This window comes from Rhinoderma darwinii, chromosome 3, assembly GCF_050947455.1.
Source record: "Rhinoderma darwinii isolate aRhiDar2 chromosome 3, aRhiDar2.hap1, whole genome shotgun sequence".
NCBI lineage: Eukaryota > Metazoa > Chordata > Amphibia > Anura > Rhinodermatidae > Rhinoderma > Rhinoderma darwinii.
Window position 1 is genome coordinate 86,198,816 of NC_134689.1, and position 144,179 is coordinate 86,342,994.

General features: G+C 43.0%; 1 protein-coding gene across 3 annotated transcripts; it reads right to left on the reverse strand.

Moving 5' to 3' along the window:
* Positions 1–19,518: 19,518 nt before the first annotated feature.
* MAT2B (methionine adenosyltransferase 2 non-catalytic beta subunit) lies at positions 19,519–86,205 on the reverse strand. Of its 3 annotated transcripts, none has more exons than XM_075856436.1 (7): positions 86,103–86,205; positions 53,040–53,234; positions 48,248–48,362; positions 41,511–41,663; positions 41,228–41,421; positions 39,778–39,891; positions 19,519–21,336 (listed from the first exon to the last, which is right to left on the reverse strand). In XM_075856436.1, the coding sequence occupies exons 1-7, from the start codon at positions 86,130–86,132 to the stop codon at positions 21,166–21,168; spliced, it is 972 nt and encodes a 323-aa protein (XP_075712551.1). In that variant the 5' UTR covers positions 86,133–86,205; the 3' UTR covers positions 19,519–21,165. The 3 variants fall into 3 exon arrangements, with proteins under 3 accessions (XP_075712551.1, XP_075712549.1, XP_075712550.1); XM_075856434.1 differs by lacking the exon at positions 86,103–86,205 and adding an exon at positions 57,610–57,779; XM_075856435.1 differs by lacking the exon at positions 86,103–86,205 and adding an exon at positions 53,410–53,695.
* Positions 86,206–144,179: the final 57,974 nt, after the last annotated feature.

Below are 144,179 nucleotides of genomic sequence, written 5' to 3' on the forward strand. Positions count from 1 at the left end.
AAAACTCTGCTTCTGACACTATTAAATAAATTGCATCTATTTACAGTTAGTCCATTGATATCTATAACCCAGGTCCCTTTTCTCGTTTTTGCAATCAGATACTAACAGCTTACGCTTTCGCTCTCTAATTATTATGCGGTGTTTCCCAGTTTCAGAAACACCCTACATGTAGCCCTAGTCTTTTGCCTGGACATTCGACAGGGCTCAGGAGTGAAAGCGTACCATGCGAAATTGAGGCCTAATTTGGCCACTTACAAAAAGTATTGGTTCATCATTGCAGGCTCTGATGTGAAATAATAAAAAAAACCTCTAGGAAGTGACCCCATTTTGGAAACTACACCTTTCAAGGCATTTATTAAGGGGTGTAGGGAGCATTTTCACCCCACAGGTCTTTTCCATAAATGAATGCGCTGCAGATGGCGCAAAGTTAAAATTTCAATTTAGATATGCCAGTTCTGTGGCAAATATGTTGTGCCCAGCTTGTGCCACTGGAGACACACACCCCAACAATTGTTAAAAGGGTTCTACCGGGTAGGACTATGCCATATATGTGGAAGTAACAGCTGTTTGGGCACACTGTATGACTCAGAATGGAGGGAGTGCCATTTGACTTTTGGAGTGTGGATTTTGCTTGGTAGTAGTTTTGTTTGGGGTATTACTGGTATTTTAGTTTATAATGTGGGGGCACATGAAAGCCGGGCAGAGTACATCAGAGGCATAGTCTGGTGGTATAACAATGGGGTAAAAAAACAATAAAATAATCCATAGATATGCGTTACGCTGTGAAGCAATCCTTTATGCACAGGCCGGTGTCGCACTGATAAATGGCGTCCTTTCTTATCCCCCTTTTGGTCCACACTCCGCACCTTTGCAGTTTGGGGGGAATTTTTCTGGAAAAGTGTTGTCCTGGTATAATAAGGGGCACCCTCGCTTCGAACAGATATGTTTGGGCCCTCCCCTTCCTGGTTTCCCTAATTGTGAGAACCATAACTTTAAAATATTGTTTTGTCGACGGAGCTGTATCAGGGCTTGTTTTTTGCGATACGAGCTATAGTTTTTATTGGTACCATTTTTGGATGCATGCGACTTTTTGATCACTGTTTATTTTAATTTTTGTAATGCAAAGTGACCAAAAAACAGAAATTCTGGCATTGTTTTTACGCCGTTTACCGCGTGGCTGTTACGGTCGCGGCGATACCAAATATGTATAGTTTATTTTTTTCAATAATAAAGGACTTGATAAGGGAAAAAGAGCGATAGTGTTTTATTTTATTACTTGAAACTATAATTATATATTTTTTTCACACTTTATTTTTTTAGTCCCACTAGGGTACTTGAAGGTCCAACTGTCAGATGTTTTTTTTCTAATACATTGCACTACCGATGTAGTGCAATGTATTAGATCTGTCAGTCATTCAATGACAGCAAGCAGATTTCGCCTCCGGGCGGGGCCTAATCGGCTTCCGTTATGGCAGAGCAGGAGGCCATTATTAGGCCTCCTGTTGCCATAGCAGCGGTCGGCAGCCCTGCAATCGCATGGCAGGGCTGGCGATCTGCTGCCAACCACTAAGATACAGCGATCGCTTTAGATCGCTGCATCTAAGGGGTTAATGGCAGGAATCGGAGCTAGCTCCGGTTCCTGCCGTTACAGGCGGATGTCTGCTGTAACATACAGCTGAAATCCACCGCTGATGACGGCTCATCTGATCTGGCACCATCTTGCCGACGGCTACGGAAGCCTTTTAGGCCCGCCTACGGGCAGGGCATGAAAGGCTTCCATACTAGGCAGACCGGGGAGGCCACTATTAGGCCTCCGGTTGCCATTGCAGCCACTGGCACCCAGTCAATTTCGTTGCTGGGGTGCCAATGAGCTGCAAACACCTTAAATGCAGCGATCGCATTTGACCGCTGCAGTCCAGGGGTTAATGGCGCGGATCAAAGCTAACTTCCCCGCCATTACAGCAGGGTGTCAGCTGTAACATACAACTGACACCTGGGGATGATGGCACCGACTCGGCTTCTGGGCCGGTGCCATCCATTTGTCGTAAGTATACGGCAATTTGCGGTAAGAACTAGCTTTCCATGACGTATATTTACGACAAATGTTGGGAAGGGGTTAAAATAGTTGGATGATCTGAAACATTTAAATGTGACAAATTAGCACAAATAAAGGGGGTGAGGGGCAAATAGTTTTTCACCGCACTTTATATATATATATATATATATATATACACACACACACACACACACACACACACACGCAGAGTTAGGTCCACAATTATTTTAACAGTAACACAAGTTTCGGCATTTTAGCAGTTTACCAAAACATATTGAATATACAGTTATATAATCAATATGGGCTTAAAGTGCAGACTCTCAGCTGCAATTTGAAGGTATTCACATCCGAATTTAAGGGTTTAGGTATTACAGCTCTTTAATATGTAGCTGCCTCTTTTTCAAGGGGCCAAAGGTATTTGGTCAATTATCTCAAAAGCTATTTAATTGGCTGCATGGGCTGTTCCCTCGTTAATCCATCATCAGTTAAGCAGGTAAAAGGTCTGGAGTTGATTCCAGGTGTGGCATTTGCATTTGGAAGCTGTTGCTGTGAACCCACAACATGACGTCAAAGGAGCTCTCAATGCAAGTGAAACAGACCATCATTAGGCTAAAAAAAATGAAGAAATCCATCAGAGAGAGCGCACAAATATTAGGAGTGGCCAAATCAACAGTTTGGTACATTCTTGAAAAGAAAGAGCGCACTGGCGATGTCGTGAACTACAAAAGGCCTAGACCTACATGGAAGACAACAGTGGTGGATGATCGCAGAATCCTTTTCATGGTGAAGAAAAACCCCTTCACAACAACTACCCAAGTGAAGAACACTCTCCTGGAAGTAGGTGTATCAGTATCTAAGTCTACCATAAAGAGAAGACTTCATGAGAGCTGTGAGCTGGCGTCCCCCTTGGGTTGCTGTATTGGGCAGTCACGCACACGGAAACAGGGTAAAACAGACACAGCGGGTACTTTTTATTTGCACCAAAAAAACAGATCCTTTTTGTACAGAGTTTGCGTCCACTGGGTAAAGCAACCAACAAAACAATATAACTTTGTTGAAAACAATCTTTAAAGTTCTCACCCTGTAGCAGCCACCACCTGAGTGTGCAAATCCCCTTTGTTAGGTGGTGCTTCAGTCATAGCAGTCTCCCTGGAGGAATAACAACCTCCTTCCTCCTCACTCTCTCTCGCTCTTCACTCTGTCAGCTTCCCTTTTAATCAGGGCCAGCTGAGACTCAGAACCTCTAGAAATCAAAACCTGGAGTGGAGGTATGGGAATGGCCATCCCACCCAGAATCTCTACAGCCATTCCTAAATCCCAGACCCTGAAATCCAGCCTAAAAAACTCCTGCTCACCAACTAACCTTGCTGAGCAACGAACTTCCCAGAGATGTACACCACTGAGATAAGAAATCTCAGTGGCACATACCTACCCTATACCAGTCTTCCTACTGACTGTTTACAGAGCAAATACAGAGGGTTCCCCACAAGGTGCAAACCATTAATCAGCCTCAAAAGTAGAAAGGCCAGATTATACTTTGCCAAACAACAAGTAAAGAAGCTAGCCCAGTTCTGGAACAGCATTCTTTGGACAGATGAAACTAAGATCAACCTGTACTAGAATGATGGGAGGAAGAAAATATGGAGAAGGCTTGGAACGGCTCATGATCAAAAGCACACCACATCCTCTGTAAAGCATGGAGGAGGCACTGTGATGGCATGGGCATGCATAGAGGCCAATGGCACTGGGTTTCTAGTGTTTATTGATTATATGACAGAAGACCGAAGCAGCCGCTTGAATTCTGAAGTGTTCAGGGACATATTTTCTGCTCATAGTCAACCAAATAAAGCAAGGTTGATTGGACATCGCTTCACAGTCCAGATAGACAATGACCCATAACATACTGCGAAAGCAACCCAGGAGTTTAAAGGGGTTGTCCAGGGAAAAAAATAATTCTAAAAAGTATCCCCCAGCCTTGGTTTGCCTTCCCTAATACCCCCTATTAAACTTCTAACCAGTTTCTGTTTGATTTCCATCGTCACTGCTGCTCTGTTTGTTTACATCCCTTGCTGCTTGTTTACATCCCTTACTGTCGGTTTCCTGTCTTGTAACCCACCATACCCATCATCCCCTGTAATGTAGATGTTACCTGCAGTCCTATGTAACACCACAGATAACACAGTGATAACTCTCTGAGAACAGATAATGTAGTAGATGTAAGAGACAAACACATGCAGAGACACAGACAGAGACACACACACAAACACACTAACATATACACATACAAAGACAGAGACACACACTGTATACACACTACACACACAAACACACAGACACTCACCATGTCTCCTTGCTGACAGCATCACAGGTCAGGACGGGCTGTGGGCGGAGCTTCCTCTCTGCTTCTCGGCGTGTGTAACAGGAGAGCACAGAGTAGAGGCAGAGCTGGAAGGCTGCAGCACGGGAGTTGACCTGTCCCGTGACCTGAGTCATCTGACCTCATATCACTGACGTGAGGTCAGGTGACAGGTAAGGTGACCGGACTGGTCCACTCCCTGGCCTTCACAGACCCCAGTCAGAACACCGTAATTTCCTGGCTCTTCCTAAAGCTGCTATAGGTGTCCGACATACGGGGAACCTGTCAGCAGCAATCAGAGCTCTTCGGCGCCCCCCCCCTTCCCTACCCCCTAGTTGCGCCCCTGGCCTCAAGGGCTGCATGCGGCCCGTTTTGAATAATCCCTTATGAAAGCCTACTATGTGTGGGCTTTGGCAGCGTATGATCTAAAAGTGCCAATGCTGCCACTGTACCTCGTAGGCATAGGCACGCTCACAGTGAAAAGATACACAGGCTGGGCGGGCAGTAATCAACCAGCACACGCCGAAACGACACGTCACCAGTGACGTCTCGTATCCCATCCGAGGTCTCTCTGGGGCGAGACCATGTGATCGGGATATGACACGACAGTGGGGGAGCCCGAAAAAGTGACGTCAGAAGTCATGTGATCCGAAGAAAGGAACAGCCAGAGCGTAGAACAGAAGCAAGATTGCACGGGTAAGTATATTATTCAACTGTAAATATGTGCAATGTGTGTTTACATTTACTGAAAAAATAAATCTCGGACAATCCCTTTAAGGAAAAGAAGTGGAATATTTTGCAATGGCCAAGTCAATCACTAGATCTCATCCTGATCGAGCATGCATTGCACTTGATTAAAGAGGCTCTGTCACCACATTATAAGTGCCCTATCTGCTACATAATGTGATTGGCGCTGTAATGTAGATAACAACCGTGTTTTTTATTTTGAAAAACGATCAATTTTGAGCAAGTTATGCACAATTTTAGATTTATTACTTTCTTAATAGACAACGGGCGTGTTTTTACTTTTTTACCAACTGGGCATTGTGGAGAGAAGTGTATGACGCTGACCAATCAGCGTCATACACTTCTCTCCATTCATTTTTAGCAGTACTCGCAACACAGCGTGATCTATACTCCCACATTACCCAAGTGTATTGAGAGTGAATAGACATTGCCTCCAGCCAGGACGCAATGTCTATTCACACTCCTGACACTTCGGTAAAATTTCTGTGAATGACAGCACAGCGTTCTCTCGTGAGATCACGCGGTGCTGTGTGAGTAAGTCCCCAAGAATCTTTACCGAAGTGTCGGGAGTGTGAATATCTAGGGAGAACAAAAAACACTGTGCAATATGGTGCAGGTCACACGGTGTATAGAGAAAGCAGAATAGGTGGTATGAACTCACCTATTACAGTTGTGCTATAGCAGGCACAACACTGGTACAGGCAATGGATATGTGATGCAGCTGCAGTTAGGTTCAAAAGCTAATCCGCTGGAAAAGGAATCACTTATAGTAACAGATAATGGAATATAAAAAATTGGAACCACAATAAAGCGCTGCTAACATCAGGATGGAGTAGTGGAGAAGTTATGTTAAAGAATCCATTTATTGATAAGAACTACGAGTTTCAACGCCGCACCAGCGTCTTCATCAGGTCAGAAACAGTGAAGAAACAGACACTGGTTTAAATAATGATTTACAGCAATGTTAGGGCATGAAAAAAAACGCCAAAATGGGGTCAGACAGCCTCCATGACAGGTCAGATATAAATTTAAAACAAAAACAAAAAAACACAGCAAATACAGTATGACATTTGGTTTTTAAGATGTATATATATATATATTATATATATATATATACACACATGCATCTATCATTAAAAATTACAACTAAAAATACCTATAAAAAAAATCCATCAGTGGGAGGAATAATCTGATTGTTAAAATTGAATGAAAAGAAATAAACTGCGGAACGATAATCCAAACAAGCAACGAAAAAACATCATGGGAATAAAGAGTACTAATTAAACACTAATATATGGCATATATATTAAACCAAAACAAAAAAAAAATACAAGTGGTTAATACTAACCGCTAGTACCAGGCAACAGTTTGCAGGCAGCTACGGAGATACACAGGCAGATGCTCAATTGAGCGCCCCTGGCGTCAGAGCAACACCAATCAGTTGGAAAACAGAGCGGCATCTTGCGACCAGTCATGATTTCAAATGGGGCGATACCTGTTTAAGATGCCTCTGTGGCTCGGATACCCATAAGCACAGCTGGGAGGGAGGTCACCCACGCGGTACCTTTTTCCAGTAGTGCTTTAGAAAGCCGTGTTTTGATGGTGCGGTTCATTCGCTCCACTATACCTGCGGACTGGGGATGGTAAGGTACATGAAATCTTTGCTTTATGTCCAATAGTCCACAAAGTGCTTTCATTGCCTTACCAGTGAAGGGAGTTCCCCGGTCTGATTCTATCACTGTGGGCACTCCCCATCGTGGTAGAACCTGCTCCCAAAGGACTCGAGCAGTAGTGACAGCTGTATAATTTGGTGTTGGGATGGCTTCCACCCATTTGGAGAAGACATCCACAACCACCAGAGCATAGCGACAATTACGGCTACCTGCCGGTACTGATCCTATGTAATCGATTTGTATTGCAGACCTTCTGTGGTCCTTCTGCTGGAGGAACCCGCTGCAATACCGGCTTTAGAGCTGGGGCTCTTGGGTTAACTTGGGCACACACCAGGCATTGTTGTGTCACTTCCTCTACTGTTTTGGACATTCCTGGCCAGTATAATTTGTCCTTTAAGAGGGACAATAGTTTATCCCGACCAGGGTGTCCTAACAGCTGATGGTTGAGCCTCGTCAGTTCTGCTTGCAGATGCTGCGGGACTACTGGTAGGGGAAGTGTGTTAGTACTCGTGCCATAGCACAGGATACCCTGTCTGATTGACCAAGGATCCTGTGGTGCAGTGATGTGTGTCATTAGAAGAGGATCTTTGGATTGTTCCTCCTCAAATGACACAGGACCATCCTTAAGGTTACTACTGCGCACTGCAATTTCATATGCGGGAACATCTTCAGTGCCTGGTTCTCGGAGGAACCTAGACACTGCAGCCAATTTGGCGGATTCATCTTTCTTGTTGTTTCCCAGGACCAAGGGATCATCCCCTTTCTGGTGTGCTGGGATTTTTAGGATAGCGGACTCTCCAGAATGTGCCATGCCCCATTCCCACAATTCAGGACAGTGACATGGGCTAGTAATTTGTTCTGGCTATCCACAAACCCTCGTCTCTTCCAGGTTTCCAGATGAAGTGTTAGGGATCGGACCACATATGAGCTATCGCTATATATGGTTCGATTCCCTGGGGGCTTAAGGAGAAGGGCTTCTCGTACAGCCTCAAATTCAGCCCGTTGCGCTGACAGGTGACCTGGCAGCCGGACAAGACTCTGGGTAACTGTGGTCTCATCCAGAACAGCAAACCCTGTCACATAAGTACCATCCAGATAAAAGCGAGAGCCATCAACAAAGATGATTCTGTCATCTGGATGTGTATTCGTCCTGAACAGTTGTGAGGCAGTGGTCAACTTGGGTTGACCAGTCATGTTCAGTTCCGGTCGTATTTAACAGCTGGGAAAGAACATACTATGCCTTGTGACTCACTGTCATATTTCGTCCACTCCGGTCCATTATCCACCTACCGAATCTCTGTTGAGACTCCAGGGAGTGTGTCCCTGTGTAGGAGGAACAATGGAGAGTGTGGAGTCTGTATAGTGAGGGGCCTGAAGCCTACAATATGCTGAGTCGTTTTGACCACATAATGTATGGCTGCCAGTTGTTTGGCACACTCATCAAAGCCTCTCTCAACAGATCAAAGAAGCCCGGAGAAGTATCCCATGGGCCTGTTCTCAGATCCTACCAGTTGTATGAAGACCGCCGAGATAGATTCTGTACCAGCATGGGCCTGAATGGCCATTTCCCCGAGTGGTGGCCAGGACTGGGGCATAAGAGAGGTCTCTCTTCAGAGTAGAAATGGCCTCCTCCTGTGTCTCAGACCATGAAGGAGCAAGTTGTCTACATATTGCAGGAGGCATCCCGGCCGTGAGAACACACTCAGTACGGCTGTCAATGCCTGGTGAAAATATATAGGGCTACTATGGAACACCTGGGGGAGTACACAAAACATGTACTGCTTGTTCCCCACCGTGAAAGCAAACTTGTAGCTACAACTCTCAGTTATCTCAATAGAGAAAAACCCATTTGCAACATCAATGGTCGAGAATATGCGACTTTTGCCACTTATCCTCGCCATTATGTCAGGATTCTGTGCAACCACGGGTGCAGACAGGGGTGTATTTATGAAGGACCCGGAGGTCTATCGTTAGCATTGGCATCCTTTTTCTTAACTGGCCATAAAGGGTTATTGCATCTTGAATTGCCATCTATGACCACTCCCCTTGTCTCCAAGTCCTGGACTGTATCCATTATTGACTGTGTGGCTTCGGGTGGAAAGCGGTATTGTCGTTGAGGTGGTGGGTCTGGCCCTTGTATGTTCACCTGAACGCCAATCAGTCTCCCACAGTCATTGTTGCCCTGAGCCCAGAGGTCTGGGTGCTCGTACACAATAGGTTCGAGGTCTGCATTGTGTGAAACCTCTGGCCATTTGTGTTCCAGGATGTCAGTTGTGTTGCCAACCATGGGCAGGGGTGGTCCCAGACAATGCTGTTGTATGACACATACCTTTGATTGTCTGGGGCCCCTCCACACAATGCAGTTTGCCAGGTCAATGATCCATCCGTTCTGTGTCATTACATCGGTTCCGATCATATTGTCGGAGCCGTGGTAATTAGGTATGTCAGGATACCAAAATTTGGACTTCGATACCGATACTTTGTTTAGTATTGCGATTTCGATACCAATTCGATACTTTGCCAACCGTAATAATAAAAAAAAAGTTGTTCCATTTTCTGATGTGAGGCGCGTGGTGTGATGATGAATTTAACCTCCATGTGCCTCACATTAATAGTAATTAACCCCATCATGTTTCTCAGTCATAATGGGTTAATATGTAAGGTACATGATGGGGTTAATTACTATTAATGTGAGGCACATGGAGGTTAAATTCATCACACCTTGTGCCCCACAATAAGTGATAGAAAGCAGTTTTTATTTTATTTTTTTAAAGCATACACATCATAAATGATGCTAAATAATTGTTGTGCAGGTTATTATGGCCACACCAATACCGAATATGTGTATATTTTATGTATTGAGACTTATTTTAATGTTTATTGTAAAAAAGGTGTATGTGTATTTTTTTTAAATTTAACATTACTTTATTTTTCTTTACATTTAAACTTTAATGTACTAGCATATATCTATATTACAGTACATTAGCCTGTGTACTGATAGTACACAGACAGTTATTAGGACATACCTTAGTATGCCCTAACAACAGGAAATATGGTAGGACAGCCCTGGGGTCCTTCAATGGACCCTGGGCTGTCTGCCCATATATGGCATGTCCCTCAATCGCGTCACAGGAATTCCCTGTGATGCGATCCAGGGGCATCCCCCTTCTCATTTTCCCCTGAATGCTGCAGTCCGCTGTGATCGCAGAAATCATGAGAAAAACGGCAGAGATGAGAGGTTTCTCTGATCTCCGCCAGCGGGGCTGCGGCTGTGTAATACAGCCAACGCCCCGCTCCTGACAGGAAGTGCGTGCGCGGTCAGCATGAGGTGATGCGGCCGGCGCTGCACTAATGAACGGTAGTTGAGGCACGGAGGACAGAACATGGGGGTGTTTTGTAGTGCGCCCGCCATGTTCTGTCTTCAGTGCCGCCGCTCATTAGTGCAGTGCCGGCCGCATCATCCCGCCCCCGCGCACTTGTTATCAGGACTCAAGAGAGTGGCAATGACTGTATCACACAGCCGCAGCCTCGCTCTCATACATTCATGTGTTACAATACTGAGCTGTAACGGTATCAAACCGAAACATTATCGAAGTTTCGATGCATCGTGCATCCCTAGTGGTAAATACTACATTGGGATTTTCAGGGTCACGTATTTGGCAATCTGAACCACAACTTCATCTATCCTGTGGGCTCTCACCCTCCATTGTTGGTGATCAAATCCGATCACAACACATTGAGGGCTGTCTGGTTGTAGATCATGCTTGACATTGGTAATTAAAATTTCCGCACCCGTGTCAAGCATGATCTTTGTGTCCTCGTTTTTTATTTTGGCTTTAATGTGGGGTCTCCCTGAAGAATCCAGTATGATATGACATACTGGAGCCAAATCTTTAGGGATCCCCAGCCTTCAGTTAATTTGCACCAGACTACCAGTGGGTACTTCTGTGGAACAAATCGCCACCTGCAATTTGTCCACTGAAGCGTTATGTGCAAAATTGGGAGATTCTGCACCTAACGTTCCGTTACCTACTTTGTCTGGAGCATTTACAAGTGCCTCGCGTTTCAGTGTCTGCGCCGGCAAATGTCCCTGGCTGCTGTCAGTATGTTCCCCGGTCTGTTTGGCATAATTAGGCTTCATCTTGAAACCATTGTTATTACCATTCTTCTCGGGGTAGGTACGATTCGTGCGTACCAGTTTAGGACAGTTCCTTTTCATGTGACCATATTGTAAACACAGGAAGCATCGTATGCTGCCTGTCTTTTCTAATGATGGAGCTGTTGGATGCAGAGATAGGTATATAATAATAATAATAATAATAATAATCTTTATTTATATAGCGCCAACATATTACGCAGCACTTTACAATTTAGAGGGGACATGAAACAAACAATATCAGACATTACATAGTGACAAAGTTCATTTACAATTCAAATCTGGGGAGTGAGGACCCTGCTCGCAAGAGCTTACAATCTATGAGGAAGTAAAGGAGACACAAAGTGTAACAGTGTTTGTTCTGTACAATGGTCCGGCCATTTTTATACACATGCGGTGGTAACATAAAGCTGCATGAGCCGGTCACCAGCTAGTATCCGTGTATGACAGACATGAAGAGAAGGAGTGTGAGGGAATCTTATTCTGATGACTAATCTAAAAGGAGGGCCATGGAAAGGAGTCAGATTAGGGAATGTTATAGGCCTGTCTAAATAGATGTGTTTTCAGGGCACGTTTAAAACTGTGGATATTGGGAATTAATCGGATTGTCTGGGGTAGCGCATTCCAGAGGACGGGTGCAGCACGAGAGAAATCCTGGAGACGGTAGTGGGAGGTTCGGATTATGGAGGATTTTAATCTAAGGTCGTTGGCAGAACGTAGAGCCCGAGTAGGGTGGTAGACAGAGATGAGGGAGGAGATGTAAGGAGGTGCAGCACTGTGGAGAGCTTTGTGGGTGAGAGTAATAAGTTTGAATTTTATTCGGAAGGGGATGGGCAACCAGTGCAGTGACTGGCACAGATTAGAGGCGTTGGTGTAGCGGTTGGTCATAAAGATGAGCCTGGCTGCTGCATTGAGGATAGATTGGAGAGGGGAGAGTTTAGTGAGGGGAAGACCGACTAGTAATGAGTTACAGTAGTCAAGACGAGAGTGAATCAGAGCAACAATGAGAGTTTTGGCAGTTTCCTCCGTAAGAAAAGAGCGGATTCTGGAGATGTTTTTGAGGTGAAAATGACAGGAGCGTGAAAGTGATTGTATGTGAGGAGTAAAGGAAAGATCTGAGTCCAAAATAACCCCGAGACAGCGGGCGTGCTGCTTAGGAGTGATGATAGTGCCACACACAGAGATGGAGACATCAGGTTTAGGGAGGTTAGTAGATGGTGGGAACACAAGGAGCTCAGTTTTAGAAAGATTCAGTTTCAGATAGAGAGAGGACATGATGTTAGAGACAGCGGACAGACAATCACTGGTGTTCTGTATTAGAGCAGGGGTGATGTCACGGGAAGAGCTATATAATTGGGTGTCATCAGCGTAGAGATGGTACTGGAAGCCAAACCTGCTGATGGTTTGTCCAATAGGAGCTGTGTAGAGAGAAAAGAGAAGCGGACCTAGGACTGATCCCTGAGGAACACCGATATCAAGGGGAAGAGGAGAAGAAGTGGAACCAGCAAATGACACACTGAACGAGCGGTCAGAGAGATAGGAGGAAAACCAAGAGAGAGCCGCGTCCTGGAGGCCAATAGAGTGGAGCATGTTAAGTAGGAGTTTGTGGTCTACAGTGTCAAAGGCTGCAGAGAGATCCAAAAGAATCAGGAGAGAGGATTTACCGTCCGATTTAGCCGCCAAGAGATCATTTGAGACTTTAGTAAGGGCAGTTTCTGTGGAGTGTAGAGTGCGGAAACCAGATTGTAAGGGGTCAAGAATGGAGTTAGCAGAGAGATAGCGGATAAGGCGAGAGTAGACCAAGCGTTCCAGGAGTTTGGAGATGAAGGGCAGATTAGAGACTGGTCGGTAGTTGGCAGCGCTGGATGGGTCAAGAGTTGGTTTTTTCAATAATGGGTTTATAATGGCATGTTTAAAAGCGGAGGGAAAGATACCAGAGGAAAGAGAGAGGTTAAATATTTTAGTCAGGTGACTAGTGACAGCTGGGTAGAGGGACTGGAGGAGGTGTGAGGGGACAGGATCACTAGGGCAGGTAGTAGGACGAGAAGAAGAGGAGCCTCGAGACTTCTTCAGTTATTGGGTCAAATGCTGCGAGTGAAGAAGAGGGAGTGCGTGAGGGAAGGGGATCGATGTTACTAGGGGACTGGGAGATAATATCATGCCGGATGTTGTCAATTTTAACTTTAAAATAATTGGCCAGGTCTTCAGCACTGAGATCTGTGATTGGCGTCTGCACTTTAGGACTAAGGAGGGAGTGAAATGTATCAAAGAGGCGTTTTGGATTGTTTGATAGTGTGGAGATGAGAGAAGTGAAGTAGACTTGTTTGGCGCGGTGAAGGGCAGAGTTGTAAGTTTTGAGCATAAATTTGTAATGGAGGAAATCTGCATCCAAATGCGATTTTCTCCACAGTCGTTCGGCACATCTCAAGCACCGCTGAAGAAAGCGGGATTGAGGCGTGTGCCAGGGTTGTCGTCGTCTTTGTCGGGTGGTATGGAGTGTAGGGGGGGCTGCTTCATCCAATGCATTTTTGAGAGTGTTATTGTAAAGTTTGGCAGCCAGATTGGGACAGGAGAGGGAAGAGATAGGGGACAATGAGGACTGTAGACTGTCTATGAGTTTCACAGTGTTAATGGCATGTAGATTTCTGTATGTAGGGTAGGGATGACCTGAGGAGGCAGAGAATATTTGATAGTAAAGGAGAGAAGATTGTGGTCAGAAATCGGGAGAGGAGAGTTAATAAAGTCAGAAACTGAGCAGAGCCGGAAGAAGACCAGGTCAAGTGAATGCCCGTCTTCATGTTTAGGAGAGTTAGTAAGTTGTGACAGACCGAGGGACGAGGTTAAAGATAGAAACTGGGAGGCAGATGAGGAGATTGGGTTATCAATGGGGATGTTGAAGTCACCCATGATGAGAGTGGGTGTTTCAGAGGATAGAAATTGTGGAAGCCAGGCAGCAAAATGATCCAGGAATTGGCGGGGTGAGCCCGGGGGGCGGTAGACAACTGCCGCTCGGAGGGAAAAGGGTGAAAGAGTCTGAGGGTGTGGACTTCAAAAGAGGGAAATGTGAGTGAGGGGACCGGGGGAATGACCTGGAAAGTGCAGTGATATCTTAGCATGATGTCCATGTTGATCTTGCGATTTAACGTTTACATCCCCACACTCCCTAATTTTAATGGTCTTCTTATTGTGCAGTATATCCTGTCTATACTGCTCAATAATCATGTCTGCATCAATGAGCGATGGCTCCCTTGCTGCACTCAGCCGTATTGCAGTGTCAAGGTATGTAAATTCTTCCACAAACATGCGGACCATGCCTTGTCGAACTCCCATACCTTGGTCTTTGGTAACCTTCCTGTAAATTGCTTCAAACCGACCACAGAGAGTCAAAGGCTCATCCTGTATGGAAGGTTTGAACTTTGTAAGGATCTCTGGAGTGACATCCAGATGACCTGTTGCCAAACTCATGAGTATTGAAAGGCGATCTTCCTCATCATGAAATTGTCCATTTTTTGGATACGTACTCCCCGTTGCTTCGTACCTCTGGTTGAGGTCGGTAGGCAACCATAATTGAAACAGTTTCATGCGATATTCCGGGGCCACCGAATATTTTCTGCAATGGCCCTCAAAAATATCACATGCCATAAATGGATCCACACTTGGATCATACTTTGGGATCTCTTTACAGATCCTCAACAAGAAGTTTATCCTTTCCATGTTGTTATGGCGGTGATAAAATTCTTGTGATTTTGGAGGACACGTTGGTGGATTGGAAGCGGTATGTACCGTATCCCATCCGCTGCCAAATCCCCAAGTGGAGTCCTCTCCATGGAGGCGACTGCTACGTCTATTCTCCAAGGGTGTTGGAGAAAAAGTCAATGTCCGCTCCACCTGTACCCTAGTATCTGAACCCGGATTATTGGATCTATGATCCTCAGAAGACAATGGCGCTGTTGCCGCTGTCTCCTCCTGTGCCGTTCCCGAAACGTAAACCTGTTTCGTGGGCAAGGGTCCCATGCCGTTAGTACTAGGCCAAGACAGCTGAGTGATGGTTTGCTGCAAACTCTCAATGGTTTGCAACTTTGCAGCTAGATCAACCCTGAGTGTCTATCAATGCATCCATGGATGCAGTTCTATGTTTGTGATGATTTATCTCAGTGTAAAATCTGAGAGGCTCTGTATCCATGTCGGAAAAATAAGTCTCTTTCTTCGAGAGCTTATCCTCCAACATGCAGATCTTCTTGCCTCTCTGGGCTGTACACTGCGCCTCTTCTTGTAGCTCAGTTTCCAGTGTGTATACTTGTTTGATGCTTTCGACACAACAATGGCAGTGGAAGCTGCCTGTGGCCAGTTCACCTGCCACTCTTGTGCCAGCTATAGTCTCAGCGTGTTCTGGCTTCCAAATGGTGTCCTCAAAAGTATACACTAACTTTGCCAACATTTGGAGTTTTTGTTAGAACCGCTCCTTTTGCTAATGCATAACTTGCCGTGTGTATAAGCCTGGCCCAATAAAGTTGACTACAGCAGTTCTACTGACTTATATGTTGTAGGTGTTACTGAATTAAATTGACTGTTTTTGGCGAGGTGTTTAAGTGTGGAGAAGTCCATACTCACTGTTCCAGAAGTCACCTCTGTCTGCGTTGTCCTCCTTGTCCCCCGCTGTTATGAAAAAGGTACTTTTCTTCCGGAACGCCTTTTCCCGATCAGCTGGACTTCACCGGAAGAACACCGACGTTGATACTTCTGCAAACTTTTTTGTATAAGTTGCTCGCTCGACGATTCGTCGCCGTAGAGCAGCAAAATAAAAGACGTTAATACCTCAGAAAATAAAACAAAAAAACAATAGGTTCGCTGATCAATTGTATCCTGTATCAAGCTTTAAATAAAATTGTGTTACTCGTCTGAACTTCAAAAAGGTCTAGGCGCACAGTATAACCCAACACTACACCGTATACGTACGTTACCTGTCCACGCCCCCCCGCAGTTCACATTTTAACACAATTTTATTGTACAAAAGACAGAAATAAATTGAAAACCGTTTGGGCTGGCTCGCCAATGATAAAGGGGGTGGGGTAATAGCGGGATTCAGTGGTTAGTGTCACCCACTATTACTACCGCCTTTATAATCAGGGTCACTAGGGTTATGCCTAGTTCCCCTACCTTTTCCTTATACTAACGTCTATCTAATTGCTTTTGCTGCTACTCATGAGAATAAGACCGTATAGTAAAGGTAATATTTGTTAACATACAGTAATCACTCATATATAAAATACAGTAACTAATCACAGTACAGTATAAACACGGTATCACAATCCTAATTATACCGCCACCCACTTACTTAAACATACATATGAATACAGTTACGTTACAATACACATAAGTTACTTGTAATTCTCACCCGCTCACTATCTCTGTCCCACTCCCTCATGATATAACTTTCCCTATACACTAAGGGTTAATACGGGATAAGGAGGAACAAGGGGAATGGGTTTCGGTGTACCTGGGGATGTGCAAGTCAAGGGTCACTGCAGGATACTTAGGGCAGCAAGGGCTCACAGGGACTGCAAGGGTTCAGCAAGGGGTTAACTCAGGGACTGCAAGGGGTAGTAAGGGTTAACTTCTGGGACAGCAGGAGGAGACAGGGAGAGAGAGGGTTAAGTGTAGCTGTTGCTACACTTGATACTTAGCGTGTCCTTGGTGGAGCAGAAGCAGGAGAGTAGCAGGAGCCGTCGATGGAGGAGAGGCAGGACAGGTGAGGTGAGCCGGTCCATGGTGGTGTGGGAAGCAGGCAGGTCCCAGCTGCTCCTCATTGGTGGAGTGGTCTTCAGCTGCTGAGCGTACCGACGCAGTGCTATTTAACCCTGCCGGTACGCTCGCAGCGGGGGACGAGTGGCGCTCGCCCCGGCTAGCATGGGTCAGCATGGTGATAATGTATCACCAGCTGACTCATGAGCGCCCGCGCGTAATCCCACGCGCGCGAGACCATCCGTGCGCGCAGGAGATTTGAAATGGAGACGGGATAAAACCATCTCCTGTCTCCATTGTTTCCAAACAAAGCAGGGCAATGCTAATTGTCCTGCTTTGTTTACTATCGTACTCATGTGTTTCTACAGCCCTGGCTCATGAGACATATATATATATATATATATATATATATACACACATATATACACATACACCGCGTTCCAAATTATGCAAATTTTATTTTTCACTGATTTTCCTAAATAGTCGATGCAAACGGCAGTCAGTATAATCTTCAAGCCATCAACCGTTGGAGTATAATGCGAATTTTATTGAACAAATCTCCTAATGATAACAGATTTTTTTTTAGAAGTAAAAAACTCAAAATGCACGGTTTCAAATTATTATGCACAACAGAGATCAAAACATTTTAAAGGTTGTAAAGAGAACTAAAATGGTAATTTGTTGAATTTGCAGCATCAGGAAGGTCATATTTATAGAAATCAAAATAAACTTAGCAGGCCAAGTTACATGTTAACATAGGACCCCTTCTTTGATATCACTTTCACAATTCTTGCATCCATTGAATTTGTGAGTATTTGGACAGTTTCTGCTTGAATATCTTTGCAGGATGTCAGAATAGCCTCCCAGAGCTTCTGTTTTGATGTGAACTGCCTCCCAACCCCATAGATATTTTGCTTGAGGATGCTCCATGAGTTTCTCTCCTTTTATGCCCATAGCAGCCAATGAGACAGAGGTATTCTTTGCAGCATGAGATGGTGCATTGTCATACATGAAGATAATTTTGCTACAGAAGGCACAGTTCTTTTTGTACCACGGAAGAAAGTGGTCAGTCAAACTCTACGTACTTTGCAGAGGTCATTTTCGCACCGTCAGGGACCCTAAAGGGTCCTACCAGCTCTCTCCCCATGATTCCAGCCCAAAACATGACTCCGCCACCTCCTTGCTGGGACATGGTGGCCATTCACCAACCATCCACTACTCCCTTCATCTGGACCATCCAGGGTTGCACGGCACTGATCAGTAAACAACACGGTTTGAAAATTAGTCTTCAAGTATTTCTGAGCCCACTGCAACCATTTCTGCTTGTGAGCATTGTTTAGGGGTGGCCGAATAATAGCTTTATGCACACTTGCAAACCTCTCGAGGATCCTACGCCTTGAGGTTCGCGGGACTCCAGAGGCACCAGCGGCTTCAAATACCTGTTTGCTGCTTTGCAATGGCATTTTAGCAGCTGCTCTCCTAATCCTATTAATTTGTCTGGCAGAAACCTTCCTCATTATGCCTTTATCTGAACGAACCCGTATGTGCTCTGAATCAGCCACAAATCTTTTCACAGTACGATGATCACGCTTAAGTTTTCTTGAAATATCCAATGTTCTCATACCTTGTCCAAGGTATTGCACTATTTCATGCTTTTCGGCAGCAGAGAGATCCTTTTTCTTTCCCATATTGCTTGAAACCTGTGGCCTGCTTAATAATGTGGAACGTCCTTCTTAAGTAGTTTTCCTATGATTGGGCACACCTGGCAAACTAATTATCACAGGTGTCTGAGATTGATTACAATGATCCAAAGAGCCCTAAGACACAATACCATCCATGAGTTTCATTGAAAAACTAATAATTAAATGTTTATGACACTTAAATCCAATGTGCATAATAATTTGGAACACGGTGTATATGGACACTTCCCTTTACAGGCCATCACATGGCTGCATGTATTTCCATGGGGCTGTCCACAGGCCGTTGTTTTAACGGACCGTGAAATAATAGGACATGTGCTATTTTTGTCTGCTTTCACGGATCCCTCAAGTCTATGAGGGATGCGTGAAAACAGGTCTCGCACGGGTTTGAATTAGACAGGAAAAATATACGTTTTTCAAGACCAATTTCGCACTCCGCCTAAGGCTGGTTTCACACTCCGCGTTTTGCTATGTTTGCTAAGTTACATTAAAGTCTATAGTAAAATATCAAAAGCACAACATACACAGCATTTTGTTTGTGGCGTTTTTGAGGCAATTTTTGTGGTCAGTGGCAATTTTTGCCAAAGCAGCACGCTCTGGGTATAGTGTTTTTTTCAAGCATATGGAAATAGGATTATGTGAATGGCAACACAGAATAACATTGGCTCTGTATTTGTGTCCTAAACGATACAGAAATCCTTATATATGCTCGTGTGGATAATGCCTAAATATGCAATGAGGAATAGCATTTAATTTTCCACTTCGATAATATTAATAATTTGTGTTATTGGAATTGATTAAGTATTCCAACAATACAAATGATTTCGATCAACTAAAATCTTTAGGGTATGTTCACAGAGTTTTTTGCAGGCTGAAAATTCTGCCTCAAAATTCCATCTGAATTTTGATCTGCCTGCACGCCGTTTGCCGCGTTTTACGTCCGCGGCCATTTTACCGCTCGCGGGGAAAAAAATGCCTCCGCCTCCCATTGAAATCAATGTTGTGTGAACAAGGCCTTAGTGTTGTTATGTTGGGTTCATTCACACTTGCAACGAAAAATACAATATAAAACATTATGCAGACACTCATTTTAGAAATATACAGAATTTTATTTTGTACTCAACCCAAAAAGTCAGAATACAAGTGCTGAATATGGTTTCAATAAATTCCAGGAGGAAGAACAATGGCCAAAACTGTGAAAGAACGATCTGAACAACCAGTGGAAGAACATGCTTTATATGAAGGCATGGGACACAATGAACGCCATTGGATATAACAGACATGAACAACGGGGCATTTCTCCATGGCGGCATCTTGTAATGTTTTGCATAATATTTCTGGAAACAATCTGAAAGTCACCGCTTTTGACTCAATAATAGAAAGAAAATGTCAATTTTGCCCCAAACAGGACAATTTGAATAACAAATGTTGCATCTAAAACGTACGAAAAAAGTGTGCCTGTGGACATAATACTTGTGATCAAGAAGTGTTCCCAATTCTAATGTATTTACTTAGAGGATTATTCAGGTTTCACCAAATAAAGGTTATTTTTTAAATAATGAAAAGTTCTGATTTCCAAAATACTTTTTGAATCAATTTCTCTCGGTTTACAAAATCTCTGCTTGCAGGGAGCTTTACTAAATCTGACCTGGTTGTGTGATGGACTCATCACATGACCGGGGAAAATTCTCATCCCATGGAATGGCACAATGGGGCAGATTTACTAATGCCGTCTTAGATTTGTCTAAATTTAGACAAGGGTGTCAGAAAATGCATCAGTGGCGCACGTTGTATGACAAATTTGGTGCATCTTGCTAGACACTTCTCCTTATACCACCTATTAGTTGCCTTAATTGTAGCCAGTTTTTTGCGCTAAAATGTTGGTGTATGGTGCAGAATTTAAGCCACTCCCCTTTTCGATAGACCACGCCCTCTGTCGAGCACGTCCAAAGGAAAGTAACTACTACAGTTAATAAATGTGGTGCACAGTATGTACACTAAAATTCTGGGTCAATTTGAATAGTGTATCTGCCCCCAAAAAAATGTTCCTACTGAATGACTGCAAGCAGAGATCTTGAAAACCATGCGGAATTGGTACAAAAATTATATTGGAAAACTGTAGACCCTATTATTATACAAATAATAAACATTTTAGACGAAACTGGATAACCTCTTTAACATACATTCTGGCATAACACGGAAAACCTTTGCATTTTCAAAAAGAATGAAAAAAAATATTCTGCCGTTTTCTTTGTAATAATTTGGGGGAAAAAGATCATGAATGAGTAGAGCGCAGGGCATGATTATATGTTCTAGAACAGTATAAGTCTATACTGTATAGGGATTTGGCATTAGCATAACATCAATTCTTAAGTAAATGAAAGTCTTACCCCAAATTACTAACAATCCACTGACTAAATGATTCCATGGCTGTACCTGCCATGTAGAGGGGTTGGGGTGTCACATACTGATCTACAGCCCACCGACAGGAGCATCTGGCTGGGGACAAGTACCATAAATCACAGAAATTATTCTACATAACTGCTGTCACAATATCCTGTAAACGTACATATGATGAAATTAGCGACTTTATGCTCGTGTGTCTATGTACCAACAACCTAGTAACTGTAACTCACCATTTCTTTCCCCAAAGTAGACATATTAACAACACTAATACAAAACTAAATTTCTGCAAGAAAAAATTAGAAATGTCAAATTCACCTACAGGGGAAAAACTAATGAAAGACTGTTTGTCGCCATTTCTTATCAACTAAAAATGGCCAGAGGGATTCCCTAATGCCGGCTCTGAAGGGGGTCCGCTGTCCAATGCCAAGTTCCTCCAGCCTGGTGCAGTCAAGCTGTGGGTTCCAAGGTCGAGGAGTTGCCCCAACAGGTTCATCTGTGATCTAAAGAAATACAATTTTCTCATTACATATATTACCTCTACTTTTATCTATCTTCAGTTACAATGCAGCATTCCTGGAACCCCCCACCAACAAAGAAGCTCAAGATATGACAGAAGATTATAGTGGAGGTATGATTTACCCATGCGGCATGCTGGACAGTACAGAGTATGGTCTATTTAAGTAACATAATTTCCATATTCTTAGGACTGTAGAATGCACTGAACTACAGTATACGTCCCATTTTACATCACCTACTGAAGCGCAGTTCAAGGGAGAGGGAAGCATTATCTAAAAAAATATTAGGGAATGTTCATGCTCGCCACTGAGCTGCCCTCCAATCCTCCTTTTGATCAAAAGAAACGTATAGGAGAAAGAATCTCCCGCAAGTGATGTAAAGGGAACTTAAGACGCACCCAAGTTTAATACAACATAAAAATTTATTAAAGGGAACCGGTCACCAGCATTTCACCTATTGAACTCTTCTCAGCCCTCGCTGGCTGCTGCTGTCAAAGTTCATTGCCGTTATATCTCCTCTCCTAAACTCCTCCGACCGTAAATAACGGTCTGCAAACAGTTTGCACCTTTTATGGTAATAATCCGACAGTCTCGTTCATTCCTCTTCTTACGCTCGCCCACCGCCCAAAACTGGCCCGCGCTGAATGACAAAATCTCGTCTGATACAGCCCGCCTGTGCCTGTCATGTATGGTCAGATACCCTTCCTTGCTTCATCTGGACCTCAAATCTAGTTACTGCGCCGCTATGGTGTCCCATTGTGCGGACCAGTACAGGACATCGATGTGCAAGCGCAGGATTTCGTGTGTGTGGGGGGGGAGGAGAGGAGCTGTCAATCAAAAGCAAGGAAGTGGGGTTAACTCGGAAAGGCTTGAGGAATGAACATATGACTCTTCAAATCAAAATATGACTCATGCTCATTAGCATAAGGCGCAGGCACACTAAAAAATGGAATACGAAAGATACAGAGCCGACTGAGAAGAGAATTCTAGGTTACATAAAAATAATTTTTCACCCATTTCCACCAGGTATTGCTGGTTCAATAGGTGAAATGAAGTGACAGGTTCCCGTTAAATATAATATTAAATATTTCAGATGAATTAAAGGGGTTCCCCATCAGGGACATTTATGACATATCCACAGGATATGTCATAAATGTCAGATAGATGCGGGTCCCACACCTATCTCTAGAACGGGGCCCCCTAAACACCGTTTATCTTTTTAGGCTGCAGCAGTGTCCCGGCCACTTCCTGACTATTTGGTCTGGAGTACGAAAAATAGCGTAGCTCGCTGAGCTACGCTGTTTCCGCAAGTCCCATAGAACTGAATGGTAGTTACGGAAACAGCGTAGCTTACATGCTAAGCTGCTTCCGTAACCGCCATTCACTACTAAGGGAGTTACTAAAACAGCGAAGCTCAGCGAGCTATGCGGTTTTAGTACTCTCAACCATATAGTCAGGAAGTGGCCGGGACACTGCTGCAGCCTAAAAAGATAAACAGTGTTTAGGGGGCCCCGTTCCAGAGATAGGTGTGGGCCCCAAACGTGGGGCCCACATCTATCTGACATTTATGACATATTCTGTAGATATAAACACACAAGAACTCGGCACTCAAGTTTGGATGAAATAATAGAAATATTTTATTTTGCAATCCACTTATAAACGTTTTCGGCCGACATAGGGCTTCATCAGATAATTCTATACAAAATAAAGCAAAAAAGGGTATAATATTACAACAACATCCATAATGTCAATGGAAAATACAAGTAGGATATATATGAGGACTATTTAGGCAAAAACGAGGATCAAGCATAAGTGGGTAAATCTCACCATGTTATGCGAACAATATACTTCTTATATAATACACAGTACTATTGTGATAACTGCCATAGCTATGACATACATCCTCACTTTATCAAGAGAAATGGCCAAAACAAATCTCAAAATTTATGGGATAAGGTTACATATACATGTGAACAATGAAATAACTAAGTCATGAAGGATGTCCCACAATGCATGTTACAAAAAGAAGAAAGACATCTTACCGGATTGCTCGTAAACAAGGTATATACGAAACCGGTATAAGACAGTGCATCGCTCTCTCACGCAACGTCCGTTGCTGTAGTAAATGGCACGAAGTCAAAATGTTTGTGGCGTGTATTTAAAGAGATTTCATATCACGTGATCACGGATGTTGCTGACACGCAACATCATAACGTGAACCCATCATGTGATCATCCAAAGCGAGGCATGGATAGATACGAAAGACATCTGTGCCTGGTAGGTCAAATGATGATACAGACTATAATGACGTAACTAACATTAACACGCTAAATGTAATAAAACAGGGTTATTTACTTTCCCGACAATGCGGTAAGATGGTGTGGGCATTCTCACGAGTTAATTGTAAGAAAATCTTTAGTTTGCCTGTTGGATATATAAAAGGCATCATGTTACAAAGTAGCAAAACTTTAAAAAAAAAGTGTTTATGATCAATCCATAGATCGGTTAATCCATCAAAATGATCGTTATAAAATCACAGACTTTGGGGGAGCTGCAGTTCACAAGACCAAGAACAAAACCATTTAAATAAAACTATGTATATCATATTCTCTGTTTAAACCTCTTGTTTCTAAAGACTGCATTGTGTGAATCCAAAAAGGCTTCTCACAACTTCAATTTCTTTCTGTGATCTCCACCTCTCCTAGCAACAGTTACTTGTTCCAATATTTGAAATTTTAATTGGAATACATTGTGATCCAATTTATGAAAATGTTGAGCCAATGGTAAATTTTTTTGCATCCGATAGTTGAATTGTGTTGCGAAACGCGGTCTCGTACATGCTGGGTGGTCTCCCCAACATATACGAGGCCACAAGGGCACTTCACAACATAAACCACATAAGAGGAATCACAAGTGAAGTAACCTTTAACCCCTTCCCTCTTTAGCCACTTTTGACCTTCCTGACCGAGCCTCATTTTTCAAATCTGACATGTGTCACTTTATGTGGTAATAACTCCGGAATGCTTTCACCTATCCAAGCGATTCTGAGATTGTTTTCTCGTGACACATTGGACTTTAACCCCTTCGCGCTCAGGTCAGTAATAGTACGTCCTGCTAAGTAGAACGTTCGCGCTCAGGTCAGTACTATTACTGACCTGAGTAAACACGGCGCCATTTAATCCCGGCGCGTGCTTGAGCTGTGATAACTGCTGTTTCTGACAGCACGCTATCACAGCTCAATACTCCGGGACCAATTGAAGTGGTCCCGCCCCGGCGATCGCTGCTATTGGTTAGTGACTACTAACCAATAGCGGCGATCGCATACATCATTTCCTGCCCCAGACTCCACATCCTGCCGCACCCGCCCTGAACTTCTCTGTTGGCGTAGGAGATTTGTTCAGAGCGGTTGTGTAGGAGAATTGTGCTAAAAAAAAAACGAAAAAAGTTTCAAAAACTTACTTTTTTGTACTTCCCACTTGCTCCATCCACTTCCCACACCTGTCCTCCTCCTCCTCCTTGTGTTCCCCTTGTCACCCCCGTTTTTTGGTCAGTGACCTATAACTGACCATTGCTTAGTCTTCAGGGCCACATTTTTTGGTCCCTGTGGATTATTTTTTTTTTTTTTCTTCTTTATAAAATACAAAAATAAAAAAAAAATATATAAAAATTTATTAAAATTTAAAAAAAAAATTTAGAAAGTTATCATCTAGCTAGTTTAGTATTAGGGTTAGTTAGTGTCAGGGAACAGTCAAAAAGCGTAGTGAGGTTTAGTGTCAGGGAATTTAGCGTCAGGAATCCGTCACCGTAGTTAGTTTTAGCGTTAGGGATCTATCACTGTAGTTAGCTTTAGTGTCAGGGAAGCTCAGAATACTCTAGTTTAGGTTTAGTGTCAGGAACCCGTCACCGTAGTTAGGCTTAGTGTCAGGGAATTTCGGAATTATCTAGTTAGCTTTAGTGTCAGGGAATCGTCGCCGTAGATAGGTTTAGCGTTAGGGAAGTTAAAAAAATCTAGTTAGCTTTAGTGTTAGGAACCCTCGCCCTAGTTAGCTTTAGTGTTAGGGAAGGCCACTTGTTCTCAAAAAAAAACAAAAAATACAAAAAAAAAAGTAGCATCTTATTGCTTTGAGTTAGGGTTTTTTTTTTTTTTTTCCTGTATACGTTATACACGTGTCTCATCACACAAATTACACGTGTCGCACAAATAATAAAAAAAGATGTCCCAAAGGTCATTTTCTGCTGAAGAGGCCTATGCATTCCTTGCCTCCGACACAGACTCGTCGGATGGTGAGACTCTTTTTTATTTGTCAACCTCCTCATCTAGTGATGAAGAGGAGGGACCACCTAGGAGACGTCCCAGGACATCCACCACACTTGAAACCCCCGAGAGAAGTGACCCCGTCGCAGTTGAAGCCCCAGAGCGAAGTGACCCCATATGGATCCCCACACCAGAAAATTATGAGCCCCAAATCCCCGAGTATACGGGCAGTCCGGGGATCAAATTTAACACGGCAGGGCTCAGTGAGATGGACTTTTTCAAGAAGTTCTTCACTGATGAATTTATAGAACTAATGGTCTCCCAGACAAATTTATATGCCCAACAATATATTAGTAAGAACCCCACATCATTTTATGCCCAATCCAACAGGTGGACCCCTGTAGATGCAGCAGAGTTGGGCAAGTTCTGGGGACTTCACCTGAACATGGGGCTTCTGAAAAAGCCGTCCATTAGGACCTACTGGAGCACGGACATCTTGTACCACACCCCGATGTACCGTATGGCCATGTCCAGGATGCGTTATGAGGCAATACTTCGCTTCTTGCATTATGCTGATAATGAGCAGTGCCCACCCCGAGATGACCCCAGTTATGACCGTTTATATAAACTGAGACCCCTATTAGACCATTTCAGTGCCCGGTTTGCCCAAGCATACACCCCCGAGAAGTGTATTTCCATTGATGAGTCCTTGGTACATTTTAAAGGGAGGCTTCAATTCCGCCAGTACCTGCCAAGTAAGAGGGCAAGGTATGGCGTGAAGATCTATAAGCTGTGCGAGAGTGCATCAGGGTATACCTACAAGTTTAGGATATATGAAGGGAAGGACAGCAGTATTCAGCCCCCAGAATGCCCCCCCTTACTGGGAATTAATGCAAAAATTGTGTGGGATTTGGTGCACCCACTGCTGGACCAGGGTTACCACCTCTACCTGGATAATTTTTATACTAGCGTCCCACTCTTCAAGTGCCTTGCTTCCAGAAGTACTGCGGCATGCGGCACTGCTAGAAGAAATATAAGAGGCCTCCCTAAGACTCTGCTTGGGCAAACACTAAGAAGGGGTGAGAGCAGGGCACATTCTAGCACCAACATATTGTGTGTCAAGTACAAGGACAAGAGAGATGTCCTTGTATTGACAACAATACATGGCCACACCAGTACCCATGTACCTGTACGAGGTACCAGTACAGAGACCCTAAAACCAGACTGCATCCTGGACTACAATAGGTACATGGGAGGGGTGGACTTGGCAGATCAAGTCCTGAAACCCTACAGCGCCATGCGGAAATCGAGGGTGTGGTATAAGAAGCTGGCCGTGCACATCATACAGATGGCATTGTACAATGCGTACGTGCTACATCGATGTGCAGGTCAGAGGGGAACTTTCCTGGAATTTCAAGAGGTGGTTATCAAAAACCTAATATTTAGGGACCAGGAAGGGGGGGCACCCAGTACTTCTGGAGGCGAGGCCACACGCATCGTACCAGGGCAACACTTTCCAGGAGAAGTTCCCCAAACTGCCAAGAAGGGAAAGAATCAAAAGAGGTGCAGAGTCTGCACTAAGAGGGGGATAAGGAAGGACACAACATACCAATGTGACACGTGTCCTGAAAAACCAGGGCTCTGTATGAAAGATTGTTTTAGAATTTATCATACATCCCTTGATTTTTAATTTACACCAGTTTTATTACCCTGATGCACTCCGCACAGCTTATCCCCCTCATCTTTCCCTTCTGAGCCCTGCCGTGTGCCCAGGCAGCTGATAACAGCCACATGTAGGGTATTGCCGTACCCAGGAGAACCCACATTACAATTTAAGGGGTGTATATCTCCGGTGGCGCATGCTGGGCACACTATATTGGACACTGAAATGGCATATATATATATAAAATTGCAAATCTCACTCTGCACCATCTGCTGCGCATTATCTTTTACACAGTACCTGTGGGGTCAAAATGCTCACTACACCTCTAGATGAATGTCTTAAGGGGTGTAGTTTTTAAAATGGGGTCACTTCTCGGGGGTTTCAACTGTACTGGTACCTCAGGGGCTTCCGCATACATGACTTAGCACCAGAAAAGCTCCAGTAGGCCAAATGGTGGTCCTTCCCTTCTAAGCCCTGCCGTGTGCCCAGGCAGCTGATAACAGCCACATGTAGGGTATTGCCGTACCCAGGAGAACCCACATTACAATTTAACGGGTGTATATCTCCGGTGGCGCATGCTGGGCACTCTATATTGGACACTGAAATGGCATATATATATATAAAATTGCAAATCTCACTCTGCACCATCTGCTGCGCATTATCTTTTACACAGTACCTGTGGGGTCAAAATGCTCACTACACCTCTAGATGAATGTCTTAAGGGGTGTAGTTTTTAAAATGGGGTCACTTCTCGGGGGTTTCAACTGTACTGGTACCTCAGGGGCTTCCGCATACATGACTTAGCACCAGAAAAGCTCCAGTAGGCCAAATGGTGGTCCTTCCCTTCTAAGCCCTGCCGTGTGCCCAGGCAGCTGATAACAGCCACATGTAGGGTATTGCCGTACCCAGGAGAACCCACATTACAATTTAAGGGGTGTATATCTCCGGTGGCGCATGCTGGGCACTCTATATTGGACACTGAAATGGCATATATATATATAAAATTGCAAATCTCACTCTGCACCATCTGCTGCGCATTATCTTTTACACAGTACCTGTGGGGTCAAAATGCTCACTACACCTCTAGATGAATGTCTTAAGGGGTGTCGTTTTTAAAATGGGGTCACTTCTCGGGGGTTTCAACTGTACTGGTACCTCAGGGGCTTCCGCATACATGACTTAGCACCAGAAAAGCTCCAGTAGGCCAAATGGTGGTCCTTCCCTTCTAAGCCCTGCCGTGTGCCCAGGCAGCTGATAACAGCCACATGTAGGGTATTGCCGTACCCAGGAGAACCCACATTACAATTTAAGGGGTGTATATCTCCGGTGGCGCATGCTGGGCACTCTATATTGGACACTGAAATGGCATATATATATATAAAATTGCAAATCTCACTCTGCACCATCTGCTGCGCATTATCTTTTACACAGTACCTGTGGGGTCAAAATGCTCACTACACCTCTAGATGAATGTCTTAAGGGGTGTAGTTTTTAAAATGGGGTCACTTCTCGGGGGTTTCAACTGTACTGGTACCTCAGGGGCTTCTGCATACATGACTTAGCACCAGAAAAGCTCCTGTAGGCCAAATGGTGGTCCTTTCCTTCTGAGCCCTCCCATGGGCCCAAACAATAGTTTATCACCACAAATGGGGTATTGCTGCACTCAGGACAAATTGGGCAACCAAATGGGGTATGTTGTTCCCTGTGAAAATAAGAAATTGTGATAAAAAATGACATCTTATTGGAAAAAATATCATTTTTTTCATTTCACAGCCCAATTCAAATAGGTGTTGTGAAAAAACTGTGCGGTCAAAATGATAACAAAAACCATAAATTAATTCCTTGAGGGGTGTAGTTTCCAAAATGGGGTCACTTATGGTGGGTTTCCATTGCTTTGATACCTCTGGGGCTCTGCAAATGCGACATGGCAACCGAAAACCAATCCAGCAAAATCTGGACTCCAACAAACACATAGCACTCCTTTCCTTCTGAGCCCTCCCATGGGCCCAAACAGCAGTTTATCACCACAAATGGGGTATTGCCGCACTCAGGACAAATTGGGCAACCAAATGGGGTATGTTGTTCCCTGTGAAAATAAGAAATTGTGATAAAAAATGACATCTTATTGGAAAAAATATCATTTTTTTCATTTCACAGCCCAATTCAAATAGGTGCTGTGAAAAAACTGTGCGGTCAAAATGATAACAAAAACCATAAATGAATTCCTTGAGGGGTGTAGTTTCCAAAATGGGGTCACTTCTGGTGGGTTTCCATTGCTTTGATACCTCTGGGGCTCTGCAAATGCGACATGGCAACCGAAAACCAATCCAGCAAAATCTGGACTCCAACAAACACATAGCACTCCTTTCCTTCTGAGCCCTCCCATGGGCCCAAACAGCAGTTTATCACCACAAATGGGGTATTGCCGCACTCAGGACAAATTGGGCAACCAAATGGGGTATGTTGTTCCCTGTGAAAATAAGAAATTGTGATAAAAAATGACATCTTATTGGAAAAAATATCATTTTTTTCATTTCACAGCCCAATTCAAAAAGGTGCTGTGAAAAAACTGTGCGGTCAAAATGATAACAAAAACCATAAATGAATTCCTTGAGGGGTGTAGTTTCCAAAATGGGGTCACTTCTGGTGGGTTTCCATTGCTTTGATACCTCTGGGGCTCTGCAAATGCGACATGGCAACCGAAAACCAATCCAGCAAAATCTGGACTCCAACAAACACATAGCACTCCTTTCCTTCTGAGCCCTCCCATGGGCCCAAACAGCAGTTTATCACCACAAATGGGGTATTGCCGCACTCAGGACAAATTGGGCAACCAAATGGGGTATGTTGTTCCCTGTGAAAATAAGAAATTGTGATCAAAAATGACATCTTATTGGAAAAAATATCATTTTTTTCATTTCACAGCCCAATTCAAAAAGGTGCTGTGAAAAAACTGTGCGGTCAAAATGATAACAAAAACCATAAATTAATTCCTTGAGGGGTGTAGTTTCCAAAATGGGGTCACTTCTGGTGGGTTTCCATTGCTTTGATACCTCTGGGGCTCTGCAAATGCGACATGGCAACCGAAAACCAATCCAGCAAAATCTGGACTCCAACAAACACATAGCACTCCTTTCCTTCTGAGCCCTCCCATGGGCCCAAACAGCAGTTTATCACCACAAATGGGGTATTGCCGCACTCAGGACAAATTGGGCAACCAAATGGGGTATGTTGTTCCCTGTGAAAATAAGAAATTGTGATCAAAAATGACATCTTATTGGAAAAAATATCATTTTTTTCATTTCACAGCCCAATTCAAATAGATGCTGTGAAAAAACTATGCGGTCAAAATGATAACAAAAACCATAAATGAATTCCTTGAGGGGTGTAGTTTCCAAAATGGGGTCACTTCTGGTGGGTTTCCATTGCTTTGATACCTCAACACCTCTTCAAACCTGGCATGCTGCCTAAAATATATTCTAACAAAAAAGAGGCCTCAAAATGCACTAGGTGCTTCTTTGCTTCTGGGGCTTGTGTTTTAGTCCACGAGCGCACTAGAGACACATGTGGGACATTTCTAAAAACTGCAGAATCTGGACAATACATATTTAGTAGTGTTTCTCTGGTAAAACCTTCTCTGTTACAGAAAAAAAATTAATAAAATTGAAATTCAGCAGAAAAAATGAAATTTGCAAATTTCACCTCCACTTGGCTTTAATTCCTGTGAAATACCTGAAGGGTTAAAAAACTTTCTATATGCTGTTTTGAATACTTTGAGGGGTCTAGTTTTTAAAATGGGGTGTTTTATGGGGGTTTCTAATACATAGGCCCCACAAATCCACTTCAGAACTGAAGAGGTACCTTAAAAAAAAGGCTTTTGAAATTTTCTTAAAAATATGAGAAATTGCTGTTTATGTTCTAAGCCTTGTAACGTCCAAGAAAAATAAAATAATGTTCAAAAAACGATGCCAATCTAAAGTAGACATATGGGAAATGTGAACTAGTAACTATTTTGGGTGATATAACCGTCTGTTTTTCAAGCAGATGCATTTAAATTCTGAAAAATGCTATTTTTTCTAAATTTTCTCTAAATTTTGCAATTTTTCACAAATAAAGACTGAATATATCGACCAAATTTTACCACGAACATGAAGCCCAATGTGTCACGAGAAAACAATCTCAGAATCGCTTGGATAGGTTTAAGCATTTCGACGTTATTACCACATAAAGTGAAATATGTCAGATTTGAAAAATGGGCTCTGAGCCTTAAGGCCCAAACTAGGCTGCGTCCTTAAGGGGTTAAGTTACTGGCAAAATTTGCTCGATATGTTCAGTATTTAATTGTGAAAAACACCAAAATTTAGCGAAAAATTGCAAAAATTAGCATTTTTCTCAATTTAAATGTATCTCCTTGTAAGACAGGCAGTTATACCACCCAAAATTGTTGCTAATTAACATCCCCCATATGTCTACTTTAGATTGGCATCGTTTTTTGAACATCCTTTTATTTTTCTATGACCTCACAAGGCTTAGAACTTTAGCAGCAATTTCTCACATTTTCAAGAAAATTTCAAAAGGCCATTTTTACAGGGGCCAGTTCAGTTGTGAAGTGGCTTTGAGGGCCTTATATATTAGAAACCCCCAAAAAGTCACCCCATTTTAAAAACTTCACCCCTCAAAGTATTCAAAACAGCATTTAGAAAATGTCTTAACCCTTTACACATGTCACAGGAATTAAAGCAATGTAGAGGTGAATTTTACAAATTTCATATTTTTTTGCAGAAATAAATTTTTAGTACAATTTTTTTTATAACACAGAAGGTTTTACTAGAGAAATGCAACTCAATATTTGTTGCCCAGTTTCTGCAGTTTTAGGAAATATCCCACATGTGGCCGTAGCGTGCTGCTGGACTGAAGCACCGGCCTCAGAAGCAAAGGAGCACCTGGTGGATTTTGGGGCCTTATTTTTGTTAGAATAAATTTTAGGCACCATGTCAGGTTTGAAGGGCTCTTGCGGTGCCATAACAGTCAAAATCCCCCAAAAGTGACCCCATCTGGGAAACTACACACCTCAAGGAAATTATCTAGGGGTACAGTGAGCATTTTGACCGCACAGCTTTTTTACAGAAATTATTAGAAGTAGGCCGTGAAAATTAAAATCAACATTTCTTCAAAGAAAATGTAGGTTTAGCGATTTTTTTTCTCATTTTCACAAGGACTAAAGGAGAAAAAGCACCATAAAATTTGTAAAGCAATTTCTCCCGAGTAAAACAATACCCCACATGTGGTAATAAACGGCTGTTTGGAGACACGGCTTGGCTTAGAAGGGAGAGAGCGCTATTTGGCTTTTGGAGATCACATTGAGCAGGAATGGTTTGCAGCGGCCATGTCACATTTGCAAAGCCCCTGAGGGGAAAAAACTATGAAAACGCCCAAAAAGTGACACCATTTAGGAAACTACACCTCTTGAGGAATTCATCTAGGGGCGTAGTGAGCATTTTGACCCCACAGATGTTCCATAGAATTTATTAGAATTGGGCAGTGAAAATAAAAACAATCCTTTTTCTTCAATATGACGTAACTTTAGCGCAAATTTTTTCATTTTCGCAACAAATAAAGGAAAAAAAGAACCCAACATTTGTAAAGCAATTTCTACCGAGTACGGCAATACCACATATGTGGTCATAAACTGCTGTTTGGGCACACGGCAGGGCTCAGAAGGGAAGGACCGCCATTTGGAGTGCAGATGTTTCTGGATTGGTTTCTGGGCGCCTGTGGGCCCAAAACAGTGGAAACCCCCCAGAAGTGACCCCATTTTGGAAACTACACCCCTCAATGCATTTACCTACGGGTGTAGTGAGCATGTTAACCCTGCAGGTGTTTTGTAGAAATTAGTGTGAACTCGATGTTGCAGAGTGAAAATGGGATTTTTTCCACAGATATGTGGACAATATGTGGTGCCCGGCTTGTGCCACCATAACAAGACAGCTCTCTAATTATTATGCTGGGTTTCCTCGTTTTAGAAACACCCTACATGTGGCCCTAATCTCTTGCCTGGACAGTCGACCAGGCTCAGGAGTGAAAGCGTACCATGTAAAATTGAGGCCTAATTTGGCGATTTACAAAGTATTGGTTCACAACTGCAGAGGCTCAGATGTGAAATAATAAAAATAAACCCCTGGGAAGTGACCCCACTATGGAAACTGCACCCCTCAAGGCATTTATTAAGGGGTGTAGTGAGCATTTTCACCCCACAGATCTTTTCCATAAATGAATGCGCTGTGGATGGTGCAAATTAAAAATTTATATTTTTCCCTAGATATGCCATTCAGTGGCAAATATGTCGTGCCCAGCTTATGCCACTGGAGACACACACCCCAAAAATTGCTAAAAGGGTTCTCCCGGGTATGACGGTGCCATATATGTGGAAGGAAACTGCTGTTTGGGCACGCTGTAGGGTTCAGATGGGAGGAAATGCCATTTGGCTTTTGGAGCGTGGATTTTGCTTGGTAGTAGTTTTATTTCCGTGTATAATGTGGGGGTACATGTAAGCCGGGCGGAGTATATAAGGGGCATAGTCAGGTGGTATAATAATGGGGTAAAAAAAAACAATAAAATAATCCATAGATGTGTGTTACGCTGTGAAGCAATCCTTTCCGCACAGGCCGGTGTCGCACTGATAAATGGTGTCATTTCTTATCCCCCTTTTGGTCCACACTCCGCACCTTTGTAGTTTGGGGAATTTTGCTGGGAAGTGTTGTCCTGGTATAATATGGGCACCGTCGCTTCCAGCAGATATGTTTGGGCCCTCCCTTTCCTGGTTCCCTAATTTTAGGTCCTTGAAAAATCGCCTCTTCAAACAGAAGAAATGTTCCCCTCGGGCACAACTGCATATTTTTTTATTTCCTGACTTATTGGAGCTATAACTAATTTTATTTTTCATAGACGTAGCGATATGAGGGCTGGTTTGTTGCGGGACGAGCTGTAGTTATTATTGGTACCATTTTGGGGTACATGCGACTTTTTGATCACCTTTTATCCTATTTTTTGGGATGCCAGGTAAACAAAAAAAACGCAATTCTGGCACAGCTTTTTTCGGTTTTTTTATACAGCGTTCACCTTGCGTTATAAATTACATGTTAACTTTATTCTGCGGGTCAGTACGATTCCGGCGATACCAAATTTATAGAACTTTTTCATGTTTTACAACTTTTTGCACAATAAAATTACTTTTGTAAAAATAATGTATTTTTTCTGTCGCCAAGTTGTGAGAACCATAACTTTTTAATTTTTTTGTCGACGGAGGTGTATGAGGGCTTGTTTTTTGCGGGACGAGCTATAGTTTTTATAGGTACCATTTTTGGATACGTGCGACTTTTTGATCACTTTTTATTCTAATATTTGTAGGGCAAAGTGACCAAAAAACAGAAACTCTGGTAACGTTTTTTACGTTTTTTTTACGCTGTTCACCGTGTGCAATAAATAATATAATATTTTGATACCTCAGGTCGTTACGGTCGCGGCGATACCAAATACATATGGTTTATTATTATTTTTCAATAATAAAGGACTTGATAAGAGTAAAAGGGGGATTGTGTTTTATTTGATACTTGAAACTTTTACTGTTTTCAAACTTTTATTTTGTGCACTTTTTTTTACACTTTTTTATACTTTTTTTACACTTTTTCTCAAGTCCCACTAGGGGACTTGAAGGTCCAACGGTCAGATTTTTTTTTTTCTAATACATTGCACTACCTATGTAGTGCAATGTATTAGATCTGTCAGTCATTCACTGACAGCAAGCCGATTAGGCTTCGCCTCCCGGCGGGGCCTAAATCGGCTTCCGTAATGGCAGAGCAGGAGACCATTGTGTCTCCTGTTGCCATAACAGCAGTCGCCAGTCCTGATTGCCTGTCAGGGCTGGCGATCTGCTAGTAACCGCTACGATGCAGCAATCGCTTTCGATTGCTGCATCGAAGGGGTTAATGGCAGGGATCGGAGCTAGCTCCGGTTCCTGCCGTTACAGGTGGATGTCAGCTGTACAGTACAGCTGACCTCCACCGCTGATGACGCCGGATCAGCTCCTGACCCGGCGCCATCTTGCCGGCAGCTACGGAAGCCGATCAGGCTCCGCCGCCGGGCGGATCTTGACCGGCTTCGGTGCTAGGCAGACCGGGAGGCCAGTATTAGGCCTCCGGTTGCCATTGCAGCCACCGGAACCCCGGCAATTTCATTACTGGGGTTCCGATGAGCTGCAAACACCTTAAGTGCAGCGATCGCGTTTGAGCGCTGCACTTGAGGGGTTAATGGCGGGGATCGAAGCTAATTTCGGTCCCCGCCGTTACAGCCGGATGTCAGCTGTAAGATACAGCTGAGATCCGGTGATGATGGCACCGGCTCAGCTTCTGAGCCGGTCCCAAACATTTGGCGTACATGTACGGCAAGATGCGGGAAGTCAGTACTTTCCATGACGTACATGTACGGCAAATGTCGGGAAGGGGTTAATGGAATATCCCCTCCCTGAAAGTGGGTGAAATACTTTATAACCCCTTAGGACATTTGTGCATTGTGCACAATGTAAAAACGGGAAAGGGCCCATTTTATATTCAACAGGCACACTTAAGATTTGCTTACAATTAACTTGTGAGGATACCCACACCATCTTACCGCATTATCGGGAAAGTAAATAACCCTGTTTTATTACATTTAGAGTGTTAATGTTAATTACGTCATTACAGTTTGCATCATCATGTGACCTACTAGGTACAGATGTCTTTCGTATCTATCCATGCCTCACTTTGGACGATCACATGATGGGTTCACGTTATGACATTGCGTGTCAGCAACATCTGTGATCACGATACGAAATCTCTTTAAATACACGCCACAAACATTTTGACTTGGCGCCATTTACCACAGCAACGGACGTTGCGTGAGAGAGCGATACACAGTCTTATACCTGTTTCGTATATACCTTGTTCCCGAGCAATCCGGTAAGATGTCTTTCTTCTTTTTGTAACATGCATTGTGGGACATCCTTCATGACTTAGTTATTTCATTGTTCACATGTATATGTAACCTTATCCCATAAAAAACTTTATAAGTGGATTGCAAAATAAAATATTTATATTATTTCATCCAAACGCGAGTGCCGAGTTCTTGTGTGTTTATTACATTAGTTACATAGTTACATAGTTAGTACGGCTGAAAAAAGACATGTCCATCAAGTTTAACCAAGGGATGGGAAAAGGGAAGGTAAAAATTTCTACACATAGGAGCTTAAATTTTTTTCTTTATAGGAAATTATCTAACCCTTTTTTAAAGCCATCTACTGTCCCTGCTGTGACCAGCTCCTGCGGTAGGCTATTCCATAGATTCACAGTTCTCACTGTAAAGAAGCCTTGTCGCCTCTGCAGGTTGAACCTTTTTTTCTCCAGACGGAGGGAGTGCCCCCTTGTTTTTTGAGGGCGTTTTACATGGAACAGGATTTCACCATATTTTTTGTATGTGCCATTAATATATTTATATAAATTAATCATGTCCCTCCTTAGTCGTCTTTTTTCAAGGCTAAATAGGTTTAATTCTTTTAATCTTTCCTCATAACTTAAATTCTCCATGCCCCTTATTAGCTTCGTTGCTTTTCTTTGTATTTTTTCTAACTCCAGGGCATCCTTTCTATGAACTGGAGCCCAGAACTGGACTGCATATTCTAGATGAGGCCTCACTAATGCTTTGTAAAGTGGTAATATTATATCCCTGTCCCGCGAGTCCATGCCTCTTTTAATACACGACAATATCTTGCTGGCTTTTGAAGCAGCTGATTGACATTGCATGCTGTTATTTCGTTTATGATTTACAAGTACACCCAGATCCTTCTCAACAAGTGACTCCCCAAGTGTAGCTCCCTCTAGGACATATGATGCATGCAGGTTGTTGGTACCCAGATGCATAACTTTACATTTATCTACATTAAACTTAATTTGCCAAGTGGACGCCCAAACACTCAGTTTGTTTAAACTGATATATTAACAGCACTGGCACCGGCTACATCAGCTGCTCCTTCTTCAGTTGTATATACAGAGCTAAAGAACCCATTTAGTAACTCTGCCTCCTCTTGATCCCCTATGACCAACTCCCCATTACCACTATCTAGGGGTCCTACATGTTCAGACCTTGGCTTTTTTGCGTTTATATACTTGAAGAATGTTTTGGGATTTGTTTTACTATCCTTGGCCACCTGCCTTTCATTTTGTATTTTTGCTAATTTTGTTACATTTTTACAGATTTTATTAAGCTCTTTATATTTTACAAAGGCTACAGCTGTACCCTCAGATTTGTATTTTTCAAATGCCCTTTTTTTGTCATGTATTGCCCTTTTTACAGAAGGTGTAAGCCATGTGGGGTTTAATTTTAGTCGTTTATACTTGTTACCTATAGGAATAAATTTTGCACTATAATTACCCAAAGTAGATTTGAAAATCTCCCATTTATCATTTGTACCATTATTTGACATTAGTTCTTCCCAGTCTATATCCTGAATTGCAGCCCTCATCCTGGGGAAATTGGCCTTCTTAAAATGAAGTGTTTTTGGCCTCCCAGCCTGTTTGTTTTTTACAGTATAGATAAAATGTAACTATATTGTGATCACTGTTACCAAGGTTTTCACGAACATTGACATTCCCAACAAGATCTGCATTATTAGAAATGACCAGATCCAACAGAGATTCACCTCTAGTCGGGTCTTCCAAAACCTGGCCCATAGAACTTTCCTGCAACAGGTTGAGGAAATGTCTCCCCTTTGCAGTTGAAGCCGAACCATGACACCAATTAATATCCCGGTAATTAACATCTCCCATTATCACTACAGTACCCGCCTGTGCAGCCCGCTCCATCTGTTTATATATTTGACCTTCCATCTCCTCAGTTATATTTGGGGTTCTATAGATTACACCAAAAGTAATTTTTGCAGTGTTTACCTCCCCTTGTAATTCCACACACAAGGTTTCAACCTCCTCACAATCTTCACCCTCTAATGTCTCATTCTCACTCGCCTTCATATCACATACAGACATACACCACCACCTTTCCTATTTGTCCTGTCTTTCCGAAAAAGTGTAAAACCCTGTAGACTTACAGCCAAGTCATGAGAAGAGTCCAGCCATGTTTCAGCAACACCAACTATATCTATATTTTCTTCCAGTATCAAGTCCTCCAACTCCCCCATTTTGCTTGCTAGACTTCTGGAATTTGTGAACATACACTTTAACTTGCCTGTCAGTTTTTCACTTTCATTACCAGAAATGTGATTTGACATTATTTGGGCATTTTTATTTTCACTGCTGTTTTGTTACAAAAGGATCTCCTTATCTTGTTGTCTAGTCCTCTCCCCACATTCTGTTTCTCCCCCCACCAATATAGTCTGACCTTTCTCTAACCTAACTATCCCTTTATTTTCTACATTGACCTCCCTCCTCAGCCCTAGTTTAAATACTCCGCCACCCCAGCTAGAATTCTCTCCCCCAGCACAGCTGACCCCCTTCCATTTAGGTGCAAATCATCTGCAGAATACAGTTTGTACCCCAATGAAAATTCAGCCCAGTGCTCTAGGAACCCAAACAACCAGTGCTCTAGGAACCCAAACCCATTACTAAGGAGTAGAATCCTACTCGAGCACCACCACATACCAGAGTGCCGTACATTTCCTAGCTATATCCTGTGGATACGTCATAAATGTCCCTGATGGGAAAACCCCTTTAAAACTTCCTTGGTTGTCTAAGACAGTGGAGAGATCATTTCACCGGCTCTAGTAGTCTATGGTGGTAAACGGGTTAATGTTTAGATCCCTGTATGCTCTGCCAAATCATCAAAGGAAAGGGTAAAGGTAGAATGACGCTACCAGCACCCCCCTAATTTGTAAAACTCTCATCTTAATATATAGTATATTGTGACAAAATAGGTTACATTTCATTATATTTCATTTACTGCTTTCCCTTTAGAACATCCCAACACCGTGTCCTGACAAGGCCAGATGCTTTTACAGGAGTTAGCAATTTTCTATCAACAGTTAACTCCCTTCTACAAGAGCAATTTATGGGACCCTGGAAGCTGCCAGGGAATCTTGGAATGAATCCATTTATTTTTAATTGTTCTCACAGTCAAATGCTACATCTACTCCCCACATGAAAACGAAGTCATGACAATTCGCTCACAAACATAGTAAAAGCTGGTCTACGCGGGCAGATACGTGCTCATAACGAGCGATGACAATTACAGGTCGATCGGCGCTCATTTAAAGGACAGTTACACGGGCCAATGTAACCTGTATGGAGATGTACGATGGTTGATAAGATTGTGCGGTCCCCCATACAGTTTACATAATGTCAGCAGCAGATCCCCTGTTTACACTGGGAAATGTGCTGTTGACCACGATGATTTTCAGGACAGCATAAGATGAAATAAGCCGATGAACGAGTGTTTTATTATTATTATTTTTTTATTAATTACTTACTGGTCTCAAGTGGCTGCAGGGAAGGTTGAAAGCATCTGCCATGGCGCAGGCAATTTCATATTTTGTCATCTGTTCATTCCCAGACCAATGGAAAATGCCCTTTAGTGAAGGATCCTGGGAGACGGATAAAAATAATGATGGGGATGGGCATTCATCAAAACAATTTACTGTGGCGCATGCTTCTTTGCCTGACGCTCCTAAACGACAGTTTGCTGGCTACTGCTGTAATATAATGTTAGAATTTCTACTCCAATGTTTCAAGGTGCACTCCCTGATCCCCCAACAATGCCTACATGTTAGACACACAAAACGATTCACAAGCAAAATGCAAGGGGAAAATCGAGCACACGAAAAGAACTATTTACTCAAGTTGTGTGATTTCTAGATGACATTTTAGAAGTGCATAGAAAAAAAAAAAAAACACCCACTATGAGTAGTAGGGCATAAAATATAAAGTCAGTATGGTAACCGGACTCATTTCCCAATTGTGCCAGGAGATCTGAATATAGTTATGGGAAGTGAAGGATGATAGGGCAGAAATCTTTAGGAATAGGACTGGTTCTTTACATCACAGTCGGCCTCTCTTTCCCTACTGAGTCCTAGAGTCCTACCCAGTGTACATCTGGAGGTGGCTGTGTAAATGTCCTCTACCGGTCTGCTCACTGGAGCTCCCATGAGACTGGATCTCTTGCCCAAAATGGACGAATCCCCAATTTCCAAAGCAAGAGTGTGCAATATGTGATTCAATTCAATGACATATTGCAGAGTCTCATTTTGTATCTCTTCTACCTACCGGCTAACATGATGCAAAGAATCTCTTTCCATTTTGACAGTCCTATCGGAGACCAGTGGTGATGATATAGTGACCGGTCATGTTGATGCTTGCATTTAAAACCAGCACAAAACTTCAACAGCAAGATGATATAATTTACAGAAATAGATTTGTGCCAAGTTTTATGTAAACCTCTCTCTTCCTAGTCATAGACATAAAATAAAAGCCTTGTAGGCCTGTGGTCCAAGTGAAGTGCTCCACGAGTTGGATTTCAATCGACATCATCAATGTCTGTATACATTTTTCCTCTCTGTATTTTCATTTTCTACCTTTTTTTTAATCTGTATGTATGTATGTATGTATGTATGTATGTAGCCTTGTTTTTGAGGGACTTATTATTTGAGTCCACTGTATTTTCTCAACACTCCTATTAGCCAAATGGCATAACATCTTGTTATGCCATTTTGGCTACTAGGGGTATGGACATGTAACTTTAATATACTGCCTCTACATAGGGCAGCATATTAAGCTGACAGATCCGTTATACAGAGTGATATAAAGATTATATTGCAGACAAGGAAGGGGTTATGTTTACAAAGCAGGATCTGTCTATGCTACAGACTATTACACTTCTGTACAACTGGAAACCTGTAGGTAGACGTTTTGCTGAACTATTACCTGAAGTTTTTTCTCTGACAACTGTAGACATACGCTGGCCACATCCTTCACATACGTGGGAAACCGCTGCTGCCAGTGGTCCATGTTGGCTGATTTATTACTGTACTGAACCATGTCAAACATAATGGTGATTGCGCTCTCCCCGATCTTCTCCACGTCTCCGTACAGCACTGGGACTCTGAGCACTGCAGCACCTTTCCATCAAAATAACAGTAGAAAACCTGTTCAAATAGCGCTTATTAAATGAATCTGAACATCCATTGACCACAAATCCCGTTCTTACCATCATTGTTCTGTAGCACTACTCGTTCTCCTTCTAGCTTGGTTTTACCATAGAGGTTCAAGGGATTTGGCAAGGAGTCTTCTCTGTAAGGAGGGTTCGATCCATCAAAAACATAATCTGAGCTAATATAGATCAGGAATGTACCGGTTGCAGCTTTGGAATAGAAGAAAACGGAGAAAATAATACACTGCAGAGTAGAAACCGGATATAACGGCAAGTTACTTCTATAGATCTCTTTATCCAAACAGTCCAAAAACTGAAGAGACATCAATTGCACAATTGTAGAAGAGCCTAGTTTGGCATTTGGCACAACACATTGTGATAGGTGTATTTTTGTGGTTGTCAAGGGAATCGTAGATATACCTACAGACTTAAATGAGCCCAGTGAGCTGTCATGGTCCTTGTTAGTCTCCACTTACAAATAATCAGATATGGCAGACGTTTTCTGCTACATAATTTGTCACAAATCAGTGCCGAGCCAACGGCAATTTGATGTGGATTTCACCCTTTGCAATGCATATAGAGATATGAAAATCTGTGGGCATTTTTTTACGCAGCGTGTGAATGGGGTTTGTGAAAATGCATGGTACTGTAATTTGTGGCAAATTTTCAGTGCAGAATTCGTACCTAGAAAGTGCAAAAAAAATTGCATCCCTTAAGAAAACAATGCTAATAATAAGAATATACCGTATTTTCCAGACTATAAGACGCACCCAGGTTTTAAACAACAGAAAATTGTTAAAAAAAAAGTAAAATATTAAATTTTTTCTTAAGAAAAAACGATTGGTTAAAAAAAAAATTTGTTCAGTTTCAACACATTCTGAGAGCCATAACGTTTATATTTATCCATCCTTTGAGCGGTGCGAGGGCTCATTTTTTGCGGGACGAGCTGTAGTTTTTATTAGCACCATTTTTTTGGTACATACGATTTTTGAAATCACTTTTTATTTCTTTCTTTTTAGCGCTATGGTGACCAAAAGACAACGATTCTGGGGTTTTAAATTTATATTTTTTTACGTCAAATAATGCTATATTGTAATAGTTTCAGATTAGTTTCAGAATAGTACTTATACCAAATTTCTTTATTTTTACATTGTGCTTGGGGAAAAAATGGGAATAGGTTTTTTTTTTGTAACTGAAAAAAAATTTACACTCCTTAAAATGTATCTAACTTTTTTTTTTTTTACACATTTTATTAGTTCCCCTAGGGGACTTGAACCAGCGATCATTAGATCGCTGGTACAATACATGGATGAGTTACGGAAACCGCATAACTCGCTGAGCTACACTGTTTCTGTAACTCCCATTAGTAGTGAATGGCAGTTACAAAAGCAGCGTAGCATGCTACGCTGTTTCCGTAACTACTATTCAGTTGTATGGGAGTTATGGAAACTACGTAGCTCAGCGAGTTACGCTGTTTGCGTAACTCGACAATGTAACCAGGAAGTGAAGTGGCCAGAAGACAGCGGAGCCGGGTAAAATAGAACAGGGTTTAGGGGGCCCCGTTCTAGAGATAGATGCGGGTCCCGCATCTATCTGACATTTATGACATATCCTGTGGATGTGTCATAAATGTCCTTCATGGGGAAAACCAGTATAAATGCCGCGGTCGCTATTGACTGCGGTATTTAACTACTTAAACTACCAGTAACTGTGCGATCACTGTTCCTGGCCGTTAGAGCAGCATGTCAGAAGCTGACACCTGCAGTGTATGGAGCGGGCTCAGTGCGTGAGCCCGCTCCAAACATCATCCCCTCCCCGCTCCATGATGTGCCGGCACATCATGGATCGGGAAGGGGTTAAGTAAGGAGCGGTCAGGGGGCCCGATGCTGCCGGGTCCCTTGACTGCAGACTATAAGACGCAGGGACTTTTTCGCAAGATTTATCCTTGCTAAAAACTGCGTCTTATAGTCCCAAAAATACAGTAATAGATACTTGCAATGTATGCAATCTCCTACACTTTAGAAAGTTTTAGCTTTTTTTGCAACGGACACGATTGCTTCTGATACCTGCTCAGACTCATTCAGATTTGAAAGTCCAAACAATTGAAAAAAGTCTCACATAAGACCCCCTCAGCCAGTGCCGAAAGGCTCACATCTATCCATTTACAAAAAGTGAGGGTAATCCATTTTCCCCCTTTTCTGGTTGGAAGACCATTCAGTATATTACAAAGTGACATATGTTCTTTGGAAAACTCTATTAGATTTTGGTAGTGACAATTGGGTTAAATTACATAATTAAAGCATACCTTCACTTATAAAGACATTATATAAAAAAAAATATTCTAGGGCAGGAGTGTGCACGATAATAGTTTTTCTAAATAACTTCTATTAGCGATTCTGCTTCTAAACACAGAAAAGGCTGTCTATAATCTGTGCTGCCGGCAGCTCATAACTCTGCATTAGGAGACAGAGCGTCCTAGAATGTAATGTGATCCTACAGTGCTGGTGGCCATTCTGAATACTTGAGTCACGGAGACGAGCATGACCCTAGAATTTCAGCTGAGCCACTCTACCCACCAGCAAATTTAGGAGAATTTTGAAGGCAGACAACCTTTTAACTTAGGGCAGTGATGGCCACAAGTAGATCACAATATTGAGCCACGAGGCTGTTCACCTGAAAAAGTGGGAAAACGTAATCCGCTTAAGTTTTGTGTTTCAGTGTGTATATCCCCACCCTTTAGTATAATGCTCACTGACAAATTCTAGAGGAACTTCTGAGTTCTGTCCTAGTGCTATTAGCTGGTGTGGGTCTCACACACTCCGTGATAAACATACCCTCTAGCCCAGGGGTCGTCTCAAACACGGGAGCCGCATGTGGTCCCTGAGGTTGTCATCTGCCGCACGTGGGGCACCGTAGCTCGCTCGGGAGAGAGCAGGCCGAAGGAGGAGTGCGCCGGCGCTCCATCATGACGTCCCAGAGCAGAGCTTATACTAGTGCTCTGCTCCGGGACTCCTTCTCTGAGGAAGCCCCTGACATCACTGTCCATATATGGACAGTGATGTCAGGAGCAGAGCTGGAGTCCCAGGCAGAGCGCTAGTAGCGATCTGGCTGGGACTCTGGCTCTGGGAATGCCCCTGACATCACTGTCCATATATGGACAGTGATATCAGGGGCTTCCCCAGAGTTCTGGAGCAGAGCCTATACTAGTGCTCTCCTCTGGGACTCTGACTCTGGGGTTGCCCCTGACATTCGGGTCCAGGAGGATCCCCTGAAGCCACTGTCTATGGACAGTGATGTCAGGGGCTCCTCCAGCAGAGGAATCCCCGGCCTAAGCTTTAGCAATGCTCTGGCTGGGGATTACACAGCTCCATTGGGGCTCCCTCTAGCAATCTACTGGGAGGTGTGTGTGTGTGTGTGTGTGTGTGTGTGTGTGTGGCATTATCTACAGAGGGCACTGTGGCATTATCCACAGAGGGCACTGTGGCATTATCTAAAAAGGGGCTGCCCAATCTTGATATTCGTGTGTCTGCCAAACACTGTCAACTGAGCAGCCAGACTGCATTTTGTGGCACTTAAACTGGATTGCTAAAATAAGCATGTAGCGTAAACTCGCAAATTTCCCTTAAGTTTAAACCTAGCGCTATTATTATAGTAATGTAGTATTATTATTATAGTAATGTAGTATTATTATTATAGTAATGTAGTATTATTATTATAGTAATGTAGTATTATTATTATAGTAATGTAGTAGGGTTATAGTAATGCAATATTGATGTAGTAACGTAGTATAGTTATAGTAACGTAGTATAGTTATAGTAACGTAGTATAGTTATAGTAACGTAGTACAGTTATAGTAACGTAGTACAGTTATAGTAACGTAGTACAGTTATAGTAACGTAGTACAGTTATAGTAACGTAGTATAGTTATAGTAACGTAGTATAGTTATAGTAATGTTGTATAGTTATAGTAATGTTGTATAGTTATAGTAATGTAGTATAGTTATAGTAATGTAGTATAGTTATAGTAATGTAGTATAGTTATAGTAATGTAGTATAGTTATAGTAATGTAGTATAGTTATAGTAACGTAGTATTGTTATAGTAACGTAGTACAGTTATAGTAACGTAGTACAGTTATAGTAACGTAGTACAGTTATAGTAACGTAGTACAGTTATAGTAACGTAGTACAGTTATAGTAACGTAGTACAGTTATAGTAACGTAGTACAGTTATAGTAACGTAGTACAGTTATAGTAACGTAGTACAGTTATAGTAACGTAGTACATTTATAGTAACGTAGTACAGTTATAGTAACGTAGTAGTTATAGTAACGTAGTAGTTATAGTAACGTAGTACAGTTATAGTAACGTAGTATTGTTATAGTAACGTAGTATAGTTATAGTAATGTAGTAAAGTTATAGTAATGTAGTATAGTTATAGTAATGTAGTATTGTTATAGTAATGTAGTATAGTTATAGTAATGTAGTATAGTTATAGTAATGTAGTATAGTTATAGTAATGTAGTATAGTTATAGTAATGTAGTATAGTTATAGTAATGTAGTATAGTTATAGTAATGTAGTATAGTTATAGTAATGTAGTAGTGTTATAGTAATGTAGTATAGTTATAGTAATGTAGTATAGTTATAGTAATGTAGTATTGTTATAGTAATGTAGTATAGTTATAGTAATGTAGTATAGTTATAGTAATGTAGTAGTATTATAGTAATGTAGTATAGTTATAGTAATGTAGTATAGTTATAGTAATGTAGTAGGGTTATAGTAATGTAGTATTATTATAGTAATGTAGTATAGTTATAGTAATGTAGTATTGTTATAGTAATGTAGTATAGTTATAGTAATGTAGTATTGTTATAGTAATGTAGTATTGTTATAGTAATGTAGTATTGTTATAGTAATGTAGTATAGTTATAGTAATGTAGTATAGTTATAGTAATGTAGTATAGTTATAGTAATGCAGTATAGTTATAGTAATGTAGTATAGTTATAGTAATGTAGTATAGTTATAGTAATGCAGTATTGTTATAGTAATGTAGTATTATAGTAATGTAGTATTGTTAGTAATGTAGTATTATAGTAATGTAGTATAGTTATAGTAATGTAGTATTGTTATAGTAATGTTGTATAGTTATAGTAATGTAGTAAAGTTATAGTAATGTAGTATAGTTATAGTAATGTAGTATTGTTATAGTAATGTAGTATAGTTATAGTAATGTAGTATAGTTATAGTAATGTAGTATAGTTATAGTAATGTAGTATAGTTATAGTAATGTAGTATAGTTATAGTAATGTAGTATAGTTATAGTAATGTAGTAGTGTTATAGTAATGTAGTATAGTTATAGTAATGTAGTATAGTTATAGTAATGTAGTATTGTTATAGTAATGTAGTATAGTTATAGTAATGTAGTATAGTTATAGTAATGTAGTAGTATTATAGTAATGTAGTATAGTTATAGTAATGTAGTATAGTTATAGTAATGTAGTATAGTTATAGTAATGTAGTATAGTTATAGTAATGTAGTATAGTTATAGTAATGTAGTATAGTTATAGTAATGTAGTATAGTTATAGTAATGTAGTATAGTTATAGTAACGTAGTATAGTTATAGTAACGTAGTATAGTTATAGTAACGTAGTATAGTTATAGTAATGTAGTATAGTTATAGTAATGTAGTATAGTTATAGTAATGTAGTATTGTTATAGTAATGTAGTATAGTTATAGTAATGTAGTATAGTTATAGTAATGTAGTATAGTTATAGTAATGTAGTATAATTATAGTAATGTAGTATAGTTATAGTAATGTAGTATTGTTATAGTAATGTAGTAGGGTTATAGTAATGTAGTATTATTATAGTAATGTAGTATAGTTATAGTAATGTAGTATTGTTATAGTAATGTAGTATAGTTATAGTAATGTAGTATTGTTATAGTAATGTAGTATAGTTATAGTAATGTAGTATTATTATAGTAATGTAGTATAGTTATAGTAATGTAGTATTGTTATAGTAATGTAGTATAGTTATAGTAATGTAGTATAGTTATAGTAATGTAGTATTGTTATAGTAATGTAGTAGGGTTATAGTAATGTAGTATTATTATAGTAATGTAGTATAGTTATAGTAATGTAGTATTGTTATAGTAATGTAGTATTGTTATATACAGCACATTCATCAGCGCTCGTTTGAAATAGTCGTAAGAAGCAATGATTGGTTATGTATGGGGAAGAGCAATAATTACTACAACTGTTTGTCCCCATGCATTACCATCATGTCGGCAGCACATCTCCCTGTTTACACAGGGAGATGTGCTGCCGACAAGCGACCATTTTATTGGATGTATAAAAGATGTGATTGTCCCATGAACGAGTGTTGAATGGTTCATTGGCTGATCGTTTACACAGGGCTATGATCGGTGAACAATCGTTCATGTGAACTCTTGTTTGCCTGATGAGTAGCCTGTGTAAAAGGACCTTTGTGCTTGGGACAGATTCTTTTAAAAAGAGAATGTCAAAATGTAAGGTTCACCATGTACAAGTTTCCTCATATACCAATTGCAGCAAGAAAACATAATTTATTTTATAACACAGGTAAAATAGACCCCGAAACAAAATAGAGTGAATCCTCTGAGATGACCACCCAAAATGTAATATGCATAGTATGTGATATAACTCAATCTGTCACGGGAAATCTGATCTGGAAAAAGGATGGTCTTCTCAAAGGGGGGGGGGGGGTGCACAGTATTTACAACATTCTAGGATTAGGTCAACATATTACCTGCTAGTTTCGCTACATTTTCAGATGCCCCAACATTTAACATGGCAGCAGAATCTGGGTGATTCTCAACAATATCAGGTCTCCTTTCAGCAGCACAATGAACAATCACTTGTGGCTAAAAAACAAAACAAAAACAAATAAGGTACAGTAAAAATATACTTTCTACAAATACAGGAGTATACAGCTGTGGTCAAACCAAGTATGCTGTGTGAAATGTATGGGAAAAAAAAACTACAACTGTTTCTACCATGTATGTGCCCTGGATCTCACTCCTTGCATTATAAAGGGTGAATACCGCAACAAATATCCTTGACAAATTGGCGACATAATAGGCTTGCTGAGGATTCCAAAATTTGCAGCATGCAGAGAAGATCCCTTATTTCACATGTTCTTTTACATCCAAAGGAGGATCAGAGCACGGCTCAAAGAGTGGAAACATTTACTAGTTACATATAGTTACATAGTTCATATGGTTGAAAAAAAAGACACATGTCCAAGTTCAACCAAGGGATGGGAAACGGAAGGGAAAAATTTCTACACATAGGAGCTAATATTTTTTTGTTCCAGGAAATTATCTAAGCCTTTTTTAAAGCCATCTACTGTCCCTGCTGTGACCAGCTCCTGCGGTAGACTATTCCATAAATTCACCGTTCTCACAGTAAAGAAGGCTTGTCGCCTCTGCAGATTGAACCTTTTTTTCTCCAGACGGAGGGAGTGCCCCTTGGTTTTTGAGGGGGTTTTACATAGAACAGGATTTCACCATATTTTTTATGTTAGCTTCATTGCTCTTCTTTGTATTTTTTCCAACTCCAGGGCATCCTTTCTATGAACTGGAGCCCAGAACTGAACTGCATATTCTAGATGAGGCCTCACTAATGCTTTGTTAAGTGGTAATATTACATCCCTGTCCCGCGAGTCCATGCCTCTTTTAATACACGACAATATCCTGCTGGCCTTTGAAGCAGCTGATTGACACTGCATGCTGTTATTTCGTTTATGATTTACAAGTACACCCAGATCCTTCTCAACAAGTGAATCCGCCAGTGTAGCTCCCCCTAGGACATATGATGCATGCAGGTTGTTGGTACCCAGATGCATAACATTACATTTATCTACATTAAACTTAATTTGCCAAGTGAATGCCCAAACACTTAGTTTTTTTAAATCCGCTTGCAATTTACGAACATCTTCCATAGACTGAACATTACTACATAGCTTGGTGTCATCTGCAAAAACAGAAATAGTGCTATTAATCCCATCCTCTATACCATTGATAAATAAGTTGAATAATAGTGGTCCCAGCACTGAACCCTGGGGTACACCACTTATAACTGGGGACCATTCAGAGTAGGAATTATTGACCACAACTCTCTGGATACGGTCCTTGAGCCAATTCTCAATCCAATTACAAACTATACTTTCTAAACCTATAGTCCTTAATTTACCCATTAGATGTCTAGGAAGGACAGTATAAAATGCCTTTGCAAAGTCCAAAAACAATATTTCCACAGTGGCCCCTCTGTCTAGGCTTCTGCTCACCTCTTCATAAAAACAAATCAGGTTGGTTTGACAACTTCTGTCCTTCGTAAAAACCGTGCTGGCTGTCGCTTGTAATACTATTTTTTTGTCACATAATCATGTATATAGTCCCTCAATAGCCCCTCAAACATTTTCCCCACGACAGATGTTAAGCTTACTGGTCTATAATTACCCAGGGAAGACCTAGAGCCCTTTTTGAAAATAGGCACCACATTTGCCCTGCGCCAGTCCCTTGGCACTATACCAGTCACTATAGAATCTCTAAATATTATGAAGAGGGGGACAGAAATAACTGAACTAAGCTCTTTAAGAACTCTAGGTTGTAACCCATCTGGTCCCGGGGCCTTGTGCACATTTATTTTATTTAATTTACCTTGGACCATATCTACATTCATCCAATTCAGTATATCAACTGATATATTAACAGCACTGGCACCGGCTACATCAGCTGCTCTTTCTTCTGTTGTGTATGCAGAGCTAAAGAACGCATTTAGTAACTCTGCCTTCTCTTGATCCCCTGTGACCAACTCCCCATTATCACTATTTAGGGGTCCTACATGTTCAGACCTTGGATTTTTTGCATTTATATACTTGAAGAATTTTTGGGGATTTGTTTTACGATCCTTGGCCACCTGCCTTTCATTTTGTATTTTTACAGATTTTATTACGCGCTTTATAATTTAAAAAGGCTACAGCTGTACCCTCAGATTTGTATTTTTCAAATGCCCTTTTTTTGTCACGTATTGCCCCTTTCACAGAAGGTGTAAGCCATGTGGGGTTTAATTTTAGTCGTTTATACTTGTTACCTATAGGAATACATTTTGCAGTATAATTACACAAAGTAGATTTTGTACCATTATTTAACATTAGTTCTTCCCAGTCTATATCCTGAATTGCAGCCCTCATCCTGGGGAAATTGGCTTTCTTAAAATTAAGTATTTTTGCCCCCCTAGCCTGTGTTTGTTTTTTACAGTATAGGTAAAATGTAACTATATTATGATCACTGTTACCGAGGTTTTCCCGAACATTGACATTCCCAACAAGATCTGCATTATTAGAAATGACCAGATCCAACAGAGCTTCACCTCTAGTCGGGTCTTCCACTTCCTGCATTTCTTTGGTTTTTTTACAGGTTGGGATTCAAGGACTACCTATGATAGCGATTTTTTCGATTTTCAATAAAATGGTTAGCAAAGGTTGTGGGGGGGGGGGGGTTTATTTCAATCAAAAAATTTTCCATGTTCTTTTTTTTAACTATATTACTACTGCCTTAGTAATGCTCGCTGTCTGACATTGTACACTACTTAGACGGGGATTAGCGTTAGACAGTAAAAAGGCTAACACTAACCCCACATTATTACCCCGATACCCATCGCCACCAGGGGTACCGAAAAGAGCCGGGTACAATCGAGTACCTGCCAATCTGTAGCGATGGTCGGGCACTAGGTCGGCTTCCCCCGTGCCTTAGTGTGTGTTCTTGGGTATTTTGAGACTACTGTCCATATATGTGATGTCAGTGTCGTCCACAGAGCCGGAGTATCAAAGCAGACCCTCACGTCACAGTGCTGGAGCTCCCGGGCAGAGCACTAGTAGAGGCTCTGCCCCAGGACTCCGGTCCTGGGAAAGCTCCTGACCTCGGTCCATTTATGGACAGTGATGTCAGTAGCAGTGCTGTATACAGGGCCTTAGAGTAAGGCGGCTCGGCAGCACGCACGTCAACGTGCCTCCCCCTCAGCAACTGTTCTTCATAGAATCCGTAGCCAGCGTCTGATGTTGCTGGCTACGGATTCCACCTGACAAGTGTGGCCCGCCGAAGCAAGAGCGACGGAGGAGAAGGAAGAGAGGGAACACTACAGCATAGCAGGCTAGTGCTTGTAGTAAAGTAAGTGTCATATATTGAAAAGTTTTTTATTGTATTAATAGGAACACATCAAAAAAAAGTTTTCTATCTTTACAGGTACACCTTAAACTTCCAGTCCTCTTGACAGCTTTCTCTCTATTACTGTACATAGCGTGAATGCCATCAATCATCGACAGATGGGGGGAGCGGCAGTTCATGAATACGCCAGACAGTATAAAGTCAGCGACAGGTTCCATTCATTGGATGACATAAAATAAACTATCACAGTATAAAAAAAATGTTCATACTACGGGTTTTCTTTCTTTTCTTTTTGACTAGTTAATACCAATCCCCCAATACCAAAAATCTGAAGTGGAATTTTACCATAATGTTTGTGTATGTTCAAAACTCAACACACTTCATAAGGAATCTAATTCAACTATTACGTATTTTAAATTTGCACCGTTCACTATGAGGCGAAGATAACAGGTTACCTTTATTCTATGAGTCGGAACGATTACGGTGATACCACATATGTATAGGTATTATGTTTTAGTACTTTTGCACAATAAAAACACAAACAAAAATAATTTGTTTTTGCATCGCTGCATTTCAAGAGCTGTAACTTTTTTTTATTTTCCCATCAATATATCCACATGTGGTCTTGTTTTTTGCGGAACGAGGTTGTAGTTTTCATTGGTACTATTTTGGCGTACATGGGAATTATTGATTAACTTTTTTTTTTGACAGTACGAAAATAAAAAATAATAATAGGCACAGTCATTTGTTAGGCCCCCAACTGCCATGGCAACCCATCAGCAGCCAGCAATCGCAGGCTGCTGATGGGCAACAGAGGGAGCCCCTTCCCTCTGTCAAACCACTTAAATGCTGCGGTTGCTATTAACCATGGCACATGGCAAGTGTATAGCGGTCAGTCACAGCTGGGCTTCTGCGGTGATCACATGGGCCTAGCTTCTGTGCTCATTGGAATGCGGGAAGGGGATCCTTCCTGTGACCATGCATGTACGTGATAAGGGGTTAAAGAAGCTTTCCGGCTTTTTTTTTTATCAGCCTCCATTTAAAAAGATGATGAGGTGCGAGATAGTCAGCTGTATTGGCTCACCCGGTGCTGTATTTCACAGGTAGCCATTCAATTCCGGGCCCGTTTCTCACATGATTTTCATTCTCACAGACTTTCATTGAGAGACTGACTTTCGGTCCCTACAGCAGACGCTGCAGGATTCAGGGAGTGAGAGTGAAGATCACATGACTTAACGGCTGCCCACAATGGCTACCCGTGAAATACAGCACCAGGTAAAGCCAATAAAGGGGGGGGGGGAGCGAAAAAAAGTGGATGGAGTGCTTCCTTAGGTCTACAAGGAATCTTTCATCTATTTCGCATTAATAGATTACCTTAAAGTCTTGGATCAATTCTTTCACTGCAGATGTGTCCAGCAGATTAAGAGTCTCAAACTGGGGTCTAGCCCGGCTGTAACCGCAGCCCAATACATGCCATTTGTTGTCCTTGAACTCTTTGTACACAGCTCGACCAAGGAGACCAGTCGCACCAGTTATCAGCGCTCTTCTGCTCGCAAAAACAACATCCTCCTACAACATAAAACACGTTTATAATTCTGCCTGTGGTATAAAATGACAGCAAAAATCTGTACAGTTTCATGCATAAAAGACATCTACATTTAAATTTCAGATTTTATTACATCTGATATTACATTTATAAAAAGCACAATAAGAAAAATTCACACAGCAAAAAGTTCCCAAGGACCTTCAATAATAGCTGAAGGCCACGGTCAGTTCTTCTAAGGAGGTGACATCTCAAGGCTCCATCTACTCCCACAAGTAGGTGCATCATCCAGAGCAGGTGTTAGGAATACTTTTTATTAACCCATCGTACGTGCCGACCCTTGTAATGACTCCAGTATAGGGTTGTAACGATACCAAAATTTGGACTTCGATACCGATACTTTGTGTAGTATTGCAAATTTCAATACCAAAACGATAACAGCAATAATAATGAAAAAAAAATAAGTTCTTCCATTTTGTGTCCGTGTATCCGCTGCGTAAAACTCACGACATGAGTTTAGACTTGCCCCGGCCGTAGTCCTGGTGACGCACGTAGCCCCGCCTCCTGGGATGACGCTGTAGACCATGTGACCGCTGCAGCAGTCACATGGGATGAAACGTCATGACAGGAGGCCGAGCTGCGCTAAGAATAGAGGATCGCGTCACCTAAACTACGGCCGGGGTAAGCCTAAACTTTTTTATCAATTTAAAAAATGACCTTTTTTTTTCTCATTTTGTGATTTTTGCGGCAGAACCGCAGCATTTCCGCAACAGAGGAGAAGCGATTCCACAGAATAAATTGACATGCTGCGGCTTAAAAAGCCACACTGCAGGTCAATTTTTTTTTGTTCAAATCTCACCCACTCTGCTGCGACTGTAATACACTGCAGACTTTCCACAATAAAATGTGTTGCATAAAATCCGCAGTGTTCATGCCTATTGTGTTCCTACCCTAAGGCCGGATTTACACAAGTGTGTGCTTTTTGCGCGCGCAAAAAACGTGGCATTTTGCGCATGCAAAAGGTCCATAACAGCTCCGTGTCTCAGCAGCGTATGATGCGTGGCTGCGTGATTTTTGCGCAGCCGCCATCATTATGACACTCTGTTTGTAGCACGTGGTGCTTTTCTGTTTTCATTCATAGTTTATACGGCTGCGGAAGTGCCGGGCGTGATTTTCACGCACCCATTGACTTCAATGGGTGCGTGATGCGCAAACAATGTACAAATATAGGACATGTCGTGAGTTTTACGCAGCGGACACACGGTGCGTGAAAATCACTGACAGTCTGCACGACCCCATAGAGTAACATAAGTCCGTGCGATGCGCATGAAAATCACGCACGTTGCACGGATGTATTACACGTTCGTCTGAATAAGCCCTAACAATAAGGCCCAGTTGACAGAGTTTTTGGGCCTTGATATTGACTCGGACACTGCGTCAGAATCAGCACCAAACAACTTCCAAAACCGCCTCCCATTGATTTAATCTGAAATCAATGGGAGCCAGTCGCGGAAAAAAGAAAAAGAAGCACGTCCTTTCTTGCCGCGGTTCCGCCTCTGACCTGCCATCGAAATCGATGGGAGGCAGAAAATGCATTTTTCGCTGCGTTTTTTGTCTGCTGTCCTCAATCGCCGCGGGCAAGAAACGTGGCAAGATAGTGTGGGCAGATCAAAATCTGCCTCAGAATTCGGTGCGCGCTTCCAGGCGTATGCGGGTGCGCGGGTGGTCGCGCGCACTCGCAAGTGCGCACGCGCGGGAGTTTGCGGGTGCGCGCGATAGGTCGCGCGGGCGGTGTTTGACGGCCCCCATGACGAGAGGGCTGGCCCGCAGCTCACGACATTCTTTTGGTGAAAAAAAACGGGCCCCATTGCAGGGGCCTGTTTTTTTCTACCAAAGGCAAGTCGCGGCAGTTGCCGGGCCCCCCTTTCAATTAGGTTTGAACGGGCCCCTCACATCAGTACCCCTAATTCCCCCCTGATGGCGGTCCTGGGTAGCATGATATAGTGCTGGACGGAGTACCGTTAACAGGCGGTGCCACGGTAGGGGGGCCCAGAAAATTTAGCTGTATGGGGCCCTGAAATACCTGATGGCAGCCCTGTATGCCAGTACATTAGCCTGTGTACTGATAGTACACAGGCAATTGTTAGGACATACCTAAGTATGCCCTAACAGGAAATATGGTAAAACAGCCCTGGGGTCCTTCAGTGTACCCTGGGCTGTCTGCCCATATATGGTATGTCCCTGTGAAGCGATCCAAGTGGCATCCCCCCTTCTCATTGACCCCTTGAATGAGGTGGTCGGCTTTGATCGCACATTCAGGGGAATAGCATTGGAGATGAGAGGTTTCTCTGATCTCTGCCGTTAGAGCGGGGCTGTGTAATAAAGTCATTGCCCCGCTCCTGACAAGTGCGGCGATCAGTGTGAGGTGATGCGGCGGCGCTGCACTAATGAGTGGCAGGCACTGAAGACAGAACATGGGGTGTTTTGCAGTGCGCCCGCCTTGCCGCTGCTCATTAGTGCGGTGCAGGTCACGAGGTGACCGCGCACACTTGTCAGGACTCAGGAGCAGGGCAATGGCTGTGTTACAATGCTAATCTGTGCGGCCACACAGCTTAGTATCGAGACACATGAAATAACGGTATCAAACCGTTTGGGGGTGCACGGTTTCTAAACAGTATCGAAGTTTCAATGCACCCTTACTCCGGTAATGTGAACGGACAGTTCTATGGGTATGGAGGGCATTTGTTTCCCTCAGGTGATTTCATATGGAAATAAACACAGGGATGATTCACTGGACAGATCACTGCGCATTTATCAACGTGAGGGCAGATTTAGCAATGGATTAACGTCAGTTTTCTGTCAAATACATTTAGAGTTCAGGCTGAAAACTATATTTATGAAACCCCTGTGACATGTTCTCGGAGGTCCAAATGCATAAGAAAAAGTGGGTGGGGCTTATAAAAGTGTCAGAAAACAATGGCAGGTCCGAGCTGGCGTTATTTACACCCCTGCGCTATCTTCATCTTTGGACGCTGTCGATGAACATGGCACTTGCTTGCACTGGGGGAAAGACTATTGTGAATCTGATACGCTCGTGTGACTGCAGCCTTAGCAACTGATGCGTGAAACACGGACAGCGCACGGACGAGGAACACGCTCGTCAATAAGTCTAGAGCTTTTTGTAACACAAATTTGAAGAAAAAAAATAGAAAACTGCACCATATGAAATAGATATATACTTGTATACACCCGGGTGCATTACTGCAGACAGTGTACGAGAACTTGTTATTGGGACGTGCTTACATGCGTTATGTCCATAGGTGCCCACATATCAGTAAACAAGCTATGTATGTCCCTGAGGCCAGTGCCATGTAACAGGATCACTGATCTATATATACTGCTACGTCCTTCCTGGATCTTCTCCATCAATTGCGCAAGATTGCCATAGTAGTGAGTGTGGAGCAGGTGTATACAGGAGATCCAGCTAGAACTGCAGTCCTGTAGACATTATACCACACACCCAGCACTAACCGTCCTGTCATAACATCCTGCACAGCACCAGCCTCATCCATATCCTGGAACGTGGGGCTGACGGTCAGTACAGGGAGACTGCAGCGTAATGTGTATGGTATGAGCCGCAGAGTTCCCTTTAATGTGTATGGTATGAGCCGCAGAGTTCCCTGTAATGTGTATGGTATGAGCCGCAGAGTTCCCTTTAATGTGTATGGTATGAGCCGCAGAGTTCCCTGTAATGTGTATGGTATGAGCCGCAGCGCTCCCTGTAATGTGTATGGTATGAGCCGCAGCGCTCCCTGTAATGTGTATGGTATAAGCCGCAGCGTTCCCTATAATGTGTATGGTATGAGCCGCAGAGCTCCCTGTTCTGTGTATGGTATGAGCCGCAGCGCTCCCTGTAATGTGTATGGTATAAGCCGCAGCGTTCCCTGTAATGTGTATGGTATGAGCCGCAGCGCTCCCTGTAATGTGTATGGTATGAGCCGCAGAGCTCCCTGTAATGTGTATGGTATAAGCCGCAGCGTTCCCTATAATGTGTATGGTATGAGCCGCAGAGCTCCCTGTTCTGTGTATGGTATGAGCCGCAGCGCTCCCTGTAATGTGTATGGTATAAGCCGCAGCGTTCCCTGTAATGTGTATGATATGAGCCGCAGAGCTCCCTGTTCTGTGTATGGTATGAGCCGCAGAGCTCCCTGTTCAGTGTATGGTATGAGCCGCAGCGTTCCCTGTAACGTGTATGGTATACGCCGCAGCGTTCCCTGTAACGTGTATGGTATGAGCCGCAGCGTTGCCTGTTCTGTGAATGGTATGAGCCGCAGCGTTCTGTAGCACTGTACACAGGTACAAGGAGCGAGACCAGGGCGGCAGTCTCAGCACCGTCCTTACCTGCACAACCTCTACCCTGCCGGGTCGGAATCGGATCTTATAATCGGGCTGCCTCCCCTCCATAGTGCTGCACTGGAGACCACTCCACCCGTACCGGAGCATTCAATTACTGCTGTTGAGTAGCGGCTTGAGTCTCTGCACTGTGAGGACCTGCTGACGTGCGCGCGTCATGTGACAGTCACGTGGTGCAGATCCCTGCACCGCCTGCTGGTTATGTGATGTGCTGTTGCGGCCGTAAAGGTTACTTCTTGGGGACTGTTCAGATTATCGAGTAGTGGATAACGTGTTGTATGGGAGAATTGCGTTGAAGGGATAAATTGGCTGTTTGAAGGGAAGAGCGATAGAGCCAGCACTGTGAGAAAAATGCGCTGTCAGGCTATGTTCACACACTAAAGTAAAAACGGCTGTAAAATACGGAGCTATTTTCAAGGGAAACCCTCTGAATTCCAGCCGTTTAACCCCTTCGCGCCGCAGCCCTTTTTCAGATTTTCATTTTCGTTTTTTCCTCCCCACCTTCCAAAAGCCATAACGTCTTTATTTTTCCGTCGATATAGTCCTATGACGGCTTGATTTTTGCGGGACGAGTTGTAGTTTTCGTAGCATTATTTATTTTGCCATATAATGTACTAGGAAACGGTAAAAAAAAATATTTGTGGGGTAGAAAATGGAAAAAACAGCGATTCCCCCATGTTTTTTTGCACGCCGTTTTTACGGAATTCACTGTGCAATTAAAACAACATGTTAACTTTATTCTGTGGGTCAATACGATTGCGCCGATACCAAATATATATTGTTTTTTCTATATTTTACTACTTTACAAGTAAAAACCTAAGTGAAAAAAGAAAATTTATTTTTTGTCGCCAAATTCCGAGAGCCATAACTTTTTTATTTTTCCGTCGATTAAGTGGTATGAGGACTTATTTTTTGCGGGATAAGCTGTAGTTTTTAAAAATACAATTTTGGTGTAAATGTGACGGTTTGATCACTTTTTATTTCACTTTTTGTGGGAGATTAGGTGAACAAAAAATTACAATTACAAAGGTTACAATTATTTTTTTACAGCGTTCACCGTGCCGGTTAAATAATGATATATTGTAATACTTCAGACTTTTACGGACGCGGCAATACCAATTATGTTTATTTATTTATTTTTTTACTATGCTCTAGGGGGAAATGGGAAAAGGTTTTTTTTTTGAACTTTTAACATTTATTTTTTTACACAAAAAAAACTTTAACTAATTTTTACTTTTGTTATTAGTCAACCAGCGATCGTTGTATCGCTTGCACGATATGCTGCAATACTAATGTATTGCAGCATATCGTGATTCTGACAGGCATCTATTAAGCTGGAGGTAGAGCTTAATAGGTGCACAAAGATGGCGGACCTGGGGGTCTTTATTAGGCCCCCAGGCAGCCATAGCAACCATCCCACCCCCCCCCCCCCCCGCGATTGCGTTGCAGGGGGGCGCGATGAGCTGTTAGAGGGGGTCGCCCCCCTCTTTCTAACGATTTTAAATGCTGCGGTCTCTGTTGACCGCGGAATTCAACGAGTTAAACCAGCGGGATCGCGCTCGAGCGCGATGCCGCTAGTTAGTCTGAGGTGTCGGCTGTAACAAACAGCTGACACCGGCATCGTATGAAGCGGGTTCACTCCGTGAGCCCGCTCCATACTTCCCCTACCCGACTTTGGCGTATGGATACGTCAAATGTCGGGAAGGGGTTAAGGGTATGTTCATACGACTGAATTTCAGCCATTTTTCGGGGCGTACTCCAGACGTCTGCCCATTGATTTCAATGGGAAAAACTGAGTTTTTCATTGTCTCAATAGAAAATTAGCTCCAAAAATGACCGTAAAAAAAAGTATTAAAAAACACTTGATGCTTAAAAATTGAAAATCAGAGGCTTTCCAAGATAACCGCTCCTAATTTTACAGCCGTTTTTTGTTTAGCGTGTGAACATGCCCTCGTACCCGTGCTAAAGTGGGGTTGGGCGATTTTGCCAAAAAATAGAATCTAGATTTTTTTTTAACACTATTGACAATTTTCGATTTGAATCTCGATTTCTAGATTTTTGTTAAATAGGGTATTTATGGTACATTGCTAGTAAACAATGTACAGTATATATGGTGCAGTGCATATGAGCAGCAGGAGAACAGTGAGACCTGAGGTCAAATATACATAAGGTCCCAGTCACATACGGTTTTTCCTACGGTTAGCGTGTACGCCTGGAAAGTTCCAGATATACATGCTTAAGGCCCTTTTAGGCTGGGCGATTATTGTGCAGATGAGCGTTCATATAACGCTCGTTGACGATAATTGCCCTGCGTAAACCGGGCAGTGATCCGCGGATGAACGAGCTCGATCATCGAATGGTCGTATACAGCGGGACTGCGGCTGTGTAATACAGTCATTGCCCCGCTCCTGATAAGTGTGTACGCGGTCAGCATGAGGTGATGCGGCCGGCGCTGCACTAATGAGCGGCTGTGCAGGCACTGAAGACAGAACGTGGGGGTGTTTCGCAGTGCGTCCGCCATGTTCGGTCTTCAGTGCCACCGCTCATTAGTGCTGCGCTGGTCGCATCACATCATCCTAACAGCGCGCACTTGTCAGGACTCGGGAGCGGGGCAATGGCTGTATCACACAGCCGCAGCCCCGCTCTAACTATATTTATGTGTAAGTGTATATGCACACACAAAATCAAAAACGTCTGAAAATACAGAGCTGTTTTCAAGGGAAAACGGCTCCTGACTTTCAGACGTTTTTTAAAGCCACTCGCGATTTTCGCAGCGTTTTTTACGGCCGCTTTTGAAGCTGTTTTTCTATAGAGTCAATGAAAACGGCTCTAGAAGTGACATGCACTTCTTTTTTGTGGCCGTTTTTTAAAAATACTGCCGCGTAAAGAAACGGCGGAACATCATGGAACTACTGTCCCGTACTGAAAACATGATTACAGTACAGGACATTTGTCCCGCAGCGAGGCAGGGACTCCTAGCGTCATATATAACTATGATGCTAGGAGCCCGGCTCCCTGCACTGTGTTCGGTCCGGGACTTGCGGCCGAAATACGTTCCGTCCTTTACGGACCGAACATGCTCATGTGAATCCAGCCTAATCGTTTTTCTGAATGACTTGTATTAGCGATTCTGCATTTAGCAGCAGCAGGGACAGTGTAAAGTCTGTGTTGTCAGCGGTCATTAGGGTATGTTCACACACAGTGTTTTCAGGCGTATTTTGGGGCGTTTACGCCTTAAAAAATGCCTGAAAAAACGGAAGCTTAACGCCTACAAACATCTGCCCATTGAAATCAATGGGAAAAACAGCATTTAGTTCATACGGGGCGTCTTTTTACGCCGCTGTTTTAAAAAAACGGAGCGTAAAAAGACACTCCTTAAAAAGAAGTAGCATGTCACTTCTTGGGGTGTTTTTTGGAGCTGATTTTCCATTGAACACTATGAAAAACGCCTCAAAAAACACCTCAAAAGAAGCCTCAAAAGAAGCTCCAAATTAAAAGAAGCTTCATTTTGAGCTTCAAAAATGCCTGAAAATCAGAGGCTGTTTTCAGACGTTTTTTGTTAAGCGTGTGAACATACCCTAAGCCCTTAGGCACACGATAGGGTTCTCCGGCCTTGTGACGGCCGTTCAAAAAACGTCCGTCACACGGCTGCAGTAGGAACAATGGGGCTATCCTCGCGGCTGTCAAAAAATGAGACATGCCCTATTTTCGGCCGTTCTCCAGGCCGCCCGGCTCCCATAGAAGTCTATGGGGCCGGGTAATACACGGCGATCACTTGAATGTGCTCCAAGTGACGGCCGTGTTTTCGTTCGCTCGCTCTCTCGCTCTCTCTCCTCCTCCTCACAGTGCGAAGTGCATGTGAGGAGGAGGGTATTTTTTTGCTCCCTGTAGGAGCGGAATCCCCGGCCATAGCTTCGTCAACGCTGTGGCCGGGGATTGGGGATTCTGCTCCAGCAGAAGTCCCTGACTTCACTGTGTCCATATATGGACACCGTGACGTCAGGACTTCTGAAGCGGAATCCCCGGCGATGTGGCCGGGGATTCTGCTCTAGGAGAAGTCCCTGCATTCACTGTCCATATATGGACACAGTGACGTCAGGGTCTTCTGAAGCGGAATCTCCACCGCTGTGGCAGGGGATTCCAAACCAGGAGAAGTCCCTCACTTCACTGTCCAAATATGGACAGTGAAGTGAGGGACTTCTCCTGGAGACTTCCCCTACAGGAATGTAGGGGGGGGTGTGCCATCTAAGGGGGTGACTATGTACAAGGGGGCTGTGTGGCATTACCTACAGGGGGGCTGTGTGGCATTTATTACAGGGGGGCTGTGTGGCCTTATCTACAGGGGTCTGTGTGGCATTACGAGGGGGTCTGTGTGGCACTACCTACAAGGGGGTTTGTGTGCCATTACCTACAGGGGGGCTGTGTGGCAATCCCTACAGGGGGGCTGTGTGGCAATCCCTACAGGGGGGCTGTGTGGCATTACCTACAGGGGAGCTGTGTGGTATTACCTACAGGGGGGCTGTGTGGCATTGATTACAGAAGACTGTGTGGCCTTACCTACAGGGGGCTGTGTGGCACTACCTACGAGGGGGTCTGTGTGGCACTACCTACAAGGGGGTCTGTGTAGCATTACCTACAGGGGGCTGTGTGGCATTACCTACTGGGGGCTGTGTGGCATTACCTACAGGGGGTCTGTGTGGCACTACCTACAAGGGGGGTCTGTGTGGCATTACCTACAAGGGGGTCTGTGTGGCACTACCTACAGGGGGGCTGTAGCAGTATCTATAGAGGACAGTGTGTGGGATTATCTACAGAGGGAAGTGTGTGGCAAAAAAATGACAAATGAAATTCATCCGATTTTAAAACGGACAGGGAAAAAAACGGATGCAAAACGGGTCAAAAACGGCAACACGGCCCGGAACGGAAGTGAAATGGCCGGGAAAAACTGCCCAAAACGGCCATTGATTTCAATGGGAAAAACGGCTTTCTGTTCCCATGGGCCGTTTTTTTACGCGGCCGTTTTGGATAAATGGCTTATCGGAACAGAATGACGTTTTTCCCATTGAAATCAATGGGCAGATGTTTGGAGGCGTTCTGCTACCGTTTTTGTGGTTGTTTTTCGGGCGTTTACGGCCCAAAAAATGGCCGAAAATAAGCAGTGTGAACGTACCCTGACTCTATTGAAAAAAAGCTGCAAAAAAATCCGTAAAAAACAAAGCGAAAAACTTCTGACAATCAGGAGCTGTTTTCCCTTGAAAACAGCTCCGTATTTTCAGACGTTTTTAATTCAGCGTGTGAACATACCCTAACTCTTCAGTGGTAGACAGAGAGTCCTGCTCATCTCCATGTTTCCCGTATTCAGAACGGCCACCAGCATTGTAGAATTCTATAACGCTGGCGGACGTTCTGTATACAGGAGCCAAGAAGACTAGCAGGACTCTCTGTCTCCCACTGCAGAGTTGAGCAGCTGACCGCACAGACTTTACAGACCTTGCTGCTGCTAGAAGCAGGTTATCTACTACCAGTGATTTAGTAAAACTATTATAGTGCACACTCCTGAACTATCATTGTTTTTATGCTGAAAGTGGAGAATCACTTTTTTAGTCTGTTCTTACTTTTTTTTTGTCCCTCAGGCTGCCATGACAGCCATTGGCACTCCGGGGAGGTGGGGGGGGGGGGGGGTGATGGACTGATGGAGGGGGCTGCCCTTCCTTCTAAAGGCTTAGATGCCACAGTCTCACTATATTCCACCTAGGTATCTGTAACATAAAGTTACATCACATGTCGCCAAGAGGTTAAGTTAGTTTGTTCAATCATTGACGTTTACCTCAAAAATTCTCGAATTCTCCCGCACGTAGCAATGTCAAATATCTGTACATTGTGTAGCATATGTTGTCACTATAAATAAATAAATATAATAAATAATCATCCAGACATTTTGTAGTAATGGCGCAAATTAGATAGGGTTGGGTAAAACAGTCAAATTGGTGGCTGGGTTCGGAGAGATATGCACTTTTTTGAGTAAGGGGGCTTTTTTAATTTTTTTCTTTCCTTATTTTATTTTATTTAATTGTTTTTTTTACATTTTAAATTTTTTTCCACTATAGGTGTACAGATTAGCAGGGAACACATTATCTATGTTTTCCCTGCTGTTCTATTATACAGATCACTGATAACAGAGATATAATGGTAACAGCCCATTAGATCACTGTTACCAGTGATCTGTATGGCCAGACGTGCAGATTTGCTTCTTCTATGAATCCCTCCGAAACCCCTATGCACAGGGAATTCCTGTGATGTCATTACTGACGTGACGTGGTTCCCTAGCAACCACCAGAAGGCAGAAGCATCGGCTTTTGCTCTCAGGAACACAGTGCTAACTATAAGTGCTGTGTTTAGGGTTTTTCGAGGCAGGGAACGGATTATTTAAGTTTGCTGTCACAGTACAGGCTATATCCTGCCCAGGGGTATAGCTAAGGGCTCATGAGCTCTGGTACAAGAATTCAGCTTGGGCCCCCCTACCCCTCCCCAACACCACCAGACCTCTGCGCATGCCTATGCCCAGCTGCCTTGCCCAACAGACCCCATGAATGTCCCCACAGTATAATGCCCCCCATAGCTGCCCCCACAGTATTGTGCCGCCACAATGTATAAAGCCCCCCATAGCTGCCCCCCACACAGTATAATGCCACTATAGCTACCACCACACAGTATAATACCCCCATAGCTGACCACCACAGTATTCCCTCACAGTATAATGCCCCCATAGCTGCCCCCACAGTATAATGCTCCCAATAGCTGCCCCCACCTAGTATAATGCCCCCCATAGCTGACCCTCACAGCATAATGCCCCCATAGCTGCCCCCACAGTATAATGCCCCATAGCTGCCCCCCCCCAAGTATAATGCCCCCCATAGCTGCAAATAGTATAATGCCCTCCATTATACTGTGTGCCCCCGACACAGTACAATGCCCCCATAGCTGCCCCATAAAGTATAATGCCACCATACAGTATAATGCCCCCCATAGCTTCCCCATACAGTATAATTCCCCATACCCTATAATGCCCTCCATAGCTGCCACATACTGTATAATGCCCGCAATAGCTGCCCCATACAGTATAATACCACCTCAGCAGCTATTATGAGCCCCCCTCCCATACCCAGTATAATGCCCCCATATGTACCTAATATAAAAATAATACCTTAGGGGCCCGGTCGCATTTGTGACCCCTATAGCTACGTTACTCCTCTGCTGATCACACTGTGTGCAGGAGGATGCAGTGCCATCAAAGTCAGCACGGACCAGTCCCTTAGCCTGTTAACTTATGTGGTGTAGGCAGTGGGCGGTTAACGGGGGATAATGGAAAAAAATAAAAATAAGAGCTATTCCGCCATAGTTATTTGTGATTTTATTGTTGTACATTGTTCACCGTGTGGCATGAATAACATTTAAACTTGATTATACGGGTCGTTATTGCGGCGATGCCAAATATACATTTCTGTTTTTTTACTTTTACTATTTTTGCACTATAAGTGGAATTTTAATGGGTATAGCATTGATTTTATTACATTTTGTTACACTATAAACCTAATAGGCAGATACACCCTAGATGCCACAGCAACCCATCGGCACCCCATGATTGCATTGCGGGGGCACTAATGGGCTGACAGAGGGAACCCCTTCCCTTTGTTAGGCCTTATTCACACGAACGTGTATTACGTCCGTGCTATGCGCGTGGAAATCACGCACGTCGCACGGACTTATGTAAGTCAATGGGGCTGTTCTGACAGGTCGTGATTTTCACACAACTCACGACATGTCCTATACTTGCCCATGTTTCGTGCAGCATGCACCCATTGAAGTCAATGGGTGCGTGCAAATCGTGCTCGGCACACGGAAGCACTTCCGGGTGCCGCGCGTGATTCGCGCTACAGTAGTGAAAAAAATGAATGCAAACAGAAAAGCACCTCCTGAAAATCACGCAGCCATGCACCATATACAGATGCCAAACTGAACATTTGCGCGTGCAAAACGCAGCGGTTTTTGCACGTGCAAAACAGACACGTTCGTGTGAATAAGGCCTTAAACTCCTTATATACTGTGGTCACTATTGATTGCAGCATCTGCAGTTAAACAGTCCGGATCGAAGTGATCTCTGATCCTGGTTGTTACATCAGGTTGTTAGCTGCAACAACACCTAGGTGCTGTTAGTTACAGACAACAACTAGGTGATGTGCAGGCACAGCTTCTATTCCGCCATCATCACCATGATGTAATAGCACAGCGAGAATGAGCCACTCGCCATGATGCACTATTACGTGGAGTGGGAAGGGGTTAAAGGGAATATATCATCGGAAAATTACCTAAAGTTTCAATGTTAAACATATATATTATTTATTTCTGTTTAATTTTTTATATCACCATCTATGTTAAAACAAAATCCTTAAATCTTCTTGTTTTCACTCTGGGCAGTGAGCCTCATAATAGGCTGACACTTCCTGATTTGTAAAAGGCTTCGGTTACTTACAGCACTCAATTGGAAAATTCAAAGGGATGCAAAAATTCAACAACTTCCAAAAAATCCCAAATTTCGGATCCTTAAAGTGTAACTAAACCTTCAACAAACTTCTGACATGTCATAGTTACATGTCAGAAGTTTTGATCTGTGGGGGACCGAGCACTGAGACACCCACCGATGGCCAGAATGAAGCGGCAGAAGCAATCGGGTGAGCGCTGAGCCGCTTGGTTTCAGATCTTCTTTTTCCGGAAAGCCAATGTAGCGGTGTACATAGACTTTCTATTGCGTCGATACACCGCTACATTTGCTTTTCGAGAAAAGCCGATCAGAAACCAAGCGGCTCACCCGAGCGCTTCTGCCGCTTCGTTCTGGTAATCGGTGGGGTCACTATGACGTATCAGAAGATTGTCGAAAGTTTAGTTACCCTTTAAGTCAACAACAAGAAAATGTGTTACAGCATCCATGTGGCAAAGACTCCTGCGTGGGTCGAAACGTTGCATGCAGTGTTTGGGGTTAATAAACATTATTTTTTTCCACATTGATACTGTCACTAATTTTGTTGTGGTTGACTTCCTGATTTATGGAGTCCACTTCTAAGGCCACTTTCACTCGCCAGTATTTTGTTTCCGTATTTATATTCCAAAACCAGCAGTGGGTGCAAAACACGGAAGAGATGTATATCTTTCCATTATACTTTTTCTTTGTGTAGATCCCACTCATGGTTGGTTTTGGTTTCCAAATACTGATATAAATACTTCACATCAGCGCCAAGGTCCTGTTCTGACATTCTGTCTGCCTGATTGACACAAACGGAGATGACGGAACCCTTGCTCAGCGGAGACAAACGAAAACCATTGGCATCGGATCCGTCACCATTGAAACGGTTTCCGTTTGTGTCAGTCAGGGTTCCGTTCCGACGGAAAGCTCCATCGGAATGTGACCCTGGCGCAGATGTGAACAAAGCCTAAAGTGGTCTAAGCAGTCATCTTATCATCACAAACAAGATTACTATATTATATAGCTAAAGGCAGATAAAACAGGTTCCAGCATTGATAATAGGTGATGAACACAGCTCACCTCCTCCAACTCCCTGCACAGTGACTGCTGCAAAGAGCATGCCTAGAACACTCTCCGTCAATGAGTCTGCTCCATTCTACAGGTTCCTATGTCCATGTAGCTGCTGCTGTGGCGTTGTTAGCATCTGACACCCAGGGACTTAGTCCTGGATTTATTGCCCAGTGCCCCAGATATTTGGGCGAGCTCCACATTTAATTTTATCTGTGTCCGAAGGACAAGGATACAGTTGAATACTATGGTGGAGCAGTGAGCTGTCAGACCCCTGCTCCACCATTTACTCTAAAAGGAGACAGCTGATGTTAGGCCTGCAGGCTATAAGACGCCAGGACAGGATCACTGCAAAGGCCGGTGTGATGACTTAAATGCAACGTGCGGGCCTATGCAAGGGTCCCGTCTCAACATTTTATAGGCGGCAGGCTTAATGTGAAAATACCAATAAGGCAGCCCCTTGTCTTATATGGGGAAAATATGCAGCTAAATAAACGATCTGTGATAACCCCTGACAGGAATAATAGTAACAGCTGTGCTCGGCAATGCAATATATAACCTACAAAAATTCTGAGCACACAAGCCTACAATATCCAAAATGGCAACTTTATTGTATACAAAAATCACAAATATGCTGGATTAAAAATAAATCAGCAATGGACAGCAAGAACACCAAATCAGGCAATAATACAGAATCCATAAAAGGGTGATACTATTACCATAGCTCCCAACCATCGCGGATCCGGCGGGACAGTCCCGGTTTCTCACCGCTGTCCCGCCGTCCGGGGCGGCCTGAAAAATATCCCGCTGGGCGCTGCAGCTGTATCAAAACCGGTCAGATGACTGAACCGGTCCACTCCCGGGGTGGCATCGACACCGGTCAGAACGCCGCTGCAAGACCTCCTGCCTTCTCCTAACGATGAGTGACGTCAAGGCAGAGCGGAGAATGGTAGCAGTAGGCTACCCCTACCGCTCTCCGCTCTGGAGCCATTATGGCACAAAGTATAAGGGGGAGGGGGTTGTGTGGCACTATGTACAAGGGAGAGGAGGGTTGTGTGGCACTATGTACAAGGGGAAGGGGGGGGTTGTGTGGCACTATGTACAAGGGGGAGGGGGGTTGTGTGACACTATACAAGGGGGGAGAGGGGTTGTCTGAAACTGTACAAGGGGGGGAAGGGGGTTTGTGTGGCACTATGTACAAGGGGGGAGGGGGGTTGTGTGGCACTAGGTACAAGGAGGGAGGGGTTGTGTGGCGCTATTTACAAAAGGGGGGCTGTGTGTGGCGCTATGTACAAGAGGGGGCTGTGTGTGGCGCTATCTACAGGGGGGTGTGTGTGGAGCTATCTACAGGGGGCTATGTGGTGCTATCTACAGAGGGGGTGGTGCTACCTACAGGGGGGCTTATGCTACCTACTGGGGGCTGTGTGTGGCGCTATCTACAGGGGACTGTGTGTGGAGCTATCTACAGGGGGCTGTGTGTGGTGCTACAGTGGTCTATGTGTGGTGCTATCTGCAGGGGGCTGTGTGTGGAGCTATCTACAAGGGGCTATGCGTGGTGCTATCTACAGGGGGCTGTGCGTGGAGCTATCTACAGGGGGCTGTGCTTGGAGCTATCGACAGGTGGGCTGTGTGTGGAGCTATCTACAGGGGGGCAGTGCGTGGAGTTTTCTACAGGGGCGCTGTGCGGGGAGCTATCTATAGGGGGGCTGTGTGGTGATATCTACAGGGGGCTGTGTGTGGCGCTATCTACAGGGGGCTGTGTGTGGTGCTACATTGGTCTGTGTGTGGTGCTATCTACAGGGGGCTGTGTGTGGCGCTATCTACAAGGGGCTGTGTGTGGCGCTATCTACAGGGGGCTGTGCGTGGAGCTATCTACAGGGGGCTGTGCTTGGAGCTATCTACAGGGGGGCTGTGCGTGGAGCTATCTACAGGGGGGCTGTGCGTGGAGCTATCTACAGGGGGCTGTGCGTGGAGTTTTCTATAGGGGCGCTGTGTGGTGATATCTACAGGGGGCTGTGTGTGGCGCTATCTACAGGGGGCTGTGTGTGGAGCTATCTACAGGGGGCTGTGTGTGGAGGTATCTACAGGGGGCTGTGTGTGGTGCTACAGGGGGGCTGTGCGTGGTGCTATCTACAGGGGGCTGTGCGTGGAGCTATCTACAGGGGGTTGTGCTTGGAGCTATCGACAGGTGGGCTGTGTGTGGAGCTATCTACAGGGGGGCAGTGCGTGGAGTTTTCTACAGGGGCGCTGTGCGTGGAGCTATCTATAGGGGGGCTGTGTGGTGATATCTACAGGGGGCTGTGTGTGGCGCTATCTACAGGGGGCTGTGTGTGGTGCTACAGTGGTCTGTGTGTGGTGCTATCTACAGGGGGCTGTGTGTGGCGCTATCTACAAGGGGCTGTGTGGCGCTATCTACAGGGGGCTGTGCGTGGAGCTATCTACAGGGGGCTGTGCTTGGAGCTATCTACAGGGGGGCTGTGCGTGGAGCTATCTACAGGGGGGCTGTGCGTGGAGCTATCTACAGGGGGGCTGTGCGTGGATTTTTCTATAGGGGCGCTGTGTGGTGATATCTACAGGGGGCTGTGTGTGGCGCTATCTACAGGGGGCTGTGTGTGGAGCTATCTACAGGGGGCTGTGTGTGGAGGTATCTACAGGGGGCTGTGTGTGGTGCTACAGGGGGGCTGTGTGTGGAGCTATCTACAGGGGGCTGTGTGGAGCTATCTACAGGGGGGTTGTGCGTGGAGCTATCTACAGGGGGCTGTGCGTGGCGCTATCTACAGGGTGCTGTGTATAAAGCTATCTACAGGGGGCTGTGTGTGGTGCTATCTACAGGGGGCTGTGTGTGGAGCTATCTACAGGGGGCTGTGTGTGGTAATATCTACAGGGGGCTGTGTGTTGTAATATTTACAGGAAGGCTGTGTGTGGAGCTATCTACAGGGGGCTGTGTGTGGTGCTACAGTGGTCTGTGTGGTGCTTTCTACAGGGGGCTGTGTGTTGAGCTATCTACAAGGGGCTGTGCGTGGCGCTATCTACAGGGGGCTGTGCGTGGAGCGATCTACAGGGGGGCTGTGCGTGGAGTTTTCTATAGGGGCGCTGTGCGTGGAGTGATCTACAGGGGCGGCTGTGCGTGGCGCTATCTACAGGGGTCCTGTGCTTGGAGCTCTCTACAGGGGGCTGTGCTTGGAGCTCTCTACAGGGGGCTGGGAGTGGTGCCATCTACAGGGGACTGTGTGTGGTGCTATCTACAGGGGGCTGTGTGTGGAGCTTTCTACAGGGGGGCTGTGTATGGAGCTATCTACAGGGGGGCTGGGGTCTGTGTGTGTGGAGCGATCTACAATGGGGCTCTGGTGGATGATTTTTTCATTGACCGGTAGCAGAGTTACACAACTGGAAAAAAAATTCCCCATCATGTAACTCTGCTACCTGTCAATTGAAAAGTCATCCACCACAGGGTCTCCCTCTTGACTTTCATTGTTCTCAGCCTTTTGGTTTGTCCTGCCGCTGCTGCTGCCGTGATGAGCAAATGTTAAACCCAAGATAGGAAAAGTAACATAGAGACGATATAACCTGACCCATAATATTTGTGATATCCATAGTTTTTTTCTTGTAAGCCTAGAGATCCGCAGTGGGAATATGCTCTTGTTATTTGAAGAAGGATCTGGCCGTGATTTGATGTGTTTATGCGGGATATTGTGCATGGTTAGGGGGCGTGGCTTAAAATGTCCCTCTTTTCCGAGTTCAAAAGTTGGGAGTTATGGTATTACATATCAGTACCTAAATAATTAATAGCGATAAATTAAAATACAAATGTATATGTCCCCACCAACATTTTCAAATGCTGAGCAGAGTAAGGTGACGGTAGATACTAATGAGTTAAATGCACAGGAATGGCAGTAAAATAAAGTACATATATACATGTGCACCCAGCTACCAATGCTGAGCAGAGTAGGCAGGTAACAGACAATAATCACAAACCATAGAACAACATACCCATTTAACTCCTTAATGACTGTAGCCATGTGCACGGCCATGATTTTCGGGTCGGCCGGCCGCAGAGTGACAACCGCGAGCCGCCCGCAAATCGCCTGGACCGCAGAACACGGCCGTAATAAGACATGTCCGTTCTTTCTGCGATCCATGCTCCTGGGCCATGCACAGACCGTGGAAACCACGGTTGTGTGCATGGGCCCATGGAAATGAATGGGGCCACAATTCTCCCGGGGGAATTGCGGCCGCAAAAGCATGTTCGTGTGCATGGGGCCTAAGGAACACTTACTGAATGGAGGCCACTAATGGGGGTTTACTAAGGAGGCACACTTTTACTGAATAGTGGTTACGTCCATAGCCGGGTAGTGGAAGTATGGAATGGGCTAACGGAGTGAACCCGCTCCATACGGTGCGGGTGTCGGCTGTATGTTACAGCCGACACTTCACAGTAACCAGCGGGATCGCGCTCGAGCGAGCTCTCGCTCGTTTAACCTGTTAAATACCGCGGTCAATAGCGACCACGGCATTTAAATTATTAGAAAGAGGGGAGCGACCCCCTCTACCTGCTCATTGCACCCCCCGCAAGGCAATCGCGGGGTTGCGATGGTTGCTATGGCAGCCTGGGGGCCTAATGAAGGCCCCCAGGTCCGCCATCTTTGTTCTCCTGTTAAGCCCTGCCTCCGGCAGGGCTTAATAGAGGCCTGTCAGACGATATACTGGAATACCTTAGTATTGCAGTATATTGTGCAAGCGATCCAACTGCAAGCGATCGCTGGTTGAAGTCCCCTAGGGGGACTAATAAAAAAAAGTAAAGATTAGTAAAATAAAGTTTTGATTTTTTTATAGAAAAAAAAAATATTAAAAGTTCAAAGCACCCCCCCTTTTCCCATTTTCCCCCTAGAACATTGTAAAACATTTTTTAAAAAATTACATAATTGGTATTGCTGCATCGCCTAAAGTCTGAACTAAGTCTGAACTATTACAATATGTACACCGTAAAAAAAAAAATTTAAACGCCTGAATCACTACTTATTGGTCACCTAATCTCCCACAAAAAATGGAATAAAAAGTGATCAAAACGTCGCATGTACACCAAAATGGAAGCATTAAAAACTGTGGCTTATCCTGCAAAAAATAAGCCCTCATACCAATTAATCAACAGAAAAATAATAAAGTTATGGCTCAGAATTTGGTGACACAAAATAAATTTTATTGTTTACACTTAGTTTTTTCCTTGTAAAAGTAGTAAAACATAGAAAAAACTATATTTATTTGGTATCGCCGTAATCGTATTGACCTGCAGAATAAAGTTAACATGTTGTTTTAATTGCACACTTTACAATTCAGTAAAAACGAAGCGGAAAAAACAATGGAGGAATCGCTGTTTTTTTTTCATTTTCTACCCCAAAATAATTTTTTCCCTTTTCCCAGTACATTATATGGCGCTAAGAAAAACTACAACTCGTCCCACAAAAATCAAACCCTCAAAGGACTATATGGACGGAAAAATTAAAAAGTTATGGCTTTTGGAAGTTTGGGAGGGTAAAACGGAAATTAAAATCTGAAAGTTGTTTACGACGGGAAGGGGTTAAGGGGGGTACCATTAATGAGTAGGAGGCACAATTACTGAGTGGACAGCACTGAGAGGTACAGTTACTGTGTGGTGGGCACTAAGTTGGCACCAATATTGTTTGTGGGTGGGCACTATTACTGTGCAGAGGAGACTAAAGAGGGCAGCACTATTACTGGAGGGTACACAGGGGCACCATTACTTTGTAGGGGGCACTATTACTGCTGGTGTACTATGGGGGCACTATCAGTGGGTGGGGATGTGTTGAAAAAGTGAATATCCAAAGATGTCTATTTGTCAAATTCTGCAGAGACGAGTGGAGACTGGGAGAAATCATGTGGTTCTGGGCCGGATGAGGAAGAAAAGGGGAAGTGAATGACTCCAACCAGAGAAGACGTTACTGTATTTAAAGAGGCTCTGTCACCAGATTTTGCAACCCCTATCTGCTATTGCAGCAGATCGGCGCTGCAATGTAGATAAGAGTAACGTTTTTTTTTTTGTTTTTTAAAACGGACAAGTTATGACCATTTTTGTATTTATGCAAATGAGGCTTGCTAAAGTCCAACTGGGCGTGTTTAAAGTAAAAGTCCAAGTGGGCGTGTATTATGTGTGTACATCGGGGCGTTTTTACTTCTTTTACTAGCTGGGCGTTCTGACGAGAAGTATCATCCACTTCTCTTCAGAACGCCAAGCTTCTGGCAGTGCAGACACAGCGTGTTCTCGAGAGATCACGCTGTGTTGTCACTCACTTCCTGCCCCAGGTCCTGCATCGTGTCGGACGAGCGAGGACACATCGGCACCAGAGGCTACAGTTGATTCTGCAGCAGCATCGGCGTTTGCAGGTAAGTCGATGTAGCTACTTACCTGCAAACGCTGATGCTGCTGCAGAATCAACTGTAGCCTCTGGTGCCGATGTGGCCGACACGATGCAGGACCTGGGGCAGGAAGTGAGTGACGTCACAGCGTGATCTCTCGAGAACACGCTGTGTCTGCACTGCCAGAAGCTGGGTGTTAACGAACAGAAGTGGATGATGCTGATTCGTCAGCCTCATACACTCCCATTCCTAACGCCCAGCTAGTAAAAGAAGTAAAAACGCCCCGATGTACACACATAATACACGCCCAGTTGTACTTTTACTTTAAACACGCCCAGTTGGACTTTAGCAAGCCTCATTTGCATAAATACAAAAATGGTCATAACTTGGCCAAAAATGCTCGTTTTTTAAAAATAAAAACGTTACTGTAATCTACATTGCAGCGCCGATCTGCTGCAATAGCAGATAGGGGTTGCAAAATCTGGTGACAGAGCCTCTTTAACTGTCTTGTTATTACTTCTATGGTCTGAAGCGTTATAATAGGTCAGGTCATGCTGGGAATTGTAGTTTCACAACAGCAGGCATGCTGAAGGTTGCTGACCCCTGGTATAGGCACTGTATGGTGATATTATTGGTTATATTGGTCTTTGTGGTAAATTTATGTGGTCATGGTGTTGGTGCTATCCTTATATAGTGATCTTATTTGGTAATATGATTTTTTTTAGTCATTATGTAATGATAACATTTTTTCATGATATAGTTGTGTTAGGGCCTGTTCACATCTGCGTTGGAGGCTCCGTTAGGGGCCTCTATCACAGATCCAGTCTAAAATGCAGGAAAAAATAGTGCAAGGCTATTTTTTACAGAAACACGACAGACACCATGACTGAAACACACTAAAATCAATGGGTTGCGTCGGGCACCGATGGTGTACATCATGCAACGGAACAGGCGCTTCCTGTATTTTCATTGTTCTGCTCCTCTGATGGAGCAGAACAATGGAAATGCCAACGCAGGTGTGAACACGGCCTTTTTTTGGCTAGCCACTTATAAGCGCTGGATAGATATAACTAAAAAACAAACAACTGAATCTTATATATATTTTCGAAAGTTTGTCTGAAGCCCGATTTTTTCATTGGTTTAAAATCAGGGAATAGCTATTTTTGATTGGACATGCGTTCCCCAGGTAACAGATTACATTGACAGGCTCCGCCCCCTATTGACGATGTGGCAGCCCATAATTGGCTGCAACGTACATCATTCGATGACTTCTGGGACCTGCAGTAAGGAGTAATCCCCATCACTGGTCATTTATAATCAAGCACCGCAGTAATACCACATGCAGATCACACAGCGATGTCAGTGACATCTGTATAACGTGTTCTTATATAAAACACAGCTGCCGCAGAACCTCTTATTCAGATGTACAGAACTGTAGCTGTACCATTCATATGTCGCAAAATCGTGGCAAAACGCCACGTCCGATACGTCTGTATAATCCAGTCTGAGATGAGACCCTCATGATTTTTAGCTACGAAAAAAACCGCATTGAATTTGTACTTGAGACCTTTGTTCCCAGGCTCTGCCCTCCATCATTGTGTGCAGCCGCCTCAGCTCCATCCTGCAGCCGCTTCTCGTGCGCGCCAAATGTGTCACGTGACGTCCCCAGTTTCCCGCGCTGTCGCGTCCGCAATGGAAGCGGGTGAGCGGCCGCCTCCTCAGTTTTGGGGTCACATTATGTGTGGAGTTTGAGGTACAGCGGGGGCTCCGTGTCTCCCTCCAGTGCCGGTGAATGTCATATCACTGCAGGACGCGGTCTGGACTGTGAATCCCGGAGGAAAGGATTACTAGGCGGAGTAGTGGTTACCCCGAGTGCAGTAGTCCTCTATGTATCCTCTCATAGGGCATGCTGAGGGTTGTAGTACCTCCTCAGGTGCAGAGCTGCTCATCTATTAAATAGACACGTCGTCTGTATTGTGTGAAACTACAACTCCCAGCATGTGGCCGCACCACCCGTAGAGACCAGAAATACAGTGACAGGACTGCAAAAACTAATTTTATTGAGAATGAAAAATATATATATAAGGTGATGACGTATATAACATAAGTGAAATATAGAATAACTGGTATATAATATATACATAAAATACCTGCAACTGGTGTATAACGATACATAACTGGATTATAAAACATATATAATATAACGAATATAAAACACAATATAACTGGAATATAAAACATCTTATATATATTTTCAAAAATTTGTTTGTTTGAAGCCTGATTTTTCATTGGTTTAAAATCAGGAAATTACTATAGTTACATAGTTAGTACGGCTGAAAAAAGACACATGTCCATCAAGTTCAACCAAGGGAAGGGAAAAGGGAAGGAAAAATTTCTACATATAGGAGTTAATATTTTTTTGTTCTAGGAATTTATCTAACCCTTTTTTAAAGCCATCTACTGTCCCTGCTGTGACCAGCTCCTGCGGTAGACTATTCCATAGATTCACAGTTCTCACTGTAAAGAAGGCTTGTCGCCCCTGAAGCTTGAACCTTTTTTTCTCCAGATGGAGGGAGTGCCCCCTTGTTTTTTGAGGGGGTTTTACAAGGAACAGGATTTCACCATATTTTTTGTATGTGCCATTAATATATTTATATAAGTTAATCATGTCCCCCCTTAGTCGTCTTTTTTCAAGGCTAAATAGGTTTAATTCTTTCAATCTTTCCTCATAACTTAAATTCTCCATGCCCCTAATTAGCTTCGTTGCTCTTCTTTGTATTTTTTCCAACTCCAGGGCATCCTTTCTATGAACTGGAGCCCAGAACTGAACTGCATATTCTAGATGAGGCCTCACTAATGCTTTGTAAAGTGGTAATATTATATCCCTGTCCCGTGAGTCCATGCCTCTTTTAATACACGACAATATCCTGCTGGCCTTTGAAGCAGCTGATTGACACTGCATGCTGTTATTGAGTTTATGATTTACAAGTACACCCAGATCCTTCTCAACAAGTGAATCCGCCAGTGTAGCTCCCCCTAGGACATATGATGCATGCAGATTGTTGGTACCCAGATGCATAACTTTACATTTATCTACATTAAACTTCATCTGCCAAGTGGACGCCCAAACACTTAGTTTGTTTAAATCTGCCTGCAATTCATGAACATCTTCCATAGACTGAACTATATTACATAGCTTGGTGTCATCTGCAAAAATAGAAATAGTGCTATCAATCCCATCCTCTATATCATTAATAAATAAGTTGAATATGTTTGATTGGACACGCGTTCCCCAGGTAACGGATTTCACTGACAGGCTCCGCCCCCTATTGATGACGTGGCAGCCCATAATTGGCTGCAACGTACATCATTCCTCGCTGAATTGCCTAACACAGGAGCACTGCGATGTTGGCCACAGCGGGTTTGCACAGAGGCAGGACAGTTGTCCTGTCTCATATAATTGAGGGACTAAAATGCATGGAGAAGCATTGAGCGATTGAGGGACTAAAATGCATGGAGAAGCAATGAGCGATTGAGGGACTAAAATGCATGGAGAAGCAAGAGTGATGGAGGAACTAAAATGCATGGAGAAGCAAGAGCGATGGAGGGACTAATGGTAAAGATGAGGAGTGAGGAAAAATAATGCCAAATGGGCATGAATCAGAAGTCCCCGCCCCTCATCCACTACTTCGTACTTTAGTCTAGGAGCACTGACTTTTATTTCCTAAAGGGAATAAAAAAAAATTTGATCATGTGATCATAGTGTTAAGGATATTTAATGGTGCTTCCAATAACATTGGGTGCCCGGTGTCACCAGCATTCCACCCTTACTTACGGACCTATTTTCTCTGCACTAATCGGCAGCCCCTTCTCTCTATCAGTGCTGGAAAAAGAGAAGGGGCAGCCCTTTTGGGCAGAGTTTCCGCAGTGATTGAAAGTAAAAGAAGTTCATGCGTACCTTTTGTCTTGGTGACGCGTCCCTCTTGACATCCAGTCCGACCTCTCTGGATGACGCGGCAGTCCATGTGACCGCTGCAGCCTGGGATTGGCTGCAGCGGTCACATGGGATGAAACATCCCGGGAGGCCGGACTGGAGGAAGAAGCAGGTAAGTTAACTTTTAATACTCTCTAATTATTATGCGGGTCGTGCTCCCATATAAAGTATGGGAGCACGGTCCGTAAAAAGCAAAAACAGGACATGTCCTATCTTTTGCGGAGCCTTTCTACGGCACGGACACCTTCCTGTAAATATACAGGAAGGTGTCCATGGGCAATAGTGAATGGGTCCGTAATTACGGACGAATTCTACGGTCGTCTACATGGGACCTTACAACACATAATTGGGTATTTAAATAGTGAGCTTTTACTCTATACCGTAAGTCAACCTCCCGAGCAATGCCGGGTATAAAAGCTAGTTTTTAAAAACTTGAGGATAAAGATCGCCATATTGTGACCCCCGCACGGGGAAAGATGTAATTTTTATTGATACCATTTTGGGAAATGTCATTTCGATCACTTTTTATAAAAAATTTTGGGAGATTCATCAATTTTTGATTTTTTTCCCGCTACGGCGTTCACCATATTGGATAAATGTTTTTATAGTTCGGCCATTTTCGGACGTGGGGATACCTAATGTGTTTGTTTCTTTTTATATGTGATCTAGGGAAAGGGGGTATTTAAATTTTTATATTTTGTAAAACTTTTTTTACTACTATTTCTTAGCCTCCCCTAGGGGGCTTGGATCTGCGATCATTAGATCGCTTATGCCATAGACTGCAAAATCCCAGTATTGCAGTCTATGGCAAAATCAGTGCATTGCTATTGAGACTGCCACAGGCCGGACTCAATGGCAATCTTCCTTTAGCAGGGCTGGGAGCATTCACAAGGCTCCTGGCTGCTATAGGAACACACTGCTTGGCGAGATTGTGGGAGCCCGTAACCAGCCCCAAACCAAAAGTGAAAGTAAAAAACCCCTCAGCAGCCGGTAGTCACATCTGATCCCGGCATCTGATGTTTCTGATCGCAAGCATTGCCGCTGGGTCCCAGCTTTTTAACACAACAGAGACCCAGTGACTATAGCGCCCGCTCGACTTTTGAGCGGGCGCCATTTTTAAATAACCATTTCCTGACGTAAATAACCAGTGCAGCGACGGTAAGGGGTTACATTTTAAGATTAACGTTATGCCACAAATTAGTTGATATATTACAAACCCTCATAAATTATGCCAAATCAATTACCCATGAAATGTATCCTGTTATTACAATGTATTGGCGTATAATTATTTCTATAATCCTTTATTCATCTAAAATAAGTTAAATATCTTGTTTAAACAAGGATTTTCAAGCTGTATGTGTGATCTAGCGGGAACTTGCTAGCTAAAAAAGTTCTGTTTTTACTGCAACACCAATAGCGATTGAAGCAGGCGGTCTCTCTGTGCTATGTGAGATCGGTGTGACCACAGCAGTGTTGTAACGGGAGGGTGGAAAAGTGTCATGTGACCTAGCCGGCTTGTAGAGAAAGTGGCTGGTATAGATTTCACTCTGTGAGATGTAGCAAGGTAGAGGCCCATGCTGGGCCCCCGAAACCCCCCCTCCGATCGGACTACCCCACCGACTTATACCCATCAGACAATAAAAAAGGTATGCTCACTGCTCCTCTTCACTTCTCCCCTTTGGGTCCCCTCCTGCTCTCTCAGCATGCTGAAGCTCATAACCAGGTCCTGACGCCGAGCAGTGTCATAATGTTGTTTGTGATGCAGAACTCCAGACGTTCAGTTCTGCATCGCATATAAGGCCCTGATGCTGCTCAGTTCAGGACCTGGTATGAGCCACAGCACGCTGAGGGAGCCTAAGGGGATACAGAGAAGCAGTAAGGTGAGTAGAAATTATTTTTATTTTATGTCCGATGTGGGGTGGGAATAGATGGTGCACGGCCACGTTGGTTACATCACAGTTGTGGTGCATGGCCAGCTGAAAAATGCAACACGTTTATCAAGAGGCGTGCACCTCTTAATAATATATTCATATGATGCATCTTACTTACTTAGACAAAACTAAGACAAGCGGATGAAACGCCAGTAAATCTGCCCAAGTGACCGATGACTGTGCCGCAGCTACCCAAAGTATTTTGGGAAGGAGGGGGTGAGATTTTAGCATGATGACAACTGTAACGGGAATATTACACAAAACCGAACCCAAAATCTCACCTGTAATTGTTTACTATTTAATCTTATTCATTGCATATTATAGTGATATTTCAGCACAGCAACATTTTTTTAAGCAAATTTAATTCTGTAATTGTTTCATTTTTCATGATCTATTGTTTCAAAAAGTACTTTGAAACCATCTTTGTAATGGGACCTATAGGGGGAAATTTAAGAATGGCTTTACGCCAATTGTTGTGGCATTAAAAAAATCGCAAATTATCATAATATTTTTCAATAATTTGCGCCTTTCAACGCTTCATGTCGCTCTTGTCATTTTTTTAAAAAGTGGGTGGAGCTTGGCGTGAGTGGACTTTGGCATATTTATAGCGGATATTTACGCCAGCTCGTATCTGGTAGAGATTTCACTTTCTAGCGTACAGACAGCACAAGAGGCGACAAATTAATTAGAGGCGTGCAGCTCTTATTAAATTAGTCGCATCTTACTCCTGCTGGCTTCTGACTAAGACTGGCATATGAAACGCCAGTCTTAGTGAATTTGCCCCTAAGAGCTTATTATAGAAAATAACAGCAAGTAAATGAGAATGTAAAAACCACCAGAACCCTGGTCATGAACTGGTTAATCAAGGCGTAGTATTGTTTTTTAACCTCAGCAAGACCAGTCGGTTTCCATACTGAAATCATTTTCAATACCATTTCATTTGTTCCTATTGCTCCCATTATCGTTATCCAGAAATCTACATTTAGTATGGATTGAAATATATTGTGTTCATTTAGATACCAATTATAAATGTGGGGTTTGACAAAGAACAGAATGTAAAAGAGTTGCTGATATCATAACATGATAAAAATTCAATTCAGGTCAATGAATGCTTTGATATATTCAGTATTCACACGTTGCGGTCATATTGCATAATCTACTATATAATAATGAGAGAAAATGGGTATTACTTGTATTTAGTTATTTTCCAAAATCGCACAAGTAGTTTGATATAGATTCCTAAAATTGAATATTTGAACATTTACTCCAATGGTAATTCATTTATTTCTGCTAGGTGGAGAAATATATAAAAGAAGAATACTGTACCTCTTGATTTATTCTAAAGATCTGAGGACATAGACCGCAGAACATCAACATCTTAGGAACAGCAACACTTTGTCTAAGGAAACGTAGCCAGTCATTGTGGACAGCACACAGACAGCTGAATTATATAGGGGCAGGCAGGATAAATTCTATTATGCCCGCCTGGTGGTTGGTGCAGGCAATATTAAGGAAATTGCGCAATTTTATTTCCATTAGCTGAAAGGATGACTTGTCTGCAGATAAAGTAGCTTGTCTCTTATTGTATGAGATGGGCACCAAGGAGTATTAGATAAAGGTGGAAGCTTTGAGGTTTCCCTGGAGGAATATTCAGTAAACAAATAGATAATCTCATCAAATGTTCTGAGCTGAGTGGTTGTGACAATGCACAAGTTAGAAGCAGGGAGGCAAACAGACGAACTGAAGTTTCAGCCTCTTCTACATTTTTATTTGAAGTTAAATATAAAGGCATTGGCATTGGCTCTGAAACCAAAGCTGGCACAATGTAGGGAATATCAGCTGATACAACAACCTTTATATCTATTCCCCATTTTATGGATGGTCCAAGGATCCATTAAGCAATAATTAGGAAGGTTTCTTTCTTTTTCTGACCATAAAAGGAACTAGAAATCCAAGAACACTGAGGAATACTAAAAGTTTGATATCATACAACTAACAGAACTGGGGACCGAAATTACAACTTTTCTTTTGGCCACTAATCTAAACGGATGACCGTAAATTTTGATAAATGTGTTGCATAATTAGTATGGACTATTTCTATTAAATTTAATGCAACTACGCAATTTGTTTAGGGGTTAAACCCAAGCCGATATCAAACACGCATTACATTACTGATTTAGGACTCATATACATGTCAGGCAGAGTTTGTAAAGAGAAAGACAGAGTCCCTGAAGCGCCATAATGAAGCCATAAGTACTATGTTCGCCGACATATTATGGAGTTACTCTCCCCTAAAAGCAATGCTCAGTAATACGACATCAGTAACGGGACATGAAACAGCATACAAGGTTTTTTCAAACTGAGGCATACAGAGATTTAGTAGGGCCCCATATATTTTATGGCTGCCATGGCTCGGTTCAACTCTAAGGGTATTTTCACACCCTTAAACTAAAACGTCTGAAAATACGGAGCTGTTTTGAAAGGAAAACAGCTCCTAATTTTCAGACTTTTTTTTAGCAACTCGCGTTTTTCACAGCTGTTTTTGGAGCTGTTTTTCTATAGAGTCAATGAAAAACGGCTCCAAAAACGGCTCAAGAAGTGACATGCACTCGTTTTTCGGGGGCATTTTTTTTACGCGGCCGCTTTTCAAAAAGGCCACGTAACAAACGCCCCGTCGGAACAGAACGCCATTTTTCCCATTGAAATCAGTGGGCAGATGTTTGGAGGCGTTCTGCTTCCGGTTTTTCGGCCATTTGTGGCCCGAAAAATGCCCGAAAATAAGCTGTGCGAACATACCCAAAGGGTGGAAGGAGCAGAAATACGTCATGTGCATATTCCCTTATGCGTAGCCAGGCTTAAAGGCTATGGAAATCTTTGTAGGTTTTCTTATTTTATTAAATCCATGTTTTAGGTGATTAAAAACATTTTTTCATCTGACTTTTATCAAAAATTTTATTTTGTTTTTCCAATACAGCATGTGTCTTCTTTACATGGAAGTTCTATCATTCACTATTAGCCGATTGTGTCAGTGAAGTGACGACTCGGCTGAGAGCCTGTCCTGTGTGTCTCTTAACACACAGGATCACAATTTTTATGATTACATTTAAGTTCATCAACCTAGATGTCATTGATATTAACACAGGACCACAGAAATACAGAACCCGCGCTCAGCCGAGTGGTTTGTTCACTTCACTGACGAATTCGGCTGATAGGGAATGATACAACTTCTATCTATAGAGGATAAAAAATTTTTTTACATTTGTAGGATTATAGGGAAAAAAATATTTAAAGTAAAAAAAATACCCTTTTCCCATTCTTTCCCTAAAGTATTGTAAACAAAAAATAAACAGAATTAGTATCGTCAGGTCTGCAAAGGTACAAATTATTGCAATATAATTTATTATTTAACCAGCAGGCTAAATGCCGTAAAAAAGTTAAAAAAAAATCCAGAATATTTAGTTTTTGTGCACCTCACCTCCCAAACAAAGTTAAATAATGTGTTAAAAAAGTCGTAAGTGCCCCAAAAAAACTACAGCTCCCCCCCCTCCCGTAAAAAAAAAGTCATCACACTACATTGACAGAAAAATTAAAAAAGTTACGGGTTTCGAAATATGGCGACACAAAACAAATTGTTTTGTAAAAGATAAAAAAAACCTAGAAATTTGATATTGCTGGAATTGTATTTACCCACAGAATAAAGATGAAATTATAACCGGTTGCCGAACACCATAAAAGCGGAAACCCAAACAATAATGGAGGAATTGGTGTTTTTCAGTACTTTATATGGTACATAAATGGTACCATTACAAACTACAACTTGTCCCACTAAAAAAAATGTTGAGAATAAAAACAGCTATGACTTTTGGAAGGCGGGAAGGAAGTAATTAAAAGTGGCGGGAACAGTTTATTGTACACCTTTTGAAAGCAATTTTTTTTTTTATTAAATCAATGTGTTGTGTTTATAATCAACTTTTTAATTCACATTTATGAAAAAAATGCTTTTTTACTATACAGCTTTCAGGTATGCTGTAGACATAGAAGCTGTATGGTTCTCTCTCAGCCGAGAGAACTTAGATGTAATCGATATTATCTGGATCCTATGTGTCAGAGTGTGTGAGTAGCCCCATTTGAACTCCTGAGGACGCTACGTTCGTAGCGAAACATGTCGGGGGGGGCTCCGTTCTATATTTTAACATCAATTCTCTACTGACAGTTAGCTACGGTTATCTTTTCTAGTCAGCAATTACAGCGCACTGCAGGCGCTGTCCTAATACATTTATACCGTACTGCACGGACTGTATGCACTCTCGGAAATTTGCCACGCAAATCTCTCATTGCCAGTGAGCATTGGCTAATTTTTAACAAGTGTGATTTTTCGTTTTTGGTCTCTTTAATTGTATTGAAATAAAAGTTATATTTTATATTACACCATATTAGCTAGCCGGAAACAAGGGCATTTTTTTTGCTTAATTGCAAATCAGTAAATTAGAGACACGCAGGACTCGCTCTCAGCCGAACCACCAGTTCAGCTAAACTGACGGATTTCGGCTGAGAAGGAACGATACAGCTTCTATCGTATAAAGACATAACACATTGATTTAATTTTTTACAAAAATTGCATCCACAAAACAAGTTCCGTCCCATGTGACCACTGCAGCCTGTGATTGGCACAATTTTATGCATTTTCTTTATCTGGAACTTCCTACGGCGACCAGGGTGGTCACATGGGATGAAGCATCATCCCAGGAGGCCAGCCTGGACAAAGAAGCACAGAATTCTGGGTAAGTAGATTTTTTGTTTTATGAGTTGCAATTTTTGCAGCGGTTTGCAGCTTTTCCGCAACAAAATCCGTTGCGCAAAGTTTGCAGGATTTCTGCAACGTCTGAACCTAACAGGTGGAGGAAATTCCTCTGATAGATCTTTGCCTCCACTTCATGGGTTATCCCAGTCCCTCAGCATCAAGCATATTTTGTCAATATTTGAATTTCCTAGGGGCGGTTTTGAAGATCAAATAGACTCTTTGTTGACGTTTGTTGACAGTGACATCTCTTGGCTGCTGTTTCCGGCCTAAACATATTAATATAACATGAAGATAAACTGTATTATTTAGGAGAAAACAAGTGTCAGGTAATTAATACGTTCCTGTATAAATAATCCTTATTGACTATTTGTTGTAGGTCGGTGTTACCTGACATGAACTATTTGACAGACGACCTTACAACCTCAAAGGGGCTGGAAATAAAGGGGTTCTACACTATAGGGACTTGAAATAAAGGGGTTCTACACTATAGGGGCTGGAAATAAAGGGGTTCTACACTACAGGGGCTGGAAATAAAGGGGTTCTACACTATAGGGACTGGGAATAAAGGGGTTCTACACTGTAGGGGCTGAAAATAACTGGGTTCTACACTATAGGGGCTGGAAATAAAGGGTTTCTACACTGTAGGGTCTGGAAATAAAGGAGTACTACACTGTAGGGGCTGGAAATAGGACAGAAATCATTTTATAATAAAATCACTCTGATTTTGCACTTAGTTAAGTTCTTTTGGCAATTATGTAACTGGTGGCATTTTTTCCAATAAGCAGCATGCCTCCATTGACTTCAATAGGTTTCTAGCATTTTCATATGGATTTTTTTTTTATTCAGCTTTAAATGCAACAAGAAAAAAAAATGTGAACTAAACTTAAGTCGTTCAGGAAGTGTTCTTCGTCTATAGAATCCTTTATGATATAGAATAGCAACATCCAGCAAGCTAAACCCCAAACCAGGATCGGCACAGGATGTGTATTAAAAAGTAGTATTTCTACCAATTTCAGCTTCTTTGGTACCATTTCACTAAAGTGCAGGACCCCTTAATAAGTTCCGGTAAATAGTTAGAATAATCTAACTTGCCAAATTTAAAAGAATAAATATATTTGTGTTTTGTTCTCATTCACAGACAGCTGAACTAACTTAAAAAATAGAGCATTGCACTGCCAGGTATAATAAACATTTTATCCTGTAACATTACAGAGACCAAATATCCTCCATTTCTCCTGAAATTTCCTTCGAGATGAATGTAAATTCTGCATACTGTGCATATTGTTTTGTCTGAAATACTTCACCATAGGAATTAAATTCAGCCAAAGAAAATATAGAAAATATCAAAATCCAATATATAGTGATCTATACACTATGCATATTTTACATAGTTCGTTTTTCTATACTCACATTATTTGTTACATTTACATTTATCACCCTTCAACTTATCACTGAAGAATTATCCATCAATGATGAGGGAGCATTATTAGGCTTGATTCACACACATCGTTTACCCAGCATGCTTTAAGTATGGTGTTTTTACCATAGGCATCTAAATAGCACGTAAAAAAAACAAAAAACGGAAAAGTAAATGTACAAAATAAAACGCAATAAAAAAATGCTTGAAGACCATGGCGTTTCTTACATGCATTTTAAAACGGTGAGAAAAAAGTGTGTGTGTGTGTAGGAAGCCTCATATCTATGTATAGGAAATGTATGATCACAAATACCCAGTGACACTTTTATATACTGTAAGCAGAAGTCACCCCAGTAAAATCTCCCACGCCTGCATCTTACCTCCTCTACTTCCATCAATATTTCGGGCATTTTGCAGCGTTGTACTATTAATAAAACAGTGGGAACGCTGAGAAAGCTGCAGATCGCTGCTTCAGTCTTTGTCTTTTAGTACTGAGCACATGGGAGGGAGGGAAGGAGGAAGAGAGGAAGCACCAGCTGCCCTTTGCACGCAGGCTGTGTATAGCTCTTAGTCACTACTATTCCTATTATACATTGACTGGTTGGTGTACAGCTAACTAAGATACAACAATAATAAGCGCCTGATTTAAAGAAGTCCTATGAGAGAGAAACCTTCCTTACCCAAGAGCTGATGTAATTCCTCTTTTGTAAGGGGGAGGGGCATTTAAATGAATGAAACTGCAGTGTAATATAGGTGAAAGTTTGGCACTAACACTGTTTACTTTCAAAATATTTTTATGATATAAATATTTGATATTTATTATTTTTACTTGCATGAACTTATGTGTTTCTCCAGCAGCAGCAAGAAATGCATCGTCGTCCATGTATCCTGAATAGGTTTTTCTAATCCTGGATAACCCTTTAATTTTAAAGGGAATCTATCACCAGGTTTTCTGCTGCCCTATCTGAGGGTAGCATAAAGTAGTGCCAGAGACCGTGATTCAAACACTGTATTACTCATTTTTCAGCGTTCAGTAGTTATTATTAAAATCACTTTTTTTGAGTGAGTGTAAAAAGTGTCAGGGCAGAATTTACTAATGTAAATGTAACGCATGGATAATGGTTTAGCCAACGTCTCCTGTGTCACCCAATCCTCTACCGGGAATGTACATAGTCTGACATATCTGGCAAATTGCGACCAAAGAGCGTGCCTAAGCTGGAAATAATGGAACCTAAGATGGGTCAGGATCTGCTGTTTGGACCTAAGTTGTGCAAAAGTAGCTACTTTATCTTCCACTACCACATCCTTCAAGGTTAATATACCCAGAGTTGCCCACTCACTAGGGTTAGGAATTCTTCGTAATTGTGGCAGAAGCGGGTTATACCAAAGTGATATCTTAGGCGGCCGGTGTATCAGAGTAGTCTGCATTGGAATTGTAATTATATATCCTGGGGGGGCTGTCTATAGATAGAGTTCACCAGGGCTTTATAGGAATCGATAAGGGAAGCTTCCAGTTCAGTGATTAAAATGTCTATGGGTAAACCACCACCAAACATACACCAGTTGGCTAGCAAGGAAGAAGAGATATAGGTTCGGGAGGGCTAGCCCACCCTGCTCAGTGGGTAGTTATAGTGTACCCAGAGCAATTCAGGGAGCACCGCCTGCCCAAATAAAAGGTCTGAGATCTTTATCAATATTGGAGTACAGTGAAAATGGTAGTCGTACTGTAGAATTGTGAAAGCGGTATAAAATTCTAGTTAGGGACTTCATTTTGAACAGATTAATTCAGTCTGTAACTGTGAGGGGGAAGTGTTTCCATCTATCAAAGTCTGTCCTGAGACGTTTTATCAGAGGAGAGCCATTGTCAGGTAAAAAACTGAAAATATCGGAACTAATCACTATACCCATATAAGTAACTTTGTCTGCCCATTGTATCGTGTAAGGTAATGTGAAGCTCCCAGCTGCATCCTCTCTCGCCATTACCTAAGATTTTGACCAATTCACACGGAGCCCAGAGAGGGATGTAAATGATGCAAAGATAATAGTGCCCGCAGAGATAGAACCGGATCATTGAGGAATAGAAGTGTATCATCCACGTAGAGAGGGACACGCTCCTCCCTCTCCCCCATCTTGAAGCCCTTTATATCAGGAGAGGCTCTTATAGTTATTTGTAGTAGCTCAATCAGTGCAAAAAGGGATTAGATAGCGGGCAACCCCGCTTAGTCCCTCAGGCTAGCGTAAATGAAGGGGAAATGGGACAATTGGTTTTAATACTTGCTGTAGGTTGAGAGTTTAGTAACTGTTCCCATCAAATTAAATCTGGGGGCAAATCCAAATTTGCCTAGTACAGACCACTGATAGGACCACTCTACTGAGTCAAATGCGTTCTCAAGATCAAAAGAGGCAACAGCTCTGGTGCCACCTGACTCTATTGTAGATAATATTTTGGTAAAGAGCCTCCGAAGATTAACATCAGTGGCCTTCCCTGACATGAAACCAGATTGGTCCAGATTAAAAATATGAGATATAATCTTTTACATACGCATCACCAGAATTTTGGCTAACGTTTTATTATCACAATTAAGGAGTGAGATAGGTTGGTATGAGCCACAGTCTCTAGGATCTTCACAGGACTTGGGGATCAGCACTATAAGAGCCTCTCTCATAGAAGAGGGGAGGGTAGTAGCACCACTGAAGGATTGAAAAGGGTAAGATAATGAGCGGCAATCAGGTTAACCTGCAATTTCTACCATTCTATTGGCAGACCATCCAGACTCAGGGTTTTCCTGTTTGGAAAGAAGCTAATATCCTCTGTCATTTCTTCTATGCTCAGATTATCTTCCAAAAAATGTATTGTTATTGAAGTATGCCTCTAGGTCAGATGGATTATTTGAAACCTTAGAGGAGTACAAATCAGTAGAACTTGGCAAAGACGTCATTCATGGCTAAGCGGTCACTGACAGGCATCCCAGTACACGAGGTGATTTCTAAAATAGAAGTCTGTGTGGTATCCTCTCTAGCCAAGTAGGCCAGCAAAAGGCAATTCTTCTCCCCCCTGCTCAAAAACTCTGTTAGAAATATAAGGTTTTCTTCCTGGTGAGTTCAGTTAGTAAAAGGGTATTTTCACGTTGCTTCTCCATGAATGTAGTAAAGGCCGAGTCCCTAGTCCTGAGATATTCTTCCTCCGCTACAACCAGTTCATATTCCTATCCCATATGATGTTTAGCTAATCCCTTTCTGTGTGAGGATATTGCCCGTATAACCACTCCTTTGATATCTGCTTTGAAGGCATCCCACATCAAATTGCTATCAGTGGAAGCTAGGTAAGTATTCCATAAATCTGTAATCTCTTTTTTCTAAAGACATCACAACCTCAGTGCAGAAGAGCGATAGGGGACTCAATCTCCATATTTTCCGTTTTGCAACTTCAGGGAACCCCAGAGTGATCATGAGGGGAGAGTGGTCCGAGATACCCTGAGGGAGGTATTGTGCATCTACCACATATACTAGTGAAGCATAATTTCCAAACACCAGGTCGATTCTGGAAAAGGACCTATAGTGTGAGTGGCACGAATAAGCTAAGGAATGAGGGTAACGAGTCCACCAAATTTCCAACAAATGATAAGTTATAGTTCAATCGGCCAAAGGGGAACTACACACCGGGACTCCTCCCAGTTTATCTAATGCAGAGCACAGCAAAAGGTTGAAATCCCAGAGGAGCAGGGACAAACTCAGTCACCAGCATCATTACGTCAGTGAGTAATTTGACAGTGGCCAGAGGAGGCTTATGGACATCAACAATGATAAAGGTTTTAAAATGGATCTGACATAGCAGCATAAAGAATCTTCCCCTAGGATCTGTATTAACAGATGTAACTTCACATTGTAAATATGTGTGGACCAGCAATGAGACCCCATAGAAGAAACTGGAATAAGAGGCATGATAACCATACCTGACCCATGGCCGTACAAGAACTCACAGTTTGAAACCGAGTAAATGAGTCTCTTGCAAAAAGTATAATTTGCGGATTGTATGTGGGGAGAAAATGAAAAACTAAGGACCTTTTCAATTTGTCATTAAGTCCTCTCACATTCCAGGAGATAATTTTAAGATGGCTTAGCGTCTCCATAAGTGATATTAAATACAGTATTGATCCAGAGGACAGCATTATACAGGGGTTGAACATATAAGTTGTACCCCCTTTGGGAATTATTAACTCAAGCACTCCCTGAGACCAGATCATCAGTCCACATGGTCAGACAAGTCATATATAAACATACAAGTATGAAACGCATAAACAATTAAACCCATCCCTCCGAACTCGAGACAGGTTTCATTCCCAAATGCAGCAGGTAGCAAAAACAGAACTGCAGGGTATGCTTAAATTGTTAGTGAAAGGGGACAAACCCCTTGACCTGGAGTGCAGTAAGGATACAGAATTAGATCTAATAGGCTCATTAGAGCTACATCATGGAAGACAGGAGTGTTAAGGCTATATATCCAAGTCTGGGTACATCTCCCGACACCCATCACAGCTGAAGACATCATAGAGGAAAACAGAAGAGCAAAGTTAGGAACATGTTCCACGATAAGGAGTAAGTCCCCTTGGTTATATGAACCCATCACAACCGAGGTCATAAGGGAGGAGAATCGACATCTTTACAGAAGAGCAAAGTTAGGAACATGCTCCATGGTGTAGAGTAATTTCCCCTTGTTATCCCTTACCGCATAGGGAGATCTGGTACCACATGAGTAAAGACATTAGAGTCCATGACGTTCTAACCAGGCAAAGACCTCTTCCGGCTTATCGAGGAATATTCCAGAGCTGTTGTGCACCAACCTGAGTTTTGCGGGGTATACAATAGAATAGATGATTTGTTTCTCCCTCAGACATTTCTTGGCCTCCATAAATCGCTGCCTTTGTTTTTGCATCTCCAACGAATAGTCGGGAAAGACTCACATCCTGGTTAGTATGTTTCAGAGGCCCCTGTTTCCTTGCAAGTTCCAGCAATTTGTTCCTGTCTTTGAAATTCAGAAGCTTGGGAATGAAAGTGCGTGACGGCGACCCAGGTGGAGGAGCTCTAGTCGGGATCCGATGTGCACGTTCCACACACAACATAGGAGAAAAAGCAGTATCTTCTAAATGTTTACAAGTCTATTAAATATTGACTTGAGACAATTTTCCAAGAATGCCGCAGGGTCAGATTTTTCCACACCTTCAGGCAGGCCGGTGAAGCAGAGGTTACATCTTCGCAAACGGTTCTCCATGAGTTTCGCCCACCATGTGGACTGTTGCGTCTCCAATGAGTCGACCCTCGATCTCAGGGGAGTTACCACATCTTCAAAGTCAGAAATACACCTTAATAGCCTTTCTGAGCCCTGCCGTGTGTCCAAACAGCAGTTTATGACCACATGTGGGGTATTGCCGTATTCAGGAGAAATGTGAAATGTATTTATCCCTTGTGAAAATTAAAAACATTTTAGTGGAAAAATGTTAAAATTCATTTTCACGCCCTAATTATAATAAATTTTGTGAAAGACCTGTGGGTCTAAATGATCACTATACCCCTCGATAAATTCCTTAAGGGGTCTAGTTTCCAAAATGGGATCACTTTTTGGCTTTTTCCACAGTTTTGGTCCCTCAGGGGCTTTGCAAATGCGACATCGCACCTGAAAACCATTCCAGCAAAACTTGAGCCATAAAAGCCAAATGGTGCTCCTACTCTTCTGAACCCTGCCGAATAGCAGTTTATCGCCAAATATGGGATATTGTCGTAATCAGGAGAAATTGCATCGACAGTGCAATGTATGACAATGTACGTGTAAAGGATCTGCCAGGCACTACGTCTGTGGATACTCCCAGCATTAATCAATCGACACCTGAGGCCGGACCTCTTAGACTGACTCCGGCTCCCACCAATCAGGGTGGCAGGCTCAGGAGTGGGAGAGCCTATCGCGGCCTGGTCAGTCGGAGTTAGCTCCGCCCCCTGTCCATTTATACCTGCCGTTTTCTCTTCCTCATTGCTTGTGATTCTTCCTGGTTTCCTGGCCCTGCTACAGCCTTGCTCCAGCCTGCTACTGCCTTGCTTCAGCCTTGCTACAGCTTCCGCTTATCCTGCTTCGCTCTGACCCCGGCTTGCTTCCTGCTCCTTGCTCTGCGTTCGTATACTTCGTGACATCCTGATTCTGACTGGCTCGTTTACCACTCTGGTTTCCTCACGGTGTTCCGTGGGCTACTGCCCCTTCCCTTGCTTGTTCCCTGTTTGTATTCCCTTGCACTTAGTCAGCGTAGGGACCGCCGCCCAGTTGTACCCCGTCGCCTAGGGCGGGTCGTTGCAAGTAGGCAGGGACAGGGCGGTGGGTAGATTAGGGCTCACTTATCCCCTTCCCCTCCTTCCTGCCATAACAGTATGGTGCCATTATAATTGGGGACACAGTGTATGGTGCTATTATAATTAGAGGTGCAGTCTATGACACTATTATATATAGGGGCATAGTGTGTGGCACCATGAGAATTTTATCTTCGCTTATAGGTGCGGAAATGTTTGAAAAGTGAGAAACTGAAGACATCTGAGTGGCAATCTGCAGAAATGGGCCGTGCCCAGGAGAAGTCGACATGAGGTCTGGACCGGATGGAGAAGAAAAGAGAAAAAGAAAAACAAGAATTTGAGAAGATGTCAGCTGTGAGTCACTCAATGTAAATGTAAATTATGACTCAAATCAGTACTGTTGTCACTGTATGATCTGCAGCGAGATGGTGGGTGGTATGATTTTTTTTGTGAAACAGCAACTCCCAGCATATCCTTGACATTGTTCAGGCCATGCTGGGAGCTTTACTTTTACACTGTACAAACTTATACGGCAGGGGTTACACTGAATTTGCAAATGATCTCTGTGCTGGTGCTGTATTTATGTATTGAGCTTTGTTCTGGTGCTGTATATATGTACCGAGCTTTGTTCTGGTGCTGTATGTATGTACCGAGCTTGTTCTGGTACTGTATATATGTACTGAGCTTGGTCCTGGTGCTGTATTTATGTACTGAGCTTGGTTCTGGTGCTATACATATGTGCTGAGCTTTGTTCTGCTGCTGTATATATGTATTGTGCAAGGTTCTGGTACTGTATATATGTACTGATCTTGGTTCTGGTGCTGTATATACAGTGAAGGAAATAAGTATTTGATCCCTTGCTGATTTTGTAAGTTTGCCCACTGTCAAAGACTAGAACAGTCTAGAATTTTTAGGCTAGGTTAATTCTACCAGTGAGAGATAGATTATATGAAAAAAAAAAAAAAGAAAATCACATAGACAAAATTATATATATTTATTCGCATTATGCACAGAGAAATAAGTATTTGATCCCCTACCAACCATTAAGAGTTCAGCCTCCTCCAGACCAGTTACACGCTCCAAATCAACTTGGTGCCTGCATTAAAGACAGCTGTCTTAAATGGTCACCTGTATAAAAGTCTCCTGTCCACAGACTCAATTAATCAGTCTGAATCTAACCTCTACAACATGGGCAAGACCAAAGAGCTTTCTAAGGATGTCAGGGACAAAATCATAGACCTGCACAAGGCTGGAATGGGCTACAAAACCATAAGTAAGACGCTGGGTGAGAAGGAGACAACTGTTGGTGCAATAGTAAGAAAATGGAAGACATACAAAATGACTGTCAATCGACATTGATCTGGGGCTCCATGCAAAATCTCACCTCGTGGGGTATCCTTGATCCTGAGGAAGGTGAGAGCTCAGCCGAAAATTACACAGGGGGAACTTGTTAATGATCTCAAGGCAGCTGGGACCACAGTCACCAAGAAAACCATTGGTAACACATTACGCCGTAATGGATTAAAATCCTGCAGTGCCCGCAAGGTCCCCCTGCTCACGAAGGCACATGTACAGGCCCGTCTGAAGTTTGCAAATGAACATCTGGATGATTCTGAGAGTGATTGGGAGAAGGTGCTGTGGTCAGATGAGACTAAAATTTAGCTATTTGGCATTAACTCAACTCGCCGTGTTTAGAGGAAGAGAAATGCTGCCTATGACCCAAAGAACACCGTCCCCACTGTCAAGCATGGAGGTGGAAACATTATGTTTTGGGGGTGTTTCTCTGCTAAGGGCACAGGACTACTTCACCGCATCAATGGGAGAATGGATGGAGCCATGTACCGTCAAATCCTGAGTGACAACCTCCTTCCCTCCACCAGGACATTACAAATGGCTCGTGGCTGGGTCTTCCAGCACGACAATGACCCCAAACATACAGCCAAGGCAACAAAGGAGTGGCTCAAAAAGAAGCACATTAAGGTCATGGAGTGGCCTAGCCAGTCTCCTGACCTAAATCCCATCGAAAACTTATGGAGGGAGCTGAAGATCCGAGTTGCCAAGCGACAGCCTCGAAATCTTAATGATTTACAGATGACCTGCAAAGAGGAGTGGGCCAAAATTCAATCTAACATGTGTGCAGACCTCATCATCAACTACAAAAAACGTCTGACTGCTGTGCTTGCCAACAAGGGTTTTGCCACCAAGTGTTAAGTCTTGTTTGCCAAAGGGATCAAATACTTATTTCTTTGTGCACAATGCAAATAAATATATATAATTTTGACAATGTGATTTTCATTTTTTTTTTTTTTTTTTATATAATCTATCTCTCACTGGTAAAATTAACCTAGCCTAAAAATTCTAGACTGTTCATGTCTTTGACAGTGGGCAAACTTACAAAATCAGCAAGGGATCAAATACTTATTTCCTTCACTGTATGATCGGAGCTTGGTTCTGGTACTGTATTTGTGAACATAGTTTGGTTCTTGTGTCGTATATATGTCAGCTTTGTTCTGGTGCTGTAGTTATATAGGATATATTTATAATAGCAAATTGGCAGGGCAGATGAGATTGTTGCAATTCATTGTAAATTCAATGGAAACCTTTCAGGTAGTTTTAACTACTTGAACCGCCACCATGCGGTAATGCATGACCTGACAACATTTCCAAACGTTCCCCTCTATGTTTTTTTCAGATTCAGCAAACTCTATAAAGCCAACTTTTAAAAACGGCGCATGCTGTATGCTAATTACTCTTTAAAGGGTCATGGGGCAGTGCCGCAGTCCTATCTCCAAACACACCTTTCCATGCTTGATTGACATATTCCTGGCTGTTCTACATCACTACCAGTCTTTTTCGGATGTGCTATTCTCTTTTACTCCATGGGCAGGCATCGTGCACTGAAGTGTACTCTGCATTGGCACATCCGCAGGAGTTGTAGGAGGCCAGTAGTGATGTAGAACATGTCAATCAAGATCTTGGGGGCGCCATTTCAATGTTTGCCTCAGGCAGCAGAAAAGCTAGAATCGGCCATTGTTACATAAATTCCATTGTACCTTTCATAAAGTTAACAATTTCTTACAAGTACATACATTCCTACTTTAAAGAATATTGTGCTCTAAGATATTTGGTGAGATTATATGTTGTATCTGTCTAAATGTCCATAGTTAAACACTTACAGTCTAGCTTCCACCAATCAGAAATCTCACTGAGAGAGCCAATCACATAGCTACATGTGATGACATCACGCTCATTCATAAAGTAGAAGATTAATTCGAAATTATTATTTCTGATGCATGTGTCTTTGTCCTTTTCCATCTATAGTTTTTCTCCCTTTCAAATTAATCTTCTACTTTATGAATGAGCGTGATGTCATCACATGTAGCTATGTGATTGGCTGTCTCAGTACCATTTCTGATTAGTGGGAAGCTAGACCGTAAGTGTTTAACTACGGACATTTAAATAGATACAACATATTATTTCTCTAAATATCTTTGGCTACGATATTCTTTAAAGTATGTATGTACTTGTAAGATATTGTTAACTTTATGATGGTACAATGGAATTTATGTAACAATGAATTGTTGAAATAATGTATACTTTGTTTAAAATCATGTCTGTTGGAAATATTATCTCCATTCCACCATACATCACCGGGCAATGGGGTACCTTTTTACTATTAGGATTAAATGTATATGTTTTATTTATTATAAGTATTTTTACAAGCAGCTATTTGATATGATCGATTGGACATGTCAGACATGCCCCAGAGGAAGCCGGAAGTGCGAAACCCAGGGTCGGGCGAGAGTGTTTGGCATGCCACTCATGCTTTTATCATATTATTGATGTTTCAATGTGCTTGAAATTTCTGTCTTTCGTAAGTATGGAATAAAATTTGCATGACGAGAACAGTGTTGAAGGGTATTGCACTATTGTTTCCTTCTTATCGTGCTGGAGACATAGGTAATTTTTCTGCTAGAAGACGTTGGTAAACTGGCTGCGTCCACGTAGAACTACAAGTACCAGTGGAACCATCTATACCCACACTGGATCGTGTATTATCCATAATTTATAACTTTAAGAGTTTGTTCACAGAACTACACGTTGGACTGCCTTTAACAGTGCCGTTTGAGCGGTAAAAACTTTTTGTTTTTTCTTGTATACTACTTGTGGTGTTTTGGATTTCCATCTGATTTTACTTTTCTCCGGCCTGAGAGAGATATATATACATCTGTTGTGAGTAATAGACCCAGGGTTAGTTGTGTTTTTATTGGCTTACAGGAGTTGCTCTAACACTTGTTTCAGAGTCGGCACAAGTCAGAATCAGCCTCTTCAGGCTGTCACTCAGCAAGTTCTTGTGACCGCGTAACTTATGTTCTCTGTGAAGCAGACAGGTCATCTCGAGCATAAGTTTGGGGTTTCTCCACAGCCAACGGCACCTTGTATTTACTAATTTTTGTCTCCTCTGATTCCTGCGGCTTAGAGGAGTAGGGGATTAATTTTGGCGTTGTTTTTCTGTATCAGGAGGATGGCAGGAACTGCTCAGAGCGGTAGCTCAGATCAAGTGCATACGGCCACTTAATCACGCCCTTCTCCTATGATCTATTTTTACCCAGACTCATAACTATAACTATTGGGCATCCACTAAATCTAGAGGAAAGAAGGTTTCCACACCAACATAGAAGTGTGTTCTTTCCAATAAGAGCAGTGAAACTATGGAACTCTCTGCCAGAGAAAGTTGTCAAGGTGAATTCACTTAAAGAGTTAAAAAGGGGCCTACATGCCTTTCTTGAGTGTAATAATATTACAAGTTATGTTTACTAGATTACTGTAGATGGGTTGTTTATCTAGGGATTTATTCTGATCAAAAATTACACCTGTTGAATGGGTGATAGAAAAAACAAATGATGTTGAGATCCATCGCATTTTATATTAAATGTGCATGAGCCCTGACAGGTTGACAAAGAGCACAGATCTTTAAAAGGGTCAGAAAAAAATTATTAGTATATTAGTATACCCTATATTATATTATACAATTAAAACTAAATAAACTCTGTAACCCCTTCCCGACATTTGACGTACATATACATAATAGCGAGAAAGGGCTTCCTGCAAGTTGCGTTACATGTACGGCATAACGGGGAGCGATCACCATGTCTAATGAAAAGGTGACTGAGTAAAGCAGGCCATCCTTACTTATCACCCAGGGGGCCATGAAAGCCCCCCTGAATTGGCGATCGTTTTGATTGGCCTGTCCATTCTGACTGGCCAATCACAGTGTTTCTGGGCGAAAGTCCAAAAGCTGTGTAACAAGGAGCAGTAAATAGTTGTTGGTGCTATATATGAAAGCACCTGCCACTCACAGCATTTCTGGGCCAAAATCCAATAGCTGTGCAACAGGGAGCAGTGAATAGTTGGTATTGGTGTTGTATATGAAAGCACCAATCACCACCATGTACCACCTCACCGATCGCTGTGATTGGTCGGTCTGTACAGGCCGACCAATCTCAGCAGTAGCGGTGGTTCTAAAATCAGGATCACCGCTGTGCCAGCCTCATTCTGGTCAAGAATGGCGAGCAAATTGGTGTATACTGTGCTGTGGTGCTGACCTGCTTTGGTATTGTAATGGCTATTGTTGGTGGTTGTAGTCGCTATTTTTGGTGGTTGTTGTGGCGACCAGCAACTGTGAAGTTGCGCTCTCCTGTTACTGTCTGTGTGATGGTAACTCCTGTGCCCAATGCTCTCCTTCCTGTGTACTGCCTGCTGCCTGGCACTAAGTGAAGATCAGTGGTATTTTTCTGATCAGCCCCTCTTTATTTTTGGGGGGAGGTTTTTTTTTTGTCGCACATCGCTGATCAGCATCTTTGCAACAGTCAGGGCTGGCCTTTGGGGTGTGCGACCTGTGCAAGTGCACAGGGTGCTGCACGCTCCCATCATGTAGGAGGCACCACTGGGCTCTGCATCTGCTCTGTCCTCTGCCCCTAGTTACACACACGGAGTAAACAAGAGCTGAGGAGAAAGAGCAGAGGAGGAAGCTCCACCCACAGCCCGTCCTGCAAGAAGCATGTGGGCAAGGAGAGCTGGTAAGTATACAGTATGTGTATATATGTGTCTCTGTGTATATGTGTATATAAGTCTCTGTGTTATATGTTTCAGTATGTGTGGCTTATATATGTGTCTGCATGTGTATATATGTCTCTTTGTAAGTGTGTGTTCAGTATTAAAGGAAAACAAATAAAATGAAGATACCGGTGCTGCCCCCTAAATACTATGCTGTACCCCTATATGCTATACTGCCCCCTATATACTATGCTGTACCCCTAAATACTAAGCTGTCCTCATATACTATGCTGCCCCCTATATATGATGCTGCCCCTATATGCTATGCTGCCCCCTTTATACTATACTGCTCCCTCTATACTATACTGCCCCTATATACTATGATGCCCCTATATTCTATGCTGCCTCTTATATACTATGCTTCCCTTATATACTTTGCTGCCCCTATATACTATGCTGCCCCTTAAGGGAAATATAAATATAAAACTTTAAAAAGATTATTTCCATTAATTAATTGGTATAGTCATCAGGGTCGGTTATCTATGATGTTAAATAGGACTGCAGATAACATTACTACATTATCTGTACTCAGAGAGTTATCACTGTGTTATCTGTGTTGTTACTTTAGGACTGCAGGTAACACTTCCACATTATCTTCACTGTGTATATATGTGCCTGTGTGGGTATAAATGGGTCTGTATCTGAATGTGTCTTTGTGCTTGTACATATATGTGCCTGTATGTATTTGTATATGTTCCTGTCTGCATTTATGTGCCTGTGTGTGTGTCTGTATATATGCGTCTGTATGTCATTTATATTTACCTTTATGTATGTATATATTCCAGAATATGTGTGTGTGTGTGTGTGTATATATATATATATATATATATATTTGCCTGTTTTTCTAAATACTTGCCTTTATGTATGTACAGTATATATGTTCCAGTATGTGCGTGTCTATATATTTGGTTAATTTTTGGTTTGTGGAGGGTGGCAATAGAGTGTCCCGCACAGGGGCACCATCCAACCTAAGGCCGGCACTGGCTACAGTTACAGATGCACATCACTGATTAGCATCTTTGAGTTACAGACATTCAATGGTTTCTTATTTACTGACATTCGCTCAGCAAATTTTTATAGCGTAGCTTTAGGCTTCATGTACACGACCGTGCTCGTAATTAAGACTCGTAATTACGAGCACGGGCAGGCACGGCCGGCCGCTGGCAGCCGGCCGCTTTTGCGAGCCGTGCTGTCATTATAAAGTATAGCAGCACGGCCCGTAAAATAGAAAAATAGAACATGTTCTATTTTTTTAACGGCACGGGCACCTTCTCGTGAGAAAACGAGAAGGTACCCGTGGCTAACACAAGTCTATGAGCCCGTTATTGTGGCTCGTAATTACGACCCGCAATAACGGGTGTTTTTACGGTCGTGTGCATGAGGCCTTACAGTTTTAGTGTCAGTTAGCTACGGATGTTTCGTTATTTAGTACTGAAGTTCATTCATTCATTGGTACAATTTTGTTTTTTACTGAATTTTTATCGGTGTTGTATTAAAGTTGTAGTCCAAATTTATTGTAGTCAATTTTTATACTACAGTTTTTTCCCTAATATGTAGTGTTAGGGATAATTTGTTAGTGTCAGTAAAAGGGGACAATACCCCATTTCTTTTGTCCTTCTGCTAATTTAGTGATGCGGTTCCTCCGCAAAAGCACTCCAAGAAAATAGCTGAGGCAAGAAGCTTACAGATGAGGTATCCAATGTGGACCCCTCCACCCGAGAATCATGAGCCACAGATTCCTGATTTCGTGGACAGTTTAGGAATTCAGTTTGAGACTTCAGGCCTCACAGAAATTGACTTTTTATTAAAATCTCTTCCTCTGAGGATTTTGTGAAATTAATGGTGGTTTAGACTAAGGCTACATGCACACAACCGTTGTTATTGTCAGTGTGATATCCGCTTTTTTAATAGATAGCACACTGACCCATTTATTTCTATGGCCCTATGCACACTACCATGTTTTTCAAAGATATGTGTGGTGCCGTGGGACTGGGCCGCAAAACTCAGAGCAAGTTCTATGCCTCAAGTCTTTGGCGACATGCAAACCATCCGTGTGCTGTCTTTATGCCATCCATGTTTTGCGGATCAGTTGCTAGCTGACAAGAATCATGTAACCTTCTCAGGGGGTTGAGACAAGCTCTCAACATAATTTCCTGCCTTCTGTTTTTTTTGCAGATCTGTGAATACAGATGACATACGGATGCAATACAGACAGTGTATCCGGACATACGGAAGGGATGCGGAGGACACACTGATGACAAAACCGGACAACAGATTAGTTTTTTATGGGCTGCAAAATACAAGCAGTTCGTGTGCATGTAACCTAATTTATACACTTACCAATTTTTTGCCCCAAGTCTCACGTCACCATATGCTAGGTGGACCCTCCTTTAATGCAGCTAGGATGCAGCACTCCTGTCTCTGTACGAGGTACCACTACAGTGACCCCCAGCCAGACTGCATCCTGAACTATATTAGGTACATGGGACGGATTGATCTCTCTGGTCAAGGGCTAAATCTGTACAATGCCATGCGGAAATTGAAGGTATGGTACAAAAAGCTGGCCATGCACATAACACTGTATATCGCTTACGTGCGATTATAATGTGATACTGCTCTCTAACAGAAAATCCTGAAGGATAATGTCTGCCCATCAGTTCATGACCCAAAACTCAAGCACAGTTGGGTTATGCAGCAGGACAATTATCCGACGCACACAAGCAAGTCCACCACTGAATGGCTCAAATGCAAAATTAAGGTTTTGAAGTGGTCGACACAAAGACCTGACTTGAAGCCTATTGAGATACTGTGGCAAGACCTTAAACGGGGAGTTCATGCTCATAAACCTCCAATGTGGCCGAATGAAAACAATTCTGCAAAGAAGAGTGGGAGAAAATTCCTCCACAGTGGAGTAAAAAACTCATCGCAAGTTATCGCAAACGTTTGATTGCAGTGATTACTGCCAAGGGTGGGATAACCAGTCATAAGGTTTAGGGGGGTGGCATTTACTTTTTCACGTAGTTGATATAGGTTTTGAATAAATCTTTATCGTTAATAAATGGAAGGGTCATTTAAAGGGAACCTATCATCTACATTATGCTGATTTCAGCGGTCTGTCACTTATATGCTAATGTAAACCCTTTTCTGAGAACTTACATTCAGAGCCACCAGAAATGAGTCCGGCATTTTCATGCGATGCAACTAGCTCTGCCCAGTCTCTGCTAGCTCTGACCACTTTCTGCTGATTGACAGATGTCTCCCAATAAGGTTATGTTCACACAGAGCTCGTGATTGGCTCTAGTGGTCAGATGTGATGAAGCATCATCACAGGAGGCAGCCTAGGCACTGTAGCGTCCATGGCCACGGGCCGTCGGGTCTACTCACCTCCTGATGCCCGCAGCCATGGATCTGTGAGCGCTGCTCCCCACCTCCTTCCTAGGAGATGCCAGCGCTCACTTCCGGTCCGCTGTGTCCCGTAGGGTGCGCGCACACGCTCGTGAAAGGGCCAGTGCGCGCACATGAAGACAATCATCATCAATTCACATGATTTCCTGAACTATAAGAAGGACCCAGCCCTTCTGATCCTTGCCTGAGCGTTGTTAGTATATCCCGAGTCTGTCTTGCAAATGGTCCCTTAGTGTTTCCCTTTCCAGTTGTTACCCGTGACCTGTTACCTGTTCATGTATCCCGTGCTGTGTTCTTGTTCCTGTGCCTACTAGTTGGAGTCGTGTCTACTGCACCTGCTGTTGTTTGCCATGTCCTGTGTCATCCGCCACGTCCTGTGCCATCTGCGACATCCAGTGTGATTCGCCATGTCCTGCGCAATCTGCGGCACCTGCTGTCATCCGCCACGTCTGGTGTTACCTGCTGCTCCCACCTCCATCTGTGCCAGTGGCCACTGTCTGTACTATCCTGCTACCCTTGTGCGGGACTTTGTATTGCTGGGGTTCCCTGTTGTTTGGCCAGCTGCCTCCCCGCTACGGCGGTGCGACCTAGTGGGTCCACATACTCACAAACTGTGACAGTATGCTCAGGCCATGGACCCACCGGTCAACCTGAGACCTTGACGACACAGGCCGTGCTGGCTGAGATGCAAGACCTCCAGTCACGGTAAGACCAACTCCTCCTGTCGGTGAATGCCATTGCCCATTGGCTGGTTGCTTCAACCACGGTCGTCACCGCACCCATTCCTGCTGTTCCTTCTTCCTTTTGCTACACTTCCTGTCTGTACCAGTGCCAATCCCCTGTGCTACTTGTCACTACCTCCACGAGGACCTGCAGGGGATTTTTGAATCCGTGCCAGATCCACTTCAGACTACATGCCAGGGCCTTCACTTCAGATGACGTCAGGAACGCCTTCATCATCTCTCTCCTTACTGGCAAAGCCCTGGCATGGGAAAATCCTCTGTGGGAACATCAGAGACCCGTGACTTGCAGTGCTTCTTACGGACTTTCCGCTCGATCTTTGAAGAACCTGGGAGAGTTTCTTCGGCTGCTGCATCTCTGCTAACCCTACACCAGGGAGACCTCTCCGTGGACGACTATGCCATTCAGTTCCGTATCCTGGCTGCTGAATTAACCAGGAACAATGAGGCTTTGGTGGCCACATTCTGGCAGGGACTGTCTTCGTGGACGACTATGCCATTCAGTTCCGTATCCTAGCTGCTGAATTAACCAGGAAGAACGAGGCTTTGGGGGCCACATTCTGGCAGGGACTGTCTTCGTGGATTAAGGACGAACTGGCTTCTCACGATCTGCCATCTACCCTGGACGAACTTGTCCTACTTGCCACCCGGGTTGACATGAGGTTTCGGGAGCGTTCCCAAGAGGTTCTCCGGGAGAGAGAACTTCCTAGGCTGGATTCTACTTTCCAGCAATCCTTACTATCCTCCTCAGTCGTCCCACCAGAGGATCATATGCAGATGAACCATGTCATATTGTCTACCCAGGAGAAACAACGCAAACTCACTTCTGGACTTTGCCTGTATACCGGCCTCGGAGGCCATATTGTGCGTCTGTGTCCCCAGAGGCCAGAGACACCCCAGTGCCTAGGATTGGTTGGAGAGACGGTTCCTAATAAAGCATTCTGTTCCAAGTTGACTATTCCTGTGACCCAAGTATCCGACGAGAGGACGCATCGGGTTTCTGCCTATCTTGACTCTGGGACTGCGGCAAACTTCATCCAAAAGGAGCTAGTTGATCATCTTCAGTTGCCCACAGTTCTCCTGGAGACATCTTTGGCCGTTGCCTCAGTGAATGGACTGCCTCTGCCTTTTACCATCGTTTCTAAAACCAAGCCGTTGAAGCTCCAGGTTAGAGTCCTTTATTCTGAACTAATTTCTTTCCTTGTTTTGCCCAAGACCATCAATCCTGTTCTGCTGGGCCTGCCTTGGCTTTGATTGCATGCCCCAGTCCTGAACTGGAATTCTGGAGAGGTTCTCCAATGGGGCTCCAAGTGCCTTGGTCGTTGTATGTTGCAGATTTTTCCTGTCCAGCCTCCTCTGCCTCAGTCATTGGCGGGACTGCCCCCCCATTTCACTCAGTTTGCAGATGTCTTCAGCAAAAGGGAGTCTGAGATGCTGCCTCCACATCGGACTTATGACTGCCCCATTGAACTGGTTCCTAATGCCTCTCTCCCCCGTGGACGAGTATATCCTCTCTCCTTGCCAGAGTCTCTATCCATGTCGGCCTATATCAAGGAGAATTTGGAGATGGGTTTCATACGAAAGTCTTCCTCCCCGGCCGGGGCTCGGTTCTTCTTCGTTAAAAAGGGAGACGGATCCCTTCGACCCTGCATTGACTACCGTGGTCTCAACCAGATCGCGGTCAAGAACAAATACCCGTTGCCACTTATATCTGAACTGTTTGACCGTATACCAGGAGCTAGAATTTTTTCTAAACTAGATTTGCGTGGGGCTTATAATTTTATCCGAATCCGTCAAGGGGACGAGTGTAAGACGGCTTTCAACACTCGAGATGGGCACTATGAATACCTGGTGATGCCATTTGGACTGTGTAACGCTCCCGCGGTCTTCCAGAAATTTGTTAATGATATCTTCCTAGATCTCCTCTATATCTGTGTTGTAGCTTATCTCGATGATATTTTGATTTTCTCCCCAGATCCCACGACTCATTGGAGGCATGTCTGTCAAGTTCTACTACGATTAAGGGAGAATCGTTTATACGCCAAGCTGGAGAAGTTCATCTTTGAGAATAGTTCTCTGCCCTTCCTGGGCTACATCATCTCAGATCAAGGTCTCAAGATGGATCCTGAGAAAGGGAGAGCTGTCCTGGAGTGCCCACGTCCTCAAGGCCTGAGGTCCATACAGCGTTTCCTGGGATTCGCCAACTTCTACCGGCAGTTTATCCCAAACTTCTCATCACTGACATCTCCTATTTCCACCCTTACCAAGAAGGGTGTGAACGCCAAGGTGTGGACTCCAGAGGCAGAGTCCGCATTTATTAGTCTCAAAAGGGCCTTCACTTCAGCCTCGATCATACTGACGTATCTCTGCAGTTTTCTTTGGAGGTGGACGTCTCTTCTGTTGGTGCAGGTGTACTTCTGTTCCAGAGGAGCTCCAAAGGAAAGGCAGTAGTATGTGGCTACTACTCGAGACTTTTTTTCTTCTGCAGAGCGAAATTACTCTATTGGGGAATGGGAGCTACTGGCCATCAAATTGGCTCTGGAGGAGTGGAGACATCTGCTAGAGGGCGCAGCTCACCCCATCCTGATCTACATCGACCACAAGAACCTCACTACCGTCCCGCTGACAAAACTGTGAGGGCCAATACCCTGTCCAGGTCATTTGAGACAGATGACACGGTGGAGTCCCTTCAAAGTATCATAGACCCGTCCTGCATTGTCACTGCCAATCCTTTGCAGGTTAGATACATCCCTCCGGGGAGGACTTTTGTTCGGTTGGCAGACAGGAGAAGAATTCTCTGATGGGGTCACAGTTCTAAACTGGCTGGGCACCCTGGTGTTCGTAAAACCCGAGACCTGATTGCTCGTCACTTTTGTTGGCCCACGCTACCCAAGGATGTTGTGGACTTTGTCTCTTCTTGCACGGTGTGTGCGTCTAACAAGGTTACCCACTCCAAGCTTGCCGGCCTGCTTCAACCTCTGCCTGTACCCAATGCTCCCTGGCAGCACATTGCGATGGACTTTGTCACTGACCTTCCTCCCTCAGCAGGATGCAACACTGTCTGGGTGGTGGTGGACCGGTTCTCGAAGATGGCACATTTTATCCCGCTGACCAGTCCAATGGGCAAGTCGAGATGGTCAACCAGATCATGGAGAATTATCTCTGTCACTTTATCTCCTTACAGCATGATAACTGGGTACAGCTTCTTCCATGGGCCGAGTTTTCGTACAACAACCACACAAGCGAGTCCACCACTTCCACTCCGTTTTACATTGTGTACGGTCAACATCCTAGAGTCCCTCTTCCAGTGTCTACTGCTTCTCCGGTAACCGCTGCTGACTCTGCATTTGGGGACTTTCTGCAAATCTGGCAACAAACCCGGTCCTCTATTTTGCTGGCAGTTGATCGCATGAACTGAAAAGCGGATACAAAGAGAAGAGAGCCACCTCAGTATCATCCAGGTACCAAAGTCTGGCTGTCCACACGGAACATTCGTTTGAAGATGCCTTCATACAAGTTTGCTCCCAGGTTCCTCGGTCCTTTTAAGATTCTGCAAAAGATTAACCCTGTCTCCTATAAACTGCGGCTGCCTCCTACCCTCAGAATCCCCAACTCCTTTAATGTTTCCCTCCTGAAACAAGTGGTCCTGAACCACTACAGCAAGACTTCAAGTTCCACAATTGCCCCCAGCGGTTCTTCTGATGTGTTCGAGGTGAGGGAGATCCTGGACTGCAAAACGGTAGGAGGAAGGACTTTCTATTTGGTGGACTGGAGAGGGTATGGTCCTGAGGAGAGGTCCTGGGAGCCGGAGGAGAACCTTGATGCCCCTGCTCTCGTTAAGAAGTTCCTCTCTCGCTCTGGTCCCAAGAAGAGGGGGCGTAAGTAGGGGGATACTGTAGCGTTCATGGCCGCGGGACGTTGGGTCTACTTACCTCCTGATGCCCGCAGTCATGGATCTGTGAGCGCTGGTCCCCACCTCCTTCCTAGAAGACGCCAGTGCTCACTTCCGCTCCGGTCCGCTGTGTCCCGTAGGGTGCGTGCACACTCGTGCCTGCTCTTAAAGGGCCAGTGCATGCACATGAAGACAATCATCATCATCAACTCACATGATTTCCTGGAGTATAAGAAGGCCCCAGCCCTACTGATCCTTGCCTGAGTGTTGTTAGTATATCCCAAGTCTGTCTTACAAATGGTCCCTTAGTGTTTCCCGTTCCAGTTGTTACCCGTGCCCTGTTACCTGTTCCTGTATCTAGCCTACTAGTTGGAGTCGTGTCTACTGCACCTGCTGTTGTTTGCCACGTCCCGTGTCATCCGCCACGTCCTGTGCCTTCTGGCACGTCCAGTCTGAATCGTCACGTCTGGTGCAACCTGCGGCACCTCCTGTCATCCGCCACATCTGGCGTTACCTGCTGCTTCCACCTCCATCTGTGCCAGAGCTGCGGCCACTTTCTGGACTATCTATGTACCCTTGTGCGGGACTTTGTATTGCTGGGGTTCCCTGTTTGACCAGCTGCCTCCCCGCTACGGCGGTGCGGCATAGTGGGTCCACATACCCATAAACTGTAACAGGCACACACACTGGCTGTAATAGCTGGGACCCGTTGCCATGGGAGGGTCATCAGAGGTGAGTATCGTCTTCTTTTTTTACAATCTTGCAGAAGTTGCTGCAAATTAAAAATTGCCGTTTTCTGCAGAATTTTTACTTCACCATTGATTTTAATGGGGAATATCTGCAAGAAATGTGCAGCAAACTCGCAACATAAATTGATATACCACGGAATTAAAATGTATGAACATTTTCTCTGCTGATTTTTTAGGCAAGGTGTGGATGAGAATTCCTCAAATCTCATCCACTTTTCTGCTACTGTAATATGCTGCAGATTTTTCCTCCACATATGTGGACGGAAAATCGGCAGCAAATCCACTAACTGTGAACCCAGCCTTACTGTGCATAGGGAGACTTCTGTCAATCATCGGTGAATGGGCGGAGGTGGCAGTTCATGAATACGCTGGACTCATCTCCGGCGGAGCTGCCAATCGCTGAATGTAATTTCTCAAAAAAGGTTTTATATTAGCACATAAGGTACATGCCCCTAAAATTAGCATGTCTATCACTACATTATGCTGCCCTCAGTAAGGGCAGCATAATTCAGATGACAGGTTCCCATTACAGCTTAATTTTGTGTTTACTCGTTTTGTCTTTATCTTATATTAAAATTAGTTGAATGATCTGAAACATTTAAATATAGGAGCAAATACTTTTTCACAGCACTGTATGTGGATAAATGTAAATTTTACTTTGTACCCTCTGCTATGCATTATTTTCCTAAAACATACTCCTATGGTTGGGAAAAACTAGTGGGGCAAAATTCTCGCTACCCCACATGATAAATGTCTTGAGGGGTGTAGTTTACAAAATATGGTCACTTCTCAGATGTTTCTTTTATTATTTCTCTTTAGAGCATCTAAAATTTGTCAATCACCAAATTAGGCCTTAGGGTTTGTTCACACGACTTATTTTCAGGCGTATTTTGGAGCGTAAAAGGCTCGTATTAGGCTTCAAAATACACTTGAAATATGCCTCAAACAGTTTCCTATACACTTATTTACTTCAATGGGTGCGTAATGCGCTAAAAACGCACAAGAATAGGACATGCAGTGAGTTTCACGCAACGGAAACACGCTGCGTGAAAAACACTGCATGTCTGAATTGCCCCATTGATTTGCATAGGTTTGTGTGACGGCCGTTGTTTTAACGGCCATCACACGGACATATTACACATTTGTGTGAATAAGGCCTTAGCGCGAGCGCAGACATCACAAACAGAGACTTAGGAACTCACATCACGTAACTAATTTTTAAGTACCAGTTATCCTGGATGACCACACAAAACCGAATCATGTAACTCATAGAGCAAAATAAATCTTAACTGAGGATGGAGAAATAATCTTCCAGCAGGAATGTTTTGCGTAGCAAGTTGCTGACATTTTTTAATCTCAGTTACAAGATCAGGCGATATTGCAGAAACCACTATCCCCTTAGATAAAATAGTTTCAGGTTGAATGTTGGGGACCTGTGAGGAACAGAAACTTCGAGATAAGGCATCTGCACTGAAATTTTTAGACCCGGGTCTGTAGGTTACAATAAAGTCAAATCTGGTAAAGAACAAGGCCCACCTACTTCTCTAGAATTGAGTCTTTTGGCTGATTCTAAAAAAGTCAGGTTTTTATGGTCAGTCAGTACAGTAATTTGATGTCTAGCTTCCTCTAGAAAGTGACTCCATTCTTCAAACGCCGACTTAATAGCAAGAAGCTCACGTTTACCTATATCATAATTTATCTCGGTAGCGGAAAATTTGCATGAAAAAAAAGCACAGGGACGCAAATTAGTCAATACAGAAGATCCTTGAAACAACACAGCCCCACACCTATTTCTGAGCCATCAACATCAACACTAAAGGGGCTAGAAAGGTCAGGTTGAACAAGTACATGCGCTTCTATAAAACACTGTTTTAAGTTTTCAATGGCAGAGACCGCACTTGGTTTCCAATTTACAAGGTTAGAACCCACTTTCGTAAGATCTGTCAAAGGTTTGGCAATGGAAGAAAAATTATGAATACATTTTCGGTAATAATTAACAAAACCCAAGAACCTCTGCAGAGCTTTTATTGAAGTGGGTTGAACCCAATCAAGAAATGCCTGAACCTTTGCGGAGTTCACACAAAAATTATGAGGAGAAAGAACATACCCCAAGAAAGTAACTTCTGGAAATCCAAAAATACATTTTTCAAATTTCGAGATTTTCCTTCAGCATTTGAAGGACGGATCTTAAATGTTGAACATGAGATTACCAATCGGAGGAAATGGCAAAAATATCGTCCAGATACACAACCACATAGCGTCCAATAAAATTTCATAAAAACCGCTGGAGCATTACTTAAACCAAAAGGCATGACCAAATACTCATAATGACCATCTGAAGTATTAAAGAGGCTCTGTCACCAGATTATAAAATCCCTATCTCCTATTGAATGTGATCGGTGCTGCAATGTAGATAACAGCAAAGTGTTTTTTTTTCAAAAAATATAATTTTTGCCCAAGTTATGAGCAATTTTAGATTTATGCAAATGAGCTTTTCAATGGACAACTGGGCATGTTTTCTCGTTTTTACCAACTGGGCGTGTTCACTCGTTTTACCAACTGGGCGTTGTGAATAGAAGTGTTAGTCGCTGACAAATCATACACTTCTCATCGTTCCCACCCAGCTTCTTTCACTGCAGACACACAGCGTGACGTCAACCTTGGCGTCGGACGGGAGAAGACACATCGGCTCCAGGCGTCAGAGAGGGTATAGTTGAATCTGCAGCAGCATCACTGTGTGCAGGTAAGCATAGTAAACTCCCTAGAGACGAGCATATTACCCTCTCGGACGCCTGGAGCCGATGTATCTTCTCTCGTCCGACGCCAAGGTTGAAGGACCTGTGGGTGACGTCACGCTGTGTGTCTGCAGTGAAAGAAGCTGGGTGGGAACGATGAGAAGTGTATGACGCTGACTTGTCAGCGTCATACACTTCTATTCACAACGCCCAGTTGGTAAGACGAGTAAACACGCCCAGTTGGTAAGACGAGAAAACACGCCCAGTTGTCCATTGAAAAGCTCATTTGCATAAATCTAAAACTGCTCATAACTTGGGCAAAAATTATCGTTTTTAAAAAAAAAAAAAACACTTTGCTGTTATCTACATTGCAGCGCCGATCACATTCTATAGGAGATAGGGATTTTATAATCTGGTGACAGAGCCTCTTTAAAAGCTGTCTTCCACTCATTCCATCTGTGGATACGAACCAAATTGTAGGCCCTGCGTAAATCCAGTTTAGAGAACTACGGTAGTCGATACAGGGTTCACGGTAGTCGATATAGGGTTCCTAAACCGCCATCTTTCTTTTCAACAATAAAAATCCTGCACCCACCGGTGAAGTAGATGGGAGAATATGACCTTTACGGAGACTGTCTTTAATATAATCTTTCACGACCTGTCTTTCCGAAGCAGAAAGATTATAAATCCGCCGCTTAGCATTAGGGAGAAGTACAATGGGTGCAGTCATATCGCCTATGAGGAGGGAGAGATTCACAACCGATTTCAGAAAAGACATCCTCAAAATCTTAAATACACTCCAGCAAAGATAGTGAGTTGCAAGATACATTAGTAGTAAACAAAGACATGCATGAATCATAACATTTAGAATTCCACTTAATCAAATCTGCTTTTCCCCAATCAATAACAGGATTATTTGTCTGGAACCATGGAAAACCCTATATAACCACAGAAGGCAAATTTTCTAGGATAAAGTGATTAGTTCAGTATACAAAGTACCCACTTCCAAAGTTACAGGCGGAGTGGGGAACATGACCGACCCCTGAGAGAGAGGGGTGTTATCTATAGTGGATACTTTGACCGGGGTATTCAGCTGAACAAGGGGAATAGCCAATCATTTTGTAACCTGGAAATCCAAGAAATTAGCAGCAGGACCACAATCTACAAAAGCTTTACCAGAATACATTATTAAGCCGTACATTAACAGGCCAAAGGATTTTTGTGAAAATGTGGGAAAAACCTGACTGCCCAGATGGCATTCCTGGGGACCATCTAGGCTCTGAAGTTTTCCAGAGCTGGACATTTGGAACAGTTCTTGACCAGTGTCCCTGCAATAGAAACACAGCCATCTGCGTTTCCAAAAAAGTCTCTGTTCTTAAGAAGACATAGTGGAGCCCAACTGCATGGGCTCTTGTGCATCAAATGCAGGGACCTCAGCGTAGGGAAGGGGAGAGGCAATTGCAGATCTTTCATTTTGGCGCTCTCGTAGTCGTCGGACCAGATGCACAACAAGAGTCATAGTATCCTCTAAAGTCAAGGGCGGAGGGTAATTTATTAGGAGAACTTTTAAGGTTTCAGAAAGGCCTCGGCGAAATTGCAGCATCATTCCTTTGTGAAGAGATAGACCAGTCTAAACTCCGAACAATAATCTTCGATAGCATGCCGTCCTTGCTGGAGAGATCGCAGTGGCGGTTCAGGCGGACGCCCGGGTGCCCAAGGATCCCAGGGGGCCCATGGCCGCATGAACCACACATAACTTAAAAATACTATGCAGGGCTGCACGGCTGCTCGTGGTCGTCGATCCCACCTGCTAATGAAAAGATGGGGCAGTGTGCAGATTGGTGTCAATTGCAGGGGCGAGTTAGGCCAGGGAAAATGGGCGCATCACTCTCCCACTGTGTGAGGTTCGGCATAGCACATCAGCTGTAGAGAGCAGACTGTCAGAGATAGTGATGGGCAGGTGCTGGAGTCTGTCTCCCTCCTTCTGGTCTTCTGTGCTGCTGTGCACTGTCCCCATCTGTCTACACCTCCAACAGCTGCTTGATAAGAGCAAGACTCCAACTAGGAGGTGAAGGACCTGTAGTGACATCAGAGTCACATGATTAAGGTCCTGTAAGCTGTACCCAAGCACAAGCACCGCTTAGGAAGAGGCTCTGGTAAGTGTGGTGTGGATATAGTGAACATAATGTAAGTCTATATAGTGTTTGTCGTGGGTATAATGTAAGTCTATATAGTGTGTGGTGTGTACACAGTGTAAGTCTATACAGTGCGTATATAGTGAACATAGTGTAAGTCTATGGTGTGTGTGTGTGTGTGTAGTGTTTATAGTGTGTATATGGTGTGTGTGTATATATAGTGTAAGTATATGGTGCGTGTATAGTGTAAGTCTATATAGTGTGTGGTGTGTGTGCGTGTATAAGTGTTTATAGTGTGTATAATGTAAGTATAGTGTGGTGTGTGTGTGTATAGTGTTTATAATGTGAGTCTGTATAGTGTGTGGTGTGTGTATACTGTTTATAAACTTACATTACACACACTATATAGTGTAAGTGTGTGTGTATAATGCATATAATATGTGTGTATGGTGTATATAATGTAAGTCTATATAGTGTGTACAATGTGTGGATAGTGCATATAGTGTAAGTGTGTGTATTGTGTGCGCATGTAGTGTGTGTATATACAGGGTGGGCCATTTATATGGATACACCTAAATAAAATGGGAATGGTTGGTGATATTAACTTCCTGTTTGTGGCACATTAGTATATGGGAGGGGGGAAACTTTTCAAGCTGGGTATTGACCATGGCAGCCATTTTGAAGTCGGCCATTTTGTATCCAACTTTAGTTTTTTCAATGGGAAGAGGGTCATGTGACACATCAAACTTATCGAGAATTTCACAAGAAAAACAATGGTGTGCTTGGTTTTAACGTTACTTTATTCTTTCATGAGTTATTTACATGTTTCTGACCGCTTATAAAATGTGTTCAAAATGCTGCCCATGTGTTGGATTGTCAATGCAACCCTCTTCTCCCACTCTTCACACACTGATAGCAACACAGAAAGGTGGTGTTAACTATAGACATGGCGCAGCAGGGCGGTGGTGGAGAGGGGGGCCCGAGCTTGGAAAACAGCCCAGGGCCTATGGTCTACTTAATCTGATACTGGATAACAGATTGGCGTCAGCCACTTCAATGATATCTGGTTTACCATATATTAACCCTAAGGCCTCAAAGAAGTACTCCACAGAAAAAAGTTCAGGCGCATCAGGTCCCAACGAAAAGGCTCAGGTTTGAGGATCTCCCTGCAAAAGTGAAATGACGACACCAACTTGCTGCTGCTCAGTTCCAGAGGAGAAAGGTCTTAGGGTATGCTTACACGCAGTGTTTTCAGGCATATTTCGGGGCATTTACGCCTTGAAAAAACGGAATCTGAATGCCTACAAACATCTGCCCATTGAAATCAATGGAAAAAACAAAACAGCATTTAGTTCATAGGGGGCATCTTTGTACGCCTCTGTTTTAAAAAACGGAGTGTAAAAAAACGCTCCATAAAAAAAAGTAGCATGTCACTTCTTGAGGCGTTTTTTGGAGCTGATTTTCCATTGAACACTATGAAAAACACCTAAAGAAACGCCTCAAAAGAAGCTACAAATTAAAAGAAGCTTCATTTTTCAGCTTTAAAAACGCCTGAAAATCAGAGGCTGTTTTCTCTGAAAACAGCTCCGTATTTTCAAACATTTTTAGTCCAGTGTGTGAACATACCCTTAGTCGAAAATATAATTTGCAACTCTCCTGAAAATGAAAAAAAGACTTACGATCATCAGAAAAACGGTCAGGTAAGTTCACTTTAAGTTCAACCAGAGTTGCGACTGGAACAACTGCTTGGGCCCACGCAGCTTCATGATGTTGAATCCTTACAGCCGGACCTTGTACCATCTGAGGCAAATCGTGCATCTGTTCCACCAGGGCTTGCATAGTTTCCATCATGAAAAGAAGATAAAATTAATGGCTTGGGATTGTTATGGAATCACTAGTTGAGAAGAGGAAGTTTATGGAATTGCTAAGTGAGCGATTCCCCAAAGGCTGCTGGAGACCAGAGGCGTAACTAGAAAACACTGGGCCCCATAGCAAACTTTTGACTGGAGCCCCCTCCACTGGGTGCCACACACAGCTCGTCCGTGTAGATAGTGCTCCCCCGTAAATAGTGCCATAGAGCCCCCTCCTGTAGACAGTGCTATGCAGCCCCCCCTGTAGACACTGCTATATAGCCCCCCCAGTAGGCAGTGCTATACAGCACCCCCCATAGACAGGGCAATACAGCCACCCCATACAGTGCTTTACAGCCCTCCCTGTAGAGAGTGCTATACTTTCAAGTATTACAAAGAGGGACAATCGATGCGGCGCGCAGGGGCAATTTTTGTTCCTTTTAAGCCATGCCTCTAATCCCACCCAATCCCGGCCCATACACACCCGATTCAGCCCACACAGTATCATTCTCCCATAGTGCTCCCCACCCAGTATAATGCCCCCATAGCTGCCACCATACAGTATAATGCCCCACACAGTATAATGCCCACACAGATGCCCCATGCAGTACAATGCCCACACAAATGCCCCCATACAGTATAATGCCCACACAGATGCCCCCATACAGTATAATGCCCACACAGATTCCCTCATGCAGTACAATCACCAAACAAATTCCCCCATAAAGCATAATGTCCCATAGCTGCCCCTACAGTATAATGCTCCCCATAACTTCACCACACAGTGTAGATGCCCCCACACAGTATAATGATCTCCATAGCTGCCCCACACAGTATAATGCCTCCCATAGCTGCCCCCACAGTATATTGCCCTCATAGCAGCCCCCACAGTATAATGCTCTCCATAGCTGCCCCCGACAGTATAATGCGCCCCATAGCTGCCCCCACATTATAATGCCCCACAATATAATGTCCCCAATAGCTGTCCCACAGTATTATGCCACCCATAGCTGTCCCCACAGTTTAATGCCCCCATAGCTGCCCCCACAATATAATGCCCCCCATAGCTGCCCCCACAGTATAATGCCATCCATAGCTGTCTCCACAGTATAATACCCCCATTGCTGTCCCCACAGTATAATGCCACCCATACAGTATAATGCCCCTCATATAGTAAAATGCTCCTATAGCAGCCACCATATCAGACCCCTTCCCTACCCAGTATAATGCCCCCATAGTGCCTAACAGAAAAATAATAACATAATTACTTACCTATCCCCGTTCCCATGACAGGTGGAGGAACCTTCTCCTCCGGTTTGTGCTACATCGAGCCTGCCTGCGCTGAGCTGCTCATGGCAGAGTGAATGCTGGAGCATGGAGCCGTTGCTCCAGCATTCAGGAAGCGGGACCAGTGCGGTTAGCGCTGTGTGGCTACGGGGGCAATTGCGACCGTTGCGACCCCTAGAGCTACGCCAGTAGCCTATGGCAGAGCAGGGAGATAACTCCATGCTCTGTCATAGTGTTCAATATCATCTGCGCCCAAAAGACACAGACATTATTGAATGTAGCGTTGCTATCGCTGCAGCAGCCATAGCGGTGCCTCCGGGCATGGGAGGGAATGCCGGCACGGTCCTACTCATTCCGTGGGCCCTGTAACCACCGCTATGGCTGCTACAGCGATAGTTATGCTACTGCTGGAGACTGTCAGGAATGAGTGTACAAATAAATACGCATCCCTAAATCCATCTCAACTCTGATCAACAGAATCTAAGGCTTTTGCCAAAGCTGACCACAAGACAGGTTGGACTTTGCAGCATAGAACTTAAGTTGTTTTAACAGAGTTTGGTGTTGGATAAGAGGTGCAATGCAGGCAATACAAGAGCAGATGACAAGACAGCCCGAGGGTAAACAGAAAGTCAAAATCACAAAGCTAGTGGATATCAAGGATTGCAGAGGTCAATACCAGCTGGGAACAGAATGTCCAAATCAGTAAACAAAGGGTAATCCAGAGACAAGCCGAGGTCCAGTTCCAACAAGTGCAAATAGTAAAATGTACAGGGTATAGTCAGTAGCTTGATTAAAGGAACAGTGTCATCACAAATAATTTTTTTATATGTTAAAGATGTTAGTGCTTTAATAAAAACGTTTATTTTCATTTGTGTGTTTGTGTTTTACTGTTTCTTATTTTTTACACTTTTTCTTCCCTATGGGGGCTGCCATTTTTTGTTCCATTTCTGTGTGTGTCGATTAACGACACACACAGACATGGAACACGGCAGCCACAGTCCCATAGGGACTGCGAACGGCTCCCGTCCCATTGACTGCCGTGTACGGCGTCTGTGTGGGAACTGCGCATGCGCCGCTCCCACACAGTCCTATTCGAAATTGGCGCCGTCCGGCGCCATTTTCCTGTGGACCGGAAGTCGCGGCCGGACAGTAATATTACTACTTCCGGTCGCGGCTTCCGGACTTGTGCACATGGAACAGCGGCAGCAAAGGGAGCGGACGGGCCGGAGGGAGCCGCGGCGGCAGGAGCAGGTAAGAGATTTCAATGTATGTTAGTGTTTGTGTGTGTTTACTACTGTATGTAAACCTACTACACTGTGGGTTACCTCAAAAAATGGCGACACACAGTGTAGGAGGTTAAACCTTTCAAACCCCTCGTTTATCCCGGCACTAGCCAGGATAAAGGAGGGGGGGATGCTGAGAGCTCACTAGAGCGAGGGCTTTTAACCCAATGTTGCAATGCTGCAATTTTGGGAACAGCTCCATCTAGTGACCAAAAATGGGTAGTATTATAAATTAGAAATAATTTATAATATTACATGGACTCGTGCAAAAAAATAAAAATAATTTGAACAATGTTTAATCACCCACACACTAAATGTTTAATTTTTTTAAAAAAACCATGTTTTTCTGGCAACACATTCCCTTTAAGCATATGGAAGCAAGGTAAATCACAAGAAAAGAAAACAGAAGCAACCCAGATTTAAATACTCTACCCTTCAATCTGATAGGAAGAAGGACAGAGAAGTGGAATAGGCTCAACAACTAATATCAGAACCGCCCAGAATCTAGACTAGTAATCATGGTAATCTTAAAGGGACGGACGTTTCCTAACAATTAGGACTACATGAAGGGTATTTCTGAAACCAGGAAACGCAGCATAATAGTTAGAGGTTGGCCTTTTCAAAGTGGTACAAGCTAGGCATAACATATTGGGCAATGAAATGGCATATCTATGGAAAAATGGGAATTTTCACTTTGCACCATCCACTGGTGCAAAGTGACATTCAGATAAATTACATACATATAAACCAGCCCTACATGAGAACAATAAGAAGAAAAAGAAAGCTACTCACCCACCACTCCATCCCACTCCCTCCTACCAACAGCAGACAATACTAATTACATACAGATAAACCAACCAGAATGTATTATCAAGAATAGAAATATAGGTTCAGGACAGTATATATCACGGGTACAGACTGAGAACAAGATTATCTTAACTTCATAGAAAAGTGTGGATCTGTAGTAGACCAATACCATATGGGTAAATTATCCCCATAGACCCCCTATGGAATGTACATCTCAAAGTTCAGTCTTGAGAGGATCATTATCTATAAGGCGACATAATCAAGGACACACAAGATCCAATGGAATAGTGATCTTGGTACACTTCATCCAAAATGAAGCCAAAACATACTGGAGCCATAGGCAGCCCAGAAAAAAAATCTTACGTATGTGATATTACATAGTTTAGGGTTTCTTTGTTGTATTGAATCCTTTTGTTTTCTAATTTCAGATGTAGTCTGCGTTAATAGTTGCACTTCCTTTTCAATTAAAGAGGCAAGGATAATCCCTTTCACCCAACCTATTTTCGTGCAGTGTAATTGCTATTTTCATAGTTACAGCAATTTTCATATTTCACTAATCGTCTAACCCGTAACAAATGGCTTTTTGAATAATCGTGGGTGGACGCTTGAAAACAATTGATTTTGTTCTGTAGGTTTTGTATAAATCTCAGTTTGTAATTGCTCCCCCACTCATTGAATATGTAAACCTTATTCGTGTATGAGTACAACTAATCCTGAATAAAAAATAACGTTAATATATATATATATATATATATATATATAAATATATATATATATATATATATATATATATATATATATATAATTGGAGTGACATATCTTTTGCCACTAATTTGTGGCATATTTTAGGCAACTAGGGTGTGTACAGCAGGGAAAGAAGCATTTCTCTAAAATTCGGGTTGATTCCAAAACCCGAAAAAGAGCCTGGTTTGCTGGAGTAGGAGGAGAGATGGCTGGGCTCCCACTCTATCAAGACAGTCCATGTTGGGACACTGTATGTGTTTAGTTAGAGGCTGGATGGCTTGGGTTTATTTTGCGTAGTGTTTTAAAACTGCCTTCTCGTGTTTGAAGATAATAAAGCTGGTAGTATGCACTGTGTTGGAGTGAGAATTTTTTTTAGTGTGTTACCTATCTTACCCAGTGGCGGATTAAGTAGACCATAGGCCATGGGCTGTTCCCCGACTTGAGCCCCCCTTCCCCACAGCCATTCTGTCATGTCTATAGTGAACACCACCTTTCTGTGTGAGCATTGACAAATGGGTGTTATGATTCCCCTTGTCAAAGGGCTGTGCAAGGAGTTGTCCGAAGCCAAGTGGTCACAAATGAGTTCTTCTAGCACTAGAAGACTACTGAATAATCTGATGCTTGAAACCAATATCAAGGTCCTCACAATGTGGTATTTGACCCCTGCCCGTATAGCTAAGGTGGTCCCGAGGTACTCTCCATGCTGCTTTTGTAGATGCCAGGTATCGGGGAACATGCTTCCTACAGTATATGGTGGCACTGTCCTAGAGCACGGAGGCTTTGAGTGAATGCATACTTTCTCATCTTGACCCTCACCATTTGGTTAAAAAAAAGTCCCTGAAAGGCCCTTCTTAATAAGAAAATTCCCAATATATCCCACTATTCTCGTGTTTTAAATAGTTGTCCTCCTGGTTGTGAAGTAAACAATTTCAGTGTCATGGAAAAAGCTGTCTCTTGACTTTTCTGGTGTTGAGTATATGCAAAATGACCGTTATATTCCTGGATAGTGTAGACAGGTTCTAGTCCAAATGGTCCCCATGGGATGACTATGTTAGCAATACCTATTTTCCTCAATATGCTCTTTTTTCCCATTCCTGAGTGGAGTTGTTACCCTCATTGGTCGACACCATTGTCTTGGTTCTAGTGGGCTTTTGGCTAGCTGCCCCTCTATGTTCATCTTTGAATTGCATCGTGTCTGATCTTGTGAGGAAACTCAATGCTTCCCCTTTCCCCCACCCCACTATTTGCTTTTAGTTGAGAGATGACTGAGAACGCTTTGTACTATTATGTTGTAGATTACTAACTTGCATAAGTCTCATTCATCAAGCCATCTTTTTGCACAGTTTATCTGTGACATCGTTGATCGGCGCTCTCTTGCTCCAGTCACACGGATCTGTGGATGGGGACGAGCGGTCGTTACTCCGATCGCTCGTCCCCTACCATTATTATCATGTCGGCAGTGCGTCTCCCATGTGCTGCCGACAACGATAATATTTTACTTTTTTAAAACGATACGATCAGCAGATAATTGAGCGTTTGGTCGTTCATCTACTGAGCATTCCTCTGTTTACACAGGGCAATTATCGGCAATGAGCATTATATGAACGCTCATCTGCACGATAATCTGCCAGTGTAAAACCCCCTTTAAAATCAACTGCAATTCACCATTATGATTGCAATTTTCACAATAGCCACTAGATGTCAGTACAATCTGCATTTTTTTTCATGAGCATAGTGCTGTCAGCTTTGTTCAAAGCAAAGTAAAGCCATCTAAAAATCAAAAAGAGAATAATAGCTGAAAGTATAAAAATATACCAGTATATCGGCCAGAAAATACTGCCATGTAATGCCCAAATACCATCATATAATTGGCATATAATAGTAAAACACTGTTGGGAAATTACACTTTTTTAGAGTTGTCATAGTAGTCTGCATAACAAAACCTGCTAGGTTTAAGTTCACACATAGCGTAAATACTGCGGATATTCCGCAACATATTTAATTGCGAAAAATCTGTGGAGTAATACTTTAACTGCTGAGTGGATGAGATTTGAACAAATCTCATCCACGCGCTGAGTAAAAAAACCTGCCCAAAAAAGTTTATAAATTGACCTGTGGTACAGTTTTTTAATCCGCAGTATGTCAATTTATGCTGCAAAATCTCTGATTTTCTGTTGCGGGCTTTCCCCATTGGATTCAGTGGCAGAAAGTTGCGATTCCGCCACAAAAATCGCAACTCAGAGAAAAAACGGTTATACTTACCCACAGCCATTCACAAGCTGCAGCAGTCACATGGGATGAAACATCATCCCAGGAGGCTGGGCTGCAGAACGGCAGAGGGACGCATCGCCATCACTACGGGTAAGTATAGGATTTTTGTGTTTTTTTTGTACCTGCTGTTTTCTGCAGCGGACAGGCTTGTACAAACACCAGTTCCCAGCAGGATGCAGACAAACCACAATACTACATAGAGGGAGATTGCGCTGGTGCAAAATACCGATTAACATCCACTCTCACAACTACTATTTATGGGGATGGCTGCTTAGTATTATCATTGCACACAGACAAAGCTTCTAAAAGTGTGCCAGTCCAACAGTGTAGTGCACACAGCCTATTAGTTATGCCCATAGTATTTGATCAGGCGGGCTGCCCAGCACAAACGTTTACCACACCATGTACTGACACACCATTCTCCCCGAACATTACAAGGTCTGGCTGCATCCTGAAAAGATCTCCATAATAAACGATAAATTTCCATGTAATTTCCAAGGCTGCGGGCCATCAGCACCACTCTCCCAATGACAGCCGCAGCCACGAGTCGGGGAGTGCTGGCCCCTGTCTCCTCCTCAGGAGACGCCAGCACTCGCTTCCACTCACCTCAGTCGGATCCCGTAGGGTGCGCGCTCACGCTCGTGCCGACTCTTAAAGGGGCAGCACACACATCAGACTTTGATGAAGCATCAGGCTGTGAGTACCCTGGACTATAGGAGGGGTCCAGCCCCCTGTTTCGATGCCTGAGCGTTGTTGTTGTTGTTTCCCTAGTTTGTCTATGCAATGGTCTCCTAGTGTGATCCTGTTCCTGTTCCTTGAATTCCATACAATCCTGGTCGAGTACTGTGCTGAGCCACGAGCCGTGCCGGGCTGTATTCCACGCCAGACCTGCTTCACCACGCCTGACGTCTACCTGCTGCCTAGTCCCAGCCGAGCCTGCCTTGCTACTGTCCGAGCTGCCAAAGGTACCCTATACGAACTATAGACATTGACCAGCTCCTTGTTGGCCAGCTTCCATACCACCAAGGCGGTACGGCCCAGTGCGTCCACAGACCCTACGTGACAATCCATGATAAACATGAGGTACTGGTCAAGGGTCCTCATCGTATTGCGAGTTCCTACACTAATATTACAAACAAATCACCGAAATAAGAACTATATTTATTTAAAATCACTGAAAAAGACCATACTTACTCATATAAGGGCAGGTACAAGCACCAGTTCCCAGCAGGATGAAGACAAGCCACAATGCTACATAGAGGGACATTGCACAGTACATGCAATGTACTAGAGGGACAATGCTTATGAAATCCACTCTGACACCTACTATGAGGAGGGTGGCTGTTTAGTATTATTATTGCACACAGATATTTTTATTTTACTTTATTATTTTAATTTTTTTGTAGTTGATTTTGGTTGATAGAGAGATGGTTTGATGGCTGTCATGATGAAATCTAGACCCAATAGTTCCTGTTGGGATCTTCAACCAACATAGAATCTTAGGGTGAATTCACACGCTGCAGATTTTGATGTGGAATTGCTGTGGACGTAGCATTACTCTACAGTGTGTCTCAGTATAATATAAACATATTGTCTATGTAGCATATCTTGTAGTATATCTTGTATGAAGTTCTCATGGAGTCCTACAAACAGCTATAAATACAACCCTTATGTGATGAATTTCCCAGAAAGCTTGGTTCTCAAACAGTTAACTACATCTTCATTACATTTTTATTCAGATATTAAAACATAGGAGCTAATAAAGAAGCAAAACCTTTGCAAAGCTTAAGATGACCGAGAACATCACAATGAATGAATAATTGCTTCCCGTGATGGAACATGATGAGGAAAACTCACAGCATTAATGAGATGCAATTGTTCTGCATACAAGGACTACATCTGCAAGTAATATGGATGTATAACAAAGAGGATATCATTCGCGCTAAGACTGTAGTCATTTGTAAGATATTTAATAATAGCTTGCCAAAAAGACAGCTTTACAGTAGTGGTATTGTTTGTATTCTCAGGAGAGTTATTAACTAAAATACATCTCTAAGCACACTCATTCCTTCATCTTTTCCTCAGTTCTCTTTCTACAACCTTGTTCTGCATGTATTTCATTGTTAAAAAATAAAAAACATCAATTTTTTTCCCATTACAATTAACCGGTTAAGGACCAGACTGTTTTACAGCTAAAGGACCAGACTGTTTTACAGCTAAATGACCAGAGAAAATGTCCCAATTTTGCTATGCGCTTCTTTAGATTATTATAACTGCAGGTGAATAAAGTTCATCTTTGAATTTGACACTCTTTTTAAAGGACAGATAGGGCTTTGTTTTAATGGCATTTGTCAGTATACATCATTTTTATTTTTTTCTCTAAAGTGGGCAAAATTGGAAAAAAATGCAAGAATTTAGCAATTGCGTCAGTTTATGCTAGAATTTTTCACACACATTATAGACCAGGGGTTTCAAGCATGCAGCCCCTGGGGCTGTCATCTGCGGCCCGCGGGACACAGAGCCGCTAGTATAAGCTCTGCTCCGAGACTCTGGAATTCCCTGACATCGCTGTCCACATATGAACAGCGAATTCTGGGGCTTCCCCAGAGCCAGAGTCCCGTGCAGAGCGCTAGTATAGGCTCTGCTCAGGGACTCTGTGGAATTCCCTGACATCGATGTCCATATATTGACAGTGTGTCAGGTTCTTCCCCAGAGCGGAGTCCCGGGCAGAGCGCTAGTATTGGCTCTGCTCCGGGACTCTGTGGAATTCACTGACATCGGTGTCCATATATGGACAGTGTGTCAGGGTCTTCTCCAGAGCAGAGTCCCGGGCAGAGTGCTAGCACAGGCTCTGCTCCGGGACTCTGTGGAATTCCCTGACATCTTTGTCCATATATGGACAGTGTGTCAGGGTCTTCCCCAGATCGGATTCCCGGGCAGAACGCTAGTATCGGCTCTGCTCCGGGACTCTGTGGAATTCCCTGACATCGGTGTCCATGTTTGGACACACGATGTCTGGGGCTACCCCAGAGCAGGAGTCCCGTGCAGAGCGCTAGTATAGGCTCTGCTGCGAGACTCTGTGGAATTCCCTGACATCACTGTCCATATATGGACAGTGTGTCAGGGTGTTCCCCAGAGCGGAGACGCGGCCAGAGCGCTAGTATCGGCTCTGCTCCGGGACTCTGTGGAATTCCCTGACATCGGTGTCCATGTTTGGACACACGATGTCTGGGGCTTCCCCAGAGCCGGAGTCCCGGGCTGAGCGCTAGTATAGGCTCTGCTCTGGGACTCTGGGGAAGCCTCTGACATCGCTGTCCATACATCGACAATGATGTCAGGGGCTTCCCCAGAGAAAGAGTCCCAGTGATGTCAGGACCAGAGCTGGAGTCCCAGGAAGAGCATACTAGTGCTCTGCTTGGGACTCCAGCTCTGGGGTTGCCCCTGACATATCTGTCCATATATGGACAGTGAGGTCAGGAGCAGAGCTGGAATCCCAGGCAGAGGGCTAGAAGCGGCTCTGCTCCGGGACTTCAGCTCTGGGCAAGCCCCTGCATTCACTGTGGCAGCATCTGCGAAGGGCACTGTGGTAGCATCTGTGGAGTGCACTGTGGCAGCATCTGCGGAGGGCACTATGGCAGCATCTGCGGAGGGCACTGTGGCAGCATCTGTGGAGGGCACTGTGGCAGCATCTACGGAGGGCACTGTGGCAGCATCTACAGAGGACACTCTGGCAGCATCTACAGAGGGCACTGTGGCAGCATCTACAGAGGGCACTGTGGCAGTATGTACAGAGGACACTGTGGCATTATCTAGGGGTGTAGAAAACAAGGGGAGGAATCCTCCAGCTCACCTGACACAGTATGAGTGTCGCTGTCTGCGCCTGGATCCTTTTCGTGTCGGCACACGTAGCAGAAGCAGAAATAGAAAGAAGTTGGATCCAGCGCTTGGGTAGAAGTAAAACGGAAGGAATTTCCAAGTTTAATGAGATTCTATTAAAAAGTCCATTGTAGTATGGTCCTGGTGTGTGGGTAATGGGAGGATGATCCTGTAAAGCCTACGCGTTTCGGACGATAGCGACGTCCTTAGACTTGGCTGTAGTATGATTTGAAACTGGCGCCCTAGCCTTTTTATACTATGTCCGGTGTAGAACAGCTGGGTCCTGATTGCGTTCCACTGCTCGACACGTCACCTGGAACGCAATCCGGAAGTGGGAACACGTCCGTTCGCATGTCTGGTAAGTACTGCTCCTGTATAATACTATGTGTGTGGCAGAAAACTCTCACTGTTAGTCATTGGTAATGTTGGAGATTGATGTCTTGTTTGTACCATACTACAATGTAGGTAAGAGCTTTAAAATATGAAACATGATTGATGATCACGTGTGCGTTCCAGATCTCGTGACCATATGGAACGCAAGATACCGGACGAATCACGGGAAGCCATCTGATCGGGCAAAGGTCATCCCGTTCCAGCTAGCATGATAGGTAAGAAATTGATTCATTAATAGTAGACATAACCAATAATTAAATGATGCTTTCTGTAAAACATTGTTCATGGTGTGACCGGAGCTATGAGCGTTATGATTTACCATGTGTAGGAGAATATGTTATAGTATAGGTGCAGTAAGGGAAAGCCAGTTTGGGGTGTTTGGCATATTTGTAGTTCAGTTATCACTGGTTTACATCGTAGGATCATGAGTGCATAAGTGAGGAAAAAGAAAATGAAGTGAAGGCTAAAATCGGGAATATGGGGAACTAATGCATGTCATTGAACATATGTTGTACATGCACTACGGAGGGTGATAGTTAAAATTACGGGTGGATGGAGACTCTCTGGCTAGAAAAAATGTCACCTATATTTTAGCGAATATTGTAATGCAGTTATTGGTATTATGTGCTCTAGGATGATGGTGCACTGGTGGCTTTCTTAGTTTCTCAATACTGAAACATGAGTTCCTTTTTTAAGTTAAGGCCATCCGGAAATCTTGTCTTTAATCTATATATCCAGAAAGCTTCTCTGAGGTGGGTTTTATTGATTATATCTCCTCCTCTTTTCGGCAAATGGATTTTTTCAATAGCATAGCAACAAAAACTTTTGGTTGTCCTATTGTGTTTGTGTATGAAATGTTTTGATGCATTTGAAATGTTGACAATATTCGGATTCCTGACATAACTGAGATGTTCCAGTATTCTAGTTTTAAATTTTCTATTTGTGCAGCCCACGTATTTCAATTGGCAATCTGTACACTCAATTATGTAGATAACGGATTCTGTGTTACAATTAATGTAATTTTGAATGATAAAAGTATCTGTATGAGTGGAATTGCAAAAATTTTTGGTAGGGTGTGCGTAAGTACAAACTTTGCAGGGGTGTTGGCCACACTTGAAAAAACCTTTCGTTTCTAACCATGTTGTTTTCGTTTTATCTTTAGAACTGAAGTAAGATGGAGAAAGGACGCTGCCCAAGGATGGAGCTTTGCGAGCTACCACCCTAATTCCTCCCGCTAGAATGGTACGCAGACTATCGTCCTCCATAAGAATCGGTAAGTATTGGTTAACTAAGTTCTTAATTTGGGAGAATTGGTTACTCTGTTGGAGGATTAATGTAGGCTGGCTTTTGGTGGTTTGCTTGGTGGTGGTCTTATTGTGATATTGGAGTAGCTGTGTTCTGGGTTTTTTTGACATGATGTCACTCGCTCGTTTGAGTGACCATTGGGGATATCCTCTTTTAGAGAGTCTGGATTTGATTTGTTCTTCTTCTAATTTGAACTGATCGTATGAGCTGCAATTTCGTTTCGCGCGGTGCATCTCTCCCACTGGTATGGCCCGAATGGTTTGCTTAGAATGATTACTTTTGGCATGGAGTATATTGTTAGATGCTGTGGGTTTGCGGTGTGTTTCGGTGGATATAGTCTGGCCTGCTATGCCGCTTAGCTTCAGGTCCAGAAAAACAATTTCAGTGGTGTCATGGCTGTATGTAAATTTGAGATTACATTGATTGTGATTTAGGCTCTCAACAAAATCCGGGATGATATTAATGTCCCCTTTCCATATAAGTAAGATGTCATCAATGTATCTACCGTACCATTCGATATAGATGCCATATTGATTGTTGCTGGAGAAAATGTGGGACTCTTCCCACCACGACATAACCAGATTCGCCACTGAGGGGGAAAATTTAGCCCCCATGGATACCCCTCTTAGTTGGAGATAATATTTTTCATCGAATTGGAAGTAGTTGTTCGTCATTAAGAATACTAGGACTTCCAAGATATATGTTTGAAATTTCTTATCATAACTGCTATGCATGGATAGATATTCTTCCAAAGCAGTGTAGGCTATTTGATGGGGAATTGAGGTATATAATGAGACCACATCACAAGTGAGCCATGTGAAATTTTCTTGCCACCGTAAGTTGTGCATTGAGTTGAGAACGTTTTTAGTATCGCTAAGAAAACCTGGTGTTCTTTGTACTAGCGGTTGCAACAGTGTATCGAGCCATTCCGATAATCTCTCTAGTATTGATCCGATGCCTGAGACTATAGGTCTCATCGGTGGTGGAAATTTTTTTGTATGTGTTTTAGGCAATGCGTGGATTATCGGAGTGATAGGTTGTTCAATATAAATGAAATCCAACTGTTTTTGAGTAATGAATCCTTGTATTAGGCCATCATTGAGTAATTTTTTCATGTTGGTTTTGATTGTTTCCACTGGATTTTTTCCTAGACTTTTGTAGGTTGTTTCATCTGATAGCATGGTCATGATTGATGATTTGTAGTCATGCTTATTCATCACCGTAACATTGCCGCCTTTATCCGACATCTTAATGATTATTTCTTTATTATCCTGTAAGGATTTAACTGCTTCTTTCAGACCCATGGTCATGTTGGTTTGTTGTTGTTGAGTTTTAAGTCCATCTGCTAGAATATGTAATTCTTTTTCCAGTACCAATTGGAATTCGTCCATTGAATTTGTCCGTGAACTGGTTGGATAAAACTTCGGATTTGATGTTTCAAAGTTGACAGCAGTCGTGACTGTTTGGTTAAGTTTTTCAGTGCACAGGTGTTCTAGGCACACAATGGTTGAAAGTTCCTGGAATGAGAATTCAGGCTGGACATGAGATGTACCAGCTGGTGATTCTTCAATAATGTTGATGGTGTTAGATGAAGATGTCGTGATACCGGTGACCTCCTTGGTTGTTCCTGATGTAAGGAAATGTTTTTTGACCGTTAAGTTGCGGATAAATTTATTAATGTCGAGTATTGTATTAAACAAGTTGAAATTATTTTTTGGGGCAAAATTTAGGCCCAATGATAATACTTGATTTTGTTCCTTAGTTAGAGATATAGAGGACAAGTTGGTGACATTTGACTCTAATAGTGTTGGAATTTTCGGGGACGGAGGCGGCGGTTTTGTTCCTGATTTTGTCTGTTTGTGTTTCCTACCGCCCCTCCTTCCTCGTTTTTTGACTGATGACCTGCAGCGTCTTGTCTATGGTTGGAATAAGACCGTGTTCTCATATTTTCTTCTTCTGAGAAACCTTCAGCTGAGTCTGGCTCAGTCGAGCTGAAACTTACTCTATTGGGTAGATCTTTATACTGTTTATATTGGAAATTTCGTTTCTTGAGGATAGGTCTAGGTCTATTGTAATTTCTTTCTTTCTTGTTCCAAGTATAGATTTCATTTAGTGCATAATCCTTAGTATCTCGTTTAAATTTGTTTTTCTTCGTTTCTGCTATAGAACGATCGAGTTTGTCGATGGCCGATGATGTGCGTGACTGGAGAAAGGAGAAGGAGGGTGAGCTGGAAAAAACCTCTAACTGTTTTCTATTGTCCGATATTTGTATATCTAGTTCCAGTAGTTTTATTTCCTCCTGTTTAGTGATCAATTTCATTAATTTAATAGAACAGTCAGATAGTGTTTCGTTCCACTCTTTGATGAAATCTTCAGTGTAGATAAAAGTGGGTGTTTTTCGTAATCTGAGGCCTCTGGGGATCATATCCTTAGCAATGTAATTTTTGAGAGTGGTGAGATCCCACCAAATTTTGGCTTGTTGTGCCAGGTGTTTTTCAAGACCGTGGAATAGGTCCTCCATGTTGGATTCATTTTCAGTCAGAATGTCATTGACACCAAAAACTTTCTCTGCTAGTTCTGTTCGTGTTAACTGAACCTCATTAGCCATGAAATAAGATGTGTTTGTAACGTCCCGTATATTCTCTGAGAGTCTCCAAGGTATACACCGCCTTGATGTAGTGGGTTAAAATCAAATTGTTGCGGATATAGCCAACGTATTGAGTGAATTTTATTGCAACTTGATGCAAACTTGATATCAGACGTGATCGTGATGTCACGTATACATTTACAATATAGTTTTTCCTTAGTTTAAGCAGACTTTCATTGACCCATGAGGCACACCAATAAGTAGAAAAAATTTTCAAATGACGACAGTATGCACAGATATTCTGCTTAGCTCACTGTTGTACAAGTGTGGACAATTTTGACAGATGTGAGCACGAGAGGAAAAACCGATTTCGTAGTAGTAGAAAACAAGGGGAGGAATCCTCCAGCTCACCTGACACAGTATGAGTGTCGCTGTCTGCGCCTGGATCCTTTTCGTGTCGGCACACGTAGCAGAAGCAGAAATAGAAAGAAGTTGGATCCAGCGCTTGGGTAGAAGTAAAACGGAAGGAATTTCCAAGTTTAATGAGATTCTATTAAAAAGTCCATTGTAGTATGGTCCTGGTGTGTGGGTAATGGGAGGATGATCCTGTAAAGCCTACGCGTTTCGGACGATAGCGACGTCCTTAGACTTGGCTGTAGTATGATTTGAAACTGGCGCCCTAGCCTTTTTATACTATGTCCGGTGTAGAACAGCTGGGTCCTGATTGCGTTCCACTGCTCGACACGTCACCTGGAACGCAATCCGGAAGTGGGAACACGTCCGTTCGCATGTCTGGTAAGTACTGCTCCTGTATAATACTATGTGTGTGGCAGAAAACTCTCACTGTTAGTCATTGGTAATGTTGGAGATTGATGTCTTGTTTGTACCATACTACAATGTAGGTAAGAGCTTTAAAATATGAAACATGATTGATGATCACGTGTGCGTTCCAGATCTCGTGACCATATGGAACGCAAGATACCGGACGAATCACGGGAAGCCATCTGATCGGGCAAAGGTCATCCCGTTCCAGCTAGCATGATAGGTAAGAAATTGATTCATTAATAGTAGACATAACCAATAATTAAATGATGCTTTCTGTAAAACATTGTCAATGGTGTGACCGGAGCTATGAGCGTTATGATTTACCATGTGTAGGAGAATATGTTATAGTATAGGTGCAGTAAGGGAAAGCCAGTTTGGGGTGTTTGGCATATTTGTAGTTCAGTTATCACTGGTTTACATCGTAGGATCATGAGTGCATAAGTGAGGAAAAAGAAAATGAAGTGAAGGCTAAAATCGGGAATATGGGGAACTAATGCATGTCATTGAACATATGTTGTACATGCACTACGGAGGGTGATAGTTAAAATTACGGGTGGATGGAGACTCTCTGGCTAGAAAAAATGTCACCTATATTTTAGCGAATATTGTAATGCAGTTATTGGTATTATGTGCTCTAGGATGATGGTGCACTGGTGGCTTTCTTAGTTTCTCAATACTGAAACATGAGTTCCTTTTTTAAGTTAAGGCCATCCGGAAATCTTGTCTTTAATCTATATATCCAGAAAGCTTCTCTGAGGTGGGTTTTATTGATTATATCTCCTCCTCTTTTCGGCAAATGGATTTTTTCAATAGCATAGCAACAAAAACTTTTGGTTGTCCTATTGTGTTTGTGTATGAAATGTTTTGATGCATTTGAAATGTTGACAATATTCGGATTCCTGACATAACTGAGATGTTCCAGTATTCTAGTTTTAAATTTTCTATTTGTGCAGCCCACGTATTTCAATTGGCAATCTGTACACTCAATTATGTAGATAACGGATTCTGTGTTACAATTAATGTAATTTTGAATGATAAAAGTATCTGTATGAGTGGAATTGCAAAAATTTTTGGTAGGGTGTGCGTAAGTACAAACTTTGCAGGGGTGTTGGCCACACTTGAAAAAACCTTTCGTTTCTAACCATGTTGTTTTCGTTTTATCTTTAGAACTGAAGTAAGATGGAGAAAGGACGCTGCCCAAGGATGGAGCTTTGCGAGCTACCACCCTAATTCCTCCCGCTAGAATGGTACGCAGACTATCGTCCTCCATAAGAATCGGTAAGTATTGGTTAACTAAGTTCTTAATTTGGGAGAATTGGTTACTCTGTTGGAGGATTAATGTAGGCTGGCTTTTGGTGGTTTGCTTGGTGGTGGTCTTATTGTGATATTGGAGTAGCTGTGTTCTGGGTTTTTTTGACATGATGTCACTCGCTCGTTTGAGTGACCATTGGGGATATCCTCTTTTAGAGAGTCTGGATTTGATTTGTTCTTCTTCTAATTTGAACTGATCGTATGAGCTGCAATTTCGTTTCGCGCGGTGCATCTCTCCCACTGGTATGGCCCGAATGGTTTGCTTAGAATGATTACTTTTGGCATGGAGTATATTGTTAGATGCTGTGGGTTTGCGGTGTGTTTCGGTGGATATAGTCTGGCCTGCTATGCCGCTTAGCTTCAGGTCCAGAAAAACAATTTCAGTGGTGTCATGGCTGTATGTAAATTTGAGATTACATTGATTGTGATTTAGGCTCTCAACAAAATCCGGGATGATATTAATGTCCCCTTTCCATATAAGTAAGATGTCATCAATGTATCTACCGTACCATTCGATATAGATGCCATATTGATTGTTGCTGGAGAAAATGTGGGACTCTTCCCACCACGACATAACCAGATTTGCCACTGAGGGGGAAAATTTAGCCCCCATGGATACCCCTCTTAGTTGGAGATAATATTTTTCATCGAATTGGAAGTAGTTGTTCGTCATTAAGAATACTAGGACTTCCAAGATATATGTTTGAAATTTCTTATCATAACTGCTATGCATGGATAGATATTCTTCCAAAGCAGTGTAGGCTATTTGATGGGGAATTGAGGTATATAATGAGACCACATCACAAGTGAGCCATGTGAAATTTTCTTGCCACCGTAAGTTGTGCATTGAGTTGAGAACGTTTTTAGTATCGCTAAGAAAACCTGGTGTTCTTTGTACTAGCGGTTGCAACAGTGTATCGAGCCATTCCGATAATCTCTCTAGTATTGATCCGATGCCTGAGACTATAGGTCTCATCGGTGGTGGAAATTTTTTTGTATGTGTTTTAGGCAATGCGTGGATTATCGGAGTGATAGGTTGTTCAATATAAATGAAATCCAACTGTTTTTGAGTAATGAATCCTTGTATTAGGCCATCATTGAGTAATTTTTTCATGTTGGTTTTGATTGTTTCCACTGGATTTTTTCCTAGACTTTTGTAGGTTGTTTCATCTGATAGCATGGTCATGATTGATGATTTGTAGTCATGCTTATTCATCACCGTAACATTGCCGCCTTTATCCGACATCTTAATGATTATTTCTTTATTATCCTGTAAGGATTTAACTGCTTCTTTCAGACCCATGGTCATGTTGGTTTGTTGTTGTTGAGTTTTAAGTCCATCTGCTAGAATATGTAATTCTTTTTCCAGTACCAATTGGAATTCGTCCATTGAATTTGTCCGTGAACTGGTTGGATAAAACTTCGGATTTGATGTTTCAAAGTTGACAGCAGTCGTGACTGTTTGGTTAAGTTTTTCAGTGCACAGGTGTTCTAGGCACACAATGGTTGAAAGTTCCTGGAATGAGAATTCAGGCTGGACATGAGATGTACCAGCTGGTGATTCTTCAATAATGTTGATGGTGTTAGATGAAGATGTCGTGATACCGGTGACCTCCTTGGTTGTTCCTGATGTAAGGAAATGTTTTTTGACCGTTAAGTTGCGGATAAATTTATTAATGTCGAGTATTGTATTAAACAAGTTGAAATTATTTTTTGGGGCAAAATTTAGGCCCAATGATAATACTTGATTTTGTTCCTTAGTTAGAGATATAGAGGACAAGTTGGTGACATTTGACTCTAATAGTGTTGGAATTTTCGGGGACGGAGGCGGCGGTTTTGTTCCTGATTTTGTCTGTTTGTGTTTCCTACCGCCCCTCCTTCCTCGTTTTTTGACTGATGACCTGCAGCGTCTTGTCTATGGTTGGAATAAGACCGTGTTCTCATATTTTCTTCTTCTGAGAAACCTTCAGCTGAGTCTGGCTCAGTCGAGCTGAAACTTACTCTATTGGGTAGATCTTTATACTGTTTATATTGGAAATTTCGTTTCTTGAGGATAGGTCTAGGTCTATTGTAATTTCTTTCTTTCTTGTTCCAAGTATAGATTTCATTTAGTGCATAATCCTTAGTATCTCGTTTAAATTTGTTTTTCTTCGTTTCTGCTATAGAACGATCGAGTTTGTCGATGGCCGATGATGTGCGTGACTGGAGAAAGGAGAAGGAGGGTGAGCTGGAAAAAACCTCTAACTGTTTTCTATTGTCCGATATTTGTATATCTAGTTCCAGTAGTTTTATTTCCTCCTGTTTAGTGATCAATTTCATTAATTTAATAGAACAGTCAGATAGTGTTTCGTTCCACTCTTTGATGAAATCTTCAGTGTAGATAAAAGTGGGTGTTTTTCGTAATCTGAGGCCTCTGGGGATCATATCCTTAGCAATGTAATTTTTGAGAGTGGTGAGATCCCACCAAATTTTGGCTTGTTGTGCCAGGTGTTTTTCAAGACCGTGGAATAGGTCCTCCATGTTGGATTCATTTTCAGTCAGAATGTCATTGACACCAAAAACTTTCTCTGCTAGTTCTGTTCGTGTTAACTGAACCTCATTAGCCATGAAATAAGATGTGTTTGTAACGTCCCGTATATTCTCTGAGAGTCTCCAAGGTATACACCGCCTTGATGTAGTGGGTTAAAATCAAATTGTTGCGGATATAGCCAACGTATTGAGTGAATTTTATTGCAACTTGATGCAAACTTGATATCAGACGTGATCGTGATGTCACGTATACATTTACAATATAGTTTTTCCTTAGTTTAAGCAGACTTTCATTGACCCATGAGGCACACCAATAAGTAGAAAAAATTTTCAAATGACGACAGTATGCACAGATATTCTGCTTAGCTCACTGTTGTACAAGTGTGGACAATTTTGACAGATGTGAGCACGAGAGGAAAAACCGATTTCGTAGTAGTAGAAAACAAGGGGAGGAATCCTCCAGCTCACCTGACACAGTATGAGTGTCGCTGTCTGCGCCTGGATCCTTTTCGTGTCGGCACACGTAGCAGAAGCAGAAATAGAAAGAAGTTGGATCCAGCGCTTGGGTAGAAGTAAAACGGAAGGAATTTCCAAGTTTAATGAGATTCTATTAAAAAGTCCATTGTAGTATGGTCCTGGTGTGTGGGTAATGGGAGGATGATCCTGTAAAGCCTACGCGTTTCGGACGATAGCGACGTCCTTAGACTTGGCTGTAGTATGATTTGAAACTGGCGCCCTAGCCTTTTTATACTATGTCCGGTGTAGAACAGCTGGGTCCTGATTGCGTTCCACTGCTCGACACGTCACCTGGAACGCAATCCGGAAGTGGGAACACGTCCGTTCGCATGTCTGGTAAGTACTGCTCCTGTATAATACTATGTGTGTGGCAGAAAACTCTCACTGTTAGTCATTGGTAATGTTGGAGATTGATGTCTTGTTTGTACCATACTACAATGTAGGTAAGAGCTTTAAAATATGAAACATGATTGATGATCACGTGTGCGTTCCAGATCTCGTGACCATATGGAACGCAAGATACCGGACGAATCACGGGAAGCCATCTGATCGGGCAAAGGTCATCCCGTTCCAGCTAGCATGATAGGTAAGAAATTGATTCATTAATAGTAGACATAACCAATAATTAAATGATGCTTTCTGTAAAACATTGTTCATGGTGTGACCGGAGCTATGAGCGTTATGATTTACCATGTGTAGGAGAATATGTTATAGTATAGGTGCAGTAAGGGAAAGCCAGTTTGGGGTGTTTGGCATATTTGTAGTTCAGTTATCACTGGTTTACATCGTAGGATCATGAGTGCATAAGTGAGGAAAAAGAAAATGAAGTGAAGGCTAAAATCGGGAATATGGGGAACTAATGCATGTCATTGAACATATGTTGTACATGCACTACGGAGGGTGATAGTTAAAATTACGGGTGGATGGAGACTCTCTGGCTAGAAAAAATGTCACCTATATTTTAGCGAATATTGTAATGCAGTTATTGGTATTATGTGCTCTAGGATGATGGTGCACTGGTGGCTTTCTTAGTTTCTCAATACTGAAACATGAGTTCCTTTTTTAAGTTAAGGCCATCCGGAAATCTTGTCTTTAATCTATATATCCAGAAAGCTTCTCTGAGGTGGGTTTTATTGATTATATCTCCTCCTCTTTTCGGCAAATGGATTTTTTCAATAGCATAGCAACAAAAACTTTTGGTTGTCCTATTGTGTTTGTGTATGAAATGTTTTGATGCATTTGAAATGTTGACAATATTCGGATTCCTGACATAACTGAGATGTTCCAGTATTCTAGTTTTAAATTTTCTATTTGTGCAGCCCACGTATTTCAATTGGCAATCTGTACACTCAATTATGTAGATAACGCAATCAGGACCCAGCTGTTCTACACCGGACATAGTATAAAAAGGCTAGGGCGCCAGTTTCAAATCATACTACAGCCAAGTCTAAGGACGTCGCTATCGTCCGAAACGCGTAGGCTTTACAGGATCATCCTCCCATTACCCACACACCAGGACCATACTACAATGGACTTTTTAATAGAATCTCATTAAACTTGGAAATTCCTTCCGTTTTACTTCTACCCAAGCGCTGGATCCAACTTCTTTCTATTTCTGCTATCTAGGGGTGTGTTGCATTATCTACAGAGGGCACTGTGTCATTATCTACAGAGGGCACTGTGGCAGCATCTACAGAGGACTCTGTGGCAGCATCTACAGAGGCAGGGGCGTAACTAGGAAAGACTGGGCCCCATAGCAAACTTTTGACTGGGGCCCCCCTCCCCTGGGTGTCACACAACCCCCCCTTGTAGATAGTGCCTTTTTTACAGCCCCCCGCGTAGATAACACCATACAGTCCCCCCTGTAGATGACGCCATACAGCCCCCTCTGTAGATATCTACAGGGGGGACTGTATGGCGTTATCTACAGGGTGTATGTATGGCGTTCCCTACAGGGGGGTCTGTAGGGAACGCCATACAGCCCCCCCCCCCCTGTAGGGAACGCCATACAGACCCCCTGTAGATAACGCCATACAGCCCCCCCTGTAGGGAACGCCATACAGCCCCCTCCTGTAGGGAATGCCATACAGCCCCCTCCTGTAGGGAACGCCATACAGCCCCCCCTGTAGGGAACGCCATACAGCCCCCCCCCTGTAGGGAACGCCATACAGCGTCCCTAACCCCCCAAAAAAATGCGACCTACAGTGTGAAAAGACAAAATACATGTATCCCCTATCCACAGGAGAGGGGATACATGTGTGATCGCTGGCACTGATGAGGAGAACAGGGGACCTAAAGTCTCCCCAAATTCTCCATGACTAACCTCTGACTTCCGGCGTCTGCGCAGCTCAATAAAAATGAAAGGAGCGCAGGTCACGCATGCGGACAAGCGCGATCGGCGCTCCATTCATTTCTACGGAGCTGCCGACACAGACCCCGGAAGTCCGAGGTTTGTGATGGAGAACTTCAGGGGACTTTCAGTCCCCCGTTCTCCCTATCACTGCCAGCGATCACACATGTATCCCCTATCCTGGGGATAGGGGATACATGTCTTTTGTTTAATGGCAGAGCGGGGAGATACCTCCCTTCTCTGCCGTAGTGTTCAGTGGCGTCCCGCTGTAGCAGCCATAGCGGCTGCTAGCGGAACCTCCGGCCATGGTGGGGGCCCATGCCGGCAGGCGACACGGGCCCCCTCATGCCGCGTGCCCCGTAGCAGCCGCTACGGCTGCTATAGCGGTAGTTACGCCACTGTACAGAGGGCACTGTGGCAGCATCTACAGAGGGCACTGTGGCAACATCCACAGAGGGCACTGCGGCAGCATCCACAGAGGGCACTACGGCAGCATCCACCGAGGGTACTGTGGCACTAGCTAAAAAGGGGCTGCCCAATCTTGACATGTGTGTCTGCCAAACGCTGCTAACTGTGCTGCCGGACTGCATTTAGCAACACTTAAACTGGAAAACTGGATTGTTGAAATAAGAATGTGGAGAAATATCTCAAAGTTTAAACCTAGCGCTATTATTATAGTAATCTAGTATTATTATTATTATTATTATTATTATTATAGTAATATAGTGTTATAGTAGTTCAAATAACTAATTGATTAACAATAATATTGTATTGTATCAAATTTGAAAGTGATGCGGCCCGTCAACTTCCCATTTTTTCTATATGTGGCCCACTTACCCAGCCGAGTTTGAGACCCCTGGTATAGACCATGGACAAAATTCATCTCCTTTCACATTCTTCCACTTCTCCCGCGCATGGAGATACCAAATATATGTGCTTTATTCACTGTGCGGGCATGTGCCAGGGCTTGGCATAAAAGGAGGCTTTTTGGCCTTTTCGGTCCAGGAATTTTGCACTTGACTTTATAGCCGCATACTGTTTTCTGGGGGGCCTAATGCTGCTGAAACATTAGAAACACCCCATAAATGACTTCATTCACACAAGTAGACCCCACAAGGTTTTCTTCAAGGGGTTTATCATATTTTTAGAAAGTCCAGTTTTCTTCTGAAAGTTTCTTGAATAAGATGGAACAAAATAAAATTAGCAATTTTTTAGCAAATGCATCAGTTTATGCTAGCATTTTTCACACAGAGTATAGACCACGGACAAAATTCATCTCCTTTCACATTCTGCCACTTCTCCTGTGCATGGGGATACCAAATATGTGTGCCTTATTTATCACATAGAGATGTAGGAGGACGGACGATAGAAGAAGCTTATTTCACAAATCACCTTTTTTCTAAGCTGGTTTTACAAAACTCAACAGTTTCTATTAGGCCTGATTTACAGGAGCGCAAAAGGCACTTAACAGCTCCGTGTGTCATCAGCGTATGATGCGCGGCTGCGAGATTTTCTCGCAGCCGCCATCATTATGGCTCTCCGTTTGGATGTTTGTAAACAGAAAAGCACGTGGTGCTTTTCTGTTTACATTCAGAGTTTGACAGCGACCGCTGTTGCGCAAGTCGCGCAGTTCGCACGGAAGTGCTTCCGTGCGGCATGCGTGGTTTTCATGCACCCATTGACTTCAATGGGTGCGTGATGCGCGAACAGCGCACAAAGATAGGACATGTCGTGAGTTTTTTTCAGCGGACTCACGCTGAGCAAAACTCACGGACTGTCTGCATGCCCCCATAGACTAATATAGGTGCGTACGACACGCGTGAAAAGCACACGCGTCGCACGCACGTATATCACGCTGGTGTAAATGAGGCCTAACACTTCCAAAATATCTGCTCTTGAAGCAGAGATCCCAAAATATTCATCTAGGGGTATAATGGGAATTTATTTTATTGGGTTTCCTAAAATATAAAATTGCAGGTTTATGCGAATGGGGCTTTCCAGCAGTTGAACTTTAGAAAATATGCAAACATGACATCCACCCCCCACCCAATTCCCTCCCTCACCCTTGGAGTAATTCATTGGAAAAATAAAAATGTAATGTAGGGCAAATATATTTTCAACTAATTAACTAAAATCTAATAATGCAGAACAGTGTGGTATTTTTTTAAAACATGGCTCAATGCACAGGCCTGGTTGTGAGGGACATGAGGGACAGAAATATCGTGAATCTTTGCGGTGCCCGTCTTTTCTGCAGACGCGGCACTTTTTCTGGGGGTTGCTTCTAGTTGGCGTTGGGGGAATGCGAGTGATAAATTGTCTTTCAGTCAGTCGCGTGACATCCTCAGACTTGGGGCATTCTCTGGTGTCCTGAACGTCAAATATGAGGCCTTCAATAATCTTCTCCTGGAAATCCAGATGCGTGTCTCTGCCTCTGTTTTTTTTATAGAGCACAAATGAATTATGGATTGCCACCTGTAAAAGATAAATTGCCACTTTTTTGTACCAGGTTTTTGTTTTGCATTTTACTAAATAGGGCTGTAAAACCTGGTCGCTTAAATCCACCCCCCATGTACTTGCTATATTCGGACACACTCACTGGTTTGTGCTTGTCCGATGATGCCCCCCTTTCCCTCACTGCCACTGTTCCTGCGGTATGAATTGTGCTTAGCACATACACATCTTTGCGATCCCTGAACTTGACCGCCAACAATTCCTCAGATGCATAAGCACAGGAATCCCACTTTACCATGCGCTTCTCCACTAATTTCTGCGGAAAACCAATTCGGTTTTTGCACATGGTACCACATGCCCCAGTCCTTGCAGCATGCAAATGCCTAAACAGGGGCACACTGGAATAAAAATTATCACAGTACAGGTGGTACCCCTTGTGAAGCAGAGGCTGCATTATCTCCCACACTATCTTACTGCTGGTGGAAAGATCAGGGGGGCATCCAGGAACATTTATTGAGCGGTCCCGCCCTTCATAAATCCTGAAGGAGGTGGTATATCCTGACCCACTTTCACACAATTTAGAAAGCTTAACGCCATATCTTGCCCTTTTGGAAGGTAGATATTGGCAAAAGCTAAGTCTTCCATGGAAGTTGAGGAGGGATTCGTCCACACTACCATTCTGCTCATGGGTGTAGAGTTGCAGGAATAAATTATTGAGGGAATTAATTAGCGGTCTTATTTTAAACAACTGATCACGGTTTGCATCGGTACTTGGGGGGGGGGCCTGTGCATTGTCAGTGAAGTCGAGGAACCTCATTATTGTCTCATAACGAGACCTGGGCATTACTGCAGAATACACTGGGGTGGCTTGAGCGGGTCTCGTTGACCAGTAAGACCTAATGGGGGGCTTTTTTACAATACCCTCATTTAGGGTGAGCCCCAAAAAATGTTTTAATTCCTGCAAATTGGTGGGCGTCCAATCTCTGGCATGGGTGGATGAAGGTTTCTGCCTTATATACTGAGCGGCATATAAATTAGTTTCGTAGACAACCATATTTAGGATGTCGTCAGTAATAAAAAAAAATTGAAGTAATCCATTTGGACAAAATTTGTATTGTCCACAGTTATGCCAGGAGTGGCAGTAAATCCATGGATTCTAGGCTTAAAAGATGGAGTAGGTGCCCATACAAGAGCCTGAACTGGAGGGACCAGGCTGTCCCGTGCTACAGCGCTACTAGGCCCTGCGCTTTCATGTTCTGCAGTTTCTACTGCGTCAGGGATAACGTCTCCTGAAGAGTAACCTGAGACGCTATGATCATCACTGCCTAAAACAGGTTCCATTTCATACATATATATATATATACACCAGTTAGTTTGTGTGTTTATAAAAAAAAAAATTTCTGGGGATATATATATATATATATCTATCAAGACTACCGCTAACAAGAAAATAAACCTGCTATTGCTATATATATTATATATATATGTGGATATATATATAATTATATATTCCCTACCTGTCTATTCTAATATAATAAAAGATAGAAAGGTAGATAGATAGAACAAAAGATAGATGGATAGATTGTACAGATAGATAGAAATCTATCTATATAGAGAATGTTTTATAGTGTAACACTGTATTTTTTTTCACAGTATTCTTCCGGCAGCAATTCTCTCAAGTCTCTTCTTCTCCTCACACTTGAAACAATGTGTGAGGAGAAGAAAAGAGGCAGGAGATTTGGTGTCAGAAATGTCAAAATAAAAACAAATGTGATCGTTGTGTGATTTTCACAGCGATCACATGTTCATGGACCAAAAGATTGGCTCCTGACACTCTGCCCAGTGCCCAGGGCTGTTAGCAACAGCGAGGGCACAGGGCCGTGTGCAAGCGATCGCGCGTGCACCCTCTCTGAAGTGCCGCAGTAATTAGTCTATACTGCGGACTTCAGAGAACCTGACCGCTGGCCGTAAAAATACAGCCAGCAGTCGCGAACCTGTTAAATGTGTGTTCTCACTGTGACAATCCCTTCTAGAAATAAAGTCATCCCAGCAATCATCTGATCCCATGGATCTGGCTTCTGAAAATTCAGCTCTATGTTGTCCACATTACCTAATAGCTCATACGGAAAGGGGTTGTCTTAATGAGCCAATCCCTTTAAAGGCTATGTACACCTTTGACAACAATTTTTTTTAAAAAATACATAAACCCGTGTATCAGTGTGATTGGTGCAAATTTCTAATTAATTATTATTTTTTTTAAATGTTTTACTTTTTGAGATACAGCTGCTTTGTATTCTGTATACACAGGAGCTGTATTGTGCGCTAAGACCTGAATCCGTCAGGTACGTTCGTTATCAACTTTAGATACAGCTGCTTTGTATCATGTATACAGAGCAACTGTATCTAGCACTGATGGGTTCAGTGACAGCGGGTCCTGTGTGTCTCTGACACACTGGATCGAGCGGTTACCAATCACATCTAAGTTTATAACTTTGATCTAAGCGATCCTTTAATGGAAGGAATCAGAGCTATCTCTGGTTCGTGCCGTTACAGGTGGATGTCAGCAGTAACATACAGCTGACATCCACCACTGATGATGCCAGCTCAGCTCCTGAGCCGGCGCCATCTTGCCGACGGCTACTGAAGCCTTTTAGGCCCCGCCCGCCTCGGCTAGTGTTAGTCCTCCGGTTGCCTTTGCAGCCACCGGCACCCTGGAAATTTCATTGCTGAGCTGCAAACCCCTAAAATGCAGCCCTTGCTTTTGACTGCTGCATTTAAGGGGTTAATGTCAGGGATCGGAGCTAAGTTCAGTCCCCACCATTACCCCAGGGTGTCAGCTGTAACATATAGCCGACACTTGGGGATGGTGGCACCAAATCATCTTCTGAGCCGGTGTCCACCATTTGTTGTATGGATACGGAAAAATGCGGGAAACACTAGCTTTCCATGACGTATCCATACGACAAATATCGGGAAGGGGTCAATGTTAAAATATAAGGGCATGTTCAAACGTGGTAGAATTTTTCCGCAACAAATGTTGCTGCAAATTCGCGGCAATTACGCAATGAATCTGCAGCAACATTTGCATATTTGATAGGTAATTCAGACATTGCGGATATCACTGTGGACTTGCCGCAGATTTCAGCCTCTGCATTGCAGAGGCTGAAATCCGTAGTGAAATTCTGCTGCTTCTCCGCAACAGAATGTGCAAACTGCAGAGTGAAAATTCTGCACTGCAGCCTAAGTTCCGCGCTGTTATTTTCCGCAACGTCTGAACTAAGTTACCTTAAAAAAGTATAGAAAACAATGAAAGAAAGTCTGCTGCAGATTTCTACTTCGGACTGTCCGCAGCGGAATTCAACAGTAATTCCGCCACGTCTGAACATGCCCCAATATACCTCTTAAGAGTTTAAAATTAACTAAAGTAGACTATAATTTTCCAGATACTCTAATGATGTTTTAATGAATCTAAGGGGTTTGCCTGTCTCTGCTGAAGTCTATAGGGTGGAACTATGTAGACTTGTTCTTAACAGTCTTTGATTATCCTGATTTGTTGTTGGTCATCAGTAAATGTAAGGCCAGTCAACTGTAGTGGAAGCTATTATATTATACATTGTAAGTGATCTGGGAATACGACGAACCTCTCATGAGGAGCCATTAATCAAATTTAGAGAATTGTAATATAAATGATATGAAGAAAATGACACTTACATAGTAAAGTTGCAATTTGCTCAAAAAGTCGCAATTCGCGAAAGCATTTTATTTACTTTTTCCTTTTTACGCTGCTCATACCACTTTTTCCAAAAAGTGGTACAGCCACCCACAACTCAACAAATTGACTATAATTTATGCCAGAAATTGGTGTAAATGATTGCGGAAATCTACACCAGCTGCTAGCTGGCTCAGATTTCACTTTGTGGTGCACGGACACACAAGGTGAAACAAATTTATTTGCGCCTCTTAATATATTTTCTGCATCTTATTCCTGTGGGCTTCAGACTAAGACTGGTGTATGAAACGTCAGTCTTCGTAAATCTACCCTAAAGTTTTTAGAAGGGTTGTGTGAGTAAAATGGCTTGACTTCTTCTAGAAACCGGGTCACTCTTGTTCCTGGACTGTGTGGTATTGCAGCTCAGCCCCATTTACGCTTATGGGGTTTGCGTTGCAAAACGAGACACAGCCCATTAAAAACAAAGGCACAACCATGTTTTTCTACTCTTGCACACCCCTTTAACCCCCTAGACACAACCCCCTAGAACCGCAGACCACTAGGGATATTCAATTTTTATTTCTAAATCTCTCTCTGCCATCAGGAATGTTATCATTAAACAGAGATATTAACACTAACCCATGAAACCACCCTAGACCATCAGGTATACAATGCATTAACCCCTAAGCTACCCCAGACCATTGAGAATGTTATCATTTAGCCTTAGGCCAACTTAAGAGGCTATCCCAAAATTTTTATTGTGATTCACAAGAGTAATAATAATAATAATAATAATAACAATAATCTTTATTTATATAGCGCCAACATATTACGCAGCACTTTACAATTTAGAGGGGACATGAAACAAACAATATCAGACATTACATAGTGACAAAGTTCATTTACAATTCAAACCTGGGGAGTGAGGACCCTGCTCGCAAGAGCTTACAATCTATGAGGACATAAGGGAGACACAAAGTGTAATAGTGTTTGTTCTGTACAATAGTCCAGCCATTTTTATACACATGGGGTGGTACACATAAAGCTGCATGAGCCGGTCACCAGCCAGTATCCGTGAATGACTGACATGAAGAGAAGGAGTGTGAGGGAATCTTATTCTGATGACTAATCTAAACCCAGCAAAAAAGGTGACAATAGAATAACTTGTGGCAGGTTAACTTTATTTTTAAATAAATTACTTCTAGACTGTGAATATTAACATTAAACAAAAAAAAAAAATACCCTATATTATCAGTGATATTAAAAAATAAAGTTCTAAATTACCCTACATGTCCAGGAATTTTATAATTAATTCCTAAGCTACCCTAGAACAGTCAAGATATTAAAGTAGACCATAAACCACCACTATAGTCCACCAACGATATTGTTTATTAAACTTTAAACCCCTAAACCACACGTCAACACCAAAAATATTTTAACACTTTAACAACCCTAGACCACCAGGGATATTAGTCACACTATCAACCTTTAAAAAACTCACAAATTTTAACCTTTAAAAATGCCCCTGAATTTGAGAAAAAAAATCATTAAATTAAGTAGATAGCAACTCACAACAGAAGTAGAAGACCCACAAAAGAAGATGGTAGTTAATTAACGAGTTGAAAGCTCAGTGTCTTGATCAAAAAATAAACCATAGTTTTTAAAATAACCCATAAACCACCATCCTTGGCCACCAAGATATTAGTCAGCATGATTAACAGCACGGTGGCTCAGTATAACACTGTTCCCTTGCTGTAATGGGGTCCTGTGTTCGATTCTGACCAAGGGAAATATCTGCGTGGAGATTGTATATTCTTCCCATGTTTTTGTGGGTTTATTTTTTTCTCTCACACTCCAAAAACATGCTGATTAAATGGCTGTATCAGGGCGGATTCAGACGAACGTGTTTTGCGTCCGTGCGGGCCGCGTGGTTTTCACGCGGCTCGCGCGGACCTAGAGAAGTCTATGGGGCAGTGCAGACAGTACGTGAGTTTTGCGCAGCGTTAGTCCGCTGCGTAAAACTCGTGACATGTTCTATGTGTCAGCGTTTTTCACGCATCACCCACCCATTGAAGTCAATGGGTGCGTGAAAATCACGCATGCCCCACGGAAGCACTTCCGTGGGACGCACGTTATTCGAACAATAACAGTAAAAGAATGAATGTAAACAGAAAAGCACCACGTGCTTTTCTGTTTACAAACATCCAAACGGAGTGTCATAAAGATGGCGGCTGCGCGAAAAACACGTAGCCGCACATCC

Coding starts and splice junctions, on each gene's coding strand:
- MAT2B (XM_075856434.1), bottom strand. CDS start 57,711: ATGCTCCGGTACGGGTGGAGTGGTCTCCAGTGCAGCACTATGGAGGGG. Junction 41,664..48,247: donor AAATGTAGCGAAACTAGCAG/GTAATATGTTGA, acceptor TCTATTCCAAAG/CTGCAACCGGTACATTCCTG. Junction 21,337..39,777: donor CCTGCAGCCACTTGAGACCA/GTAAGTAATTAA, acceptor GTATTTCTTTAG/ATCACAGATGAACCTGTTGG.